Source organism: Gobius niger (assembly GCF_951799975.1).
Source record: "Gobius niger genome assembly, chromosome: 3".
Lineage (NCBI taxonomy): Eukaryota > Metazoa > Chordata > Actinopteri > Gobiiformes > Gobiidae > Gobius > Gobius niger.
In genome coordinates, this window is record NC_136854.1 from 44,041,992 (window position 1) to 44,171,077 (window position 129,086).

Below are 129,086 nucleotides of genomic sequence, written 5' to 3' on the forward strand. Positions count from 1 at the left end.
GGGTCTGTAGTATAAGTAGTAGTATAAGTAGTAGTAACAGTACTTCTGTCCTCAGAGATGCCAGTACAGTCCAGTCTGTCGGGGTCTGTAGTAGTAGTAGTAGTAGTAGTATAAGTAGTAGTAACAGTACTTCTCCCCTCACAGACCATGCCAGTACAGTCCAGTCTGTAGTAGTAGTAGTATAAGTAGTAGTATAAGTAGTAGTAACAGTACTTCTCCCCTCACAGACCATGCCAGTCCAGTCCAGTCTGTCGGGGTCTGTAGTAGTAGTAGTAGTATAAGTAGTAGTATAAGTAGTAGTAACAGTACTTCTGTCCTCAGAGATGCCAGTCCAGTCCAGTCTGTCGGGCTCCGGCTCCAGACCGTCCCAGGCCATCGTGACTCAGTCTGATGGGAGGTCCTTTGAGGAGCTGCGCTCCGAGTGCCTCCAGGAGGGGGCGCTGTTCGAGGACCCGGACTTCCCGGCCCAGGATTCCACCCTGTTCTACAGCCAGAGCGTCCCGGTCAACTTCGAGTGGAAGAGGCCCAAGGTACGACCACGCCAAACGCCAAACACAAAACACAAACACAAACACAAAACACAAACACAAACACAAACACAAAACGCCAAACACAAAACACAAACACAAACACAAAACACAAACACAAAACCCCAAACACAAAACACAAAACACAAAACACAAACACAAAACCCCAAACACAAAACACAAAACACAAAACACAAAACACAAAAATTAATGATTTATTATTATTATTTATTTATTTTAATGAATTATATATTAAAGCAGTACTAAGTAACTTATTTACCGTAGTCCCTGTGGGGGTGATACAAGTGTTTATGGGATGATTGGAGGGTCTTTCATCGCCCCCTGGTGTCTCTGGACAGAAAACCATGTTTGCAACTTGCCTGCCCCCGGTGCGGAGAAAGCAATACACACTAATGGAATCACGAAGAAGAAGCTAACAGGCTAACGGGCAAAGCTAACTGCGGCTAACGTCACTTTAAACAGTATTTACAGCCAAGTTTGAGTGAAAAAAAATATTTCTATTGTATAATTGGATGCACAGTAACTCTCTCTCCCTTTGCCTTTCCTGTCAGCGCAGGATTTACTCTCCAAGACATTTAATACATTAAAAAATCGTAACTTGCTACGACACCTGCAGTTGCGCTTATGGCCTTTAGGGGGAAGAGTTACTTAGTGCTGCTTTAACACATTTAGGTTTATTGCTGATGGAATCGTGACTTTTCACACGTCTCTGACTCGTCTCTGCAGTCGGGGAAACTCTGAGGGTAAATATTTCCAGGTGATAAAGAGAAAACACAAACCAGTTCAACCAGAAACTGTGTCAACAGAGCAGGAATGAAGTAGCATCAAGTTCTTAAAGGTAAAAGTACTTAAAGGCAGAGGCGGTCAGTAACAAAGTACTTTTACTGAAGTACTGTATTTAAAGGCAGAGGCAGTCAGTGACAAAGTACTTTTACTAAAGTACTGTACTTAAAGGCAGAGGCGGTCAGTAACAAAGTACTTTTACTAAAGTACTGTACTTAAAGGCAGAGGCGGTCAGTAACAAAGTACTTTTACTGAAGTACTGTACTTAAAGGCAGAGGCGGTCAGTGACAAAGTACTTTTACTGAAGTACTGTACTTAAAGGCAGAGACAGTCAGTAACAAAGTACTTTTACTGAAGTACTGTACTTAAAGGCAGAGGTGGTCAGTGACAAAGTACTTTTACTGAAGTACTGTACTTAAAGGCAGAGGCAGTCAGTAATGAAGTACTTTTACTGAAGTACTGTACTCAGGGGGAGTTGTTGAGGATTTGTACTTTACTTGAGAAGCAGTTTTGTTGCTTTGTTGTTGTTGTTTTTACTTTTACTCCACTTTCTCCTACAAGTAAATGATCCACATGTTTTGTTCATTTAAAAGCCTCAGAATGAGCTCCATGAGCGACACCAGGACAATGGAGTCACTTCTGAAATAATGACTGAGCTCAAGTAGCATAAAATGCTACTTGAGTATTGTGAGTACTGAGTGGGGCCAAGACAAAATATCAGTACTTTTATACACAGTACATACGTATCTGCACTCCTTTGTTTTCCAGTGACATCACTTTGTTACATTTTGTGCACGTTTCAATATTAAAGGGGCCAGATGCAAGTTATTCATTTTACACTCACTACTGCCACCTCAGGTCATGCGCGTAACTGCAGCTTCTATATTAAGCTCCTGCATGACGGCACTTCAGACACAAATGAACAACTTTTACATGAATTAAAATAAAAACATGATTGTTTGTTAAATAGTGACCTGGTTAACTTTGTTTTACTCAAGTTTATCAAAAATACCTGAAAATATTGCCTAAAACACTCACTCATTAACCTCTTACCACCCGTTCTGTCCTCCTCGGCTATAGGTCTGTGTAGCACCTCATTTGAAAGCTAAGACCCACAAAACTGATCTTTTTCCTCACGTTGTTGCTGTGTTGTGTCACCTTTTGTATGTTTTTTCTTTCTTTCTTTTTTCCATTTTTGTCACTTTTTTGTTGAAATTTAGTCATTTTTTGTTGAATTTTTGTCACATTTTTGTTGAGTTTTCGTCACTTTTTTGGTTGAATTTTTGTTGAATTTTTTTCACTTTTTTGTTGAATTTTTTTCACTTTTTTGTTGAATTTTTTTCACATTTTGGTTGAATTTTTGTCATTTTTTTGTTGAATTTTCGTCACTTTTTTGTTGAATTTTTGTCGCTTTTTTGTCTAATTTTTGTCAATTTTTGTTGAATTTTTCTTGAATTTTTGTCACTTTTTTCTTGATTTTTTGTCACTTTTTTCTTGAATTTTTGTCACTTTTTTCTTGAATTTTTGTCAATTTTTTGTTGAATTTTTGTCACTTTTTTGTTGCGTTTACATCCTTGTTTTCTTCTCATTTTTTTGTGGCTGTTTTGGTGTTTTTTCCCAAGAAAATGGGATCCGTTCAGGTGGGAGTGAAGAGGTTTAACATTATTTTAAACCTCTTCTCTCGCTGTAGTCGTGGTAGAGTGACCTCGTAGTGAAACCTTCTCCTCATAGAGTGACCTCGTAGTTAAACCTCCTCTTCCTCGTAGACCAGAGCTGAGTCACGGGTTTGGGCGTGAGCGTCGGGTAAATGCCGGAGCTGCCTGACTGTGGCGTGGAGCGAGTCTGAAATGACAAGAATGTGCCCACGCCTCTGATACTCTCAAACACTCGCAGTACTTCATGTGCAGTCATTCATTACAGGGACGATTGTGCAACGTTACAACGGAAGCCAGGTCGGATACTACAGTCAACGCTCTACGCCTCATACCTTCGTAATTACTGGACCTGTTTAGGTTACGCAGCACGTTCGTCTAAACTAATCTGAGACAAAAGGCTAAACAGTCAATACAAGTAATACAAGTGGACCGGAGGCACCAATACACACTAATGGAATCACGAAGAAGAAGCTAGCATGCTAACGGGCATTTTTTCCATTTCCCTCAGTTTTGTTTGATTATTTTTCTTATTTTTGCCCCCTTTTCCCCATCCTATAGTTTTTTCCCCCTTATTTTCCACATTTTTCACCCATTTCTCGACAGATGAGCCTGTTATTGTAAATATGCAGATCTTCCACACATTGTTGTCCTGTTTTCTGGTTCTAGATAACAAATATTTTAGTGTCAGTATCGAGAAGCAAGTATTGTTAAAGTACAGCCCTATCCCTCTGCAGATGGAGTTAAAGGTTTCCTAGAGTTTCCTAGTTATCCAGAGTGTTTTTTTGTTTTTTTAATTCATGCAGTTCTTATATTTGAAGGGTTTAGTGGTGCTAGGCTAGTGCTAGGCTAGTGCATGTCTATGGTAACTCGTAGCCTGCATTAAAAACCTCTTCTAAATCATGGGCTCGTCCTCCAAACGTTGCCAGATCTGATTTGTTGAAGCTCCTTTGTGAATTCCACGTGTAGTAACGAACAAACGACTGTAGATCCGGTAACAGCAGATCACTCCTCCGCTGCGTAGCTACAACCAGGAAGCTGCTCAAATATGAGTTCTTTTAAAGGCACATGGTTATATTTCAAACATCATTCAGTCGAGACAGACGTTTATATGGGTCGTCTGGTGTTATAAACAAAGCTCCATTTGACTGTGCTCTACGTCGCCCTCTGCTGCACAAGCACTTCAAAATATACAACGTGACTTCAGTTTGGTTCAACACAATTTTACTGACTTGAAAATGTTGATGAACTCCTCGAAAACTGAACGCACGTTGTTCTCTAGAAAACAGTGGGTTCAGTCGCAGAACGAGTCAGTCTCTGCTTCAGACGGTTCTGTTATTGAGAAAGAGCCATATTATAAATATCTCGGCGTCTGGATCGATGAGAGGCTTTCATTTAGTAAACATGTCCAGGAGCTAACGAATAAACTTAAGTGTAGAGAGCATTAGTGTAGCATGTAGAGCTTTAGTGTAGCATGTAGAGCATTAGTGTAGCATGTAGAGCTTTAGTGTAGCATGTAGAGCTTTAGTGTAGAGCTTTAGTGTAGCATGTAGAGCTTTAGTGTAGAGCTTTAATGTAGAGCTTTACTGTAGAGCTTTAATGTAGAGCTTTAATGTAGAGCTTTAGTGTAGCATGTAGAGCTTTAATGTAGAGCTAGAGTAAACATGTCCAGGAGTTAACGAACAAACTTAAAGCAAAGCTGTCTTTTTTCTACAGAAACAAAAACTGTTTCCCTCCAAACAAGAGACAACTGTTAATCGAGGCTACGTTACTTTCTGTTTTAGATTACGGTGATGTCATATATATATCATTCCACTGCATCTGTGCTGAAGCCTCTGAATGCAGTTTTCCATTCAGCCATTAGACTCATCACTGGAGACGGTTATAGGACCCACCACTGTGATCTTTATGCTGAAGTGGGACGGCATCACTGTCTGCTGTTTATTTATAAAGCTCTTCTTAGACTTTTGCTTCTTCGCACCGAATGTCTGGAATGAGGCTCAGAAAACCTTTTGTGTGGATCATCTCATGACCTTCCATCAGTTTAAATCCCTTGTAAAGGAGTTTCCTCCATGTGTCTGCTCTTGTTTCTAAGTTTACACATGTTCTTAGTGTTGTGTTAGAGTCTAATGGTTCCACTGTTGTCTTATTGTTGACTGTTATTCTTTCACATTTAACGAACATGTTGACTGTGTTTACGAGAAAGCTCAGCAAAGGCTTTTCCTGCTGCGTCAGCTGAGAGGTTTTGAAGTCAGTGACCACATCTTATCAAGGGTTTATCAGTGTTTAATTGAGAGCGTACTGATGTTTAACTCTTGGTTCGGTCATTTAACTGTCAAAAACAAAGCTAAACTTGGCAGAGTTGTTAAACAGGGCAGTAAAATAACAGGCCAAGAACAAACCAGTTTATCTCAGCGTTACAGTAAAGCAGTCGTGTCTGTATTAAGATCACAGATGACGATCCGCTGTCCCGTCACTTTGAGCTCCTTCCATCAGGGCAGAGATACAGACTTCCTTGTGCCAAGAAAAATGTGTACAGGAATTCCTTTGTTCCCTTTGCCATCAAGGAGCTAAATAAGTTGTAAGTAGGGCTGCTCGATTATTGAAAAAATAATAATCACGATTATTTTTGTCATAATTGAAATCACGATTATTCAAACGATTATTTGTGGCCTTTAAAAAAATCCATCAAAAAAGTGACAAAAATCCATCAAAAAAGTGACAAAAATCCAGCAAAAAAGTGACAAAAATCCATCAAAAAAGTGACAAAAATCCAGCAAAAAAGTGACAAAAATCCATCAAAAAAGTGACAAAAATCCATCAAAAAAGTGACAAAAATCCATCAAAAAAGTGACAAAAATCCATCAAAAAAAGACAAAAATCCAGCAAAAGTGACAAAAATCCAGCAAAAAAAGTGACAAAAATCCAGCAAAAAAGTGACAAAAATCCATCAAAAAAAGACAAAAATCCAGCAAAAGTGACAAAAATCCATCAAAAAAGTGACAAAAATCCATCAAAAGTGACAAAAATCCAGCAAAAAAAGTGACAAAAATCCAGCAAAAAAGTGACAAAAATCCATCAAAAAAGTGACAAAAATCCATCAAAAGTGACAAAAATCCAGCAAAAAAAGACAAAAATCCAGCAAAAAAGTGACAAAAATCCATCAAAAAAGTGACAAAAATCCATCAAAAAAGTGACAAAAATCCAGCAAAAAAGTGACAAAAATCCATCAAAAAAGTGACAAAAATCCATCAAAAAAGTGACAAAAATCCAGCAAAAAAAGACAAAAATCCATCAAAAAAGTGACAAAAATCCATCAAAAAAGTGACAAAAATCCATCAAAAGTGACAAAAATCCATCAAAAAAAGACAAAAATCCAGCAAAAAAGTGACAAAAATCCATCAAAAAAGTGACAAAAATCCATCAAAAAAGTGACAAAAATCCATCAAAAGTGACAAAAATCCATCAAAAAAGTGACAAAAATCCATCAAAAGTGACAAAAATCCATCAAAAAAGTGACAAAAATCCAGCAAAAAAGTGACAAAAATCCATCAAAAGTGACAAAAATCCATCAAAAAAAGACAAAAATCCAGCAAAAAAGTGACAAAAATCCAGCAAAAAAGTGACAAAAATCCAGCAAAAAAGTGACAAAAATCCAGCAAAAAAAGACAAAAATCCAGCAAAAAAGTGACAAAAATCCATCAAAAGTGAGAAAAATCCAGCAAAAAAAGACAAAAATCCATCAAAAAAGTGACAAAAATCCATCAAAAGTGACAAAAATCCATCAAAAAAAGACAAAAATCCAGCAAAAAAGTGACAAAAATCCAGCAAAAAAGTGACAAAAATCCATCAAAAGTGACAAAAATCCATCAAAAAAGTGACAAAAATCCATCAAAAGTGACAAAAATCCATCAAAAAAGTGACAAAAATCCATCAAAAAAGTGACAAAAATCCATCAAAAAAGTGACAAAAATCCATCAAAAAAAGACAAAAATCCATCAAAAAAGTGACAAAAATCCATCAAAAGTGACAAAAATCCATCAAAAAAAGACAAAAATCCAGCAAAAAAGTGACAAAAATCCAGCAAAAAAGTGACAAAAATCCATCAAAAAAGTGACAAAAATCCATCAAAAGTGACAAAAATCCAGCAAAAAAAGACAAAAATCCAGCAAAAAAGTGACAAAAATCCATCAAAAGTGAGAAAAATCCAGCAAAAAAAGACAAAAATCCAGCAAAAAAGTGACAAAAATCCATCAAAAGTGACATAAATCCAGCAAAAAAAGACAAAAATCCATCAAAAAAGTGACAAAAATCCATCAAAAGTGACAAAAATCCAGCAAAAAAGTGACAAAAATCCATCAAAAAAGTGACAAAAATCCATCAAAAAAAGACAAAAATCCAGCAAAAAAGTGACAAAAATCCATCAAAAAAGTGACAAAAATCCATCAAAAGTGACAAAAATCCATCAAAAAAAGACAAAAATCCAGCAAAAAAGTGACAAAAATCCAGCAAAAAAGTGACAAAAATCCATCAAAAGTGACAAAAATCCATCAAAAAAGTGACAAAAATCCATCAAAAAAGTGACAAAAATCCAGCAAAAAAAGACAAAAATCCCAAAATTAAAAATTATAATCGATTTTTTGCGATTATGCTAATTTTGTAATCGTTTACTGTTGTAATCGAAATCGTAATCGAATTTCGATTAATTGCACAGCCCTAGTTGTAAGTACTAATGTCGTTGAGTCAGTCTGTTCCTTTTCGTAATGTAGTGAACCTGCTGCTGCTGTGTCTGCAGTGAACCGATTTTATAATGAACTGATTTTAAATGTATTGGAATGTATGAGTGGAATGTATGAGCGAGCCAAAGACACATTTCTGCCATCATTGTGCATGGTGGACAATAAAGTTTTTCTATTCTATTCTATTCTATTTACCTTGTGTGTTTTAACAGGTCTCTCTTGCAAATGAGACAAATTGAGTCTCAAGAGACCACCTGTATAAATAAAGAATAATAATAAGTGTAATAACTTAAACTGCGCTCCACAAAATACTTCAATACAACTCCGTAAATGTTCCTGATCCTGTGTGTTTTGGCAGGAGCTGTGTTCCAACCCGGAGTTCATCGTAGGAGATGCAAACCGCACCGACATCTGCCAAGGACAGCTGGGTACGTGACCGAGTACATGACCGAGCAGCTCCTGGGTCTGGTCTGGTCTGGTTCTGTTCGTCAGTGGCTGAGCTGGGACTGACAGAGAGGATCATGTTTTCAGGCTGAGATGGTCTCGTCTGGTTCTGTTCGTCAGCAGTGGCTGAGCTGGGACTGACAGAGGATCATGTTTTCAGGCTGAGATGGTCTCGTCTGGTTCTGTTCGTCAGTGGCTGAGCTGGGACTGACAGAGGATCATGTTTTCAGGCTGAGATGGTCTCGTCTGGTTCTGTTCTTCAGTGGCTGAGCTGGGACTGACAGAGGATCATGTTTTCAGACTGAGATGGTCTCGTCTGGTTCTGTTCGTCAGCAGTGGCTGAGCTGGGACTGACAGAGGATCATGTTTTCAGGCTGAGATGGTCTCGTCTGGTTCTGTTCGTCAGTGGCTGAGCTGGGACTGACAGAGGATCATGTTTTCAGGCTGAGATGGTCTCGTCTGGTTCTGTTCTTCAGTGGACTGAGCTGGGACTGACAGAGGATCATGTTTTCAGGCTGAGATGGTCTCGTCTGGTTCTGTTCGTCAGTGGCTGAGCTGGGACTGACAGAGGATCATGTTTTCAGGCTGAGATGGTCTCGTCTGGTTCTGTTCTTCAGTGGACTGAGCTGGGACTGACAGAGGATCATGTTTTCAGGCTGAGATGGTCTCGTCTGGTTCTGTTCGTCAGTGGCTGAGCTGGGACTGACAGAGGATCATGTTTTCAGGCTGAGATGGTCTCGTCTGGTTCTGTTCTTCAGTGGACTGAGCTGGGACTGACAGAGGATCATGTTTTCAGGCTGAGATGGTCTCGTCTGGTTCTGTTCGTCAGTGGCTGAGCTGGGACTGACAGAGGATCATGTTTTCAGGCTGAGATGGTCTCGTCTGGTTCTGTTCGTCAGTGGCTGAGCTGGGACTGACAGAGGATCATGTTTTCAGGCTGAGATGGTCTCGTCTGGTTCTGTTCGTCAGTGGCTGAGCTGGGACTGACAGAGGATCATGTTTTCAGGCTGAGATGGTCTCGTCTGGTTCTGTTCGTCGTCAGTGGCTGAGCTGGGACTGACAGAGGATCATGTTTTCAGGCTGAGATGGTCTCGTCTGGTTCTGTTCGTCAGTGGCTGAGCTGGGACTGACAGAGGATCATGTTTTCAGGCTGAGATGGTCTCGTCTGGTTCTGTTTGTCAGTGGCTGAGCTGGGACTGACAGAGGATCATGTTTTCAGGCTGAGATGGTCTCGTCTGGTTCTGTTCGTCAGTGGCTGAGCTGGGACTGACAGAGGATCATGTTTTCAGGCTGAGATGGTCTCGTCTGGTTCTGTTCTTCAGTGACTGAGCTGGGACTGACAGAGAGGATCATGTTTTCAGGCTGAGATGGTCTCGTCTGGTTCTGTTCGTCAGTGGCTGAGCTGGGACTGACAGAGGATCATGTTTTCAGGCTGAGATGGTCTCGTCTGGTTCTGTTCTTCAGTGGCTGAGCTGGGACTGTCAGAGGATCATGTTTTCAGGCTGAGATGGTCTCGTCTGGTTCTGTTCGTCAGTGGCTGAGCTGGGACTGACAGAGGATCATGTTTTCAGGCTGAGATGGTCTCGTCTGGTTCTGTTCTTCAGTGGCTGAGCTGGGACTGACAGAGGATCATGTTTTCAGGCTGAGATGGTCTCGTCTGGTTCTGTTCGTCAGCAGTGACTGAGCTGGGACTGACAGAGGATCATGTTTTCAGGCTGAGATGGTCTCGTCTGGTTCTGTTCGTCAGTGGCTGAGCTGGGACTGTCAGAGGATCATGTTTTCAGGCTGAGATGGTCTCGTCTGGTTCTGTTCGTCAGTGGCTGAGCTGGGACTGACAGAGGATCATGTTTTCAGGCTGAGATGGTCTCGTCTGGTTCTGTTCGTCAGTGGCTGAGCTGGGACTGACAGAGGATCATGTTTTCAGGCTGAGATGGTCTCGTCTGGTTCTGTTCGTCAGTGGCTGAGCTGGGACTGACAGAGGATCATGTTTTCAGGCTGAGATGGTCTCGTCTGGTTCTGTTCGTCAGTGGCTGAGCTGGGACTGACAGAGGATCATGTTTTCAGGCTGAGATGGTCTCGTCTGGTTCTGTTCGTCAGTGACTGAGCTGGGACTGACAGAGGATCATGTTTTCAGACTGAGATGGTCTGGTCTGGTTCTGTTCTTCAGCAGTGACTGAGCTGGGACTGACAGAGGATCATGTTTTCAGGCTGAGATGGTCTCGTCTGGTTCTGTTCTTCAGTGACTGAGCTGGGACTGACAGAGGATCATGTTTTCAGGCTGAGATGGTGTTAGTTTTGCACAAAGGCGTTTCCTCCGGTTCTTTAAGCCCTGACTCTGCCCTGACACACTGACCCACAGAGCCCGGGCTGAACTCTGAGCCACCGTCATTACTTATTGTTAAGCTCAACAAGACGACACTGAAGACCAGATACAGAGCAGAAGTGTTGGACGGGTCTGTGTGGAGTTTACATGTTTCTCCTCTCACAGTGTTATGTTATGCATTTATAAGTTAAGTTTAGTTAAACGTTCTTCATCTCTGTAGAGAAATGAGTTCTCTGCATTTGACCTCACTGCTGTGGGCGACCTGTGGGAGCAGAGGACCCGGCTCCCCTGACTGGAGGATTCACCTATTGCACATGTTTTTAGCACTAACCTACACAGACACGGGGAGAACATGCAAACTCCTCACAGAAAGGCTTTTTTATGTAATTTAATTCATTATTTTTTCATGGTAATGCAACTTGAGATAAAACAACAATCCAACAACAACAACAACAACAAAACAAACAATAATACATTCCATGAGAAGAAGAACAGGAGGAGGATGAAGAAAAAAAAATTCTAAGACAAAGTCAGGAAAGATGCTTGACGTCAGGTGATAGATTAGTTTAGTTTAGTTTAGTTTAGTTTAGTTTAGTTTAGTTTAGTTTAGTTTAGTTTAGTTTAGTTTAGTTTAGTTTGTTTCTTCTTTGGTGTCTTGCTCCTAAAGGTGCCCCGCCCGCGTGGGTTTACAAGACAGAAAAATGCAGGCAGAAAAGCATTAAACAAAGAGTGTCCTCTTATACTTGAACAAGAACTTAAGCCTTTCCTCCTCGGACGTTTCAAACAAACGTAACATCAGACGTTTACAGAAGAACTGCTTCTCGGTTCATGATACAAAGGACAATAAAACACACAATGTGATTCATTTTCAATATCATTGAACTGACACAAACAACATGTCGGCTCCTCCTCTGGGACCGAGTGGAATCGTCCCGTCTCCAGAGCCAGAGTCCCGGACCTCAGCTGAGACCAGACTGACCTCTGACCTCTAACCTCAGCTGAGCACAGACTGACCTCTGACCTCTGACCTCAGCTGAGCACAGACTGACCTCTGACCTCAGGGAGCACAGACTGACCTCTGACCTCTGACCTCAGGGAGCACAGACTGACCTCTGACCTCTGACCTCTGACCTCAGCTGAGACCAGACTGACCTCTGACCTCTGACCTCAGCTGAGCACAGACTGACCTCTGACCTCAGGGAGCACAGACTGACCTCTGACCTCTGACCTCTGACCTCTGGACAGGCTCAGGGTCACATCGGGCTCAGGACCAACATTATCTTTAATCAAAATATAAGTTCTCAACTTTGGCTTAAACAAGACGTCATTTAACCATTTAAGTTTATACTTTTCAAAGTAAACTTTTTAAATTTCTCCAACATTACATCTCACGTTTCTAAAAATAAACTCAGCATCAACAAAAATGTTCTCCATCTGCTCACATATCTCACTTCACATGGTTCCCGGCCCATGTCCTCGCACAGATGCTAATTTACACCTGTCGTCCTTGGGCAGGTTCATTATATAATAATAATAATAATGCATCAGTTTATATCGCGCTTTTCTGGACACTCAAAGACACATGTTTCAAATTCACATTACTTTTGTGCAATAAAACACGATACAGAGTCAAATCCTACACAATCAATATGTTTGCTTTCTTTTCTTTTGGTTTGAAATAATAATATCATAACTGTGAGCTCTGTTTTGTCTGTCGTCATGTGAGAGTTTCCTGATTGTCTGATGATTCTCTAAAACACGGTCATGGGAAGGTTTATGCACAAAACATGACTTGACTTGCCTCTTTTTATTAACCCCTTAACTCCCGCCTGAACCGAGCACATTTTCTCCAGTTTGGCTTTACCCCAATCCAAAAGCTTCTGGGAAAAAGCAACAAAACTGAGACGAAAACAATGATGGAAATGTGACAAAAATTGATTAAAAAGTGGCAAAAATGTCACAAAAATGTCACAAGAAATTGACAAAAAATGGACGAAAAAATGACAAAATTGTGACAAAAAAATGACAAAGAATTGATTAAAAAAATGACAAAAATGTGACATAATGTGACAAAAATGTGATAAAAAATTGACGAAAAAATGACGAAAAAAAATGACAAAAATGTGACAAAAAAATAAAAATAAAATGAAAAAAAAATTGACAAAAAATGACAAAAAAAAGAAAAAAAAAGAAAAAAAAAGAAAAAAAAAATTACTAAAAAATTACAAAAATGTTATTAAAAAAATGAAAAAAAAAATAGAAAAAAATGAAAAAAAAATGAAAAAAAATTTGACAAAAAATGAAAAAAATAATGAAAAAAATGACAAAAAAGTGACAAAAAAGTGACAAAAAAATTGACAAAAAGTGACAAAAAATGACAAAAATGTGACAAAAAAAGACAAAAAAATGACAAAAATGTGACAAAAAAATGACAAAAAAATGACAAAAAAATTGAAAAAAAATGACAAAAATTGACAAAAAAGGACAAAAAAATGACAAAAATGTGACAAAAAAATGACAAAAAAATGACAAAAAAATTGAAAAAAAATGACAAAAATTGACAAAAAATGTCAAAAAAAAAGACAAAAAATGTGACAAAAAAGGACAAAAATGTGACAAAAAAAGAAAAAAAAAAGAAAAAAAAATTGACAAAAAAATGACAAAAAATGACAAAAAAATGACAAAAATGTGACAAAAAAATGACAAAAAAATGAACAAAAAATTGACAAAAAATGACAAAAAAATTGAAAAAAATGACAAAAAGTGACAAAAAAGTGACAAAAAAGGACAAAAAATTGATTAAATAAAGGACAAAAATGTGATTTAAAAAATTACAAAAATGTGACAAAAAATGACGAAAATTTGATTAAAAAATGACAAAAATTGACAAAAATGTGACAAAAAAAGGACAAAAAATTGCTTTAAAAAAGGACAAAAATGTGACAAAAAAAAGAAAAAAAAAAGAAAAAAAAAACTTTTATTAAAAAAATGACAAAAAAATGACAAAAAAATGACAAAAAAATGAAAAAATAAATTGACAAAAAATGACAAAAAAAATTGACAAAAATGACAAAAATGTGACAAAAAAGGACGAAAATTTGATTAAAAAATGACAAAAATGTGACAAAAAAAGAAAAAAAATTGACAAAAAAATGACAAAAAATGACAAAAAATGACAAAAAAAAGGACAAAAATTTGATTAAAAAAATGACAAAAAAGTGACAAAAAAAAAAAAATGGAAAAAAAAATTACAAAAAATGACAAAAAAATTGACTAAAAAAATAACAAAAAAGTTACACAAATGAGTTGAATACCCAACAAAAAAAATGATGGAAAAAAAATGTGATGACGTGAGTGAAAAGATCCTCTCGGTTCAGGCGGGAGTTAAGAGGTTAATGGTGGCGCACATTCAAAAGCTCGGCCATGTGTTCTCTGTGTAAAAGTGCGCTTGTTTCACAGGAGACTGTTGGCTGCTGGCGGCCATCGCGTCTCTGACCCTGAAGAAAGACACTCTGGCCCGAGTGGTTCCTCACGACCAGGACTTCGGCCGCAGATACGCAGGAATCTTCCACTTCCAGGTCCGTGTTCGTGCAAACAGCTGTTCATTAAGAGTCACCCTCGTTAAAAAGCCCGGTCTGTCCTCAGTTCTGGCAGCACAACAAGTGGCTGGACATCGTGATCGACGACCGGCTGCCCACCGTCCGAAACCAGCTGGTGATGCTCCACTCGGCCTCCAACAACGAGTTCTGGAGCGCCCTGCTGGAGAAAGCCTACGCCAAGTCAGTATGAGCCAGGCCACGGCGGATCTGTGGTCCTGACTCCGGGTCTAAGCAGGCGGCGGGGTGTGTTCGCAGGTTGCACGGCAGCTACGAGGCGCTGAAGGGCGGCAGCACCATGGAGGCCATGGAGGACTTCACCGGGGGCGTGGGGGAGCACTACGACCTGAAGACGGCGCCGGACAACCTGTTCACCGTCATGAAGAAGGCCCTGGACAGAGGCTCCATGATGGGCTGCTCCATCAACGTGAGCCCTTTCACTGTCTCCGCCCACATCACGTCTCACCATAGAAACATAGAGACTCGGGATGGGACGATAAACCGATTTGAATCGATACACCGTGCATCGGCAGAGAAGCCACAGATCGATGCAGTTCAGAGCAGAAACATAAGATGCATCGGATTTTACGAATGTACATCCTTTAGAAGAGTTTCTGCTTTTTGTGGGATTGTGAGAAATTAAGGACGACATTTTACTTGCCATACTTCAGTATTACGCCCGGCTTCAGTATTCATCACAAACAGGTCCGGGATTGGACGGCTGACAGAATGTGAGCCTTTGTAGGAACAGACTCAGAGCTAAAGGCGTCGCTATTAGGGATGGGAGTCTTAGGCCTCTGTCCGATCCGATCCGCATCTCGATACACCGGCCACGATCCCATTCATTTAAGACACACTTGGTCATGCCAGAGCTGCGATGCGATTCGAATCATCACCAAGAGCACGGTGCATCTGGATCCACACATCTGTAACCACCACCTGCCCGATACCATTCACACATCTGTAACCACCACCAGCCCGATACCATTCCATTTAGGCCGATTATCACGATGCATCTCCATGTTTCGTGATCCACACTTTGCTTGATACAATGATTCAACAGAACCAGCTCAAATAAATTAAGATTTGAAAAATATTCACAATTATTGAGGCCATTAATTGATATTAGACAACTTTAAAGTTAACTACATATTTTTTGCGCCTCATCTGCATGCGCGCACATGATGCGAGGAGCGCGTAAATTCCAGGCTGAGCGGCAGAAGTTCAGAAACACATCCGCGGTGTGGAGTCGGGTTTGGCCTCTGCGCTGTGAATGAATGAAGGACGTCCCGTGCGCTGAACGCGATGAAAAGTTGCAGGACAAGACAAACGCTGATAAATATTCCAAACATCGCCCTGATCAGCCATCTTAGTTTGCCCAAGTCCTTATGTCACAAGCGTAAAGAGTCCAGAAAGAGTCCAGAAATCCACTTTAGTGCATTAGAGCAGGTGGAAGAACACGTGAGACTGTGCTGAGGCAGAGGGAGCCCCGCCCACTCATTAGCATAACCACGTGAGCTTTTCTGTGTGCGATATTAATGTGGAAATAATTCACACAATCGCCTTTTTAATTTAACAATACTGATCAGAGATTAATAATAACTGTCCCCCCAAAATTGTTGAAAAAACTAAAGAACAAACAATCTTCGGGTGGATAAACCCATAGAATATATAGGAAACAAAACCAAAACAAGTTTAAATATGCCGTGTCCATAAAAAAAATATGTAGTTAACTTTAAAGTTGTCTAATATCACTTAATGGCCTCAATAATTGTGAATATTTGTCAAATCTTAATTTGTTTGAGCTGCTTCTGTTGAAACATTGCATCAAGCAAAGCCTGGATCACGAAACATCGAGATGCATCGTGATAATCGGCCTAAATGGAATTGTATCGGGCTGGTGGTAGTTACAGATGTGGAATGGTATCGGGCAGGTGGTGGTCACAGATGTGTGGATCCAGATGCATCGTGGTCTTGGTGATGATTGGAATCGCAGCTCTGGTATCACCAAGTGTGTCTTAAATGAATCGGATCGTGGCCGGTGGATCGAGATGCGGATCGGATCGGACAGTGGCCTAAGATTCCCATCCCTAATAGAGACATCTTTAGCTCTGAGTCTGTTCATACAAAGGCTCACACTCTGTCAGCCGTCGAATCCCGGACCTGTTTGTGATGAATACTGAAGCCGGGCGTAATACTGAAGTATGGCGAGTAAAATGTATGTAAAATGGATTCTCACAATCCCACAAAAAGCAGAAACTTATCTAAAGGATGTACATTCGTTAGTGATTTCTTTCTTTTTTTTTTTTTTACTTTTTGTTTATTGACAAGTCAGAACAAGAAGTTACAACAAAGGTCTTTGATTTTTTCCCTCCTCCCCAAAAAAATAAAATAAAAAAATTAACCCCCCCGGAAAAAAAAAAGAAAAATTAAAAGACATGAAAAATAATAATAATATAAATAGTAATAATAAAAATAATTTAAAAAAAATAAAAATAGCAAAATGCGGTCCTATAAACAACATTATGAGAACTTATCTCCACTATTTAACAATAGACCTCCATCTGAAATGGGACCCAAAATCAGTCTGGCACATAATGCCACTCGGGCTGCATCGTATGTCGCAAAAAAGGGAAAAAAAGAGAAAAATATTGTATCGCAATATGAAGTGATCATAGCACTACATCGCCACATCATTAAAGTCGTCATCAGACATAGATCGACAAACTCCACAAAAACAGAGAGAAATAAATAAGAATAATTTTAAAAAGTACTGGATTTATAAATGTCTGGAATTTCTTTTTTTTTTAACTTACTTTTAGTATTACAGGTTACACGAAACAGATGCTGATGTGTTGTTATTAGAGTCTTATTATGTCCGGTGAGCGAGAGAAAAAAACAGAACAACAAAAAACCTTCACCTACAATTTGTCCTTAATTAAAGTGGAAGGTAACACTTTAACCAGTAATTCCTTGGTACTTACAGTGGTACTTATGGTGGTAATTACAGTGGTAATTCTAGGTGCTTATTGTGGTATTTAAAGGATACTATAGTGACAATTACAAGGTGTGCTTCTAGATACAGTCGTAACTCTTAGTAATGAAGGTTGTACTTCTTGTTTTCCCTAATGCTGTTTTATGTTGTTTTATAGTCACACAATCCTAGAAATGACGTCTGTGTGTAGAAGTACCACATTTACTACTTATGAATTGCTGCTGTAGTATTCTGGAATTACCAATAAGTACCATAGATGTATCACTGAAACTACTAGAAACTATCATTTAAAGCAGTGGTTCTCAACCTTTTGGAGCCGCGACCCCCATTATAACAGATAAAGGGGTTCGTGACCCCCCACCCGGGCTATTGTTAAATAGTGGAGATAAGTTCTCAGAATGTTGTTTATAGGACCGCATTTTATTAGGCCCGAGCGGCCTGCCGTCGCAAGGGCCTATTGTAATCGCAATCACAGCGCAGTGCGCGCAGCGCACTGAACCTAAGTGCGCGGAGCGCACAAAAACAGCGCGAAGCGCTGTCCCCATGTCAACCGTAAACTCACCATGTAAAACAGTGACAGCCCACACCAGAGGTGTGGGCCCTTTATACTTATTATTGCATTCAAATGAATGGGGGTATATAGTGTGAATGGGGGTATATAGTGGATGACGAGCGCGAAGCGCTCGTCATCCACCCAGGACCCCCACGGTTGCGTGCGGATCGTTGAAAGCTTTCCAAAAATGTATAATATAACATTGTCGCGAAAGCGACTATATTGTTTTTCTCGGAAATATTATTATTCTTTCTTTCTTTCTTCTTCTTTCTTCTTTCTTCTTCTTCTTCTGCTCTTTGAGCAGGAATTTGACCCCCTGAACATTGTCGAAAACTCACCAAACTTTGCCCAAAATTCAGGTTCGGTGAAAAATTAATTAAAATGTGTGTTTCATATTGGGGAAAAAAAAAATGGCGCGACAGCGCCACCTACAAAAGTGAAAATACATTACGCCAATGGGGGAGGGGCCGACGTAAACTTTGTCGTAGAGCGACGAGATTCGGTACAGATATTCGTCATGTGACGACAAAAAAAAAATATTATTGTGGCCACGCCCCCTGACAAACCGGAAGTCCGCCATTTTGACAGGAAGTCCGGAGAATGCTGAGTCAGCGTTTTCGCTGACGTCGCATTTTAACGAACTCCTCTTAGGGCGTTTCACCAAATGGGCTCAAAATCGCTCCAGCTCATCTACAGATGTGGGGCATCAAAAGTTATCCAAATTTTTTGGCTAAGTTTTACGGTTTGTTTGCGGCGAAGCCGCAATCTTTCCGAAGTATTTTGCGATTCATCAAAAACTAAAAATCGCTCCCATTCGCACAAACAAACTCCGATTAAAAATCGGAAATATACATTTTATTGACCTTTCACCCCTGGACACAGCAAATGTGAAAAAGTGCCATTTGGCGCGATAGCGCCCCCTCCAGGTGCAGACGAAAAAATGCATTATGGGAAAAAAATTAGTGTGTCGGAAATGGATGAAATTCGGTACAAAAATAGTTTATGGCGTTCCGATCCAAAAAGCCAATGAGACCCATATCGTATTTTGTACGGTGTTACCATGGTGATGCCCGGGGGCCCCCATGTAATTCTAATGGGGCTGACACACTTAAATCTCACATCATGCAACAGTACAGCGCTTTAGCGCTCCCTGTCAGGAGCTTGTGGACAGTGGTCATGGAAGTACGGCCCGTTAGGGCCGTCTGATGCTAATTGTGAAATTAAAAAGATTACGGGCGCGCTAGCGCCCTCTGCAGGCTGGAGCCATTATTCACATGGAGAGGCTAAAAATGTAGTTTTGATGTTTACTGACAAAGATTAATGGCACATCGGGGCAATAAAATGCAGTGTGGCGCCCTTGGGTGGGTTATGGCGCGGCAATAGAGGCGCTAAAGAAGGCACGGCCCGCGAGGGCCGTTCGATGCCGCTTGCGGCTTTAATTAGGCCCGAGCGGCCTGCCGTCGCAAGGGCCTATTGTAATCGCAATCGCAGCGCAGTGCGCGCAGCGCACTGAACCTAAGTGCGCGGAGCGCACAAAAACAGCGCGAAGCGCTGTCCCCATGTCAACCGTAAACTCACCCTGTAAAAGAGTGAAGCCCACACCGGAGGTGTGGGCCCTTTATACTTATTATTGCATTAAAATGAATGGGGGTATATAGTGTGAATGGGGGTATATAGTGGATGACGAGCGCGAAGCGCTCGTCATCCACCCAGGAACCTCACGGGTGCGTGCGGATCGTTGAAAGCTTTCCAAAAATGTATAATATAACATTGTCGCGAAAGCGACTATATTGTTTTTCTCGGAAATATTATTAGGCCCGAGCGGCCTGCCGTCGCAAGGGCCTATTGTAATCGCAATCACAGCGCAGTGCGCGCAGCGCACTGAACCTGAGTGCGCGGAGCGCACAAAAACAGCGCGAAGCGCTGTCCCCATGTCAACCGTAAACTCACCGTGTAAAACAGTGAAGCCCACACCAAAGGTGTGGGCCCTTTATACTTATTATTGCATTAAAATGAATGGGGGTATATAGTGTGAATGGGGGTATATAGTGGATGACGAGCGCGAAGCGCTCGTCATCCACCCAGGACCCCCACGGATGCGTGCGGATCGTTGAAAGCTTTCCAAAAATGTATAATATGATATCGTCGCGAAAGCGACGATATTGTTTTTCTCGGAAATATTATTATTCTTTCTTCTTTCTTCTTCTTCTTCTTCTTCTTCTGCTCTTTGAGCAGGAATTTGACCCCCTGAACATTGTCGAAAACTCACCAAACTTTGCCCAAAATTCAGGTTCGGTGAAAAATTAATTAAAATGTGTGTTTCATATTGGGGAAAAAAAAAATGGCGCGACAGCGCCACCTACAAAAGTGAAAATACATTACGCCAATGGGGGAGGGGCCGAAGTAAACTTTGTCGTAGAGCGACGGGATTCGGTACAGATATTCGTCATGTGACGACGAAAAAAAAATATTATTGTGGCCACGCCCCCTGACAAACCGGAAGTCCGCCATTTTGACAGGAAGTCCGGGGAATGCTGAGTCAGCGTTTTCGCTGACGTCGCATTTTAACGAACTCCTCCAAGGGCGTTTGACCAAATGAGCTCAAAATCGCTCCAGCTCATCTCAAGATGTGGGGCATCAAAAGTTATCCAAATTTTTTGTCTATGTTTTACGGTTTGTTTGCGGCGAAGCCGCAATCTTTCCGAAGTATTTTGTGATTCATCAAAAACTAAAAATCGCTCCCATTCGCACAAACAAACTCCGATTAAAAATCGGAAATATACATTTTATTGACCTTTCACCCCTGGACACAACAAATGTAAAAAAGTAACATTGGGCGCGACAGCGCCCCCTCCAGGAGCAAAAGAAAAAATGCATTATGGGAAAAAAATTAGTTTGTCGGAAATGGATGAAATTCGGAACAAAAATAGTTGACGGCGTCCCGATCCAAAAAACCAATGAGACCCATATCGTATTTTGTACGGTGTTGCCATGGTGAATCAAAATACATTGCGTCTATGGAGGCGGGACCAACCGGGGCCAACGTCAACTTTGTCGTAGAGCGACGAGATTTGATACAGATATTCGTCATGTGATGACAAACAAAAAATATTATCGTGGCCACGCCCCCTGACAAACCGGAAGTCCGCCATTTTGAAAGGAAGACCGGACAATGCTGAGTCAGCGTTTTCGCTGACTTCGCATTTTAACGAACTCCTCCCAGGGCGTTTGACCAAATGAGCTCAAAATCGCTCCAGCTCATCTCCAGATGTGGGGCATCAAAAGTTATCCAAATTTTTTGTCTATGTGGGACGGTTTGTTTGCGGCGAAGCCGCAATCTTTCCGAAGTATTTTGCGATTCATCAAAAACTAAAAATCGCTCCCATTCGCACAAACAAACTCTGATTAGAAATCGGAAATATACATTTTATTGACCTTTCACCCCTTGACGCAGCAAATGTGAAAAAGTGACATTGGGCGCGATAGCGCCCCCTCCAGGTGCAGAAGAAAAAATGCATTATGGGAAAAAAATTAGTTTGTCGGAAATGGATGAAATTCGGTACAAAAATACTTGATGGCGTCCCGATCCAAAAAGCCAATGAGACCCATATCGTATTTTGTACGGTGTTGCCATGGTGACGCCCGGGGCCCCCCATGTTATCCAATGGGGCTGACACATAAATTTCACATTATACAACATTACAGCGCGTTAGCGCCCCCTGTCAGGAGCTTGTGGACAGTGGTCATGGAAGTACGGCCCGTCAGGGCCGTCTGGCGCTAATTGTGAAATTAAAAAGATTACGGGCGCGCTTACGCCCTCTGCAGGCTGGAGCCATTATTCACATGGAGAGGCTAAAAATGTTGTTTTGATGTTTACTGACAACGATTAATGGCACATCAGGGAAATCAAATGCAGTGTGGCGCCCTTGGGTGGGTTGTGGCACGGATAGATAGAGGCGCTAAAGGAGGCACGGCCCGCGAGGGCCGTTCGATGCCGCTTGCGGCTTTAATTATTCTTTCTTTCTTTCTTCTTCTTCTTCTTCTTTCTTCTTCTTCTGCTCTTTGAGCAGGAATTTGACCCCCTGAACATTGTCGAAAACTCACCAAACTTTGCCCAAAATTCAGGTTCGGTGAAAAATTGATAAAAATGTGTGTTTCATATTGGGGGAAAAAAAAATTGCGCGACAGCGCCACCTACAAAAGTCAAAATACATTACGCCAATGGGGGAGGGGCCGAAGTAAACTTTGTCGTAGAGCGTTGAGATTCGGTACAGATATTCGTCATGTGACGACAAAAAAAAAATATTATTGTGGCCACGCCCCCTGACAAACCGGAAGTCCGCCATTTTGACAGGAAGCCCGGAGAATGTTGAGTCAGCGTTTTCGCTGACATCGCATTTTAACGAACTCCTCCTTGGGCGTTTGACCAAATGAGCTCAAAATCGCTCCAGCTCATCTCGAGATGTGGGGCATCAAAAGTTATCCAAATTTTTTGTCTATGTTTTACGGTTTGTTTGCGGCGAAGCCGCAATCTTTCCGAAGTATTTTGCGATTCATCAAAAACGAAAAATCGCTCCCATTCGCACAAACAAACTCCGATTAAAAATCGGAAATATACATTTTGTTGACCTTTCACCCCTGGACGCAACAAATGTGAAAAAGTGACATTGGGCGCGATAGCGCCCCCTCCAGGTGCAGAAGAAAAATTGCATTATGGGAAAAAAATTAGTTTGTCGGAAATGGATGAAATTCGGCACAAAAATAGTTGATGGCGTCCCGATCCAAAAAGCCAATGAGACCCATATCGTATTTTGTACGATGTTGCCATGGTGAATCAAAATACATTGGGTCTATGGAGGCGGGACCAACCGGGGCCAACGTCAACTTTGTCGTAGAGCGACGAGATTTGGTACAGATATTCGTCATGTGACGACAAACAAAAAATATTATTGTGGCCACGCCCCCAACTAACCGAAAGTCCGCCATTTTGACAGGAAGTCTGGAAAATGCTGAGTCAGCGTTTCCGCTGACGTCACATTTTAACGAACTCCTCCTAGGGCGTTTGACCAAATGAGCTCAAAATCGCTCCAGCTCATCTACAGATGTGGGGCATCAAAAGTTATCCACATTTTTTGCCTATGTTTTACGGTTTGTTTGTGGCGAAGCCGCAATCTTTACGAAGTATTTTGCGATTCATCAAAAACTAAAAATCGCTCCCATTTGCGCAAACAAACTCCGATTAAAAATCGGAAATATACATTTTGTTGACCTTTCACCCCTGGACACAACAAATGTGAAAAAGTGACATTGGGTGCGATAGCGCCCCTTCCAGGTGCAGAAGCAAAAATGCATTATGGGGAAAAAATTAGTTTGTCGGAAATGGATGAAATTCGGTACAAAAATAGTTGATGGCGTCCCGATCCAAAAAGCCAATGAGACCCATATCGTATTTTGTACGGTGTTGCCATGGTGACGCCCAGGGCCTCCCATGTTAATCTAATGGGGCTGACACATGAATCTCACATTATACAACATTACAGCGCGTTAGCGCCCCCTGTCAGGAGCTTGTGGACAGTGGTCATGGAAGTACGGCCCGTTAGGGCCGTCTGATGCTAATTGTGAAATTAAAAAGATTATAGGCGCGTTAGCGCCCTCTGCAGGCTGGAGCCATTATTCACATGGAGAGGCTAAAAATGTTGTTTTGATGTTTACTGACAACGATTAATGGCACATCAGGGCAATAAAATGCAGTGTGGCAACACTGACGCCCTTGGTACGGTTACATAGACGAGGCAATAGAGGCGCTAAAGGAGGCACGGCCCGCGAGGGCCGTTCGATGCCGCTTGCGGCTTTAATTATTCTTTCTTTCTTTCTTCTTCTTCTTCTGCTCTTTGAGCAGGAATTTGACCCCCTGAACATTGTCGAAAACTCACCAAACTTTGCCCAAAATTCAGGTCCGGCGAAAAATTAATTAAAATGTGTGTTTCATATTGGGGGGGAAAAAAATGGCGCGACAGCGCCACCTACAAAAATCAAAATACATTACGCCAATGGGGGAGGGGCCGAAGTAAACTTTGTCGTAGAGCGACGAGATTCAGTACAGATATTCGTCATGTGACGACAAAAAAAAAATATTATTGTGGCCACGCCCCCTGACAACCCGGAAGTCCGCCATTTTGACAGGAAGTCTGGAAAATGCTGAGTCAGCGTTTACGCTGACGTCGCATTTTAACGAACTCCTCCTAGGGCGTTTCACCAAATGAGCTCAAAATCGCTCCAGCTCATCTCGAGATGTGGGGCATCAAAAGTTATCCAAATTTTTTGTCTATGTTTTACGGTTTGTTTGCGGCGAAGCCGCAATCTTTCCGAAGTATTTTGCGATTCATCAAAAACCCAAAATCGCTCCCATTCGCACAAACGAACTCCGATTAAAAATCGGAAATATACATTTTATTGACCTTTCACCCCTGGACACAGCAAATGTGAAAAAGTGACATTTGGCGCGATAGCGCCCCCTCCAGGTGCAGAAGAAAAAATGCATTATGGGAAAAAAATTAGTTTGTTGGAAATGGATGAAATTCGGTACAAAAATAGTTGATGGCATCCCGATCCAAAAAGCCAATGAGACACATATCGTATTTTGTACGGTGTTGCCATGGTGAATCAAAATACATTGCGTCTATGGAGGCGGGACCAATCTGGGCCAACGTCAACTTTGTCGTAGAGCCACGAGATTCGGTACAGACATTCGTCATGTGATGACAAACAAAAAATATTATTGTGGCCACGCCCCCTGACAAACCGGAAGTCCGCCATTTTGACAAGAAATCCGGAGAATGCTGAGTCATTGTTTTCGCTGACATCGCATTTTAACGAACTCCTCCTAGGGCGTTTCACCAAATGAGCTCAAAATCGCTCCAGCTCATCTCGAGATGTGGGGCATCAAAAGTCATCCAAATTTTTTGGCTATGTTTTACGGTTTGTTTGCGGCGAAGCCGCAATCTTTACGAAGAATTTTGCGATTCATCAGAAACTAAAAATTGCTCCCATTCGCACAGACAAACTCCGATTAAAAATCGGAAATATACATTTTTTTGACCTTTCACCCCTGGACACAACAAATGTGAAAAAGTGACATTGGGCGCAATAGCGCCCCCTCCAGGTGCAAAATAAAAATTGCATTATGGGAAAAAAATTAGTTTGTCGAAAATGAATGAAATTCGGGACAAAAATAGTTGATGGTGTCCCGATCCAAAAAGCTAATGAGACGCATATCGTACTTCGTACGGTGTTGCCATGGTGACGTCCGGGGCCCCCCATGTTATCTAATGGGGCTGACACATCACATTATGCAACATTACAGCGCGTTAGCGCCCCCCTGTCAGGAGCTTGTGGACAGTGGTCATGGAAGTACGGCCCATTAGGGCCGTCTGATGCTAATTGTGAAATTAAAAAGATTACGGGCGCGCCAGCGCCCTCTGCAGGCTGGAGCCATTATTCACATGGAGAGGCTAAAAATGTATTTTTGATGTTTACTGACCAAGATTAATGGCACATCAGGACAATAAAATGCAGTGTGGCGCCCTTGGTAGGGTTGTGGCACGGATAGATAGAGGCGCTAAAGGAGGCACGGCCCGCGAGGGCCGTTCGATGCCGCTTGCGGCTTTAATTTTATTTATTTACTTATTATTATTATTTTTTTTTTAAATTTTTCTTTTTTTTTTTCGGGGGATAAATTTTTTTATTTGGGAGATTTTAACGACAAAACTGAGACAAAACAAGGATGAAAATGTGAAAAAAGTGCCAAAAATTTGACAAAAAAAATCGAAAAAATTGACAAAAAAAGTGACAAAAAAAGTGACAAAAAATGTACCTGACTTGTCAATAAACAAAAAGTAAAAAAAAAACCAAATGGCTGAAATAAAATTCATGAAACTACGAACAAATAATGGCCCTCTGGTACAATAGCAAACACATGCTACAATAAAACATTAGATTGTTTGCTAACGAAAATATGTATATTTTATCTAAATGATCTGGTGACCCCCCAAATTTGTCTCGCGACCCCCAGGTTGAGAACCACTGATTTAAAGTATCAAAGAACATAGAAGTATGACCTTCATTACTAAGAGTTACCACTGTATCTCTGAGTAATGAGAGATACTGTGGTAACTCTGTGTCTCCCTAACCCCTTACCCTAACTACTAGTAATTATGACTTTTAGTACTACAATAATAACCTAGAATTACCACTAAATACTAGTACTTACCACTGTAAGTACCACAATAAGTACAAAGAAGTACCACTGTAAGTACCATTGTAAGCACCACTGTCATTACTAGTAATTACCACTATAAGTACCACGGACTTACCGGCCCGTTTTGTAAAGTGTTAATAACTTAGATAAAATAGTGATTTCTAACGAGGTTTTGACCTAAATGTGGCTGAAAACATCTGGATCGTTCATCATTTGCGATGTTTGGTGGCTAATGCTAATGCTAACAGGAAAATACATTAATCAGGCTAATGCTAATAGAGTTTCCCGAACTAGCCGACTAGCTAGCTGTCGATACGCTAGGCTCCAACTCCGCTTTTCCGTGGCTTGTGGAGAGGGGTGATGGAAAACACCAATTTTCACTCTTTTTAGCTGTTTTCTGCCAGACTATGGACATATTTATCACAAACAAAAGTCAAGTCAAAATCCTGTTCATGTGGATGTTTTTGTTCAGTAGAAGCGAAAAAATGGCAGTTGTAGCCAGCATTAGCATATATATTAGCATATATTGTACAACGCTAACGCTAATCTTATGTATTTATGGGCTGTTGGACTCTTTGCTCATCTCCTTGTCTTTATAATCCACCAATCCCCATGTGTTAAAGCAGTTTCAGAGGAATGGCTGCTTCAAACACAGATGTTTATATCCATCCACAGAAATCCCAGCACGTTCACTCTCGGAGATGTCGTGAGCTTTGCCTTCTTTTCCCCACAGATCACGAGCTCTGCAGAGTCTGAGGCCAAGACCAGCTCTGGTTTGGTGAAGGGACACGCCTACTCCATCACCGGGCTCGAGGAGGTACGAGAGACGAGGAGTCCATTAGAAAAACACTGTATAATAGATAATAAGACCTGCAGCTACACACAGGAGGAGACGAGCATGAGCTAATGCTAATGGAATGGAATAGACCTTCATTGTAAAATTAATCACAATGAAATAATCTTAGTAGGGCCGGGACTTTTTCCGATTAATTTCCATTAATTAATTACATAAGGTTTACATAAGTTGACTTTAACCCCTTAACTCCCACCTGAACCGAGCACATTTTCTCCAGTTTGGCTTTACCCCAATCCAAAAGCTTCTGGAAAAAAGATGTGGAAAAAGCAACAAAACTGAGACGAAAACAAGGATGGAAATGTGACAAAAAAGTGACGAAAAATTACCAAAAAATAACAAAAAAAATGACAAAAATCTGATTAAAAATTGATGAAAAATTTGACAAAATGTGACAAAAATGTGATAAAAATTTGCCAAAAAAGAATTACAAAAAATTACAAAAATGTGACAATGTGACAAAAAAAAAAAATTGATTAAAAAAATTGATGAAAAAATGACACAAATGTGACAAAACAATTACAGAAATGTGTTAAAAAAACGACAAAAAATTAATGAAAATTTGACAAAAAAATGACAAAAAAATGACAAAAAAATTACAAAAAAATTACAAAAAAATTACAAAAATGTGACAAAACAATTACAGAAATGTGTTAAAAAAATGACAAAAAATTAATGAAAATTTGACAAAAAAATTACAAAAAAATTACAAAAAAATTACAAAAAAATTACAAAAAAATTACAAAAAAATTACAAAAAAATTACAAAAAAAGGACGAAAAAATGACAAAAAATGACAAAAAAATGACAAAAATGTGACAAAAAAAAACAAAAAATTGATAAAAAATTGACGAAAAAACAAAAAAAAATGACAAAAAAATGACAAAAATGTGACAAAAAAATAACAAAAAATTGATGAATAATTGACGAAAAATGTGACAAAAAATGTGATAAAAATTTTACAAAAAAATTACAAAAAATTGACGAAAAAATGACAAAAAAGTTACAAAAATGAGTTGAATACCCAGCAAAAAAATGATGGAAAAAAAACATGATGACGTGAGGACAAAGATCCTCTCGGTTCAGGCGGGGGTTAAGAGGTTACTCACACTTCACTTTAGCGGCACAGTCATGTGACCTGGTGGTGTTTCCAGGTGGAGTACCAGGGCAGGAAGGTGCGCCTCGTCCGCGTCCGAAACCCCTGGGGGCAGGTGGAGTGGAACGGGCCCTGGAGCGACGAGTGAGTGTTGATCTATGAACACACTGTGTCCCCCCGCCTAAGGCCCACAGTCACCGCTCATGTGATGTGTTTCCCTGCAGCTCCAGAGAGTGGAACTCCGTGAGCCGAGCCGACAAGGCCAGGGTCCTGCAGAACTCCACCGACGACGGGGAATTCTGGTGAGAGACCGGAGAAATGAACCTTTCCCCTGGATGAGGCTTTAGCCACAGTTCAGCTCAGTTTATTATGAATATACAGTAAAAACATTTACATATTTGTTCAAGGAATAATGCATGTTCATAAATGGGACACCCTTGAAGCAACGGTTAGCTTATATATGGGGCCCAAGATAAGGCACAATATTAAAAACACAAACATGCATTAATACATTAGTAACCTAGGAAACATTAACTTTGTTACCTATTTCCTACCTACCCTAACTAACCTAACCTACTCGAACCTAAACCTTACTTTTACTACCTTAGGAATGTTTCAATTTAAAAAGGGTACACACTATGTGCTCACACACATTAGAACATACTACCATCAGACATAAGCTATTTTAGTCTTTTTTTAATTTAATTTAATTTTTTTTTTTTTTTTTAGAGGTCCAACTAGGGTTTATTGTATTTTCCTAGAAGCTAAATTTTTAATTTATTTTTTAAAAATGGCCAAAGATGTTGCAGTTTTAATGTCAGTGTTCAGATTGTTTACCTTTACACGCCACACTAAGGCTGCGTCCGAAACGAGCAGATCGGTCAGAGCTCTTACGCCAAACCGGATGTGCGTCAGCGTCCGCCATAGCAAGATGCTCCCGAATCGGTCTGTCAGTTAGGAAGGAGTTAGGAAAAGGAGCCGCGATGCTAACTATCATAGCCACTTTAGCATAGGGGCCTCTGATGCTAACTATCATAGCCACTTTAGCATAGGGACCTCTGATGCTAACTATCATAGCCACTTTAGCATACGGACCTCTGATGCTATCTATCATAGCCACTTTAGCATAGCGGCCTCTGATGCTAACTATCATAGCCACTTTAGCATAGGGACCTCTGATGCTAACTATCATAGCCACTTTAGCATAGGGACCTCTGATGCTAACTATCATAGCCACTTTAGCATAGGGACCTCTGATGCTAACTATCATAGCCACTTTAGCATAGGGACCTCTGATGCTAACTATCATAGCCACTTTAGCATACGGACCTCTGATGCTATCTATCATAGCCACTTTAGCATAGCGGCCTCTGATGCTAACTATCATAGCCACTTTAGCATAGGGACCTCTGATGCTAACTATCATAGCCACTTTAGCATAGGGACCTCTGATGCTAACTATGTTAAATTTATGTAAAATCTTTATTCAAGCGATTTTAAGTCATTTATCTAATTTACGACGGACATTTTTCCAGTGTGTATGATGTACAACACTGGCATATGTAGAACGTGATGTCGATTGGAGGGTCCGGCCCTTGGTCTTTTGACGATGAAGAAAACCGGCTCCACCGAGAGAACTTGCCGACCCCTGCTCGGTTAAAAAAAATGACGAAAATCCAACAAAAAATGACAAAAATCAGACAAAAAATGATAAAAATCCAGAAAAAAATGACAAAAATCCAGCAAAAAAAGTGACAAAAATGCATCAAAAAAGAAACAAAAAAAATGACAAAAACACATGAGGGAAATAAAAAGTGACGACAATGGCAAAGAGGGGAGAATGCATTTGGTTTTGGCGGGTGGTAAGAGGTTCACAGTATCTGTATATCTGTCTTTCAGGATGGAGTTCGAGGACTTCAAGCGTAACTACGACACCGCAGAGATCTGTAACATGACTCCGGACGCTCTGGACGACAACACCAAGAGACACTGGGAGGTCAGTCTGTTCGAGGGCAGCTGGATCAGGGGCGCCACCGCTGGAGGCTGCCGGAACTTCATCGGTGAGAGACTAAACATATTATCTTACTGTGTTGAGAAGGACGATCTGAACTCCTGCAGCTCCGAACCACTGACCTATAATGGCCGCCCTCACATTCCTCACGCCTGTTTTGTAAATAAACCCTGGCTTTAACCTCGACCTCGCAGCATTGTTAGGCCCTTTCTGTGGAGTTTGCATGTTCTCCCCGAGTCTGTGTAGGATGCTTCGGTTTCACCTGCCACTCAAAATATGTACAATAGGATCCCTTAACTCCCACCTGAAGCGAGCACTTTTTCTCCAGTTTGGCTTTGCCCCAGTCCAAAAGCTTCTGGAAAAAAGGTGAGAAAATACCGACAGAACTGAGACGAAAACAATGATGGAAATGTGACAACAAAGTGAGAAAACTTAGACAAAAAAATGATGAAAAAATGATGAAAAAATGACAAAAATGTGACAAAAATGTGACACAAAATAAAGAAAAAAAATGACCAAAAAATGACAAAAAATGACAGAAAGTGACAAAAACAACGACGCAAAATGTACAAAAATGGCACAAAAAAGGATAAAAAATGTACAAAAAATAAATAAAAAAATGATGAAAAAATGATGAAAAAATGATGAAAAAATGATGAAAAAATGATGAAAAAATGACGAAAAAATGATGAAAAAATGACAAAAAATGTGACAAAAATGTGACACAAAATAAATTAAAAAAATGACAAAAAAATGACAAAAAATGACAGAAAGTGACAAAAAAACGACGCAAAATGTCCAAAAATGGCACAAAAAAGGATAAAAAATTTACAAAAAATAAATAAAAAAATGATGAAAAAATGATGAAAAAATGATGAAAAATGTGACAAAAATTTGACACAAATTTTAAAAAAAAAATGACAGAAAGTGACAAAAAATTTACTATTTGACAAAAAAAATACAAAAGTTACAAAAATTAGTTGAAAAAAGTGTCACAAAAAATGACAAAAAAAGACAAAAAAAAGACAAAAAATTGACAAAAAATGTGACAAAAAAAATGACCAAAAAGTTACAAAATGAGTTGAAAACCCCCCAAAAATAATGGAAAAAATATCTGATGACGTGAGGAAAAAGATCCATTTAGATGAGTTTTGTAGATCTTAGCTTGAGGCGTTACACTGGTCTACAGGATTTGGGTAAAGCTGAACTGGAGAAAATGCTCTCGGTTCAAGCGGGAGTTAAGAGGTTAAAAAAATCCAGCAAAAATAGTGACAAAAATCCAGCAGAAAAAAGGCAAAAATCCCAAAATTAAAAATTAGAAAAAAAAATGTGAAAAAAACATTGAAAAAAAAAAAACATTTGAAGAAAAAAAAAATATATATATATAATCGATTTTTTGCGATTATGCTATTTTTGTAATCGTCTACTGTTGTAATCGAAATCGTAATCGAATTTCGATTAATTGCACAGCCCTAATGTTACATATGTTTGTTTTAAGTTAAATTAGTTGAAAGTAAATCATGTCATTATTATTTTTTATTTATTTTTCTTTATTCATCCTAAGCTTATATATTCTTGAATTTTAGTAGCTTTAAACAACTTTTTGAAAGCTTTGACTGTTTGGGACAGTTTTAACTGATCTTCCGCAGATTAACTCCTCTTACAGAAATACATCGACTCTTTTTATTCTTTTTCGCTTTTGCTTTTTTGAAAACAGCAGTTCCTCGGAGGTTATACTGACTTTTCCTGTGTTCAAAAAGCTCCTGGAGGAGGGAGAAGATTGTTAAATGCTTTGTACACAATTACTAATGTATTTAGATCAACAAGATCATGGATTTTCAGTCGGCTCAGCTCTACAAAGACAGGGTTCGTTGGTGCATAGAAATCTGCTTTAGTGATAATTCTTATTGCCTTTTTTTGGAGGAGGAAAATAGGACGAGTATTGGATTTATAAATGTTTCCCCAGATTTCCAGGCCATAATTTAGGTAAGGAAATATGAGGGAGTTATACAGTGACCTGCCCCTCCTTTGTTCGCAGACACGTTCTGGACGAACCCTCAGTTCCAGCTGCAGTTGGTGGACGCCGACGATGAGGACGACGTTTGCAGTGTGGTCATCGCTCTGATGCAGAAGAACCGGCGGCGGCTCCGGAAGGAGGGGCTGGACCTGGAGACCATCGGGTTCGCCGTCTACGAGGTCGGAACATTTTCAGTTTGACATGCACTGTGACACGACGTCGCATTTACTGCATAAACAAGAGCTGCGTCCTCTTTACTACAGGGTTTGTTCCATGGAGCGTCTTTCCTCAGGGTCGTCATTAACTAGATCAGTATAAACATCTCAATTTGAGCACAATAATCCACATTTGAGCTGTTTTGACTGGTTAAGAAGTTGTTGGGCATTTGTCCTGGATTATTTCACTTGTTCTGAGATGTTTCTGACTCGTTTCGATACATTTCGTCCTTATTTCAGGTCATTTTCTTTGCCAATGGGGAAAGAAAATTGGTCTTATCTCATTGGCGATTTTACTTTCTTATTTCAAGCAAGATTTACCCTAGAACTGGTCTGAAATGTCCTCAAACAAGCAAAGCAAACTCAGGAAAAGTGTCTAAATGAGTGAAAACCGCTCAAAACAAGATGCTTGATATTCACTTTTTGCAGTGCGTTAAAGGGATATTTCAGGATTTTTGACATGGTTAGTGCTAGATGTTCTGCTCCGGAGGGACAGTCTGCTGTGAAAACGTGAGATTTCATGACACAAATTAAGGTTAGGGCCAGGGAAATGGTTAACCTCTTCACTCCCGCCTGAACCCAGAGGATGTTTTTCCTCACGTCATCACATTTTTTTTCCAACATTTTTTTGTTGGGTATTCAACTCATTTTTGTTACTTTTTTGTATTTTTTTTAATCACATTTTTGTCATTTTTTCGTCCATTTTTCCGTCAATTTTTAATCAATTTTTTGTCACTTTTTGGTCACATTTTTGTAATTTTGTTGTCACAAATTGTCACATTTTTGACATTTTTTCGTAAATTTTTAATCAGTTTTTGTCACATTTTTTTTACATATTTTGGTCCATTTTTAATCAATTTTTTGTCAATTTTTTATCAATTTTTTGTCCATTTTTTGTGACATTTTTGTGACATTTTTGTGACATTTTTGTGACATTTTTGCCACTTTTTCATACATTTTTAGTCACTTTTTTGTCACATTTCCATTATTGTTTTGTTGCTATTTTCACAGCTTTTTTCCAGAAGCTTTTGGATTGGGGTAAAGCCAAACTGGAGAAAAAGTGCTCGGTTCAGGCGGGAGTTAAGGGGTCAACCTTACGGATTAGGATTATTTGTATTTTTAGACAAACCAACTCATAGATCTATACAAACTCCCAGCAGACCGTCCCTCCGGAGCAGACGATCTAGCACTAACCTTTTGACACAGGGCCTCATTTCCTAGTTATCCAGAGTGTTGCTAATTTTTTTTTGTAGTTCATGCAGTTCTTATATTTGAAGAGTTTCGTGGCGCTAGGCTAATGCAAGGCTAGCGCATGTCTATGGTATCAGCTAGCCTGCATTAAAAACAGTGTGACCCGCTCCACAGAGCACCTGAGGCACTGATAACACCAGACTAACCATATACATGTCTGTGTCCATAGAGTCATTTAAAGTAACTTATATTTGAGCAGCATCAGCTTCGTGGTTGTATATCCTACGCAGCGGCGGAGTGATCTGCTGGAAAATAGTCCCGCAAAATGCGATCATTCATGTGATGCAGGTCAGTTATATTCCAAACATGATCAGAGTTTTTACAGATGACTCAGAAATACGTGAATGTGCCAAGGCAACATTTCAGCCATGTATGTATGTATGATGATGTAAAGCTTGAAAAAGTCCATTTTGCAGAATACCCCCCCTTTAAGCTCGTGCATGAGGAACTTTGGACCCGAATTAACACCTTTCTGAGCGACAGTGCAGGATTTTAGAGGCTCATCCTACACATTAGGACATGGAGGAACATGTAGGGGGAGGGAAATACTTTATATTATTATTATATAATTTTGACACTTTTAAACTCTGTATAGTCCCTTTAACTGGGCTTAACCTGAAAACTAATCATCCCAGGTCTCTGAGATTAATGTCAGTGATTCAAAGAGCCCTGAGGCACAAAACCATCCATGAGTTTCATTAAAAACTTTTTTTTTTTTTACCTTTTTGACACAAAAATACAATTTGCATAATGATTTGGAACGCGGTGTAAAGAGCACATGACAGTTATTCCTTTGGGGATTTTGCATGTGCTGCGTTTTAGTCTTTACTTAGTCTTTATGAAGATTGTTTCAAAAGCAAAATGAAGTTTCATATTGACGTCTCTGTCCTGGTTTGTGGTGGTGTGAAGAAAAGAAAACCCAAAATGCAGGAAAGCAACAAAACTGGTGATGTTTAATGACGGACGGAAACTAAAATAACTAAATCCAGAAGTAAGACTGAAACAAAACAATGACATGACAAAGGACGAGGGAAACACAGGGGTATAAATACAAGAGGAAACGGGGCACAGGTGAAACACATCAGGGCGGGGCTGAGATGAAACACATCAGGGCGGGGCCGGCAGGTGAAACACATCAGGGCGGGGCACAGGTGAAACACATCAGGGCGGGGCCGGCAGGTGAAACACATCAGGGCGGGGCACAGGTGAAACACATCAGGGCGGGGCTCAGGTGAAGCACATCAGGGCGGGGCACAGGTGAAACACATCAGGGCGGGGCACAGGTGAAACACATCAGGGCGGGGCACAGGTGAAACACATCAGGGCGGGGCTCAGGTGAAACACATCAGGGCGGGGCACAGGTGAAACACATCAGGGCGGGGCACAGGTGAAACACATCAGGGCGGGGCTCAGGTGAAGCACATCAGGGCGGGGCACAGGTGAAACACATCAGGGCGGGGCACAGGTGAAACACATCAGGGCGGGGCACAGGTGAAACACATCAGGGCGGGGCACAGGTGAAACACATCAGGGCGGGGCTCAGGTGAAGCACATCAGGGCGGGGCTCAGGTGAAGCACATCAGGGCGGGGCTCAGGTGAAACACATCAGGGCGGGGCTCAGGTGAAACACATCAGGGCGGGGCTCAGGTGAAGCACATCAGGGCGGGGCTCAGGTGAAACACATCAGGGCGGGGCCGGCAGGTGAAACACATCAGGGCGGGGCACAGGTGAAACACATCAGGGCGGGGCTCAGGTGAAACACATCAGGGCGGGGCTCAGGTGAAACACATCAGGGCGGGGCCGGCAGGCGACGAGGGAAGTCAAGCAAAATCACAAGGACAGAACATATGTCAAAATAAAACACAGGACGAGACCAAACACAAGAAAACAAACAAAAACAGGTGAACAAAAGACGACAGTTTCTAAATTATCTTTTTTCCCCTGTTCACCTGCAGCGTCTCTCCTTAAACCCCACAGAACAGCGCTGCATGTTTTCTGTTTCCCACTACATAAGGACTGTTAAAGCGTGTTTATTAACCTCCATCTCCGTCTTCCTTCAGGCCCCGGACGACCTGGACCAGGCGGGGAAAGATTACTTCCGGTACCACGCGTCGAAGGCTCGCAGCCGCACCTACATCAACACCCGGGAGATCTCGGAGCGCTTCACTCTGCCGCCCGGCAAGTACCTGCTGGTGCCCACCACCTTCCAGCCGCACCACGAGGCCGACTTCCTGGTGCGCATCTTCTCCGAGAAGAAGGCCGACGCGCTGTCAGTAACCTAACCCAACACGTTTTCACCTCAGTCTGAGAGAGAAACCAATCTCTGTTTTGTTCACTCCGCAGAGAGATGGGCTCCACCATCGATGCAGATCTGCCAGATGTGAGTCGCCACGATACAGCCACGATTAGAGCGAGCGATAACATTCACTACAGGGGTCGGCAACGTCAGGCCCGGGGGCCAAATCCAGCCCTTCAGCACAGAACCTCTGGCCCGCAAGATGATTTTGAGAAACATTATCACATAAATCAGAGAGTGCTTTTAACATTGTTAGAGTTAAACGGGAGAAAAAAAGGTAGAAATACTGTCAATGCACCGATGAGCTCATATATTATGTACAACACTGGCGTTTGAAGGAAGTGCACTGGAAAAAGAATCATCGTGTTAAAGGAATAGGCCACCGTTTTTACATACTGAGATATGTTCTTACCTAACCTTAGAAAAGGAGGATGAAAACGCAACAAAAAAGCGCTAAAAAGTGACCCAAAAAAGCGACAAAAATGACAAAAACTCAACAAAAAAGTGACAAAAGAGCAACAAAAAGTGACAAAAATCCAGCAATAAAAAGTACATCGTAGCACATCTAGTCTTTATTATATCTATTGTAAATACTGTTTAAGTGGTGCTAGCCCGCAGTTAGCTTCGCCTGTTAGCCTGTTAGCTTCTTAAACATGATTCCATTAGTGTGTGTTGGGGTCTCCAACACTTGTATCACCCCCAGAGGGACTTCAAAAGGAATTTATTAAGGTAAACAAGTTACTGAGTAGTTTGCAAACATTCTTTAACCCCTTAACTCCCGCCTGAACCGAGCACATTTTCTCCAGTTTGGCTTTAGCCCAATCCAAAAGCTTCTGGGAAAAAGCTGAGACGAAAAAAATTATGGCAAAATTATGGAAATGTGACAAAAAAGTGACGAAAAATGGATGAAAAAGTGGCAAAAATGTCACAAGAAATTGACAAGAATTTGACAAAAAATGGACAAAAAAAGGACAAAAATGTGACAAAATGTGACAAAAATTTAATTAAAAAAATGACAAAAATGTGACAAAAAAATGGCGTAATGATACGAGGAGCACAGCGTCCGCGCAGTAACTCCTAAAGGTTATTGACGGAAGTGAGCGGGGGAAGTCTTTAGGAGTTACTGTTGTTTCTGTGTAAATATACTTAAATAAATAGCGTATGTGCTCCGTTTGCCTGACAGAGCGCACGGACAAAGACCAGACGGGGATATATTAACTCGGCTAAGGTTAGGTAAGAACATATCTCAGTTTTTGTTCCTTTAAACGGCACTAGAGAAGGTTACTTGGTGGCTCTCACTAAAAACATGATTAAAACATGAATGAAGCACTCTTTAGGAATGACATCTTATTGTGTTATGGTTCTAGACTCTGAATGTCGGGTCGGTACTAGTGAACCCCTAACCTGGCTAACGCCAGGCTGCTGTGTGCGCTCGAATTATTTCGAACTGCACAACAGCCTGGGGACCATGGCCCAAATCTCCGGTGGATTTGGGAACCAATCACAGAGCGAGGAGGGACGGCAAGACGATGACGCACTATTCGTTATATGGAAGCTTGTAGTTTATTTACGGATAATAATAAAAAAGTTTATTTACGGATCCAACGTGACAGCAGCAGACACGATGGTATTTTTTGATCAAGCTTTAGACCTTGTTCTAAATAATTTAGCTCAAAACTTTACAGCGGCTGCGTCATACGTCATCTCATACGATGATACGATTGGCTGTGGCCTCGTGCAGACGCATGAGACTTTTTTTTTTTTTTTTTCGTATCGCCCAATTAACGAGTATGGACGATCGTAAACCACACCTCTCCTACGAGAAAATGAATTGGTGTCACCAGACTAAATATCACTTGTGATTTTAGTCTGGTGTTAGCCAGGCTAAGTGAACCCCCGCACATTGTGTTCATCATCTTTACAGCAGGTTTTTGACGTAAATATACAGTGGATTTTTATAAAACAAGTATTAAAGTATTTTTTTCATCATGTTTTAGTCATTTTTTGTCACATTTTTGTCATTTTTTCATCACATTTTTGTCATTTTTTTTATCACATTTTTGTAATTTTTTTGGTAATTTTTTTGGTAATTTTTTAGTAATTTTTTTTGTCAATTTTTTGTATTTTTTTCATCATATTTGTGTCATTTTTTGTCACATTTTTGTCATTTTTTATCACATTTTTGTCATTTTTTTGGTCATTTTTTTGTTATTGACAGAAGTGAGCGGGGGAAGTCTTTAGGAGTAGATTTGCTCTGGTTTTAGATGAAATAAAACCTCTAGTTGTCGTTATTCTCTTAATTCAGATAATTTTGTGTCATTTCAAGTGGGTTTTATTCTTGTTCCGTTGGCGCTATAGCATTTGTATCTTGGATCAGTTCAAACTCACTCAAATTCAACATAGAAGAACTTTTATTCAAGCCATTTTAAGTCATTTATCTCCTTTAAGATGGTCATGTTTCCAGTGTCGGTCTGTTTACAATAAAGAAAACTTGCACTAAGAGCTCCTGAAAGCACCTGAGCAAATGTGAATGATTTATTGAATGTAACAATGGCGTCTCTGGCCCGTTCAGCCGCCGATGCCCAGCGCGCCGGAGGAGGAAACCGAAGAGGAGAAGTATCTGAGGAAACTGTTCGAGCAGCTGGCTGGTTCTGTACGACACATGACGACAAAATACTCCCCTTTAAGTTACTGCGTTTTTGTTAAGATTCTGAATGTGTTTCCCCAGGACCAGGCCATCAGCGCCAACGAGCTGATGCCGCTGCTCAACGGAGTCCTCAGCAGAAGTGAGAACACGCTTTGTTTTGTTACGCCATATCAGAAGCATGTTTTTTTTATTCTTTAACCTCTTAACTCCCGCCTGAACCGAGCACATTTTCTCCAGTTTGGCTTTACCCCAATCCAAAAGCTTCTGGAAAAAAGGGGAGGAAATAGCGACAAAACTGAGACGAAAACAATGATGGAAATGTGACAAGAAAGTGACGAAAAATTGATGAAAAAGTGGCAAAAATGTGACAAAAATGTGACAAAAAAATTACACATTCGATAAAAAATTGACGAAAAAAAATGACAAAAAAAGTGACAAAAACTCAACAAAAAAATGACAAAAATTCAACTAAAAAGTGACGAAAACTTGATGAAAAAATTGATGAAAAAAATGACAAAAATGTAAAAAATGACAAAAAATTCGCAAAAAATGTGATTAAAAAAAAAGACAAAAAAGTGACTAAAACTCAACAAAAAAGTCACAAAAATTCCACAAAAAAGTGACGAAAACTTGATGAAAAATTGGCAAAAATGTGACAAAAATAATTACAAAATTTGATTAAAAAATGGATGAAAAAAATGACAAAAATGTGATAAAAAATGACAAAAAATTCACCTAAAAAATGTGATAAAAAAAAAAAGACAAAAAAAGTTACAAAAGTGAGTTGAATACCTCTCGGTTCAGGCGGGAGTTAAGAGGTTAAGAGACTAGATGCAGGTTGGTCATTTTGTCCTCACTACTGCCACCTCAGGTCATACGAGTAACTGCAGCTTCTATATTAAGCTGCATGACGGCACTTCAGACCCAAAGTAACACCTTTGTGAGAGCAGGATTTTAGAGGCAGTTGTGGTGAACGGGTCTGAGCTCATTCTGCTCATTAGGACATGGCTGGAACATGTAGGGGAACATGAAAAATACGTATTTTTAAACCCCGCATAGTCCCTTTAAGGCGACACGCTCCAGGTAAAAACGAAGACTTTTCAAGCAGTGTTTTTTTTAGTTTGTTTTCTCCCTTAAAGAAACAGGCCACCGTTCTTTCACACTGAGATATGTTCTTACCTGAGCTTAGACGAGTTGATGCGTACCTGTCTGGTCTTTGTGTGGTCTTCTGCTCACTCCTCCCCGTTTACCATAATGACCACGATTTACAGACTCCTCCTCCCCAGCTCTGACAAAGCATGTTCCTAAAAAGGGCATAAGGGCGGGATCTTCACTGCAAAAATGTGACAAAAATTCCACAAAAAGTGACAAAAACTCAACCAAAAAGTGACAAAAATTCAACCAAAAAGTGACAAATATTCAACAAAAATTCAACAAAAAAGTGACAAAAACTCAACCAAAAAGTGACAAAAACTCAAACAAAAATGTGACAAAAACTCAACAAAAAAGTGACAAAAACTCAACAAAAATGTGACAAAAACTCAACCAAAAAGTGACAAAAACTCAAAGAAAAAGTGACAAAAACTCAACAAAAAAGTTACAAAAATTCAACAAAAAAGTGACAAAAACTCAACTAAAAAGTGACAAAAACTCAACAAAAAAGTTACAAAAATTCAACAAAAAAGTGACAAAAACTCAACAAAAAAGTTACAAAAATTCAACAAAAAAGTTACAAAAATTCAACAAAAAAGTGACAAAAACTCAACAAAAAAGTGACAAAAACTCAACCAAAAAGTTACAAAAATTCAACAAAAAAGTGACAAAAACTCAACAAAAAAGTGACAAAAACTCAACAAAAAAGTGACAAAAACTCAACAAAAAAGTGACAAAAACTCAACCAAAAAGTGACAAAAATTCAACCAAAAAGTGACAAAAACTCAACCAAAAAGTGACAAAAATTCAACAAAAAAGTGACAAAAACTCAACAAAAAAGTGACAAAAATTCAACCAAAAAGTGACAAAAAACTCAACAAAAAAGTGACAAAAATTCAACTAAAAAGTGACAAAAATTCAACAAAAAAATGACAAAAATTCAACAAAAAAGTGACAAAAACTCAACAAAAAAGTGACAAAAACTCAACCAAAAAGTGACAAAAATTCAAACAAAAAAGTGACAAAAACTCAACAAAAAGTGACAAAAACTCAACCAAAAAGTGACAAAAACTCAACCAAAAAGTGACAAAAAAGTGACAAAAAAACTCAACAAAAAAGTGACAAAAACTCAACCAAAAAGTGACAAAAAAAACATACAAAAGGTGACACAACACAGCAACAGCGCGAGGAAAAAGATCAGTTTTGTGGGTCTTAGCTTTCAAATGAGGTGTTACACAGGCCTTTAGCGACAGAGGACAGCTTGCATTCAGTTTAGGCGGGTGGTCAGAGGTTAATAGAACAAGATGTTATTTTTCTGTTTTATTCTTCTGTCGACACATTCATTTCGTCACATCCTTCACGTTTAAATAAAAGCCTAAATCGTGTGTTTTTCAGGAAAGGAGATCAAGTTTGATGAAGTGAGTCTGCACACCTGCCACAGCATCATCAACTTAATGGACGTATCCTTCACGGCGACCTCAGGAAACGTTCTTCCATCGACCTGAGCCGGTTTAATGTTTTGTTCAGTTTTCTTTGACCGCTTGACCTCAGGTGGACAACACCGGGATGATCGAGTTCCAGGAGTTTAAGGTTTTCTGGGAGAAGATGAAGAAGTGGATCGTGAGTAAAGTGCTGTAAACCCGCAGAGAAAGAAGCCACAGGGAGTTGACGGTGAGACGCTGTGTTTCAGATGCTGTTCCTGTCGTTCGACACCGACCGCTCGGGGAAGATGTCGTCCTACGAGCTGCGCAGCGCTCTCAACGCCGCAGGTACCGCCCACAGCGCACCTACACCGCCTGTTGAGAATCACTGGTATACATTATATATGACCCAGTGGGATGTTCTGCAAGGACTTTGAAAAAATACACCAGAAAAAGACTCTGTTTCTCGTATTTTCGAGCACTTTAACAGGTATTTGATCCCTTATTTGTGCAATAATATTTTGCAAAATCATATTCTCCCTTTGAGGTTACACTGTCCCTGCTGAAATAAATACATAAAATAAAATAAACTAGAGGTTCTGTGCTGGAGGGCCGGGTTTGGCCCCCGGGCCTGATGTTGCCTCCCCCTGCTCTACAGAGATGAATATAGTTTAACTTAATTTAACCTCTTAACTCCCACCTGAACATGTTTTCTTCTGTTCTCCAAATCTATGACAAAATGATCAAATGACAAAAACTCAACAAAAAAGTGATAAAAATCCAGCAGAAAAATGACAAAAATCCAGCAAAAAAAAGACAAAAATCCATCAGAAAAATGACAAAAATCCATCAGAAAAATGACAAAAATCCATCAAAAAAAAGACAAAAATCCATCAGAAAAATGACAAAAATCCATCAAAAAAAAGACAAAAATCCATCAGAAAAATGACAAAAATCCATCAAAAAAATGACAAAAATCCAGCAAAAAAGTGACAAAAATCCAGCAAAAAAGTGACAAAAATCCAGCAGAAAAATGACAAAAATCCAGCAAAAAAAAGACAAAAATCCATCAGAAAAATGACAAAAATCCATCAGAAAAATGACAAAAATCCATCAAAAAAAAGACAAAAATCCATCAGAAAAATGACAAAAATCCATCAAAAAAATGACAAAAATCCAGCAAAAAAATGATAAAAATCCATCAGAAAAATGACAAAAATCCATCAGAAAAAAGACAAAAATCCATCAAAAAAGTGACAAAAATCCAGCAAAAAAAATGACAAAAATCCAGCAAAAAAGTGACAAAAATCCAGCAGAAAAAAGTGACAAAAATCCAGCAGAAAAAAGTGACAAAAATCCAGCAGAAAAAAGTGACAAACATAAGGGAAATAAAAAGTGACGACAATGGCATAGAGGAGAGAACGCATTTGGTTTTGGCGTCTAAACTCCAATGCTTTTCAATGGGGGCCTAGTGGCGATATGGAGGTACTACAGCAATGGCGGCCCCCGGTGTTGTGGGCATAAAGCAGAGCAGCCAGCGCCCATTGAACAAAACACAATGTTATGAGTGAGCGAGCTCCCTGTGGCAAGATGGCGCGTATGACACATCTAGTCTTTATATATGATATCTATTGTAAATACTGTTTAAGTGGTGCTAGCCCGCAGTTAGCTTTGCCTGTTAGCCTGTTAGCTTCTTATTCATGATTCCTTTAGTGTGTATTGGGGCCTCCAACACTTGTATCACCCCCAGAGGGACTTCAAAAGGAATTTATTAAGGTAAACAAGTTACTGAGTAGTTTTTTGTCAGTTTTTGTTGCTTTTTCATCACTTTTTGTTTTGAGTGTTGATGTGCAAATATTCTTTAACCACATTTTCTCCAGTTTGGCTTTACCCCAATCCAACAGCGTCTGGGAAAAAGCTGAGAGGAAAATAATTAGCAACAAAACTGAGACGAAAAAAATTATGGAAAAATTATGGAAATGTGACAAAAAAGTGACAAAAAATTGATGAAAAAGTGGCAAAAATGTCACAAGAAATTGACAAGAATTTGACAAAAAAATTACGAAAAATTGATAAAAATGTGATAAAAAAAATGACCAAAAAAATGACAAAAATGTGACAAAATGTGACAAAAATGACAAAAATGTAATTAAAAAAAGACAAAAAGTGATAAAAAATTTACGAAAAAATGATAAAAAATGTGACAAAAAAAAGATAAAAATGTGACAAAAAAATGACAAAAAAAATGACAAGAAATGACAAAAAGTGACAAAAAATGACAAAAAATGACAAAAAATGACAAAAAAATGACAAAAAAATGACAAAAATGTGACAAAAAAATTACAAAAATGTGACAAAAAAATGACAAAAAAATGACAAAAAATGACAAAAAATGACAAAAAATGACAAAAAAAATGACAAAAAAATGACAAAAATGTGACAAAAAAATTACAAAAATGTGACAAAAAATGACAAAAAAATGACAAGAAATGACAAAAAGTGACAAAAAATGACAAAAAATGACAAAAATGTGACAAAAAATGTCAAAAAATGACAAAAAAATTACAAAAAAATTACAAAAATGTGACAAAAAAATGACAAAAATGTGACAAAAAAATGACAAAAAATGACAAAAAATGACAAAAAATGACAAAAATGTGACAAAAAATGACAAAAAAATGACAAAAATTCAACAAAAAAATGACAAAAATGTGACAAAAAAATGATAAAAATGTGATTAAAAAAATGACAAAAATGACAAAAAATTAATTAAAAAAATGACAAAAATGTGACAAAAAATGACAAAAAATGTGAAAAAAAATTGACGAAAAAATGACAAAAAAATGACAAAAATGTGACAAAAAATGACAAAAAAATGACAAAAAAATGCCAAAATGTGACAAAAAAACTACAAAAATGTGACAAAAAAATGACAAAAAAATGACAAAAATGTGACAAAAAATGACAAAAAAATGACAAAAAAATGACAAAAATGTGACAAAAAAACTACAAAAATGTGACAAAAAAATGACAAAAAAATGACAAAAAAATGACAAAAATGTGACAAAAAATGACAAAAAATGACAAAAAAATGACAAAAAATGACAAAAATGTGACAAAAAATGACAAAAAAATTACAAAAAAATTACAAAAATGTGACAAAAAAATGATAAAAATGTGATTAAAAAAATGACAAAAATGACAAAAAATTAATTAAAAAAATGACAAAAATGTGACAAAAAATGACAAAAAATGAGAAAAAAAATGACAAAAAAATGACAAAAAAATGCCAAAATGTGACAAAAAAACTACAAAAATGTGACAAAAAAATGACAAAAAAATGACAAAAATGTGACAAAAAATGACAAAAAAATGACAAAAAAATGACAAAAATGTGACAAAAAAACTACAAAAATGTGACAAAAAAATGACAAAAAAATGACAAAAAAATGACAAAAATGTGACAAAAAATGACAAAAAATGACAAAAAAATGACAAAAAATGACAAAAATGTGACAAAAAATGACAAAAAAATTACAAAAAAATTACAAAAATGAGTTGAATACCCGACAAAAAAATGATGAAAACTAGTATCTGATGACGTGAGGAAAAAGGTCCTCTCGGTTCAGGCGGGAGTTCAGGGGTTTAACTCTCAGACGTTGTGTGTTTCGTGTGCAGGGATGAAGCTGAATAACCGCCTTCTGGCTCTGATCGGCCTGAGATTCGCCGACGACAAATACGACATCGACTTCGACGACTACCTGACCTGCATCGTGCGCCTCGAGAACATGTTCCGTACGTCCCGAAAACAAAGCCACGACCCAAACCTTTCCCTCACACGTCTCCCGTTAACGGCTCCCTTTTGTCTCTGAACAGGGTGTTTCCAGGCGCTGGACAAAACGAAGAGAGGCCGCGTGCGCATGAACATGATGCAGGTACGATTCATAAATAACACCGTGATTACTGCGACTACTGCGAGTACTGAAGTATCTCCTGCTGGTTTTGCAGTTCCTGATGCTGTCCATGAACGTCTGAGCAAACGCCCGAAGAAGAACCGACTCAACAAGCCATTTTTTTTTTACTCACGGTGCAAAAAACACAAGCAGTGATCACAATATTTCCATTAATTTTTTACATATTTTTGGAGCACATGACGTTTAAATGCGGGAGGGAATAAAGGATTTGTGAAACAGTTTTCTTGTGCTAAAGCTTTGTTGTGTTTGTTCTGAACATTTAAATACGTTTTAATTGAACTGTGGCTTTGGGATCTACGTGTTTTTATGTCGTGTAAGTTAACCTCTTAACTCCCGCCTGAACCGAGAGCGCTTTCTGCAGCTTTACCCAAATCCTGTAGGCCAGTGTAACGCCTCATTTGAAAGCTAAGATCTACAAAACTCATCTAAATGGATCTTTTTCCTCACGTCATCAGATTTTTTTTCATCACTTTTTTTGTTGGGTTTTCAACTCATTTTTGTCATTTTTTCGTCAATTTTTTTTCACAGTTTTGTAATTTTTTTGTCACATTTTTGTCATTTTTAATCAAATTTTAATCAAATTTTTGTCACATTTTTTCGTCCATTTTCTCTACATTTTTCGTCAAATTTTTGTGACTTTTTCGTCAGATTTTTCGATTTTTTTTGTCCCTTTTTGTCACTTTTTTGTCAAATTATTCACAATTTTTTGTCAAATTCTAATCAGTCTTTCGTCCATTTTTTCTCAATTTTTCGTCAAATTTTTCTCACTTTTTTGTCACATTTTTGTCATTTTTTTGTCACATTTTTGTCATTTTTTTTGTCATTTTTAATCAAATTTTAATCAAATTTTTGTCAATTTTTTTCGTCCATTTTTTCTACATATTTCGTAAAATTCTTATCACTTTTTGTTATTTTTTTGTTATTTTTTTGTTATTTTTTGTCATTTTTTGTCATTTTTTTGTCATTTTTTTGTCATTTTTTGTCACATTTTTTTGTCATTTTTTAGTCATTTTTTTGTCACATTTTTGTCAAATTTTTTCGTCCATTTTTTCTAAATTTTTCGTCAAATTCTTATCACTTTTTTGTCATTTTTTTCTTCAATTTTTGTCAATTTTTTGTGACTTTTTCGTCAGATTTTTCGTTTTTTTTGTCCCTTTTTTGTCAAATTATTCAAATTTTTTGTCAAATTCTAATCAGTTTTTCGTCCATTTTCCTCAATTTTTTGTCACTTTTTTGTCACTTTTTTGTCACTTTTTCGTCCATTTTTTCTCACTTTTTTCACATTTCCATCATTGTTTTCGTCTCAGTTTTGTTGCTATTTTCACACCTTTTTTCCAGAAGCTTTTGGATTGGGGTAAAGCTGGAGAGAATGTGCTCGGTTCAGGTGGGGGTTAAGGGGTTAAAATAATGTCCCGGGTTTGAAGATGTATTAAATGCAGTTACACGTCGTTCCAGCAGAGGGCGCAGTTGCTCCGGCAAAACAAAACTTCCATGTAAAAGGTTTAAAAAGGCAAACATGCTAATAAAAGGGAAGACGGTGACGTGTGTCGGAGTGTGGGCTGGCGTGACGTGACGTGTGTCGGAGTGTGGGCTGGCGTGACGTGTGTCGCAGTGTGGGCTGGCGTGACGTGTGTCGGAGTGTGGGCTGGCGTGACGTGACGTGTGTCGGAGTGTGGGCTGGCGTGACGTGACGTGTGTCGGAGTGTGGGCTGGCGTGACGTGTGTCGGAGCGTGGGCTGGCGTGACGTGACGTGTGTCGGAGTGTGGGCTGGCGTGGCGTGACGTGTGTCGGAGTGTGGGCTGGCGTGACGTGTGTCGGAGTGTGGGCTGGCGTGACGTGACGTGTGTCGGAGTGTGGGCTGGCGTGACGTGACGTGTGTCGGAGTGTGGGCTGGCGTGACGTGACGTGTGTCGGAGTGTGGGCTGGCGTGACGTGACGTGTGTCGGAGTGTGGGCTGGCGTGACGTGTGTCGGAGTGTGGGCTCGCGTGACGTGTGTCGGAGTGTGGGCTCGCGTGACGTGTGTCGGAGTGTGGGCTGGCGTGACGTGACGTGTGTCGGAGTGTGGGCTGGCGTGACGTGACGTGTGTCGGAGTGTGGGCTGGCGTGACGTGTGTCGGAGTGTGGGCTCGCGTGACGTGTGTCGGAGTGTGGGCTGGCGTGACGTGTGTCGGAGTGTGGGCTCGCGTGACGTGTGTCGGAGTGTGGGCTGGCGTGACGTGTGTCGGAGTGTGGGCTGGCGTGACGTGTGTCGGAGTGTGGGCTGGCGTGACGTGACGCGTGTCGCAGTGTGAGCTGGCGTGACGTGACGTGTGTCGGAGTGTGGGCTGGCGTGACGTGTGTCGGAGTGTGGGCTGGCGTGACGTGTGTCGGAGTGTGGGCTGGCGTGACGTGTGTCGGAGTGTGGGCTGGCGTGACGTGTGTCGGAGTGTGAGCTGGCGTGACGTGACGCGTGTCGCAGTGTGAGCTGGCGTGACGTGACGTGTGTCGGAGTGTGGGCTGGCGTGACGTGACGTGTGTCGGAGTGTGGGCTGACGTGACGTGACGTGTGTCGGAGTGTGGGCTGGCGTGACGTGACGTGTGTCGGAGTGTGGGCTGGCGTGACGCGTGTCGCAGTGTGAGCTGGCGTGACGTGACGTGTGTCGGAGTGTGGGCTGGCGTGACGTGTGTCGGAGTGTGGGCTGGCGTGACGTGTGTCGGAGTGTGGGCTGGCGTGACGTGACGTGTGTCGGAGTGTGGGCTGGCGTGACGTGACGTGTGTCGGAGTGTGGGCTGGCGTGACGCGTGTCGCAGTGTGAGCTGGCGTGACGTGACGTGTGTCGGAGTGTGGGCTGGCGTGACGTGACGTGTGTCGGAGTGTGAGCTGGCGTGACGTGACGTGTGTCGCAGTGTGAGCTGGCGTGACGTGACGTGTGTCGGAGTGTGGGCTGGCGTGACGTGACGTGTGTCGCAGTGTGAGCTGGCGTGACGTGACGCGTGTCGCAGTGTGAGCTGGCGTGACGTGACGTGTGTCGGAGTGTGGGCTGGCGTGACGTGACGTGTGTCGGAGTGTGGGCTGGCGTGACGTGTGTCGGAGTGTGGGCTGGCGTGACGTGACGTGTGTCGGAGTGTGGGCTGGCGTGACGTGACGTGTGTCGGAGTGTGGGCTGGCGTGGCGTGACGTGTGTCGGAGTGTGGGCTGGCGTGACGTGTGTCGGAGTGTGGGCTGACGTGACGTGTGTCGGAGTGTGGGCTGGCGTGACGTGACGTGTGTCGGAGTGTGGGCTGGCGTGACGTGTGTCGGAGTGTGGGCTGGCGTGACGTGTGTCGGAGTGTGGGCTGGCGTGACGTGTGTCGGAGTGTGGGCTGGCGTGACGTGTGTCGGAGTGTGGGCTGGCGTGACGTGACGTGTGTCGGAGTGTGGGCTGGCGTGATGTGACGTGTGTCGGAGTGTGAGCTGGCGTGACGTGACGTGTGTCGGAGTGTGGGCTGGCGTGACGTGTGTCGGAGTGTGGGCTGGCGTGACGTGACATATGTCGGAGTGTGGGCTGGCGTGACGTGTGTCGGAGTGTGGGCTGGCGTGACGTGTGTCGGAGTGTGAGCTGGCGTGACGTGTGTCGGAGTGTGGGCTGGCGTGACGTGTGTCGGAGTGTGGGCTGGCGTGACGTGACGTGTGTCGGAGTGTGGGCTGGCGTGACGTGACGTGTGTCGGAGTGTGGGCTGACGTGACGTGACGTGTGTCGGAGTGTGGGCTGGCGTGACGTGACGTGTGTCGGAGTGTGGGCTGGCGTGACGTGACGTGTGTCGGAGTGTGGGCTGGCGTGACGTGTGTCGGAGTGTGAGCTGGCGTGACGTGACGTGTGTCGGAGTGTGGGCTGGCGTGACGTGACGTGTGTCGGAGTGTGGGCTGACGTGACGTGACGTGTGTCGGAGTGTGGGCTGGCGTGACGTGACGTGTGTCGGAGTGTGGGCTGGCGTGACGCGTGTCGCAGTGTGGGCTGGCGTGACGTGTGTCGGAGTGTGGGCTGGCGTGACGTGTGTCGGAGTGTGGGCTGGCGTGACGTGACGTGTGTCGGAGTGTGGGCTGGCGTGACGTGACGTGTGTCGGAGTGTGGGCTGGCGTGACGCGTGTCGCAGTGTGAGCTGGCGTGACGTGACGTGTGTCGGAGTGTGGGCTGGCGTGACGTGACGTGTGTCGCAGTGTGAGCTGGCGTGACGTGACGTGTGTCGGAGTGTGAGCTGGCGTGACGTGACGTGTGTCGGAGTGTGAGCTGGCGTGACGTGACGTGTGTCGCAGTGTGAGCTGGCGTGACGTGACGTGTGTCGGAGTGTGGGCTGGCGTGACGTGACGTGTGTCGCAGTGTGAGCTGGCGTGACGTGACGCGTGTCGCAGTGTGAGCTGGCGTGACGTGACGTGTGTCGGAGTGTGGGCTGGCGTGACGTGACGTGTGTCGGAGTGTGGGCTGGCGTGACGTGTGTCGGAGTGTGGGCTGGCGTGACGTGACGTGTGTCGGAGTGTGGGCTGGCGTGACGTGACGTGTGTCGGAGTGTGGGCTGGCGTGACGTGTGTCGGAGTGTGGGCTGACGTGACGTGTGTCGGAGTGTGGGCTGGCGTGACGTGACGTGTGTCGGAGTGTGGGCTGGCGTGACGTGTGTCGGAGTGTGGGCTGGCGTGACGTGTGTCGGAGTGTGGGCTGGCGTGACGTGTGTCGGAGTGTGGGCTGGCGTGACGTGTGTCGGAGTGTGGGCTGGCGTGACGTGACGTGTGTCGGAGTGTGGGCTGGCGTGATGTGACGTGTGTCGGAGTGTGAGCTGGCGTGACGTGACGTGTGTCGGAGTGTGGGCTGGCGTGACGTGTGTCGGAGTGTGGGCTGGCGTGACGTGTGTCGGAGTGTGGGCTGGCGTGACGTGTGTCGGAGTGTGGGCTGGCGTGACGTGTGTCGGAGTGTGAGCTGGCGTGACGTGTGTCGGAGTGTGGGCTGGCGTGACGTGTGTCGGAGTGTGGGCTGGCGTGACGTGACGTGTGTCGGAGTGTGGGCTGGCGTGACGTGTGTCGGAGTGTGGGCTGGCGTGATGTGACGTGTGTCGGAGTGTGAGCTGGCGTGACGTGACGTGTGTCGGAGTGTGGGCTGGCGTGACGTGACGTGTGTCGGAGTGTGGGCTGGCGTGACGTGACGTGTGTCGGAGTGTGGGCTGGCGTGACGTGACGTGTGTCGGAGTGTGGGCTGGCGTGACGTGACGTGTGTCGGAGTGTGGGCTGGCGTGACGTGACGTGTGTCGGAGTGTGGGCTGACGTGACGTGACGTGTGTCGGAGTGTGGGCTGGCGTGACGTGACGTGTGTCGGAGTGTGGGCTGGCGTGACGTGACGTGTGTCGGAGTGTGGGCTGGCGTGACGTGTGTCGGAGTGTGGGCTGGCGTGACGTGTGTCGGAGTGTGGGCTGGCGTGACGTGACGCGTGTCGCAGTGTGAGCTGGCGTGACGTGACGTGTGTCGGAGTGTGGGCTGGCGTGACGTGTGTCGGAGTGTGGGCTCGCGTGACGTGTGTCGGAGTGTGGGCTGGCGTGACGTGTGTCGGAGTGTGGGCTGGCGTGACGTGTGTCGGAGTGTGGGCTGGCGTGACGTGACGTGTGTCGCAGTGTGGGCTGGCGTGACGTGTGTCGGAGTGTGGGCTGGCGTGACGTGTGTCGGAGTGTGGGCTGGCGTGACGTGACGTGTGTCGGAGTGTGGGCTGGCGTGACGTGACGTGTGTCGCAGTGTGAGCTGGCGTGACGTGACGTGTGTCGGAGTGTGGGCTGGCGTGACGTGACGCGTGTCGCAGTGTGAGCTGGCGTGACGTGACGTGTGTCGGAGTGTGGGCTGGCGTGACGTGACGTGTGTCGGAGTGTGGGCTGGCGTGACGTGTGTCGGAGTGTGGGCTGGCGTGACGTGACGTGTGTCGGAGTGTGGGCTGGCGTGACGTGACGTGTGTCGGAGTGTGGGCTGGCGTGACGTGTGTCGGAGTGTGGGCTGACGTGACGTGTGTCGGAGTGTGGGCTGGCGTGACGTGACGTGTGTCGGAGTGTGGGCTGGCGTGACGTGACGTGTGTCGGAGTGTGGGCTGGCGTGACGTGACGTGTGTCGCAGTGTGGGCTCGCGTGACGTGTGTCGGAGTGTGGGCTGGCGTGACGTGACGTGTGTCGGAGTGTGGGCTGGCGTGACGTGACGTGTGTCGGAGTGTGGGCTGGCGTGACGTGTGTCGGAGTGTGGGCTGGCGTGACGTGTGTCGGAGTGTGGGCTGGCGTGACGTGTGTCGGAGTGTGGGCTGGCGTGACGTGTGTCGGAGTGTGGGCTGGCGTGACGTGACATATGTCGGAGTGTGGGCTGGCGTGACGTGTGTCGGAGTGTGGGCTGGCGTGACGTGACGTGTGTCGGAGTGTGGGCTGGCGTGACGTGTGTCGGAGTGTGGGCTGGCGTGACGTGACGTGTGTCGGAGTGTGGGCTGGCGTGACGTGTGTCGGAGTGTGGGCTGGCGTGACGTGTGTCGGAGTGTGGGCTGGCGTGACGTGTGTCGGAGTGTGGGCTCGCGTGACGTGTGTCGGAGTGTGGGCTGGCGTGACGTGTGTCGGAGTGTGGGCTGACGTGACGTGACGTGTGTCGGAGTGTGGGCTGGCGTGACGTGACGTGTGTCGGAGTGTGGGCTGGCGTGACGTGACGTGTGTCGGAGTGTGAGCTGGCGTGACGTGACGTGTGTCGGAGTGTGGGCTGGCGTGACGTGACGTGTGTCGGAGTGTGGGCTGGCGTGACGTGTGTCGGAGTGTGGGCTGGCGTGATGTGACGTGTGTCGGAGTGTGGGCTGGCGTGACGTGACGTGTGTCGGAGTGTGGGCTGGCGTGACGTGTGTCGGAGTGTGGGCTGGCGTGACGTGTGTCGGAGTGTGGGCTGGCGTGATGTGACGTGTGTCGGAGTGTGAGCTGGCGTGACGTGACGTGTGTCGGAGTGTGGGCTGGCGTGACGTGACGTGTGTCGGAGTGTGGGCTGGCGTGACGTGACGTGTGTCGGAGTGTGGGCTGACGTGACGTGACGTGTGTCGGAGTGTGGGCTGGCGTGACGTGACGTGTGTCGGAGTGTGGGCTGGCGTGACGTGACGTGTGTCGGAGTGTGGGCTGGCGTGACGTGACGTGTGTCGGAGTGTGGGCTGGCGTGACGTGTGTCGGAGTGTGCGCTGGCGTGACGTGACGTGTGTCGGAGTGTGGGCTGGCGTGACGTGTGTCGGAGTGTGGGCTGGCGTGACGTGTGTCGGAGTTTGGGCTGGCGTGACGTGTGTCGGAGTGTGCGCTGGCGTGACGTGACGTGTGTCGGAGTGTGGGCTGGCGTGACGTGTGTCGGAGTGTGGGCTGGCGTGACGTGACGTGTGTCGGAGTGTGCGCTGGCGTGACGTGACGTGTGTCGGAGTGTGGGCTGGCGTGACGTGACGTGTGTCGGAGTGTGGGCTGGCGTGACGTGACGTGTGTCGGAGTGTGGGCTGACGTGACGTGACGTGTGTCGGAGTGTGGGCTGGCGTGACGTGACGTGTGTCGGAGTGTGGGCTGGCGTGACGTGTGTCGGAGTGTGGGCTGGCGTGACGTGTGTCGGAGTGTGGGCTGGCGTGACGTGACGTGTGTCGGAGTGTGGGCTGGCGTGACGTGTGTCGGAGTGTGGGCTGGCGTGACGTGTGTCGGAGTGTGGGCTGGCGTGACGTGTGTCGGAGTGTGGGCTGGCGTTTGGACGGCAGTCGAGGAAGATGAACCTGAATGAGCAGAATTACTGAGAAGTACTTGGAGAAAAATGATATATTATGAGGAAGAAAACATGAAAATAGGCGGCGCTCACGTGACATCACAACATTTTAAAGAGCCTTGAGGCGGAGCAACTGACGGTAACTACGGTAACTGTGGTAACTGACAAAATGCATAAATTTATGTCCACATGAAACACAAACTGTCACATCGTCTCCTCTGTCGGCTCAGATGAACTAATGTCCAATTATTCTCTCCGAAAAACGTCAAAAAGTGGTGACAATATGTGAAAACATGACCATGATGTTGTCCAATAGAAATGACTTTCAGAAATAAAAATAATCTCACAGGTTTGTGAATCCGATCACGATCAAACACTGATGAGGAAAAACATCCGTCAATTTTCGTTTTGGAGATTTCTTACAAAAACTGCATTTCTCCCATAGAGTTTTATTGGCCCCGCCCTCCACCTGACATTATGACATCGTCACATTCTAAATCGTGAACGAAACCAATTGTAATATTTTCAAAGGAAATACCATAAAGAGAAATTATTATGAAGAATTTAGTGAACACCCCTCCTGGGGCCGCCGCCTTTAAGGTGGTGGAGGGTTTGAGCACCTGGATGATCCTGGAGCTCTGTTGTCGGGGGCTTCATGTCCCTGTAGGGTCTCCCAGGACAAACTGGTCCTCGGTGACGGGTCAGACAGAGCGGGTCAGAAGCTCCTTATGAGAGACCAACAGGCCCGGGTAGAACCATGAGGTCGTCCTTCTGTGCACCCACCACCTGCAGGGGGCGCCACAAGGGGCTGGTGTCCAACATCTGCCCCCACGACCCGGCATCGGACAAGTGGAAGAAAATGGATGGAATTTAGTGAACAAAAAACATACATTTTACGTGTCAAATGAAGAATTGTCACTCACAGATTTACACACAGTGGCACAAGTTCCCTTTTTACTTTTTACTCAAGTAACACAGAAAGGCACCGTCCAGGTGGGAATCGAACCCGGGACCTTCTTGTTGTGAGGCACAAACGCTAACCTCTTTGCTACCGTGCAAGTAAAAGGTGCTGTATGACAAAGCTAATGGGAAAAGTACAGTTACTTTAAAAAGTACATGAGTAAATGTAACTGAGTAAATATAATAGACCATTTTCAGCACTTCTGGTGAAAATGGCGTCACAGTCATTTTCGTAACGTACAAGTCAGAGGCGGGAAGTACTCTTTATCATACAGTACTTTTTACTTCTACTTGAGTCAAATTATAATGAAGTATCTAGTATATTTCAAATGCTTCTTTTTGATTAACCCCTTAACTCCCTCCTGAACCGAGCACATTTTCTCCAGTTTGGCTTTACCCCAATCCAAAAGCTTCTGGAAAAAAGGTGAGGAAATAGCAACAAAACTGAGACGAAAACAATGATGGAAATGTGAGAAAAAAGTGAGAAAACATTGATGAAAAAGTGGCAAAAATGTCACAAGAAATTGACAAAAAATTGACGAAAAAATAACAAAAATGTGACAAAAAATGACAAAAAAATGACTAAAATGTGACAAAAATGTGATAAAAATGTGATAAAAATTTGATAAAAATGTGATAAAAAATGACAAAAAATGACAAAAATGTGACAAAAAAAATAACAAAAATATGACAAAAAAATGACAAAAATGTGACAAAAATGTGATAAAAATGTGACAAAAATGTGATAAAAATTTGATAAAAATTTGATTAAAAAAATGACAAAAATGTGACAAAAAAATAACAAAAATATGACAAAAAAATGACAAAAATGTGACAAAATGCTACAAAAAAATAACAAAAATGTGACAAAAAATGACAAAAAAATAACAAAAAAATTACTAAAATGTGACAAAAATGTGATAAAAATTGGATAAAAATTTGATTAAAAAAATGACAAAAATATGACAAAAAAAATGACAAAAATGTGACAAAAAATAACAAAAATGTGACAAAAAATGGCAAAAAAATGACAAAAATGTGACAAAAAATGACAAAAATGTGACAAAAATGTGACAAAAATGTGACAAAAATGTGACAAAAATATGACAAAAATGTGACAAAAATGTGACAAAAAATGGCAAAAATGTGACAAAAATATGACAAAAATATGACAAAAATGTGACAAAAATGTGACAAAAAACAAAACAAAAATATGACAAAAAAATGACAAAAATGTGACAAAAAATGACAAAAATATGACAAAAATATGACAAAAATGTGACAAAAATGTGACAAAAAATGACAAAAAAGTTACAAAAAAGTTACAAAAATGAGTTAAATACCCAACAAAAAAATGATGGAAAAAAATCTGATGCCGTGAGGAAAAAGATCCTCTCGGTTCAGGCGGGAGTTCAGAGGTTAATAAAGTAGATGCACCGTGTTCTTTAGAATTATTTTGTTTCTCAGTATTTTGTTGGGATTTTCTTCTTAATATCACGATTTCACAATAATTTTTTTGTTTTGTTTCACACAATTTATGACGTCATTGAAAATAAATCAGACTTTTCCGATACTCACGGTGCTCACGTGACATTTTCTCCAAGTATTATTTTACGCTTACTTGAGTAATTGTTTGTGTCATTACTTTTTATATATATTTATAATTATAATAAGTGGAGACCCCCGTTACACTGAACATGAGGAGAAATTCCCTAAAATGTCCAGCAGAGGGGGCAAAAAGGCCACAATAGTCCTAGGAGTCCTTCAAACCCGTAAAGAAGTGAGTGGGATCTACCACTGATGTAAACAAAGCGGGGGTGAAACTATTATTTTTCTTTATTTGGTGAGAATATAATGTGTAGCAACATGAAATCCAACAAAGATATGCCTGTGTTTTATACAAGAAGACTTAAAAAATAACAAATGTCCGTTTCAAGCGTGTGTTTTATCAGATTTTACCCCCGTCTCTCTCGGAAGTGGTTCCTTCCGTAAATGGCCGCCGCCTGAGCCGTAACACGCTTTACGCTGCGTGCATAAACAAACCCACGAATATCATTAAATACATGGAATTAACGAGTATAAACTCTAACATTTGCTCGTGATCTATCGTTTGGAGCCGTGTGATTCCCCATAACTAAACACTACTGTCAACAACACCGTTAAACAATGGTAAGTGTGGTTTATTATTGTAGATGCTAACTTTGGCTAACGGCTAACATGGGCTTTAAAAGGTTGTCAGAGAAAGAAGACGTTATTAACACTATTTCTAGATATGTTATAGGTCTAAATATCAATGTTGTCAAGAGATGTTTAGCTGATTGCGTTGTGTCAGTGTCCTGTTCTCGCATTTGACATAAAGTAGAGGCAGCTTTGGCGTTTGAAGTTAAGATGCTAGCTTGACCACAGTTTATTAACCATCTTTCTCGTTGTTTTTATGCCGTATCTTGACATACTTGGCAGCCATTATGTTTTTGCCTTTTGTTGTGTTCTGACATGTAATAATGATAAATAAAATGATAACATTAACCCCTTAACTCCCACCTGAAGCGAGCACATTCTCTCCAGTTTGGCTTTACCCCAATCCAAAAGCTTCTGGAAAAAAGGTGTGAAAATAGCAACAAAACTGAGACGAAAACAATGATGGAAATGTGACAAAAAAGTGACGAAAAATTGATGAAAAAGTGGCAAAAATGTCACAAGAAATTGACAAAAATGTGACAAAAAATGACCAAAAAATTACAAAAAATTGATAAAAAATCGTCAAAAAGTTGAAAAAAAAACAGATGAAAAAATGACAAAAAAAGGACAAAAAATGACCAAAAACTGACAAAAATGTGATAAAAATTGACAAAAAAATTACAAAAATGTGACAAAAATGTGACAAAAAAATGACAAAAAAATGACAAAAAATGACAAAAAATTGACGAAAAATGAAAAAAATGACAAAAAAGTTACAAAAATGAGTTGAATACCCAAGAAAAAAAATGATGGAAAAAAATCTGATGACGTGAGGAAAAAGATCCTCTCGGTTCAGGCGGGAGTTAAGAGGTTAATAAAGTAGATGCACCATGTTCTTTAGAATTATTTTGTTCCTCAGTATTTTCTTGGGATTTTCTTTGGAAATCTCACGATTTGTGTGAAAATAGAGACAAAACTGAGACGAAAACAATGATGGAAATGTGACAAAAAAGTGACGAAAAATTGATGAAAAAGTGGCAAAAATGTCACAAGAAATTGACAAAAATGTGACAAAAAATGACAAAAAAATGTGACAAAAAATGACAAAAAAACGACAAACAAATGACAAAAAATGACAAAAATGTGACAAAAATGAGACATAAAATGACAAAAAATTTGATAAAAAACGGACGAAAAAATGACCAAAAAACGACAATGTGACAAAAATGAGACAAAAAATTTCATAAAAAACTGACGAAAAAATGACAAATGTGACAAAAAAGGACCAAAAAAAGACAAAAATTTGATAAAAAATTGACAAAAAATAACAAAAAATTGACAAAAAATGACAAAAATGTGACAAAAATGAGACAAAAACTGACGAAAAATGTCCTAAAAAACTGACGAAAAAATGACAAATGTGACAAAAAAGGACCAAAAAAGACAAAAATTTGACAAAAAATAACAAAAAATTGACAAAAAATGACAAAAAGTTGATTAAAAAATGACGAAAAAAGGCAAAAAAAAAGGACAAAAATGTGATAAAAAAGGACAAAAATGAAACAAAAAATGACAAAAAATTTGATAAAAAACGGACGAAAAAATGACGAAAAAACGAAAAAAAGTGACAAAAATGAGACAAAAAATTTCATATAAAACTGACGAAAAAATGACAAATGTGACAAAAAAGGACTAAAAAATGACAAAAATGTGACAAAAATGAGACATAAAATGACAAAAAATTTGATAAAAAAAACCGACAAAAAAATGACCAAAAAACGACAAAAATGTGACAAAAAATTGACAAAAAATAACAAAAAATTGACAAAAAATGACAAAAATGTGACAAAAATGAGACAAAAACTGACGAAAAATGTCCTAAAAAACTGACGAAAAAATGACAAATGTGACAAAAAAGGACCAAAAAAAGACAAAAATTTGATAAAAAATGACAAAAAGTTTATTAAAAAATGACGAAAAAAGGACAAAAAAAAGGACAAAAAAGGACAAAAATGTGATAAAAAATGGACAAAAAATGACAAAAAATTTGATAAAAAACTGACGAAAAAATAACAAAAAATTGACAAAAAATTACAAAAATACGACCCAAAATGTGACAAATAAATGACAAAAAGTTGATGAAAAAAGACAAAAAAAAGGACAAAAAATGACAAAAATGTGATAAAAATTGACAAAAAAGTTACAAAAATGAGTTGAATCCCCCCCCAAAAAATGAAAAAAATCTGACGTGAGGAAAAAGATCCTCTCGGTTCAGGCGGGAGTTCAGAGGTTAAATTGAATTGCCTGTAATCCAATAGCAACACAATGTAGTTGGCGTTTTGGCCCCTGCTGCAAATAGGATTTAAGTTTACACCAAAGTGATGAATATGATCTGAAGATTTGCCAGTTAAGAAAAGATATTATTAAGAGTTTTGTTTGTTTTTCAGCCTCATCGAAAGAAGAAAGCTTTCATCGAGAAGAAGAAGGCGGTGACGTTCCACCTGGTTCATCGCAGTCAGAGGGACCCGCTCGCTGCGGACGAGAAAGCTCCACAACATGTGCTGCTGCCGGCCAACAAGGTATTCACTTCACCGGGGCATTTTCTCCAGCTCGGCTTTACCCAAACCTATAAAAGCTTCTCGACTGGAGGGTAGCAGTGTAATGCGTTTTTGACACATTTCTTAAGCGTTTTCATTGCTTTTTTCATTGCTGTTTTTGTGGTGTTTTTGTGTCACTTTGCTGTCTCTTTTTTGTTGTTTTTTGTATCTTTTTCATTGCTTTTTTTCATTTACTTTTTGTTGTGTTTTTGTCACTTTTTGTCATTCTTTTGCCTCATTTTTGTCATGTTTTTTATTATTTTTTGTAGTGTTTTTACCATGTTATTGTCAGGTTTTGTATCTTTTTCTCTATCGCTTTTGCGTTTTCGTCGCTATTTTGACGCTTTTCGAGAAGCTTTTAGATTTGAGTGAATCCTGTTCACCTGACAAAACCTGTTCATCACAACTGCCTCTAAAATCCTGCACTGTCACTCAAAAAGCGAGCTTAATATAGAAGCTGTTACGTGTATGACCTGAGGTGGCAGTAGTGAGTATAAAATGGCCAACTTTGCACCGAGCCCCTTTAAAATCCTTTATCTCTAAAGTTATCCCACACGCGTGACTTCCAGCTCTTGCTTTGCCCTTTTCTTGGAAATGCAGGACGCCTGATGAATGAAGTGGCCAAAACAAACCTAAAACTACCATCAGAGTTTTTATGTTTGAGGGCTCGACGTAGGGCTGCTCGATTATTGAAAAAATAATAATCACGATTATTTTTGTCATAATTGAAATCACGATTATTCAAACGATTATTTGTTGCCAGGGCTCAAGACTAACTTTTATTTTACTAGCGCTGGTGCTACCAACTTTTTCATTTGGTCGCACAGACAATATTTTGGTCGCAAAAATTTAGTTTTTCATATTAATAATAGTGATTTTATATAGTTTTATTATTATTATTTTTGCATTGTTCTGCTTTAATTTTGTGTTTTCAATCCATTATTATTCATCTTCCTTGACAATTGTTTGTCTCTTTCTTTCCAAATCTGCAATATCACTGTCACTCGCAGGATATTCACTTAGAAAATGATGTATTACTGCCAATTAAGACCGTGTTAATCACAGGCAAAAAGTACCTGTTTTAGCCTAAAGCCTAAATAAAATACAGGAGCTGAATCTGCTGTGGCTGAGGGGGAGGGCGGGTCATAACAGGAGCTGTTAGCTCTCTGTTAGCTTTACGTTAGCTCTCTGTTAGCTTTACGTTAGCTCTCCGTTAGCTTTACATTTGCGCTCTAAAACAAGCTTTTCCTGGCCGCGAGGAGATCAGAGCGCGCTCAGGTAGGAACATAAACCGCTGAGCTCTTTCTGCTCCTGTCTCCTCCTCTCCAGTCGCTCCTGTCTCCTCTCGAGCTCGTGCTTCTGTCTGACCGGCGCTCGTGAGCTCGCTGCTCGGCTGCGGCGCTACCGCCCCAAAAGGCGAACATAAAAGTGAAAATAGATACATCTTTGGGGAATAAACTGTCGGAAAGTGCGTATTAGCAGAAAGTAATAGAAGGTTAATTCATGTCGGGACACGTGGCTTCTGTTGCTGTCTGTATTTCATCTGTCCCACGGACAAACAGGGAGAGCGGGGCACTTGCCCGGACAAAAACGTTTAGCGTAAACTACCAGCTGACGTCTTCAATAATAGTGGAAGCTTGGGTGGTGCGTGCGTGCGTGCGTGTTTGTGCAGTGTGTGTGTGTTCTCAGAGGAGTGCTCTGGAGACGCTGTTTATAACGTTATTTGCAGCACTCCTCATAAAGCCTATTAGACTTTCTTTATTTTTTTTGCTCGCACAGGTGCTACCACTTATTTTTTTTACTCGCACATTCTCTAAAAATAGTCGCATATGCGAGCATTTTGGTCGCAGTCTAGAACCCTGGTTGCCTTTAAATCCAGCAAAAACGTGACAAAAATCCATAAAAAAAGACAAAAATCCAGCAAAAAAATGACAAAAATCCATTAAAAAAGTGACAAAAATCCATTAAAAAAGTGACAAAAATCCAGCAAAAAAAAGACAAAAATCCAGCAGAAAAAAGACAAAAATCCAACAAAAAAAAAATTTAAAATTTAAAAAAAAAATTTAAAAAAAAATTGAAAAAAATAAATAAATAAAAATTATAATCGTTTTTTTGCGATTATGCTAATTTTGTAATCGTTTACTGTTGTAATCGAAATCGTGATCGAATTTCGATTAATTGCACAGCCCTAGCTCGACGTGTGATGTAGAGTTTTTAGAGAAACTTCAGAGACACTGAAGGATGCGTCAGGTTTCCCACGTTATTTGCTGTTGGATTAGAAATGCTTGCTTTGCTCACCATTAACTCGAGGGATTGTCCATGAATTTCCTGTTTTCATTCCCAGGTGGAGGCGGAGAAGCGTCGTGAGGAGCAGCGGAACTTTGGCGTTTTCTTCGACGATGATTACAATTACCTGCAGCACCTGAAGGAGCCGGCGCGGACGACGGAGCTCGTGGCCGCGGTGGATCTGAGCAAAGACGAAGAGTTTCAGCTCGGAGAAGACGAGGAGAAGGGAGAGGAGGGAGAGGAGGCGACTGCGGCGCCTGTGAGTCCGACACGGGGGGGGTTTCTGTGTGAAAATGTGCAGATTCAAGATTTAAAATTGAAGGTCTCATATTTGGGCTTTTAAAGGGGGGGTATTCTGCAAAATCTACTTTTTACAAGCTTTCCATCCTGTTATTCTGTCACTCCCTCATTAAAAACATGGCTGAAGTGTTGCCTTGGCACATTCACGTATTTTTGAGTAATCTGTAAAAACTCTGATGGCGGCCATTTTAGGGATAGGTTTGCCTGAGTCCTCCTAGGAACGCCCCCACCTCCTGGAGACGCCTCCGAGCTTTGGTCACCAGCCGAGTAACCAACCACTGCTCCTCAGCAGAACCCCCTCCCCACTGATGCCACAGACAGCGTGTGGAGGGGGCGTGTCTAAAGGCTCAGAGGTTCTTAAAGAGACAGAGGCCTATTTCAAGACATTCACTACAGCCATTTTATACAAGGCAGTTATTCTAATTTACGGCATTTACAGACCAACAGAAGGTTTGTCATCATTGTAGTGTGATATAGACTGGTGCTATGGGACTGACAAAAAGCAGAACACCCCCTCTTTAACCTCTTAACTCCCGCCTAAACCGAGAGGATCATTTTCCTCATGTTATTAGATCTTTTTTTTCCATCATTTTTTGTTGGGTATTCAACTCATTTTTGTAACTTTTTTGTCAATTTTCATCACATTTTTGTCACATTTTGTCACATTTTGTCATATTTTTGCCATTTTTTTGTCACTTTTTTGTCTTTTTTTGTCACATTTTTATCATTTTTTTGTTACATTTTTATCATTTTTTTGTCACATTTTTGTCAATTTTTTAATTTTTTTCATCAATATTTTCTCACTTTTTTGTCACATTTCCATAATTTTCCATATTTTTTTTCCATTTTCAAGACATTCACTACAGCCATTTTATACAAGGCAGTTATTCTAATTTACTGCATTTACAGACCAACAGAAGGTTTGTCATCATTGTAGTGTGATATAGACTGGTGCTATGGGGCTGACAAAAGCACAATACCCCCTCTTTAATAGAATATTTTTGTACTAAAATAATGCTTGCTCTTGTTTTGTATTTATTTATATTTGATTGTATTTGTTTGTATTTGTTTGTAAGGTTCACAGAGGTTTAATGAAAGGATTTATTTTGATTTTCCAGACCAGCATCAACCTGCCGTCTTCCGTGTTCGCCTCAGAGTTTGAGGAGGAGGTGGGTTTACTCAACAAGGCCGCTCCCATATCAGGTACAATGAAAATGGAAACGCTCTGTTGTGCCTCTGAAACGACGCTATAACATTCTTCTTCTTCTCTTCCCCAGGCCCGCGGCTCGACATGGACCCGGACATCGTGGCGGCTCTCGATGAAGATTTTGACTTTGACGATCCAGAAAACGTTTTAGACGACGACTTCATTGTGAAGGCGAACAGCTCCGTCACACGGACGGTCACGGGGTATTTTAATCACTCACTGTGGGGATTTTTAGTCTAGAGTTTTACCGAGACTTGGCACGTTTGACGCCATCACGGCTGAATCTTTGTGGCGGCTTCTATGATGTGTCAGTAAAATGATTTAACAACAAATCGGTATAAAAAAAAGTTAAATTAAAAACTATTAAAAACACTCCAATTAAAGACCATCCGACATCCTTGGTCCCTCATCAGCTTTTTGAGCGTTTCCAAGAGGAAAAACAGTTGTGCTGTTTTCATAGTAAAATATGATATTTATAGTATATGAATGCGCAGCGCCACAGGTAAGGCCTGGGTAAACACCCGTGTTAATTTCATCGACTAAAATATTTAGTCTTAATTTTAGTCAAAGTGATATTTTTGTGACTAAAATTGGACTAAAACTACATTAAAAGTTTCTCATGAGACTAAAACTGTGACTAAAATGTCCAGATATTTGAGTCGACTAAAATCAGACTAAATAAAACTGAAAAGGAGAGACTAAAATCATCCAAACTTGTATAGAGCGTCTGAAAGAGCCTCAGATCATGTTTAAAGGATCAGCTCTGAGCTTTGTTCATGTGGAGCAGAAACATGAAGCAGAGGAACAACATTAAATATGATTATAATCAATATTATCAATGCAAAGTCCACTAAATTAGTCTTAGCTTTAGTCGACTAAAACTAGACTAAAATTGAAGCGATTTTTTTGACTAAATCTCGACTAAAATTAACTTACATTTTAGTCAAAAGACTAAAACTAAATTAAAATATGTTGTCAAAATTAACACTGGTAAACACTCACTTTTATCCGTGGCGAGGCCTGGGCACCGTTCAACGATACCAGTGTGGTATTGAAAACTAGTACGGAAATGATGTTTCTCTTTAGATCCGAAGTTTTAAAGCCTGGTTGGTCCTTAAAGGAATAGGCCACCGTTTTTACATACTGAGATATGTTCTTACCTCACTTTAGTCGAGTTAATATATCCCCGTCTGGTCTTTGTCCGTGCGCTCTGTCAGGCAAACGGAGCACATACGCAGCCTCTCCCACATGTCATATAGCTCCAAAAAAGCTATATGACGGAAGTGAGCGGGGGAAGTCTTTAGGAGTTACTGCGCGGACGTTTTACTCCTCGTATCATTACGTCTCACAATATAGTCCCCCTTTTTATCTGCTTATAAAATCGACACGTTACATTTCTGTGTAAATATACTTCGCATGAAAACACTTCACGTAACTTTATTTAAATAGGGAACACGTGGAAGAGCTTGGTAGCTTCTATCGGGAGCTTTTTTGGAGCCGTTTGCGTGACAGAGCGCACGGACAAAGACCAGACGGGGATATATGAACTCGACTAAGCTCAGGTAAGAACATATCTCAGTGTGTAAAAACGGTGGCCTGTTCCTTTAAACGGCACTAGAGTAGGTTACTTGGTGGCTCTCACTAAAATACATGATTAAAACATGAATGAAGCACTCTTTAGGAATTACATCTTATTGTGTTATGGTTCTAGACTCTGAATGTCGGGTAGGTACTAGTGAACCCCCGCTGGCTGCCCGCACATTGTATTCATCATCTTTACAGCACGTTTTTGACGTAAATATACAGTGGATTTTTATAAAACAAGCATTAAAGGGGCAGGCCACCGTTTTTCCATACTGAGATATGTTCTTACCTGAGCTTAGACGAGTTCATGTGTACCTGTACCAGACGGCGTTAGCATTTAGCCTCTCCCTCTCTCCTCTATAGCTCCAAACCAGGTGAAGATAGAAGCGACTGAGCTCTTCCACGTTTTCCCTATTTAAATATGGTTACGTGAAGTGTTACACTACAAAGTATAATTACACAATTAAACAATGTGGATTTTTCCTCACGTCATCAGATTTTTCTCCATCATTTTTTTGTTGGGTATTCAACTCATTTTTGTAAGTTTTTTTGTCATTTTTTGTCACATTTTTGTCATTTTTTTGGTCAATTTTTTCATCAATTTTTTGTCATTTTTTTGTCAAATTTTCATCCATTTTTTGTCGTTTTTTGTCACATTTTTGTCATTTTTTCGTCACATTTTTGTCATTTTTCCGTCACATTTTTGTCATTTTTTCGTCAATTTTTTTATCAATTTAATTGTCGTTTTTTGTCAATTTTTTGTCATTTTTCGTCACATTTTTGTCATTTTTTTGTCAATTTTTGAATCAATTTTTTGTCGTTTTTTGTCACATTTTTGTCATTTTTTTGTCACATTTTTGTCATTTTTTTGTCAATTTTTGAATCAATTTTTTGTCGTTTTTTGTCACATTTTTGTCATTTTTTTGTCATTTTTTTGTCCATTTTTTAATCATTTTTTTGTCGTTTTTTGTCACATTTTAGTAATTTTTTATCACATTTTTTTGACCTATTTTTGTCATTTTTTCGTCACATTTTTGTCATTTTTTCGTCACATTTTTGTAATTTTTTCGTCACATTTTGTAATTTTTTCGTCACATTTTTGTCATTTTTTGTCACATTTTTTGTAATTTTTTATCAAATTTTTTGTAACTTTTTGGAACTATATTGTAGTTGAGTAGTTCAAAATCCGCGCTGTAATATCTTCACTTTACTGTGCGGACGCCGAACTACTCCTGGTATTATTACGCCTTAAAATATAGTTCCCCTTTTATCCGCTTAGAAAATGTTCTTTTCAACTGTAAAGCACTTTGAATTGCCTTGTGTATGAATTGTGCCTTTTTGCTGCTTGTGATCCAGAAAACACTTCTCAATGTTAAAAAAAGCGATGGAAAAGTGACAAAAAAGCCACAAAAACGCAATAATAAAGTGACAAAAAACCTAATAAGATAATAAAAGCTTTTAGATTTGGGTAAAGCCGAACTCTTTGGTTCTTTTGCTCATGTTGTGTTTGTGAATCAGGACCGAGGCTGATGACGATGACGATGAGTGGGAGGACACGGACGACGAAGAGGAGTTCGACTCGGACGGAGAGTTTTCCGGCGAGGGAAGCCAAAATGGCGGCGCGCGCGAGTTCCTGTTCGAGGACGAGGAGACGAAGACGCGCTTCACGGATTACTCCATGACGTCGTCGGTGATGAGGAGGAACGACCAGCTCACTCTGCTGGACGACCGCTTCGAGAAGGTCAGGGGTTCGACTCCTGTTACCGCTGACAGTCCGGCGTGTTTTATCATGAGTGATGTTCAGGATGATGAATTAGCCGAGGATTTGTGAGGCTGCGGAGACGCGAGCTCGGATAAGAGACGTTCTTGCTTTTTACTTTTGTACTGTATTCATGCGACTTCATATTAGGTATTTGGTAAAGTATTGTTAACCTCTGAACTCCCGCCTGAACCGAGAGGATCTTTTTCCTCACGTCATCGGATTTTTTTGTTGGGTATTCAACTCATTTTGTGGCTTTCTTGTAATTTTTTGTCACATTTTTGTCACATTTTTGTCATTTTTTTGGTCAATTTTTTGTAATTTTTTCATCACATTTTTGTCATTTTTTGTCACATTTTTTATCAATTTTTTGCAGTTTTTTGTCAATTTTTTGTCATTTTTTCATCACATTTTTGTCATTTTTTCGTCACATTTTTGTCATTTTTTGTCACATTTTTTGTCACATTTTTTGTCATTTTTTCGTAAATTTTTTAATCAAATTTTTGTCGTTTTTTGTCACATTTTTGTCATTTTTTATCACATTTTTTGACATATTTTTGTCATTTTTTGTAATTTTTTCTTCATTTTTTGTCATTTTTTTGTCATTTTTTCGTCACATTTTTTTCACATTTTTGTCATTTTTTTGTCACATTTTTGTCGTTTTTCGTCACATTTTTGTCATTTTTTCGTCAATTTTTTATCGATTTTTTGTCATTTTTTGTCACATTTTTTGTCATTTTTTGTCACATGTTTGTCATTTTTTCGTAAATTTTTTAATCAAATTTTTGTCGTTTTTTTTCACATTTTTTGACATTTTTGTCATTTTTTGTTATTTTTTCTTCATTTTTTGTCATTTTTTCGTCACATTTTTGTCATTTTTTTGTCACATTTTTGTAATTTTTTGTCACATTTTTTTCACATTTTTGTCTTTTTTTTTGTCACATTTTTGTCGTTTTTCGTCAATTTTTTATCGATTTTTTGTCATTTTTTGTCACATTTTTTGTCACATTTTTGTCATTTTTTCGTAAATGTTTTAATCAATTTTTTGTCGTTTTTTGTCACATTTTTGTCATTTTTTCGTCACATTTTTGTCATTTTTTCGTCAATTTTTTAATCAAATTTTTGTCGTTTTTTGTCACATTTTTGTCATTTTTTCGTCAATTTTTTAATCAAATTTTTGTCACATTTTTGTCATTTTTTCGTCACATTTTTGTCATTTTTTCGTCAATTTTTTGTAATTTTTTTGTCACATTTTCATCAATTTTTTGTAATTTATCAAATTTTTTTATCAAATTTTTGTCATTTTTTGTCACATTTTTGTCATTTTTTGTCACATTTTTGTCATTTTTTCATCACATTTTTGTCATTTTTTCATCACATTTTTGTCATTTTTTCATCAAATTTTTGTCATTTTTTGTCACATTTTTGTCATTTTTTGTCATTTTTTGTCACATTTTTTGTCACATTTTTTGTAATTTTTTCGTCACATTTTTGTCATTTTTTCGTGAATTTTTTAATCAAATTTTTGTCGTTTTTTGTGACATTTTTGCCACTTTTTCATCAACTTTTCGTCACTTTTTTTGTCACATTTCCATCATTGTTTTGTTGCTATTTTCACAGTTTTTTCCCATGTGGATTGGGGTAAAGCCAAACTGGAGAAACTGTGCTCGGTGCAGGCGGGAGTTAAGGGGTTGATAATGTTGGTGTAGCATGTTTGATCTCAGGTTTGCACTGACTGCGTTTGTCTGTCTCTGCAGTTCTATGAGCAGTTTGACGATGACGAGATCGGACCGCTGGACAACGCTGAGCTGGAGGGGTTCATCGCCCCGGACAGCGGTCGGCTGGAGCAGGTCATTCAGGATTACTACAGGCAGAAGGCGAAGGAGTGAGTGACCACGACCTGAGCGATGTTAGCCCTTTTCCACCAAGATATTATTTTTGTCATAATTGAAATCACGATTATTCAAACGATTATTTGTTGCCTTTAAAAAAAAACATCAAAAAAGTGACAAAAATCCAGCAAAAAAATGACAAAAATCCAGCAAAAAAAGACAAAAATCCATCAAAAAAAGACAAAAATCCAGCAAAAAAGTGACAAAAATCCAGCAAAAAAAGACAAAAATCCATTAAAAAAAGACAAAAATCCAGCAAAAAAGTGACAAAAATCCAGCAAAAAAATGACAAAAATCCAGCAAAAAAAGACAAAAATCCAGCAGAAAAAGTGACAAAAATCCATTAAAAAAAGACAAAAATCCATTAAAAAAGTGACAAAAATCCATTAAAAAAGTGACAAAATCCATCAAAAAAAATGACAAAATCCATCAAAAAAGTGACAAAAATCCATTAAAAAAAAGACAAAAATCCATCAAAAAAGTGACAAAAATCCAGCAAAAAAAGACAAAAATCCATTAAAAAAAGACAAAAATCCAGCAAAAAAGTGACAAAAATCCAGCAAAAAAAATGACAAAAATCCAGCAAAAAAAGACAAAAATCCAGCAGAAAAAGTGACAAAAATCCATTAAAAAAGTGACAAAATCCATCAAAAAAAATGACAAAATCCATCAAAAAAGTGACAAAAATCCATTAAAAAAAAGACAAAAATCCATCAAAAAAGTGACAAAAATCCAGCAAAAAAAGACAAAAATCCATTAAAAAAAGTGACAAAATCCAGCAAAAAAGTGACAAAAATCCAGCAAAAAAGTGACAAAAATCCAGCAAAAAAAGACAAAAATCCAGCAGAAAAAGTGACAAAAATCCATTAAAAAAGTGACAAAATCCATCAAAAAAAAAGACAAAAATCCATTAAAAAAAAGACAAAAATCCATCAAAAAAAATGACAAAATCCATCAAAAAAGTGACAAAAATCCATTAAAAAAAGACAAAAATCCATCAAAAAAGTGACAAAAATCCAGCAGAAAAAAGACAAAAATCCAGCAAAAAAGTGACAAAATCCAGCAAAAAAAGTGACAAAATCCATCAAAAAAAGACAAAAATCCATCAAAAAAAGACAAAAATCCAGCAGAAAAAGTGACAAAAATCCATTAAAAAAAGACAAAAATCCACCAAAAAAAAAAGACAAAAATCCAGCAGAAAAAGACAAAAATCCATCAAAAAAGTGACAAAAATCCCAAAATTAAAAATTGAAATTTTTTTTTTTGATAAATGTTCTTTTTTGAAAAATTGAAAAAAAAAATTATAATCGTTTTTTTGCGATTATGCTAATTTTTTTAATCGTTTACTGTTGTAATCGAAATCGTAATCGAATTTCGATTAATTGCACAGCCCTACTGTCACGATAATTATTATATCGACCCATCGTTCAGTAAATGACAGATAAGTAACAGGGATCGCAGAAAGTCAGGATTCAACATGGAGGCTTTTTTTGTTTCCCTATTGTCTGACTTACTGGAATAATTCAGATGTATCTCCTTGTCCAAATGTAACTATGATTCCTTCCTCTGGCGTCTTTAAACAAAGCCCCCCCTCTGTGTTCTCTGTGCAGGGCTGTTCGTCCCGACGACCTGGGGCCTAAAGAGCTTCCCGTCTTGGAGGACATGGAGAGTTCGTCGGAGGAGGAGCTGGAGACGGTGGTGATGGAGGCGCCGGAGGAGAAGTGGGACTGTGAGACCATTATCAGTGAGTCACGTCAGATTACACGAGTACTGAAGGGATCCTCACGGACGCTTGAAGAACATTAACCTGTGACGGAGATGCTGAGAGACTTGAATACGGACATTAATGAACATTTGCATTGAAACAACAAACACAGACATAAACACGCCGGATTAAAACCACAGGGCTGAGTTACATCCATAGTCCTTAAGCAGATACAGAAATACAGAATGTGACAGAAATGAATCAGTACAAGAAAAGTCAAAGAAGAGTCACTTAATGGTCATAAGACTGGTTTGCTTTAAGCCACACTTTGAGTTTGGTTTTAAATATACTATATTTAAAACCAAACAGTCTAACCGTCACTATCATTTCCTATATTATAGGAAATGATAGTGACGGTTAGACTGTTCCATGACTTACAGGCTCCACAGTCACCCCTAGAGGAGGCCCATGTTCTGGCACCACTGTGAGTCTAAACCAAGAGTCTTTGAACCAGGCGTCTCAGACATGCGGCCCGGGGGCCAAATGCGGCCCGCGAGCTATTTTTTTGCGGCCCGCGAGATAATGACTTATTTATATTATATGCGGCCCGCCGGTAAATTGCATTAAACACGTTAGAACTACATGTCCCATGAGGCACCGCGCGGCAGCGCCAACGCTGCTGCGGACGCGAGAATGTCAACATCAGACGGGAGACGCGGCGCTTCTGCAGACGACTTATCAACTTTATTCAACAGAGAAACAGACTAAAAGTAGCGACTGAGAGAGAGTAGCTTCTGAAACAGGTGGAGACGTCAGAACGTGAGGGAGAAACTTCAGTTGTTCAGCTAAACATGTGCTGGAAAAGTTACAGCAGCAGCAGCAGGACAAAAAGCACCTTCACCATATTTACCTTTAGGACTTTGCAAAGTGAACACATTGTATTAGTGTTTAAAACAGTCACAACAGTAAAATGAGGAGCGTTTTCTCTCAGAGCGACATTATCAGGTCAATGAATTTAGTCTTTATTAAGGACACATGTGCGAACACACGATCCATATTTAAATTAAAATAAGAGAATACGGAAATATATTAAATACTGCAAATAATTACAGCAACATTGACTGTAAAAAATCTAAGCCTCATCAGTTCTAACTGTGGGTCACAAACAGGCCTGAGGTCAGAGGTCAGTGACTCCACATTATTCACATGAGCTGAATCTGAGCTGATCTCAGACACTCCAGAGTCTGGAAAAGTGTCCGAGTCGCCACATTCACTGATGTGTTTATTATATGACCAGGTCATTGAAATGAACACAGAACAAAACACGTTTGAAGCTGATGTTTTTGCTGGTGCTCATGATCAGCTCCAGTCCCTGGTTGGGCTTTAGTTTCTACACTAAATTAAAATGACATTTGTTGTACATTTTGCATTTCTTTAACAGGCTCACAGACAGAAACTGGACCTGACTGATGCCCTGAACAAAAATGGGATTCATTACAAAAAAACTAATTGTCTAAGTCTGTAATTTCAAATTTAGAAGCTCAGCAAATGTTTGGTTGATTGGAAACCTCTAGAAGCTTAAACATGTGCAGATAGGTAATGTACAGTCTATTTTAAGTTATATTATAGCAAACAATATAACGTTGCTAAATCATAATTGACTTAATACAAAAGGCTTCGTCTGTTACCCCCGACCAACACTGGGTTTGCATTTTTGGCCCCCGGTCCAAATGAGTTTGAGACCCTGCTTTAAACCAAAGACTCGAGCCCCAAAAATCCAGACCAACTAACGTGAACAAACCCGATGTAAAATAATCATTTTATTTTAGTTTGTTTGGGGCCCGGTCAGAGAACAGTCTGTGCAGTGCAGTCTGCAGACAGTGTCACCGCTTCTGTATGGTCCTCATGGCGGGAGCTGACATTGCTGTAATACCACCCCCTTGTGGCCAGGGGCGGCTCCAACAGACACTTGGGAGACTTGATTCTACTGGGACTTCAGACCTCCCTAGGACGGCTTTAAAGTCTGGCTCCAAAGAGTTTTTTTTCTTTTTCTAAAAACTGCTATGACCCATGTGAAAACACAGGGGAAATATTTCTAACCACGCTGGCTTTTATTTATCGGTTTATCGGTTTGGTTTTGTGTCGAGTGCAATTTGACGACATCTGCACCGATCGTTTCTGAAAGGAGTTGCTGTAACTCACTCATTACTTTCCGCTTGTGCTTCTCTTGACACGGCGGCCGGTGTTGCTGAGAACAACGTGTCGCTTCAGCCTCGCTCCGACTGTGAGGAAACAGTTCTGTGTCTTCACCTGAGGGGACAGACTGCGGCCACAGGGGGGCAGTGTAACATCTGTGAATGACCTGGTCCTTTTCTGTTTCAGGCACTTACTCCAACATTTACAACAGGCCCAAAGTCATCGAGGAGCCACAGAAGGTGAGACAAATCACTGAGAAGCTTTACAGTCATTTAATTTGAATTCAGATTCAAATTAAACAAAGAGAAGATGATGCAGAAAAATATCTGTTTCATGCTCGAAATGGTGTCGGGAGATGTGGGAATGACTGAGCTTCACCAAAATGTAAAAGTTTTGCCAAAATGAAGGATTTAAAACAGGGGTGCCCAAACTTTTTGTCTCCGAGGGCCAAAATGAAAAAGTTCCTGTGGGTCAAAGGCCAAACACGGCGATATCAAGCGTGAAGCACATATAACTGCAAATAATAATAGTTATTTTATTTTCTGATATACATTTGCAGTTGATTCTATCTACGCAAACATCCTACAACAAATGTTAACTATGGCAAGCCTAGTTTTAGTAGAACAAAATCAACTATTATAGCAATATAATGCAAAATGTGCAACACCTGTATAGTTCCTACAGTGACTTTACCTCAAAATGCCACATTAGATAATTTTGAAAGTGCACATGCTTCTATCGGTCAATTTCTAACATTTACCTTTTTAAAGTTGGAAAAATTGGAACGTTGACGCCACAACGCTCTGTGATTGATAAAGACCGAGGCTGCGTCCGAAACGAGCAGATCGCTAAGAGCTCTTACGCCAAACCGGATGTGCATCAGCGTCCGCCATGATAAGATGCCTCCGAATTGTGCTGTCAGTTAGGAAGTAGTTAGGAAAAGGAGCCTTGATGCTAACTATCATAGCCACTTTAGCATAGGGACCTCTGATGCTAACTAACGGTGATTAGGAGCTATGTGCCGTCCCATAAGCCACTGCTTAAATGTCTTTGTTTGGACACTATGTTGTTGTTGGACACTAGGGGGCGACATGCTCTTTTGTTTGGCCTGCACTCCACCAATAACTTTAAAGAAGAAGAAAAACAGCTGTTGGTGATGTCACTTCCCTTTCCCCTGTTTAAGGACGGACGGATTGTTCAAAATGCAGCTGAAGCTCTAGTTCCCGAACTGCACAGATCTAACAGTCGACCCATGAAAGGTTAAGGAGTTAGTTGCGAGTGTTAGTGCTTAGAGGCTATGATTTGATGGTTTCAGACGCAGCCCAAGACATTTCAAGTGTTTCCTTAACTTTGCAAAATGAGTGAAAATGAGTGAAACAGCGCCCCCAATCTGACGCCGTTGGCCAAAAAGTGTACTGCAACCACATTTCCCATTGAGAATCAATGGGAGAGGGCGTTAGTATTACCCATAGGTGACACAAAAGCAGGTTAATCTCTGCCAGTGTAACAGGCCAGAGTATACCCCCATCTGGAATACACCCGGGGGTATGAAATGGCCTAGGCCCCTTTAACCCCGGGTGTAGTCCAGATGGGGGTATACTCTGGCCTGTTACACCGGGCCAACAGAATTGTTCCGGCCCGCGGGCCCCACTTTGGGCTCCCCTGATTTAAAAGTAATTTAAAAGCATAAAATTGGATTCAAACTTGCATTAACTTTAGATCATATTTTTATTTGGAGACAGAACCCGCTGAAATGCGTCCAATCTTTAGCTCAGAAGTTTCCCATTGTGTCCAGTTTAGTTTCAAATCTCAAAACTTCCTCTGGTTCCTCTGTTTGAATGTTTACGAATCACATGAAATCAAATATACCCAGATGTTTTGCATTTGTGGCATTAAATATACAGTATCCAGCATTAAAAAGCATTAAAGAGGGGGTGTTCTGCTTTTGTCAGCCCCATAGCACCAGTCTATATCTCACTACAATGATGACAAACCTTCTGCTGGTCTGTAAATGCAGTAAATTAGAATAACTGCCTTGTATAAAATGTCTCTCTCAAAATGGCTGTAGTGAATGTCTTGAAATAGGCCTCTGTCTCTTTAAGAACCTCTGAGCCTTTAGACACGCCCCCTCCACACGCTGTCTGTGGCATCAGTGGGGAGGGGGTTCTGCTGAGGAGCAGTGGTTGGTTACTCGGCTGGTGACCAAAGCTCGGAGGCGTCTCCAGGAGGTGGGGGCGTTCCTAGGAGGACTCAGGCAAACCTATCCCTAAAATGGCCGCCATCAGCCAAAAATTCAACAAAAATGTGACAAAAATTAAACTAAAAAGTGACAAAAATTCAACAAAAAAATGACAAAAATTCAACAAAAAAATGACAAAAATTCAACAAAAATGTGACAAAAATTCAACCAAAAATGACAAAAACTCAACAAAAAATGACAAAAATTCAACAAAAATGTGACAAAAATTCACCAAAAAAATGACAAAAATTCAACAAAAAAATGACAAAAACTCAACAAAAAAAATGACAAAAATTCAACAAAAATGTGACAAAAATTCAACAAAAATGTGACAAATTTTCAACAAAAAATGACAAAAATTCAACCAAAAAATGACAAAAATTCAACAAAAATGTGAAAAAAAACCTATCCCTAAAATGGCCGCCATCAGAGTTTTTACAGATTACTCAGAAATACGTGAATGTGCCAAGGCAACACTTCAGCCATGTTTTTAATGAGGGAATGACAGAATAACAGCTTGAAAAAGTCCATTTTGCATAACACCCCCCCTTTAAATCTGGAGAAAATCATTTTTTCCGCACATTTAAACATATCTCAGGTTTCTACAGGTGGAAACAAGTCAGAGTCGCATTAACCGTTTCCTCTCGCCGCAGCAGAAACACATCCGCGTGTCGGTGAAGTCGGGGATTCCTCTGGACGTTCTGCCGCCGCGAGGCCCGACGGCGAAACAGGCCGAGCGCATGACCCGCATCAACGACGCCGACCTGCCGAGGGCCGCCACACAGCCGCGGGGCCACGAGGAGAGCGCGGAGGAGCGGCGGCAACGGAAACACGCCATCAAAGAGGAGCGCAAGGTCAGACTGTCCACCAGAGACATTATAAACTAAATACTGATGATTATAAAACTACAGACTGTCCACCAGAGACATTATAAACTAAATACTGATGATTATAAAACTACAGACTGTCCACCAGAGTCATTATAAACTAAATACTGATGATTATAAAACTACAGACTGTCCACCAGAGTCATTATAAACTAAATACTGATGATTATAAAACTACACTGTCCACCAGAATCATTATAAACTAAATAATCATGAGACAAAAATCCATCCAAAAAAAAGTGACAAAAATCCATCAAAAAAATGATAAAAATCCATCAAAAAAAGACAAAAATCCAGCAGAAAAAGTGACAAAAATCCAGCAAAAAAGACAAAGATCCATAAAAAAAAAAGACAAAAATCCATTTAAAAAAAAGACAAAAATCCATCAAAAAAAAGACAAAAAAAACATTTAAAAAAATGACAAAAATCCATTTAAAAAAAAGACAAAAATCCATAAAAAAAAAGACAAGAACCCATCAAAAAAAGACAAAAAAAACATTTAAAAAAATGACAAAAATCCAGCAAAAAAGTGACAAAAATCCATTAAAAAAAATGACAAAAATCCAGCAAAAAAGTGACAAAAATCCATTAAAAAAAAGACAAAAATCAATCAAAAAAAAAAAAAAAAAATCCATTAAAAAAAAATGATAAAAATGCATAAAAAAAATTGATAAAAATGCATCAAAAAAATGACAAAAATCCATCAAAAAAAATGATAAAAATGCATCAAAAAAATGACAAAAATCCATCAAAAAAAATGATAAAAATCCAGCAAAAAAAAAGACAAAGATCCATAAAAAAGTGACAAAAATCCCAAAATTAAAAATTAGAAAAAAAATGTGGAAAAAAAAAGAAAAAAAAAATTATAATCGATTTTTTGCGATTATGCTAATTTTGTAATCGTTTATTGTTGTTATCGAAATCGTAATCGTATTTCGATTAATTGCACAGCCCTAACCAGAGACATTATAAACTAAATACTCATGATTATAAAACTACACTGTCCACCAGAGACATTATAAACTAAATACTGATGATTATAAAACTACACTGTCCACCAGAGTCATTATAAACTAAATACTGATGATTATAAAACTACAGACTGTCCACCAGAGTCATTATAAACTAAATACTGATGATTATAAAACTACAGACTGTCCACCAGAATCATTATAAACTAAATACTCATGATTATAAAACTACACTGTCCACCAGAGACATTATAAACTAAATACTGATGATTATAAAACTACACTGTCCACCAGAGACATTATAAACTAAATACTGATGATTATAAAACTACACTGTCCACCAGAGTCATTATAAACTAAATACTCATGATTATAAAACTACACTGTCCACCAGAGACATTATAAACTAAATACTGATGATTATAAAACTACACTGTCCACCAGAATCATTATAAACTAAATACTGATGATTATAAAACTACAGACTGTCCACCAGAGTCATTATAAACTAAATACTGATGATTATAAAACTACACTGTCCACCAGAGTCATTATAAACTAAATACTGATGATTATAAAACTACACTGTCCACCAGAATCATTATAAACTAAATACTGATGATTATAAAACTACACTGTCCACCAGAGTCATTATAAACTAAATACTGATGATTATAAAACTACACTGTCCACCAGAGTCATTATAAACTAAATACTGATGATTATAAAACTACAGACTGTCCACCAGAATCATTATAAACTAAATACTGATGATTATAAAACTACACTGTCCACCAGAATCATTATAAACTAAATACTGATGATTATAAAACTACACTGTCCACCAGAATCATTATAAACTAAATACTGATGATTATAAAACTACAGACTGTCCACCAGAGACATTATAAACTAAATACTGATGATTATAAAACTACACTGTCCACCAGAGTCATTATAAACTAAATACTGATGATTATAAAACTACACTGTCCACCAGAGACATTATAAACTAAATACTCATGATTATAAAACTACAGACTGTCCACCAGAGTCATTATAAACTAAATACTGATGATTATAAAACTACAGACTGTCCACCAGAGTCATTATAAACTAAATACTGATGATTATAAAACTACAGACTGTCCACCAGAGACATTATAAACTAAATACTGATGATTATAAAACTACACTGTCCACCAGAGTCATTATAAACTAAATACTGATGATTATAAAACTACAGACTGTCCACCAGAGTCATTATAAACTAAATACTGATGATTATAAAACTACACTGTCCACCAGAGTCATTATAAACTAAATACTGATGATTATAAAACTACAGACTGTCCACCAGAGTCATTATAAACTAAATACTGATGATTATAAAACTACACTGTCCACCAGAGACATTATAAACTAAATACTGATGATTATAAAACTACAGACTGTCCACCAGAGTCATTATAAACTAAATACTCATGATTATAAAACTACACTGTCCACCAGAGTCATTAAAAACTAAATACTCATGATTATAAAACTACACTGTCCACCAGCGACATTATAAACTAAATACTGATGATTATAAAACTACAGACTGTCCACCAGCGACATTATAAACTAAATACTGATGATTATAAAACTACAGACTGTCCACCAGAGTCATTAAAAACTAAATACTCATGATTATAAAACTACACTGTCCACCAGAGTCATTATAAACTAAATACTGATGATTATAAAACTACAGACTGTCCACCAGAGACATTATAAACTAAATACTGATGATTATAAAACTACAGACTGTCCACCAGAGACATTATAAACTAAATACTGATGATTATAAAACTACACTGTCCACCAGAGTCATTATAAACTAAATACTGATGATTATAAAACTACAGACTGTCCACCAGAGACATTATAAACTAAATACTGATGATTATAAAACTACAGACTGTCCACCAGAGACATTATAAACTAAATACTGATGATTATAAAACTACAGACTGTCCACCAGAGACATTATAAACTAAATACTGATGATTATAAAACTACAGACTGTCCACCAGAGACATTATAAACTAAATACTGATGATTATAAAACTACACTGTCCACCAGAGTCATTATAAACTAAATACTGATGATTATAAAACTACAGACTGTCCACCAGAGACATTATAAACTAAATACTGATGATTATAAAACTACACTGTCCACCAGAGTCATTATAAACTAAATACTGATGATTATAAAACTACACTGTCCACCAGAGACATTATAAACTAAATACTCATGATTATAAAACTACACTGTCCACCAGAGTCATTATAAACTAAATACTGATGATTATAAAACTACACTGTCCACCAGAGACATTATAAACTAAATACTGATGATTATAAAACTACACTGTCCACCAGAGACATTATAAACTAAATACTCATGATTATAAAACTACACTGTCCACCAGAGTCATTATAAACTAAATACTGATGATTATAAAACTACAGACTGTCCACCAGAGTCATTATAAACTAAATACTGATGATTATAAAACTACAGACTGTCCACCAGAGTCATTATAAACTAAATACTGATGATTATAAAACTACAGACTGTCCACCAGAGTCATTATAAACTAAATACTGATGATTATAAAACTACAGACTGTCCACCAGAGTCATTATAAACTAAATACTGATGATTATAAAACTACACTGTCCACCAGAGTTAGGGCTGCTCGATTATTGAAAAAATAATAATCACGATTATTTTTGTCATAATTGAAATCACGATTATTCAAACGATTATTTGTTGCCTTTAAAAAAATCCATCAAAAAAAGACAAAAAAACATTTTAAAAAAAGTGACAAAAATCCAGCAAAAAAAAAAGATAAAAATGCATCAAAAAAATGATAAAAATGCATCAAAAAAGTGACAAAAATCCAGCAAAAAAATGACAAAAATCCATCAAAAAAAGACAAAAATCCAACAAAAAAATGACAAAAATCCATCAATTTTTTTTATAAAAATCCAGCAAAAAAATGACAAAAATCCATTAAAAAAAATGACAAAAATCCATCAAAAAAAAAGACAAAAATCCATTAAAAAAATGACAAAAATCCATCAAAAAAAAAGACAAAAATCCATTAAAAAAAAGACAAAAATCCATTTAAAAAAAGACAAAAATCCATAAAAAAAGTGACAAAAATCCCAAAATGAAAAATTAGAAAAAAAATGTGGGGAAAAAAATAAAAAATAAAAAAAAAATTATAATAATAATAAAAAAATAAAAAATTATACTCGTTTTTTTGCGATTATGCTAATTTTGTAATCGTTTACTGTTGTAATCGAAATCGTAATCGAATTTCGATTAATTGCACAGCCCTAACCAGAGACATTATAAACTAAATACTGATGATTATAAAACTACACTGTCCACCAGAGACATTATAAACTAAATACTCATGATTATAAAACTACAGACTGTCCACCAGAGACATTATAAACTAAATACTGATGATTATAAAACTACAGACTGTCCACCAGAGACACTATAAACTAAATACTCATGATTATAAAACTACACTGTCCACCAGAGACATTATAAACTAAATACTCATGATTATAAAACTACAGACTGTCCACCAGAGTTAGGGCTGCTCGATTATTGAAAAAATAATAATCACGATTATTTTTGTCATAATTGAAATCACGATTATTCAAACGATTTGTTGCCTTTAAAAAAATCCATCAAAAAAAAAAGACAAAAATCCATCAAAAAAAGACAAAAAACCATTAAAAAAAAATGATAAAAATGCATCAAAAAAGTGACAAAAATCCATTAAAAAAAAGACAAAAAACCATTAAAAAAAAAGACAAAAATCCATTAAAAAAAAGACAAAAATCCATAAAAAAAAAGACAAAAAAACATTTAAAAAAAAAAGACAAAAATCCAGAAGAAAAAGTGACAAAAATCCAGCAGAAAAAGACAAAGATCCATAAAAAAAGTGACAAAAATCCCAAAATTAAAAATTAGAAAAAAAATGTGGGGGAAAATAAAATAAAAAAAATATTTATAATCGATTTTTTGCGATTATGCTAATTTTGTAATCGTTTACTGTTGTAATCGAAATCGTAATTGAATTTCGATTAATTGCACAGCCCTAACCAGAGTCATTATAAACTAAATACTGATGATTATAAAACTACACTGTCCACCAGAGACTTTCTTCGCCCTTAACTATGTGAATATAGTTTTGCAGGGAAATAGTTTTTTTTTTGGCTTTACGCCGTGTTTGTCTGAAAAAGTGTCGTCTCATCTTTTGTTTTTTGTTGTTTTTAGGAGCGGCGGGTGGAGAAGAAGGCAAATAAAACGGCGTTCAAACAAGAGAAGGTCCGACAGGAGAAACAGCTGCTGAGCCTCAGAACCAACATCCAGGGCCTCAAGCTCTAGACGACCGGACACTTTTATTTACGAAGGAACTTTGTCAAAACGACGCGGGAGACGGCGCTTCCTGGAGGGTTTCGAAGGCGGGACTTTGGAGTTTCATTTGTCCCACAGACTTCAAAACAAATATGAGTCTATGGAGGAAATGAGTGTGGAAAAGTACTTCAGAGGAGAGAGGGGGGGCGCTGTTGAGCCTCACAAACCGGAACATTGTGAACTTTGTTATTTTTGAAGCAGTGAGTAAAGATGTTTATCAAAGAACTGGCTTTTCTGGTTATTTTTCCGCCGCTGTCCCACAGAAAAAACTGCTCTGATAAACGCAAGCACCAAAACACAGATCCAAGTCTCAACTGTCACGACATCCTCAAAACGAATCGCGACTTCCCACTTTAAGTTAGGGCTGTGCAATTAATCGAAATTCGATTACGATTTCGATTACAACAGTAAACGATTACAAAATTAGCATAATCGCGAAAAATCGATTATAATTTTTTTTTTCAAATATATATATATATATATATTTTTCCCACATTTTTTTTCTAATTTTTAATTTGGGGATTTTTGTCACTTTTTTTATCGATCTTTGTCTTTTTCTGCTGGATTTTTGTCTTTTTTTGATGGATTTTTGTCTTTTTTTTGATGGATTTTTGTCTTTTTTTGATGGATTTTTGTCTTTTTTTGATGGATTTTTGTCTTTTTTTTGATGGATTTTTGTCTTTTTTTTGATGGATTTTTGTCTTTTTTTGATGGATTTTTGTCTTTTTTTTGATGGATTTTTGTCATTTTTTTTGATGGATTTTTGTCATTTTTTTGATGGATTTTTGTCTTTTTTTTGATGGATTTTTGTCTTTTTTTTGATGGATTTTTGTCTTTTTTTGATCGATTTTTGTCTTTTTTTTGATGGATTTTTGTCTTTTTTGATGGATTTTTGTCACTTTTTTTTATGGATTTTTGTCATTTTTTTTGATGGATTTTTGTCATTTTTTTTATGGATTTTTGTCATTTTTTTGATGGATTTTTGTCTTTTTTTTTGATGGATTTTTGTCTTTTTTTTTGATGGATTTTTGTCTTTTTTTATGGATTTTTGTCATTTTTTTGATGGATTTTTGTCTTTTTTTGATGGATTTTTTTAAAGGCAACAAATAATCGTTTGAATAATCGTGATTTCAATCATGACAAAAATAATCGTGATTATTATTTTTTCAATAATCGAGCAGCTCTACTTTAAGTTATTCGGAATTTTGTCACAGTAATATCTTTGCTGATTTAAACTGAAATAAAAAAATAGCCCATGAAGAATTAATTAAACACGTTTTGATATTTTCATTGACTAATAAACAAAACAAAATAACAACAGAGGGAAAGTGTGAAAAAAAGATCGAATTGTTTTCAAAGATCCCCAAACTATAACAACAACTCTGCATCTCAGGGACAAGCTTAGTCCTTTGTCTATTTGCTAAAAGGTCCTTGATGCCTCATAATAAATAATGCCCGACTTGTTTATTGTCTTGTACTTGAGAAATTGTCTCTGGTCTCACTCGCGTATGTGTTTTTTTGGGTTTTGTGCACGTTATTTCATAATAAATTGGTACAATGAAATAACATAATCTCATATCATGAATCCATGATCCATATATTGTACGAAGGTGAAAAAGTAACACTAAAAGGGACTGTACGGAGTTTAAAAATGTTAAAATGATGTATTTTCCTCCCCCTACATGTTCCAGACATGTCCTAATGTGTAGAATGAGCCCAGACCTGTTCACCACAACTGCCTCTAAAATCCTGCCCTGTCACTCAGAAAGTTGTTACTTCGGGTCTGAATATAGAAGCTGCAGTTATATGTATGACCTGAGGTGGCAGTAGTGAGTATAAAATGGCTAACTTGCATCCAGTCCCTTTAAAGAGGGGGTGTTCTGCTTTTTTCAGTCCCACAGCACCAGTCTATATCACACTACAATGATGACAAACCTTCTGTTGGTCTGTAAATACAGTAAATTAGAATAACTGCCTTGTATAAAATGAGACGAAAACAATGATGGAAATGTGACAAAAAAGTGACAAAAAATTGAGGAAAAATGGAGGAAAAAATGACAAAATTTGACAAAAAATGACCAAAAAAATGGCAAAAAATTGACTAAAAATGACAAAAAAATTTGCAAAAATATGACAAAAAATGACCAAAAATGGCAAAAAAAAAGACAAAAAATTGATTTAAAAAAATGACAAAAAATGACAAAAAATTTAGAAAAAATGGAGGAAAAAAAGACAAAATTTGACAAAAAATGGCAAAAAAAGAGACAAAAATGTGATGATAAATTGACTAAAAATGACAAAAAATTGACTAAAAATGACAAAAATGTGACAAAAATGAGTTGAATACCCAACAAAAAAATGATGGGGAAAAAATCTGATGACGTGAGGAAAAAGATCCTCTCGGTTTAGGTGGGAGTTAAGAGGTTAAAGTGGGGGTATTGTGCTTTTGTCAGTCCCATAGCACCAGTCTATATCACACTACAGTGATGACAAACCTTCTGTTGGTCTGTAAATGCAGTAAATTAGAATAACTGCCTTGTATAAAATGTCTCTCTCAAAATGGCTGTAGTGAATGTCTTGAAATAGGCCTCTGTCTCTTTAAGAACCTCTGAGCCTTTAGACACGCCCCCTCCACACGCTGTCTGTGGCATCAGTGGGGAGGGGGTTCTGCTGAGGAGCAGTGGTTGGTTACTCGGCTGGTGACCAAAGCTCGGAGGCGTCTCCAGGAGGTGGGGGCGTTCCTAGGAGGACTCAGGCAAACCTATCCCTAAAATGGCCGCCATCAGAGTTTTTACAGATTACTCAGAAATACGTGAATGTGCCAAGGCAACACTTCAGCCATGTTTTTAATGAGGGAGTGACAGAATAACAGGATGGTAAGCTTGAAAAAGTCCATTTTGCAGAATTTTAGCAGTGGGTGCGGCGTTTTTGGCTAATGAGTCTGAGAAATAAGACGGTTCAGTAACTTTCTGTTCAGTTTCACAAATATTGATGGTTGTTTTTAATGTTTATTACTCGCATATTAGCCGGTCTGCGCTAGGACCTGGAAGCGGAAGTCATGACGTCACACTTAACAAACGCATGTCACTTCCTGTCAGTGTCCAATAAGGAAGTGAAACTATAAACGTCATAAAAACTGTCGTTTGTCTAATGTGTCATGTGCCAGTGTAACACCTCATTTGAAAGCTAAGACCAACAAAACAACCAAGATTTTCCCGTGCATTATGGCCATGGATTCACTTTTTTGGCGGATTTTTGTTGCTTTTTCACTATTTTTGTATTTTTTATTTTAGATTTAGGTAAAGCCAAACTGGAGAAAATGTGCTCAGTTAACCTCTTAACTCCCACCTGAACAGATCCTATTTTCTCCAGTTTGGCTTTACCCGAATCAAAAAGCTTCTCGGGAAAAAAGCACCAAAATAGCCACAAAAAAATGAGAAGAAAACAAGGATGTGAATGTGACAAAGATGTAACAAAAATGTGACAAAAATTCTACAAAAATGTGACAAAAATTCAACAAAAAAATAACAAAAATGTGACAAAAATTCCACAAAAACGTGACAAAAATTCAACAAAAAATTAACAAAAATGTGACAAAAATTCAACAAAAAATTAACAAAAATGTGACAAAAATGTGACAAAAATTCAACAAAAATGTGACAAAAAAAATAAATAAAATGTGACAAAAATTCTACAAAAATGTGACAAAAATGTGACAAAAATTCAACAAAAATGTGAAAAAAATTCAACAAAAATTTGACAAAAATGTGACAAAAATTAAACTAAAATGTGACAAAATAAATAAATAAAATGTGACAAAAATTCAACCAAAAAGTGACAAAAATTCAACAAAAAATCAACAAAAATGTGACAAAAATGTGACAAAAATTCAACAAAAAATTAACAAAAATGTGACAAAAATGTGACAAAAATTCAACAAAAAATTAACAAAAATGTGACAAAAATGTGACAAAAATTCAATAAAAATGTGACAAAAATTCAACAAAAATTTGACAAAAATTCTACAAAATGACAAAAATTCAAAAAAAATGTGACCAAAAAAAAAACATAAAAAGGTGACACAACACAGCAACAATGCGAGGAAAAAGATCAGTTTTGTGGGCCTTAGCTTTCAAATGAGGTGTTACACAGTCAAAAGAGGACAGAATGCATTTGGTTTAGGCGGGCGGTAAGAGGTTAAGAAAGTTTCGACATTTTATATCTTTGTGCTCCTTCAAGTTTAAATAAGGACAAAATACAGCATATATATATATAAAACTTTTATTTAAAAATATATTTTGTCAAAGTTAAAGTTGAGGTTGACAGATGTTTTTGGCAGCAAACTTTCCTTCACACATTTGGCCATAAAAACCAACACAAAAACACAACCAGCCACTTGATTAAACAACACATTCACATCAGAATGAGACGATCCCTGAAGCCGTGTTACTGCATTATTACTGTGGATTAAAAGTTCCCGGAGCAGGTCAGACCAGTTTCTCCAACTCAGCGGGAAGTGTCTTTTAAAAGCAGCATTCCTGTAGGCGGCTGGAAAGTCCGGCGTCACAAAAACAATAAACCGAGACTTGATTACGCAAATACCTTATGTCGAGGTAGAGAAAGGATGATTCACACGGAGCAAAGACTGGCCTCCATAAAAACAGTCCAAAGTCCAACGTTAGCTTTACACGTTTACTCCTGATCCGGTTTCTCGGTTCTGAGACGCTGCAGGTGAAACGCCAGAAGAGATTTTCATTTGAAAGCTGAGATCAATATGAGGAAGAATCATGTGTTTTATTACAAGGCATGAGTGTTTTGTTATATATCAGTTACAGAGATTTGTTCAGAGATGTTGGATCTTGTTTTTTAGAGTAAACTAGTTATTGGTAAAAAAAAAATCTGTACAAATTCCAATTTAGTTTTGAAGATCCAATTCTGTCCAGTTTTATATTGTGCTTTCAACCAAAAACACAAAAGTCCTTCACAGAAAACCTTCCAAATCTCAAGTCCAAGCAGAGGCTACTTTAACTGAAAATGCATCATTCAGGGAATATTTTTTTAAATTGTGAAGATTGACTGTTATTTTGTGAAAATAACAAAGTCCAAACACAGCACAGCGTCATTATTTCTTAAACGTTAAGTTAAAATCTGGGAAATGCAAATAATAATTGAATTGAATCACGAGCCTTAATATTGATATGATATATATGATATATTACTCTGAATAAATCGTCCTTTGAGACTTTCACACACGAGTGTTTGTTAGTTAAAAATATGCACAATAGGTTCCCCCTGGAAATGGGATTCTTCGTCTCAGTGGGACTTTCCCGGTTAAATAAAAAACAAATCAAGTTTCAAATTCCACGATTCCACGATTCTGTTCAGCTCCATTTATGCTCTAATCCGGGATTATTAGATTATTTCCTAACATAAATAATAGATACATATCAAATGGAGGAGGAAAGCGCTTCTCTTTGGTCCTCATGGAGCTGACATTGCTGTAATACCACCCCTGGTGGCCAGGGGGCGACTCCAGAAGACGCTTTGTAAACAGTTAAGACCGTGATCCAGCCTCATTAAAAGCTGCACATGTGGTTCAGCCGGTGTAGCCCGTCACCAGGTCTCCGCTCACGTCCATCTGGAGCAGCCCCGGGCGCCGCTCGTAGGTGGAGACCTCGGGCTCGGAGTCTGTGGAGTTTGAGGAGTGCAGCGACAGCGTCTCTGTCCGGGTGGAGTCCCCGGACTCGTCCCGGTACTCGCTGTAGCCTGGAGGCAGGATCAGGGCCTGGTCTTCAGCCGGGACGTGGACGGAGTCTGGACTGGGACTCTCGGGGTCCTCCACGGTCCGGGGTCTGGTCCCGGTGATCTGGATGGAGCTGTATTCAGGCTCTGGCCGGGGCCCGGAGGGTCTGAGGATCCGGCCACTGGGAACCTGTTCAAGAGGAAGATGTTCTTAAAGTTCACAACATTTAACACGTTTTCAGCTCAGGAGATAAAGATACAATAAAGTTACTTTATCCAGGTACTAATTACCAGTCTGTGTAACTGTAACTGCGTTATTTGTAAAGTAATCAGATTACAGTAGAGCAGGGGTCACCAACCTTATTTCAGCTGAGGGCGACTTTAAGAGCATTAAGTTGTTCGAGGGCGACCAGTTAAAAACAAATCCTAAAGACTTAAACGTGCACTGTTCACTTATAGGATATTGACCCCATATTATATTAAAATTGCTTTATTTTAAACTCATGCTGAGTCACAAGAACCGAAATAACTGTAATTTTAAGAATTAGATTCAAGAAAATGAAGTGTTTTACACTTTAGAAAAAGTCCCAAGGGCTACTGGACACGCCCCAAAGGGCCCCTGGGTGCCCGCGGGCACCACGTTGGTGACCCCTGCAGTAGAGGATTACTCAGTAACTCATGTCTGACCAACACTGGAGAAAAGCCTCAGTTCTAAAACCTTATTCAGTCTGGAGTTAAACATCGTCTGTCTCTTTGTTTTTACTTTAGTTCATGATATGTTGATGTTTAATGGATTTCTTGTATTCGCCGTGTGTGATTCTGAATTGCTCTACAAAGGAGTTTTCCTCGGTCGAGCCTCAGACTCGGCTCCTAATGTCCAGTGTGGTCCTTCAGGGGTCAAAGTTCACAGGTCGGCTCGTCCAGGAGACTTTTCAGTTAGCATTAGCCAATTTTTTGTCATTTTTTTGTCATTTTTTTCCCATTTTTGGTCACATTTTTGTCACTAATTTTTGTAACTTTTTTGTCACTTTTTTTTAATTTTTGGTCATTTTTCTATCCATTTTTTGTCGTTTTTTGTCATTTTTCTGTACATTTTTTGTCTTTTTTTGTTGTCTTTTTTTCCGTCTTTTTTTCCGCAAACATCGTAAATTAGGAACAATCCAGATGTTTTCAGCCGTCGTCAACCATCCACCACATTTAGGTGTTCATTAATAAATATTTAATAAACTCAAACTAGTGTCAAAGTGTCTTCAGTCAAATCTGCTTTTCGTGGGTCAAACACACGCCTCTAAACATCATCTTCAGGGTCAGGGATCACTTCTGGGGTTTGTAACGGGGGCGTGCACGTTTATAGACCACGCCCATAGATTCAGGAAACTCACCAGAGCCTCTGGAGTCGGGACCTTTGGAAAAACCCAGGCGCGTGTTTTACAAATGCCAAACGTCAAGAGCGAAATCACGATGACGACGACGACAACGGCCAAGATGGCGACCGCCCACAGCCCCTCTGCAGACGGGACAGAGGAGGGTCAGCACACAGTCACACTCAAACCAGTCAGGAAACTTTAAAGGGATAGGTGAGATAGATATTTGAAGAGTTTCGTGGCGCTAGGCTAATGCAAGGCTAGTGCATGTCTATGGTATCAGCTAGCCTGCATTAAAAACAGTGTGACCCGCTCCACAGAGCACCTGAGGCAAATCACTGATAACACCAGACTAACCATATACATGTCTGTGTCGACTGAATAATGTTAACTCCCGCCTGAACCGAGCACATTTTCTCCAGTTTGGCTTTACCCCAATCCAGAAGCTTCTGGGAAAAAGGTGAGAAAATAGCGACAGAACTGAGACGAAAACAATGATGAAGATGTGACAAAAAAGTGACGAAAAAAGACAGAAAATGAAAAAAAAAAAGACAAAAAATGACAGAAAATTTACAAAAAAAATGTGACAAAAAAGTTATAAAATTAGTGACAAAAATGGGGAAAAAATGACCAAAAAAAACGACAAAAAATGGATAGAAAAATGACAGAAAATGTGACAAAAAAATTACAAAAAATAGTGACAAAAATGAAAAAAAAAAAAGACAAAAAATTGACAAAAAATGACAGAAAATAATTTAAAAAAAAAGACAAAAAATGACAGAAAATTTACCAAAAAAATGAGAAAAAACGACAAAAAAATTATAGAAAAATGACAAAAATTAGACCAAAAACGGAAAAAAAGACAAAAAATGTACAGAAAAATGACAAAAAACGACAAAAAAAAAAAAATGTGACAAAAAAGTGACAAAAATTTGTGACAAAAATGGGCAAAAAATGACAGAAAATAAAAAAAAAAAATGACAAAAAATGACAGAAAATTTACAAAAAAATGAGAAAAAACGACAAAAAATAAAAAAAAATGTGACAAAAAAGTGACAAAAAATTGATAGAAAAATAACAAAAAAAGTTACAAAAATTAGTGACAAAAAAATGAAAAAAAAAGACAAAAAATGGACAAAAAAATTATAGAAAAAAGACAAAAATGTGACCAAAAACAGAAAAAAAGACAAAAAAAAAAAGACAAAAAATGTACAGAAAAATGACCAAAAAAAGACAAAAAATAAAAAAAATGTGACAAAAAAGGGACAAAAATGGGGGAAAAAAACGACAAAAAATTGACAGAAAAATGACAAAAATGTGACAATAAAAAAAAGACCAAAAAAGTTACAAAAATGAGTTGAAACCCCCCCAAAAAAGATGGACAAAAAATCTGACGACGTGAGGAAAAAGATCCATTTACATGAGTTTTGTAGGTCTTTCAAATGAGGCGTTACACTGGCCTACAGGATTTGGGTAAAGCTGAACTGGAGAAAATGCTCTCAGTTCAGGCGGGAGTTAAGCGGTTAAAAGAACTTATATTCGAGCAGCATCAGCTTCCTGGTTGTAGCTACACGGCGACGGCGGCGGAGTGATCTGCTCGGTGACAGTCGTTTGTTTATTACTACACGTGGAATTCACAAAGGAGGACGAGCCCATGATTCTGAAGAGGTTTTTAATGCAGGCTACTAGTTACCATAGACATGCACTAGCCTAGCACTAGCCTAGCACTAGCCTAGCATCACTAAACACAATTTTTAATTTTTTTTTTGGTTGCGTTACTGCGGCTTTTTTATCCTCGTTTATGTCTAATTTTGTCGCCATTTTGACACTTTTTCCAAGAGGCTTTTAGATTTGGGTAAAGCCAAACCAAATGTGCTCAGTTCAGGTGGGGGTTAAGAGGTTAATAACACAGTCAATCCCCACTCGCTCTGCGGTCAGAAACACTTCTAAAGGAGCTGCAGTAGCACGGACTGACCAGTGGTTGCGGGGGGGGCAGTAAGAAGGTGAGAAAATAGCGACAGAACTGAGACGAAAACAATGATGAAGATGTGACGAAAAAGTGAGAAAACTTTGACAAAAAAGTAACGAAAAAACGACAAAAAAAAGACAAAAAATTGAAAAAAATGAAAGAAAAAAAAGACAAAAAAATGACAAAAAACGACCAAAAAAAAGACAAAAAACGACAAAAAAAGACAAAAAACGACAAAAAAAAGACAAAAAACGACAAAAAAAGACAAAAAAAAGACAAGACAAAAAACGACAAAAAAAAGACAAAAAACGACAAAAAAACAACAAAAAATTGACAAAAATGAAAGAAAAAAATGACAAAAAAATGACAAAAAACGACAAAAAAAGACAAAAAAAGACAAAAAATGTGACAAAAAAACGACAAAAAAATGACAAAAAAGAAAAAAAATAACAGAAAATTGACAAAAAAGTGACGAAAAAAAAGACAAAAAACGACAAAAAATTGACAAAAATGAAAGAAAAAAAATGACAGAAAATTGACAAAAAAGGGACCAAAAAACGACAAAAACGACCAAAAAAAAAAAAAATTTGACAAAAAATGGACAAAAATGTGATTAAAAAAAAGACCAAAAAAGGTACAATAATGAGTTGAAAACCCCCCCAAAAAGATGGAAAAAAATCTGATGATCCATTTAGATCAGTTTTGTAGGTCTTTCAAATGAGGCGTCACACTGGCCCACAGGATTTGGGTAAAGCTGAACTGGAGAAAATGCTCTCGGTTCAGGCGGGAGTTAAGAGGTTAATAACACAGTCAATCCCCACTCGCTCTGCGCTCAGAAACACTTCTAAAAGGAGCACGGACTGACCAGTGGTTGCAGGGGGGGCAGTAAGAAGGTGAGAAAATAGCGACAGAACTGAGACGAAAACAATGATGAAGATGTGACAAAAAAGTGAGAAAACTTTGACAAAAAAGTAACAAAAAAAAGACAAAAAAAAGACAAAAAATTGAAAAAAATGAAAGAAAAAAAGACAAAAAAATGACAAAAAAACGACAAAAAAAAGACAAATGACAAAAAACGACAAAAAAAAGACAAGACAAAAAACGACAAAAAAACGCCAAAAAACGACAAAAAAACGACAAAAAAGACAAAAAATTGACAAAAATGACAAAAAAATGACAAAAAAATGACAAAAAAATGACAAAAAAATGACAAAAAACGACAAAAAAAGACAAAAAATGTGACAAAAAATGTGACAAAAAAACGACAAAAAAAAGACAAAAAAATGACAAAAAAGAAAAAAATTACAGAAAATTGACAAAAAAGTGACGAAAAAAAAGACAAAAAACGACAAAAAAGACAAAAAACGAAAAAAAAAACAAAAAAAAATTGACAAAAAAATGACAAAAATGTGATTAAAAAAAAGACCAAAAAAGGTACAATAATGAGTTGAAAACCCCCCCAAAAAGATGGAAAAAAATCTGATGATCCATTTAGATCAGTTTTGTCGGTCTTTCAAATGAGGCGTTACACTGGCCTACAGGATTTGGGTGAAGCTGAACTGGAGAAAATGCTCTCGGTTCAGGCGGGAGTTAAGAGGTTAATAACACAGTCAATCCCCACTCGCTCTTCGCTCAGAAACACTTCTAAAGGAGCTGCAGTGGCACGGACTGACCAGTGGTTGCGGGGGGGGCAGTAGCGCACACGGGGTCAGTGAGTTCTACCACGATTTGTTCTCTTCCTTTCACGATGCGCCCGGTGAGGTTCACGCAGGGCTCAGCGTCTCGGGGAAGATCCACAGAGGATTTACAGACGCGCTCCCGTCCACAGCGTCTCTGCTGCGGCTCCTGCAGAAACAAAACACACTTTCAGAAAACACACGCGAGCAAGAGGTCGATGTAATGATCCCGAGAGCTCTGGGGAACAAACATGGCCGCTCCGTCTTCTCCTACGAGCCTCCACAGAGCTCCAGAGCCGGTCAATCATGGACCACTTTTATTTCTAATATACAAAACCACCTGCCCCAGCGATGTCACATAAGAGCTCTCTCTCTGAGGCAGGTTTTAAGGTTTTTTTTTACATTAGAATCCTGTTTCACCCCCGGCCACCAGGGGGAGGTACTACAGCAATGTCCGCTGAGAAATCCTTTCCTCGGCAAAGGTCGGAATCACCGATCGTGAAAGTGGAAGTGAGAATCTAAATCAACACCGGGGCAGCAGCACTTCCTCTGACCTTCATGGTTGGTGGAATTATGTCACCTCCACTTTTTCCCCCACAATAATTATTTAAATTACTGTTGTAAACGGCATTATTCTTAAAGAGGGGGTGTTCTGCTTTTTTCAGTCCCACAGCACCAGTCTATATCCCACTACAATGATGACAAACCTTCTGTTGGTCTGTAAATGCAGTAAATTAGAATAACTGCCTTGTATAAAATGAGACGAAAACAATGATGGAAATGTGACAAAAAAGTGACAAAAAATGGAGGAAAAATGGAGGAAAAAATGACAAAATTTGACAAAAAATGACCAAAAAAATGGCAAAAATATGACAAAAATGTGATAAAAAATGGAAGAAAAAAAGGCAAAAATTTGATAAAAAATTGACTAAAAATGACAAAAAAAATTGCAAAAAAAAAGACAAAACATTGATTAAAAAAATTGACTAAAAATGACAAAAAATTGAGGAAAAAAAGACAAAATTTGACAAAAAATGGCAAAAAAAAGAGACAAAAATTTGATGAGAAATTGACTAAAAATGACAAAAATGTGACAAAAATGAGTTGAATACCCAACAAAAAAATGATGGGAAAAAAATCTGATGACGTGAGGAAAAAGATCCTCTCGGTTCAGGCGGGAGTTAAGAGGTTAAAGAGGGGGTATTCTGCTGTTGTCAGTCCCACAGCACCAGTCTATATCTCACTACAATGATGACAAACCTTCTGTTGGTCTGTAAATGCAGTAAATTAGAATAACTGCCTTGTATAAAATGAGACGAAAACAATGATGGAAATGTGACAAAAAAGTGACAAAAAATGGAGGAAAAATGGAGGAAAAAATGACAAAATGTGACAAAAAATGACCAAAAAAATGGCAAAAATATGACAAAAATGTGATAAAAAATTGACTAAAAATGACAAAATTTTTGCAAAAATATGACAAAAAATGACAAAAAAAAGACAAAAAAGTGATTAAAAAAATTGACTAAAAATGACAAAAAAAAATTGCAAAAATATGACTAAAAATGACAAAAAATTGAGGAAAAATGGAGGAAAAAAAGACAAAAATTGACTAAAAATGACAAAAAATTGACTAAAAATGACAAAAATGTGACAAAAATGAGTTGAATACCCAACAAAAAAATGATGGGAAAAAAATCTGATGACGTGAGGAAAAAGATCCTCTCGGTTTAGGCGGGAGTTAAGAGGTTAAAGAGGGGGTGTTCTGCTTTTGTCAGTCCCATAGCACCAGTCTATATCACACTACAATGATGACAAACCTTCTGCTGGTCTGTAAATGCAGTAAATTAGAATAACTGCCTTGTATAAAATGAGACGAAAACAATGATGGAAATGTGACAAAAAAGTGACAAAAAATGGAGGAAAAAATGACAAAATTTGACAAAAAATGACCAAAAAAATGGCAAAAATATGACAAAAATGTGACAAAAAATGGACGAAAAAATGACAAAAAATTGATAAAAAATTGACTAAAAATGACAAAAAAAAATTGCAAAAATATGACAAAAAATGACAAAAAATGGCAAAAAAAAAGACAAAAAATTGATTAAAAAAAATGACTAAAAATGACAAAAAATTTAGGAAAAATGGAGGAAAAAAAGACAAAATTTGACAAAAAATGGCAAAAAAAAAGAGACAAAAATTTGATGATAAATTGACTAAAAATGACAAAAATGTGACAAAAATGAGTTGAATACTCAACAAAAAAATGATGGGGAAAAAATCTGATGACGTGAGGAAAAAGATCCTCTCGGTTCAGGCGGGAGTTAAGAGGTTAAAGAGGGGGTGTTCTGCTTTAAAGAGGGGGTGTTCTGCTTTAAAGAGGGGGTGTTCTGCTTTTGTCAGTCCCATAGCACCAGTCTATATCTCACTACAATGATGACAAACCTTCTGTTGGTCTGTAAATGCAGTAAATTAGAATAACTGCCTTGTATAAAATGTCTCTCTCAAAATGGCTGTAGTGAATATCTTGAAATAGGCCTCTGTCTCTTTAAGAACCTCTGAGCCTTTAGACACGCCCCCTCCACACGCTGTCTGTGGCATCAGTGGGGAGGGGGTTCTGCTGAGGAGCAGTGGTCGGTTACTCGGCTGGTGACCAAAGCTCGGAGGCGTCTCCAGGAGGTGGGGGCGTTCCTAGGAGGACTCAGGCAAACCTATCCCTAAAATGGCCGCCATCAGAGTTTTTACAGATTACTCAGAAATACGTGAATGTGCCAAGGCAACACTTCAGCCATGTTTTTAATGAGGGAGTGACAGAATAACAGGATGGAAAAGTCCATTTTGCAGAATAAACTTCCTGGTTTACAGAATGCGACGTACGCGTCATGTAAAGTGAAAGATAAAGTGTGATTCGCTCACGGTCTCTGTGTCGATCTGGAACTGGAACTCTGCAGACGCTCTGAGGGTTTTCAGCTCTTCATAAAAGAACAGAGGGTTCACAAAGGACAGCGTGACCTCTGACCCTTCCCCGGTCAGGTTCACCGGAGGAAACTTCAGACGACCTGCGACGAGAGGCAAAGTTATTCATCCTCTGCTCTTCCCAACACGAGCCTTAAAGTCCTGCTGCACTAGATCCTGGAGACGCATCGATGTCCGATACCGGGAACAATACGATATCGTGTATTGGCTACAAATATCCGATACCGGGAACAATACGATATCGTGTATTGGCTACAAATATCCGATACCGGTTTTGTCTCAACGCCTTAAAAACACGACTTTCACCGCCTACATCTGAGTGAATGTGGGCTGAGTGTCGCTGTAAAGCTAACAACCTGGAGAAGTTAGTTTTAACCTCTGGGCTAGTAATAGCATGCTAAAGCTAGCAGGAGCATGCTAATGCTAACGAAAACTAATCAAGGCTGGCTCAGAAACTATGATAGAAATAAGAAATACCTAAAGAAGCAAAATACAATAAAATTATTGTTTAAATAAGAGCTCTGACTCACAGTGGGCGTCGACCGTCTTGTATTGTTTGTAGCTGAATGAAGGAGAGCGGCGCCACTCGGATTGGCTCCGCCCCTGTTCCGCGCTGATGTTGACGTACAGATATTCAAACATCTGCGTCGGACTGATCCACACATAATCACTCAGGTCCAGCTCGTGATCCGCCGTCCGAACTGAGAACCTCCTGTAAGAAACAACTCGAGTTCAGTTTTTCTATACCTGTTATTTTAATTCAATAAAAATAACGTGTATCAAAAGTATCATTCAGGAAAAAAAACGAAAACAGCACAACAGAGGCTCCACAGGAGCAGCAGCGTCGCCTGTAACTGGTTTTGAGCAGAATTTCCAGAATTTCCGAAATTCGCGCAGTAATCTTCACTTTACTGTGCGGATGCCAAATTACTCCTGGTATTATTACGCCTTACAATATAGTTCCCCCTTTTATCCGCTTGGTAGCTTCTATCTTGACCTGTTTTGGAGCTATAGTGGAGAGAGGGAGAGGCTAAATGCTAACGCCGTCTGCGCTGTGTTTATGTGACTGAAGGCACGGGGGAAGATCAGGCAGCCCGGGGGCTGGAGCTCAGGGGCATATAGTTCTGTTTAAGCCCCGGGGTCTATGGGTACATTAAGGTGGGCCTGGACTTGGCCCAGGTCCACATTTGCCTTTCCCTCTGAGTCAGAGGGACTGTGTATCCGACTCTCTCTCAGCTGTATTTAGGAGACGGTCCCGGGTCCTGCGCTGGTTCCTGAACACGGTAAAGGACACGAGTGGCGTCTTACGTGCCGCTCCCGCTCAGATGGACACTGAAGTTGGTCGGCTGCTGTGAGCTGTAGTCCCAGGACACCACGGGCCTCTGGTCTGAGCACCGCACCCTGACGTTCTCCGGAGCCGGGACCGAAGCTGCGGAGAAACAAAAGCAACTCATCACCGGTTTATGGAGAGGATTTCTGTAATGTTTAGGCCTGTCCACATGAAACAAAAACGGACTCGAAGTTCAAGAGTCTGACGGAGGTGATGATTGTGGCTTCATTATCAAAACAATAACAAATAAAGGCTTGATCTCACTTTGCCTTTTGGCTCACAGCTTGTAAAAAACACAGATGCAAAATGGGATCAGATCAGATCATGAATCCAAAGACGCCTGAGACTTTACATGGTCTCAGTGGTTCAGTAGAATTCTCCATCCTGGGTTCAGACTGACCTGACAGAAAACCATCACTTTTTGTCACTTTTTTGTTGAATTTTTGTTGAATTTTTGTCACATTTTTGTCACTTTTTTGTTGAATTTTTGTCACATTTTTGTCACATTTTTGTTGAATTTTTGTCACTTTTTTGTTGCATTTTTGTCACATTTTTGTCACTTTTTTGTTGAATTTTTGTCACATTTTTGTTGAATTTTTGTCACTTTTTTGTTGAATTTTTGTCACATTTTTGTCACTTTTTTGTTGAATTTTTGTCACATTTTTGTTGAATTTTTGTCACTTTTTTGTTGAATTTTTGTTGAATTTTTGTTGCATTTTTGTTGAATTTTTGTCACATTTTTGTCACTTTTTTGTTGAATTTTTGTCACATTTTTGTCACTTTTTTGTTGAATTTTTGTCACATTTTTGTCATTTTTTTGTCACTTTTTCTGTTGAATTTTTGTCACTTTTTTGTCACTTTTTTGTTGAATTTTTGTCACATTTTTGTCACTTTTTTGTTGAATTTTTGTCACATTTTTGTCACTTTTTTGTTGAATTTTTGTCACATTTTTGTCACATTTTTGTCACTTTTTTGTTGAATTTTTGTCACTTTTTTGTTGCATTTTTGTTGAATTTTTGTCACATTTTTGTCACTTTTTTGTTGAATTTTTGTCACTTTTTTGTTGAATTTTTGTCACATTTTTGTCGCATTTTTGTCACATTTTTGTCACATTTTTGTCATTTTTTTGTTGAATTTTTGTCACATTTTTGTTGAATTTTTGTCACTTTTTTGTTGCATTTTTGTCACATTTTTGTTGAATTTTTGTCACATTTGTCACATTTTTGTCATTTTTTTGTTGAATTTTTGTCACATTTTTGTCACATTTTTGTCACTTTTTTGTTGAATTTTTGTCACATTTTTGTCATTTTTTTGTTGAATTTTTGTCACATTTTTGTTGAATTTTTGTCACTTTTTTGTTGAATTTTTGTCACTTTTTTCTTGAATTTTTGTCACTTTTTTCTTGAATTTTTGTCACATTTTTGTCATTTTTTTGTTGAATTTTTGTTGAATTTTTGTCACATTTTTGTCACATTTTTGTCACTTTTTTGTTGAATTTTTGTCACTTTTTTGTTGAATTTTTGTCACTTTTTTCTTGAATTTGTCACTTTTTTCTTGAATTTTTGTCACATTTTTGTCATTTTTTTGTTGAATTTTTGTCACATTTTTGTCACTTTTTTGTTGAATTTTTGTCACATTTTTGTCACTTTTTTGTTGAATTTTTGTCACTTTTTTGTCACTTTTTTGTTGAATTTTTGTCACTTTTTTGTTGATTTTTTGTCACATTTTTGTTGAATTTTTGTCACTTTTTTGTTGCATTTTTGTCACTTTTTTGTTGAATTTTTGTAGCATTGTTGTTGCGTTTACATCCTTGTTTTCTTCTATTTTTTGTGGCTGTTTTGGTGCTTTTTTCCCAAGAAGCTTTTTGATTCGGGTAAAGCCAAACTGGAGAAAATGGGATCAGTTCAGGTGGGAGGTAAGAGGTTAAAGTATCCATTAAAGGGATGTTTCAGTGCTGGATGAGCTCGGTCTGGAGAGGACTGTCAGATTCAAAAGTGTGAGGGACTTTCACGAGGAGGGGCTGAGGCTGGAGTCAGAGCATCCAGAGCCTCCACACAGACGGATCCTGGACCTGGGCTTCAGACGTCAGATTCCTCCTGGTCTCCATAACACCTCAGGCTGAGCGTCCGAGTCACGCCACTGCATTAAGGCCGTCATTCAGGTCAAAGGGCCCAAACCAGGTGAGTACATGAAGAGTGGAGTTTCCAGAGGGCCCACATTTGTCTGTTTAACATATATTCAAACATTGTGTGTCTGGGGCCTCGTCTATATCATGTATTAGTTTAACATTTCAAGTAGGGCTGTGCAATTAATCGAAATTCGATTACGATTTCGATTACAACAGTAAACGATTACAAAATTAGCATAATCGCAAAAAAACGATTATAATTATTTATTTATTTTTTCAATATTTATTTTTTCATTTTTTTCATTTTTTTTTTTTTCTAATTTGGGGATTTTTGTCACTTTTTTGCTGGATTTTTGTCTTTTTTCTGATGGATTTTAGTCACTTTTTTGCTGGATTTTTGTCTTTTTTTTGCTGGATTTTTGTCTTTTTTCTGCTGGATTTTTGTCTTTTTTCTGATGGATTTTTGTCATTTTTTTTGCTGGATTTTTGTCACTTTTTTGCTGGATTTTTGTCTTTTTTCTGCTGGATTTTTGTCTTTTTTTTGCTGGATTTTTGTCATTTTTTTTCTGGATTTTTGTCACTTTTTTGCTGGATTTTTGTCACTTTTTTGCTGGATTTTTGTCTTTTTTCTGCTGGATTTTTGTCATTTTTTTGCTGGATTTTTGTCACTTTTTTGCTGGATTTTTGTCATTTTTTTGCTGGATTTTTGTCACTTTTTTGCTGGATTTTTGTCACTTTTTTGCTGGATTTTTGTCTTTTTTCGCTGGATTTTTGTCTTTTTTTTGCTGGATTTTTGTCTTTTTTCGCTGGATTTTTGTCTTTTTTTTGCTGGATTTTTGTCACTTTTTTGCTGGATTTTTGTCACTTTTTCTGCTGGATTTTTGTCTTTTTTCTGATGGATTTTTGTCACTTTTTTGCTGGATTTTTGTCACTTTTTTGCTGGATTTTTGTCACTTTTTTGCTGGATTTTTGTCATTTTTCTGATGGATTTTTGTCATTTTTTTGTTGGATTTTTGTCACTTTTTTGCTGGATTTTTGTCTTTCTTTTGCTGGATTTTTGTCTTTTTTTGCTGGATTTTTGTCTTTTTTTTGCTGGATTTTTGTCACTTTTTTGCTGGATTTTTGTCACTTTTTTGCTGGATTTTTGTCATTTTTCTGATGGATTTTTGTCATTTTTTTGTTGGATTTTTGTCACTTTTTTGCTGGATTTTTGTCTTTCTTTTGCTGGATTTTTGTCTTTTTTTGCTGGATTTTTGTCTTTTTTTTGCTGGATTTTTGTCACTTTTTTGCTGGATTTTTGTCTTTCTTTTGCTGGATTTTTGTCACTTTTTTGCTGGATTTTTGTCTTTTTTTGCTGGATTTTTGTCACTTTTTTGCTGGATTTTTGTCACTTTTTTGCTGGATTTTTGTCTTTCTTTTGCTGGATTTTTGTCACTTTTTTGCTGGATTTTTGTCTTTTTTTGCTGGATTTTTGTCTTTTTTTGCTGGATTTTTGTCACTTTTTTGCTGGATTTTTGTCACTTTTTTGCTGGATTTTTGTCACTTTTTCGCTGGATTTTTGTCACTTTTTTGCTGGATTTTTGTCATTTTTTTGATGGATTTTTGTCTTTTTTTGATGGATTTTTTTAAAGGCAACAAATAATCGTTTGAATAATCGTGATTTCAATTATGACAAAAATAATCGTGATTACTATTTTTTCAATAATCGAGCAGCCCTAATTTCAAGTTGAATTTCAGAAATAAATGATCTTTTTCACGATGTTATTCTTTTCAGAGTTTCACCTGCATGTCGTATTTCCACTACTTCAACGCACAGTAAACGCAGCACACACAAACTAAAGCAATACACTTAGACACCTCACATGTAACGTTCACTCGACTGAAAATGCTCTTCTCATCATGGATTTAAGCTCACAAATATGAGGTTGGTCCAGATTCAAAACTTTGGCTTCACACAGTTGTTGGATAAAAAGATCGAGTTGAATCATAAATGGAGTTTCTGGGGAATCGGCTCTGTTTTAAAGATGGAGTTTCTTACGTACTTAAATCTTTTGAAGAATTAATCTCTGAATATAACTTGAAGAATACTCATTTTTGGCAATATCTGCAACTTCGAAATGTACTATTTAGCACTATAGGGAAACATTCCCCACCACAGCATTCAATCCTTCTATCACAAATGGGATAAAAAAAAATGGGATCGGGACATGAGGCATCCTTCTACTATAGTTTAATTTTTCATCAGAAACCCCCTAGGTCATACGCTCTGAAATCGATCTGGGTTTCAGACCTAAAAATTCACTTATCAAATGAAGACTGGGAAAGAATATGTAAAAATACCAACAAATTGTCTAGAGATATTAAGATCAAGCTAATTCACTTCAAAATATTAAATCGCTACTACTGGACTCCCTCAAGACTGTTCAGACTAAACCTTGTGGACTCGGACACTTGCTGGAGATGCAATAACAAAGGAACCCTGGTACATCTCCTCTGGGAATGTCCCAAAACTCAAAACTTCTGGATGAAGATTTATGGATGTCTAAAAAACATGACTCACGCTAATTTCGAATTCACTCCACGGCTTTTTATTCTGAACGATCCACAAATGACCACACGGTGCACATCATCGGACCTCATCCAGACCAGTATCATGATTGGGAAACAAGTAATAATGCGTCACTGGAAAGATGCGGATGAACCCCCTTTTGCAGAATGGTTTACAGAACTTGCCATGGTGGCCTCATATGAACACATGTCATTTAATATTATGGACCAGAATATGAGCTACACTGAAAAATGGAAGGATTACCTGGAATACATTAAAACAACCAGTAATGGAGTAACTGTATCATAATGTGCACGTCAACGCTTCTCAAAAAGGCACAATAGACCAACTCTATATCTAGCCCTGTGAGGCCCCCAGGCCACACTATATCAGAACCCAATGGAATTAAAACAAGGCACTAAGGACAATTAATATGCTAACAGCCTAGCATTTAGGAAAAAGATAAAAAGATAAGTAATAATGATAACAACTACAACAACGATATTACTGTTATTATTATTGTTAACTAATACTCTCAGGTGATGACCTGTCCAGTGAGAAGCCTTGACTAAATACTATGTATTTGAATTAGCCCCACTGCCTACCACCTTTTTATTTTATTTTTTTATTTTTATTTTTTTATATACTTATTTATTTTATTTTATTTATTTATTTATTTATTTTTCTTCTTTCATCTTTCTCTCATCTACATTTTTTCAATATTTTTATTATTATTATTATTTTCCCTCTTCTTTCTTTTTCTTTTTTTTGTATTATACTGCAGTGATTTATGTGCCATGTATAAATTCAATAAAAAAATACAAATTAAAAAAAAAAGATGGAGTTTCTTTTATTCTTTTATTAAGAATGATGGTTGAAAAGGTCGAGTGTTTCTTGTATGTTTCGCCTCAGACTGAGAAAGTTTCCCGTCACGTTTCTCGGAGTCAGAGTTGAATGTTTTGTGCGTCAGCGGCAAAACAAGACGAGCTCGTTCTTTCTCCTGATCACGGGCGTCGTCGCTCGACTTTTAAAAACTCTCTGAACGACTCACAACTGTTACACAAACATTTACACTAAATAATATAGTAAACACGGCAAATATGTTTTAACCTCTTAACTCCCGCCTGGACCGAGAGCATTTTCTCCAGTTCAGCTTTACCCAAATCCTGTAGGCCAGTGCAACACCTCATTTGAAAGCTAAGATCTACAAAACTCATGTAAATGGATCTTTTTCCTCACGTCATCAACTCAACTCATTTTTTAACTTTGTCTTTTATTTAATCAATTGTTTTTGTCATTTTTTTGTCAATTTTTTTTGTCACATTTTTGTCACTTTTTTGTCATTTTTTGTCACTTTATTGTTGAATTTTTGTCACATTTTTGTTGAACTTTTGTCACTTTTTGTCACTTTTTTGTTGATCTTTTGTGACATTTTTGTTGCATTTTTGTTGAATTTTTGTCACTTTTTTGTTGAATTTTTGTCATTTTTTGTCATTTTTTGTCATTTTTTGTCATTTTTTGGTCACTTTTTTGTCTTTTTTTGTCACATTTTCATCATTGTTTTCGTCTCAGTTCTGTCTCTATTTTCACACCTTTTTTCCAGAAGCTTTTGGATTGGGGTAAAGCCAAACTGGAGAAAATGTGCTCGGTTCAGGCGGGAGTTAAGGGGTTAAATACATGTATCCGAGTAGTGGTCAGTTCTTAGCTTTCAAATGAGAACTGGCACGACCGCATATAAAGAAACATGTCCTCGAGTCTCCTCTGCAATTTAACCCCCACCTTTAACCCCCACCTTTCCTCCAGTTTGGCTTTACCCAAATCAGATTAGAAGGATGATCACTGTGGTAAATCCTTTTTAATGTTTGAGTTTCAGTGATTCATCAGCAAACGCCTCATCTCAACCTTTGATTTACGAGCACTTATTACGAGAGGACTTTGAACGCACCTCAGATAAAACACGGTCACGCCTACGAAAGGAACAAGCCTCACAGAGACGGGACTAAATATCCTCTGTTTACATGTTTGTATTCAGTAACGCCCCAGTCTGATGTTGTTTACAATAAGAAGGGGTCAGATGGAGAGTGTATCAAACATAACGTCTAATTTCTCAGATTCATCGATCCAAACTTGTCATAATGAAAATGATTCAAACCTCAGCTCAAACGACAACAAAGGTTTTCCTCCTGTTTCTGCCAAAGAACTGGCTGTAAACCTGACCATCGTAAAACTCCATGACTGAGGTTAAGATAAGATAAGATGATACTTTATTGATCCATAACCATTAAGTCCATTAACCTCTTAACACCCGCCTAAACCATGCGGTCCACATTTGACACACAAAACTGATCTTTTTCCTCACGTTTTTGTCACTTTACTGTTGAATTTTTGTCACTTTTTTGTTGAATTTTTGTTGCATTTTTGTCACTTTTTTGTTGAATTTTTGTTGCATTTTTGTCACATTTTTGTTGCATTTTTGTTGCATTTTTGTTGCATTTTTGTTGAACTTTTGTCACATTTTTATCACTTTTTTGTTGAATTTTTGTCACATTTTTGTTGAATTTTTGTCACATTTTTGTTGAATTTTTGTCACATTTTTGTTGCTTTTTTGTTGAATTTTTGTCACATTTTTGTTGAATTTTTGTCACATTTTTGTTGAATTTTTGTCACATTTTTGTTGAATTTTTGTCACATTTTTGTTGCATTTTTGTCACATTTTTGTCGCATTTTTGTTGAACTTTTGTCACATTTTTGTTGAACTTTTGTCACATTTTTGTTGAACTTTTGTCACATTTTTGTCACATTTTTGTTGCATTTTTGTTGAACTTTTGTCACATTTTTGTCACATTTTTGTTGCATTTTTGTTGAACTTTTGTCACATTTTTGTCACATTTTTGTTGCATTTTTGTTGAACTTTTGTCACATTTTTGTCACTTTTTTGTTGAATTTTTGTCACATTTTTGTTGAATTTTTGTTGAATATTTGTTGAATTTTTGTCACATTTTTGTTGATTTTTTGTCACATTTTTGTCGCATTTTTGTTGCATTTTTGTTTAACTTTTGTCACATTTTTGTCACTTTTTTGTTGAATTTTTGTCGCATTTTTGTCGCATTTTTGTTGCATTTTTGTCACATTTTTGTTGAATTTTTGTCACATTTTTGTTGAATTTTTGTCACATTTTTGTTGAATTTTTGTCACATTTTTGTTGAACTTTCGTCACATTTTTGTTGAACTTTTGTCACATTTTTGTTGCATTTTTGTTGAACTTTTGTCACATTTTTGTTGAATTTTTGTCACATTTTTGTTGAATTTTTGTCACATTTTTGTTGAACTTTTGTAGCATTTTTGTTGCATTTACATCCTTGTTTTCTTCTATTTTTTGTGGCTGTTTTGGTGCTTTTTTCCCCAAGAAGCTTTTTGATTGGGGTAAAGCCAAACTGGAGAAAATGGGATCAGTTCAGGCGGGAGTTAAGAGGTTAAAGTATCCATTAAAGGGATATTTCAGGATGTTTGACACAGGGCCTCATTTCCTCGTTATCCAGAGTGTTGCTGATTTATGGAGACATTTTTTTTGTAATTCATGCAGTTCTTCTGTTTGAAGAGTTTCGTGGCGCTAGGCTAGTGCATGTCTATGGTATCAGCTAGCCTGCATTAAAAACAGCGTGACCCGCTCCACAGAGCACCTGAGTCACTTCTAACACCAGACTAACCATATAAATGTCTGTGTCCATAGAGTCATGTTTGGAATATAACTGACCTGCATCACATGAACGATCGCATTTTGAGGGACTATTTTCTCGCAGATCACTCCGCCGCCGTGTAGCTTATACCAGTGGTTCTCAACCTGGGGGTCGGGACCCTCAAGGGGGTCGCGAGACAAATTTTGGGGGTCGCCAGATCATGTAGATAAAATATACATATTTTTATTAGCATATGATATCATATTTTATTGTAGCAGTGCCATTATTTGTTCGCAATTTGATGAATTTCATTTTATTCATTTGTTTTTTTTCTGTGTTTTTTAAGAATGATGTAGGTCAGGGGTCGGCAACATCAGGCCCGAGGGCTAAATCCGGCCCTCCAGCGTAGAAGCTCTGGCCCTCATTTTTTTAATGATTTTGAAGATGATGTTACTACACAAATCAGAGGTTACATTCCTGTTTGAATACTCTAAGAATGAGCAAAATACAGTCAAATCTTTCAAAATCCCTACATAAAACACCCACTTAGGTCGTGTATAGGGCTGGTACGAGGCTTTATTAAATATCTATATTAAAACATTGTGGCGTCGAGAACCAGAAAACAGAATCATAATGTGTGGAAGGAAAATGTGGCTAAAAATAAGGAAAAATTGTGTTACAATTGTTTTGGGGCAAAAACAGGGAATCAATTTGGGAAAATTTGTGAGACGGAAAAAACAATTGCGAAAACTTGGGAAAAATAATGCTCCGTCCACACCAAACTCGATTTGGGCGTCAAAAACGCGCGTCACGCCCGTTGTTGGACGCCTGTGCTCATTGAAGTCAGACGCTCGTCACCAAGCGTCAAGATGCTCTCGACGCGCGTCAAGAGAAGAGCGTGGTCGTGGAGCGCGTTGGGAGGAGCATCTCTGTTGCCGTTGTCAGTTTTCAGTTATCAACATGGATGACATAGAGAGAGTGGCTTGGCTTTTATTGCTTCATAAAGCCAGACAACGTCGTCTACGGGCTCGTCGGCGCCGTGTCTGGATTCATGAGATCGTCCGAAGGCGTTCTCAGTTTGGGGAGTTTCACCATTTGCTCCAGGAGCTGCGCTCGGATGAGAGTCGCTTTCACCGGTACTTCCGCCGCTTTTAATCCTGGTGTTTAGATAAAGAAGCACTGATGTGTCTTTCTAAAAGTCCCAGAGCGGCTGTAGCTCCGGTTCACAAAGAAGCTAAACCTCCGTGACTTGACTTGTTTACATCTGTGGGGCCGGTGTAGAATCTGCCCCGGTGGCTCAGCTACAACGTACGTCACTGTGGGGGGAAAGCTCCTGATTGGTCGCGCTCAACGCCCTGGAGGCGTCAAACGCTCACCAAGCGCGAAAAACCTCAAAACGCGCCGCGGAGGAGGCGCGTGAGGCGCTGCGGGACATCTTGACGCCCCCCGGAGGCGCGTCCTCCATGTATTTTAAATGTAAACCTGACGCTTTGGAGGCGCCAAAACGAGTTTGGTGTGGACGGAGCATAAGAAAGAAAAAAAGATTGGGTGAAAATGGGGAAAAACAAATCATTTGATTTGAGTCTTGTCTTCCTTTAATGTTGTCCCTGGACTAACAGTTTCAAAGTCTGTTTTTTTTCTCTGTACCTGCTTTAGATCAGAAGAACCTAAACTGTTTTTTTCCGATACCCGACTGGTGGTGTTTAAGTACGGCCATAATCATGCACAGAGAAGCGTTTGTAGAAAATGGTGCTTTACTTCGGGGTCCGGCCCTTGGTCTTTTTACAATGAAGAAAATCGACCTCCGCCAAGAAAACCTGCCTCCCCCTGATGTCGGGTAACGTTCCTGTTTCTCAGGGTGTGACCGGACGGGGGTCACGAACCCCTTTAACTGTTACAATGGGGGTCGCGGCTCCAAAAGGTTGAGAACCACTGGCTTATACAACCACGAAGCTGATGCTGCTCAAATATAAGTTCTTTTAAATGCAAAGTGGTTAAAATGACTATTATTATTATTATGGACACACCAGAGGCTTTGAAGAAAGTTACTGCCCAGAGCTGGATCGTACTCAGTTACATTTACTCTAGTTAAGAAACAATTGTACTTTTGCAAGTCGTTTTTATACAGTACTTTTTAATTCTACTTGCCTAAAATCTTTATTTTGAAATGTAAAAACTGTGTTTAATCTTCATCATTTCTTTATTTATTATGGGATGTTCTGACACAATGTAAACGGGCCTCGCTCTGTTATAACTGTCCTGATATAACAGGTGCTGGACTAACATGTTTAACCCGACGGTACCTTTACTGACCCTGAGCTTGTACTTTTGTCAAAGCTGTCGAGAAACTGATCCAAACGAAACCTCCGAGCTGATGATGTAATGAAACTCGTTCAACTGGGGAAAAAATCTCATTTGTGCTAAAAGAGAAGGTAGACTCGAGCAGAGTTTCATTTGATCCGGGATCCGTTTCTGGAGAATTTTGTGTGAATGTGTGAATATGGGCCGTGCGGATGTGAATACGACTGATCCTTTTTTGGTTTATTTCTGCTCCTCCAGCATTCTTTTCCTATTCCCTTCATCCTAGGCTTCAGTTTCACATGCAGATTCATTTATGTCAAAAAGAACATTTCGGATGGAAGTGTTATTAGAAAAAGTTTAACTGATATAGACTGTTTTTTTTCCTTGTAACAATGTTTTGAGCTCACCTTCATATAGGGCTGTGCAATTAATCGAAATTCGATTACGATTTCGATTACAACAGTAAACGATTACAAAATTAGCATAATCGCAAAAAAAATCGATTATATATATATATATATATATTTTTTTTTTTTAATATTTTTTTTTTTACATTTTTTTTTTTTCATTTTTGGATTTTTGTCACTTTTTTGATGGATTTTTTGTCTTTTTTCTGCTGGATTTTTGTCATTTTTTTGACTGATTTTTGTCACTTTTTTGATGGATTTTTGTCACTTTTTTGATGGATTTTTGTCTTTTTTTTGATGGATTTTTGTCACTTTTTTGGTGGATTTTTGTCTTTTTTTTTATGGATTTTTGTCACTTTTTTGAAGTGATTGATGGATTTTTTTAAAGGCAACAAATAATCGTTTGAATAATCGTGATTTCAATTATGACAAAAATAATCGTGATTATTATTTTTTCAATAATCGAGCAGCCCTACCTCCATGTTTATATTTTCTCACAGGGTCGAGTGTGCCTGGATCTGCATGTCCTCCTGGAGTCATAATACAATACGCTTTACGAGCCTGTATTACCAAGTTTCTCAAAGTGCTGCACTGTCGACATTATTCACTTCATACTCAGTGGTGGTAAGCTACTGTTGTAGCCACAGCTGCCCTAGGGCTGGGCGATGTATCGATGTATTTTAAAAAGAGTTATGGAATTAGACCATATCGTGTATATCAGGATATTTCAAATTCAGATAAGCTATGAAGTTAACAAAAAGAAACAGGTAATCTCTTTATTTTGTTTTCTCTTCATATATAAAGGCTGCCCTACTTTATTTTCTTTAATTAAGATTTTTTATTTATTTAAATGTGCCCCTTAAGGAGCTTTGTTATTCATGTTTATGTTTACATTTTATAGGAAGTTTTCAATAAAACTGCTCGTATTTGACTTTGACTTAACATTTCTTTTCACAGCTCTCACTTTGCGGAAACAATATCGGGATATTATCGTATATCGATATTCAACCAAAATATCGGGAGATGACTTTTGGTCCATATCGCCCTAAGCTGCCCTGGGGCAGACTGACGAAAGCGAGGCAACCAGTCTGCGCCATCGGCCCCTCCGAGCACCACCTCCCCCCCCTCACCACATTCACCCAAGGCCTCAGACCTCAGACCTCAGACCTCAGACCTCAGACCTCAGACCTCAGACCTCAGACCTCAGACCTCAGACCTCAGACCTTCTCCTGACCCACAAACCACATGGAAAATGTGTCAGATCCACCTGAGGCTCCTTGAACTGCACTCATCTCTCACATGTGAGCTTTGTGTTTGCACAGGTTTGTACAAAGACCTGACTCAAACCTTCTGCTTTGTTCAAATTACAACAGAATCTCTAAGAGTTTTTTCTCAGGAAACAGGAACAAATCTCTGCTTGTCCAAAGTGATGAAATTTCCGAGCAGTGACTGAGTCAGTGAAGTTCCTTTTCTCACACTCGTCTGTACAGCTTTAAAACACACATTTCTAAATAGACTTTTGGAATTAAAGTAAACTAAATCAGACAGTTTAAATATCAATACAAAGAATGGATATTCTCTAAGTATCGGAAGAAAATCTCTGACTTTTCATGTTCAGCTGTTGTAAACCTGATGTTGATGGTAGGGAGTATCCACACTGTATATGACAACTTGATTTAGATCACAGAGCTCAGATTATTGTTTTAAGGAAACCTAAAAAGTCAATAGGAAAAGAGACTGACAGTTCTTAAAAGGGACTAAATAAGTGTTTACTTCCCCCACTCCTTTCCGGAACAGCCTCATCTCAAAGGTGCAAAAGGTAAAACAAAGTGTTTGTACTAAACTGTAAATGTGTTGAGCTGCACGTCTGAAACTGAGCTCACGACGGCCTCAATCACGGCAGGTTTTGAGTTCGTCTGAGTTTGTGTTTTTATGTTTTGTTCATGGTCCGAATAAAGATTATTCATTCATTATTCATTCATAAATTAAACTAGTTTATTAACCTCTTACCCTCCGCCTGTTCGGCTTTACCCAAATCTAAAAGCTTCCCGAGTGGAGAGCAACAGTGTGACGTCTCATTTGAAAGCTAAGGCCGACAAAAGTATCATAACGATTTGTTTGTCATGTTCGATTCGTCAGTTTTTGTTTTTTTGGAGGGAGTTTTCATCATGATGTCACCACATTTTCACCACATTTTCACCACATTTTCACCACACTTTCACCACATTTTCACCACATTTCCCACATTTTCGTCACATTTTCGTCACATTTTCGTCACATTTTCGTCACATTTTCCCCACATTTTCCCCACATTTTCCCCACATTTTCGCCACATTTTCCCCACATTTTCCCCACATTTTCCCCACATTTCCCCCACATTTTCAGCACATTTCCCCCACATTTTCGCCACATTTTCCCCACATTTTCCCCACATTTTCCCCACATTTCCCCCACATTTTCCCCACATTTCCCCCACATTTTCACCACATTTTCCCCACATTTCCCCCACATTTCCCCCACATTTTCACCACATTTTCGCCACATTTCCCCCACATTTTCACCACATTTTCCCCACATTTTCACCACATTTTCGCCACATTTCCCCCACATTTTCACCACATTTTCCCCACATTTCCCCCACATTTCCCCCACATTTTCTCCACATTTTCACCAAATTTTCGTCACATTTTCGCCACATTTTCACCAAATTTTCGCCACATTTTCACCAAATTTTCGTCACATTTTCGCCACATTTCCCCCACATTTGCCACATTTTCACCAAATTTCCCCCACATTTTCGTCACATTTTCGCCACATTTCCGCCACATTTTCGCCACATTTCCCCCACATTTGCCACATTTTCACCAAATTTCCCCCACATTTTCGCCACATTTTCCCCACATTTTCGCCCCATTTTCGCCCCATTTTCGTCACATTTCCCCCACATTTCCCCAACATTTTCGCCACATTTTCGCCACATTTTCCCCACATTTCCCCCACATTTTCTCCACATTTTCACCACATTTCCCCCACATTTTCGCCACATTTTCACCAAATTTTCGCCACATTTTCACCAAATTTTCGTCACATTTTCGCCACATTTCCCCCACATTTGCCACATTTTCACCAAATTTCCCCCACATTTTCGTCACATTTTCGCCACATTTCCGCCACATTTTCGCCACATTTCCGCCACATTTTCGCCACATTTTCACCAAATTTCCCCCACATTTTCCCCACATTTTCGCCCCATTTTCGCCCCATTTTCGTCACATTTCCCCAACATTTTCGCCACATTTTCCCCACATTTCCCCCACATTTTCGCCACATTTTCGCCACATTTCCCCCACATTTTCCCCACATTTCCCCCACATTTTCCCCACATTTCCCCCACATTTTCTCCACATTTTCACCACATTTCCTCCACATTTTCACCACATTTCCCCCACATTTTCTCCACATTTTCACCACATTTCCCCCACATTTTCTCCACATTTTCACCACATTTCCCCCACATTTTCTCCACATTTTCACCAAATTTCCCCCACATTTTCGCCACATTTTCACCAAATTTTCGCCACATTTTCACCAAATTTTCGTCACATTTTCGCCACATTTCCCCCACATTTGCCACATTTTCACCAAATTTCCCCCACATTTTCGTCACATTTTCTCCACATTTTCACCACATTTCCCCCACATTTTCTCCACATTTTCACCACATTTCCCCCACATTTTCTCCACATTTTCACCAAATTTCCCCCACATTTTCGCCACATTTTCACCAAATTTTCGCCACATTTTCACCAAATTTTCGTCACATTTTCGCCACATTTCCCCCACATTTGCCACATTTTCACCAAATTTCCCCCACATTTCCGCCACATTTTCGCCACATTTCCCCCACATTTGCCACATTTTCACCAAATTTCCCCCACATTTTCGCCACATTTTCACCAAATTTCCCCCACATTTTCGCCACATTTTCCCCACATTTTCGCCCCATTTTCGCCCCATTTTCGTCACATTTCCCCCACATTTCCCCAACATTTTCGCCACATTTTCGCCACATTTTCCCCACATTTCCCCCACATTTTCTCCACATTTTCACCACATTTCCCCCACATTTTCGCCACATTTTCACCAAATTTTCGCCACATTTTCACCAAATTTTCGTCACATTTTCGCCACATTTCCCCCACATTTGCCACATTTTCACCAAATTTCCCCCACATTTTCGCCACATTTTCACCAAATTTCCCCCACATTTTCGCCACATTTTCCCCACATTTTCGCCCCATTTTCGCCCCATTTTCGTCACATTTCCCCCACATTTCCCCAACATTTTCGCCACATTTTCGCCACATTTTCCCCACATTTCCCCCACATTTTCTCCACATTTTCACCACATTTCCCCCACATTTTCGCCACATTTTCACCAAATTTTCGCCACATTTTCACCAAATTTTCGTCACATTTTCGCCACATTTCCCCCACATTTGCCACATTTTCACCAAATTTCCCCCACATTTTCGTCACATTTTCGCCACATTTCCGCCACATTTCCCCCACATTTCCCCCACATTTCCGCCACATTTTCGCCACATTTTCACCAAATTTCCCCCACATTTTCGCCACATTTCCCCCACATTTTCCCCACATTTTCGCCCCATTTTCGCCCCATTTTCGTCACATTTCCCCCACATTTCCCCAACATTTTCGCCACATTTTCGCCACATTTCCCCCACATTTTCCCCACATTTCCCCCACATTTTCCCCACATTTCCCCCACATTTTCCCCACATTTCCCCCACATTTTCACCACATTTTCTCCACATTTTCACCACATTTCCTCCACATTTTCACCACATTTCCCCCACATTTTCTCCACATTTTCACCACATTTCCCCCACATTTTCTCCACATTTTCACCACATTTCCCCCACATTTTCGCCACATTTTCACCAAATTTTCGCCACATTTTCACCAAATTTTCGTCACATTTTCGCCACATTTCCCCCACATTTGCCACATTTTCACCAAATTTCCCCCACATTTTCGTCACATTTTCGCCACATTTCCGCCACATTTTCGCCACATTTCCCCCACATTTGCCACATTTTCACCAAATTTCCCCCACATTTTCGCCACATTTTCACCAAATTTCCCCCACATTTTCGCCACATTTTCCCCACATTTTCGCCCCATTTTCGCCCCATTTTCGTCACATTTCCCCCACATTTCCCCCACATTTTCCCCACATTTTCGCCACATTTTCGCCACATTTTCGCCACATTTTCCCCACATTTCCCCCACATTTTCTCCACATTTTCACCACATTTCCCCCACATTTTCGCCACATTTTCACCAAATTTTCGCCACATTTTCACCAAATTTTCGTCACATTTTCGCCACATTTCCCCCACATTTGCCACATTTTCACCAAATTTCCCCCACATTTGCCACATTTTCACCAAATTTCCCCCACATTTTCGTCACATTTTCGCCACATTTCCGCCACATTTCCCCCACATTTCCCCCACATTTCCCCCACATTTTCGCCACATTTTCACCAAATTTCCCCCACATTTTCGCCACATTTCCCCCACATTTTCCCCACATTTTCGCCCCATTTTCGCCCCATTTTCGTCACATTTCCCCCACATTTCCCCAACATTTTCGCCACATTTTCGCCACATTTTCCCCACATTTCCCCCACATTTTCGCCACATTTTCGCCACATTTCCCCCACATTTTCCCCACATTTCCCCCACATTTTCCCCACATTTCCCCCACATTTTCCCCACATTTCCCCCACATTTTCGCCCCATTTTCGTCACATTTCCCCCACATTTTCCCCACATTTCCCCCACATTTTCGCCACATTTTTATCACATTTTTGTAATTTTTTTGTAGTTTTTTCGTCAATTTTTGTCTAATTTTTGTGACATTTCTGCCACTTTTTCATAAATTTTTCATCACTTTTTTGTCACATTTCCATCATTGTTTTATTTCCACCACATTTTTGTCTATTTTCTCTAACTTTGTGTTTCTTTTTCATCGCTTTGATTCATTATGTTTTGTTTTTTACCATTTTATCTTATTTTTTTTAAGCTTTTCCATGTGGGTGAAGCCAAACTGGAGAAACTGCGCTCGGTTCAGGCGGGGGGTAAGAGGTTAAAACAGTAAAGCTCTTTCACTATGATACAAAAACACTTTAGAGAAACAGAGTCAGACAGAGCGAGCGACGTCAGGTCCGTGTTCTGTCACTCAAAGCTCATTTTAAAGCAGACGGACCGGGACGAACCGGGAGGAACCGGGACTCACCGTGACCCGGAGCCCCGCGGAGGCAGAGCAGCAGCGCGGACAGCACCGCCCGCAGCCGCCGCATGTTTCCGGGTCCCGCGGGCTCAAAACGACGATTTCTCCTCCAGAAAAACCAGGGGAAAATCAAACTTCTCAGGTGACGAAAGAAACTCTGCCTCTCAGTGAAAACATGACATTTCCGAGGGATGAAGAGCGTCTGGAAGACCCGCGTTTGCTTCTGAGTAAATCCGTTTCTCCGCGTTACGAGTGAAGCGCGCGCGGGCACCTGTGCGCGACCGAACACCTGTGACCGGAAGTGACGACACGGCTGCTTTCGGAGGTTTTGTGGCGGATGACAACTTATAAAAGAGTGTAATGCCGCCACCTGCTGGATCAGAGGCTTCTCAGTGAAATCAATAATAAAAACAAAACCCCGCCCCCTCAGCGCTTTGTCCAAATCCTCCACAAACGAGCGAAGTTTCACAATAAAATACTTGAGTTACCAAAATAAGAACGGTTTAACTATGACTGGAAGAATAAATACATAAATGATAATAATAATAAAATAAAAAAAATAAAAAAATATGAATAAAAATAAATAAATAAAAATAAAATAATAATAATAAAAATAATAATAATAAAATAAAAAAAATAAAAAAAATATGAATAAAAATAAATAAATAAAAATAAAATAATAATAATAAAAATAATAATAATAAAATAAAAATAATAAAAAAAATATGAATAAAAATAAATAAATAAAAATAAAATAATAATAATAAAATCATAAAAATATTAATAAAAAATAAAATAATAAAATAATAATACAAAAAAATCATAAAAATAATAATGATAAAAGATAATAATAAATAATAAATAGAAAAAACATAGTAATAATAAAAATACATAAAAAATAATAATAAAATAATAATGATAAACATAAATACACAAATAAATAAATAAAATAATAAAAAGAATAAATAGAGAAAATAGTAATAATAATAAAAATACATAAATAAATAATAATAATAATAATAATAATTTTAAAAAAAAATGAATAAAAAAATAAAAATAAATAATAATAATAATGATAAAATAATAAAAATATTAATAAAAAATAAAATAAAAAATAATAAAATAATAATGATAAAATATAATAATAAATAATGAATAGAAAAAACATAGTAATAATAAAAAATACATAAATAAATAATAATAATAATAAAATAATAAATATATTAATAAAAAATAATAAAATAATAATACAAAAAATCATAAAAATAATAATGATAAAAATAAATGCACAAATAAATAAATAAAAGAATAAAAAGAAAAAAATAGTAATAATAATAAAAAATACATAAATAAATAATAATAGTAATAAAAAATAATAAAATAATGATGAAAATAAATAAATAAAAATAAATAATAACAATAATTGAAATCAGCAAAATGTCTTGAATGAGGTCACATTATTCCAGTTGTCATGGAAGCGCTCGGACTTGTGTTCACAGACCAAATCCCTGGAAACATCATAGACCTAAAGCAGGTTCAGAAGATCAGTTGAAAGGGAGCAGCGATTACACAAAACAACAACGCTCAAGTGTGCTGTCCCACAGGGAGCACGGTTTACACCCGGGACCGTAAAAACACAAGCATTTCCAATACAAACCTTTCAATAATATAATCCTATTAAAATACTACAACAACTGCTACGAATAATGATAATTAGCAAGGTAAGTGAGGTGCAAGTAAGTAAGTAAGGTCCCTGTTTCAGAGCATGGTGTCCTGCACTGGTCACCACTAATAATAATCATACAACAATGATGCAACAATAACGCAACAAAAGGCGACAAAAACACACAAATAAGGAGTGATGAAAACGCAACAACAAAGTGACAAAAATGAGATGAAAAAGTGACGTAAAAAGTGTGAAAAAAACAACAAAAAGGCGACAAAGTTAAAAAAGACACAGCACAAAACAAAATGTGACAAAAACGGGTGATGAAAAAGCAAGACAAAAAAATCAACAAGAAAATCACGAAAGAGCGACAAAAACGTGACAAAACGTGATGAAAATGCATCAAAACTGTTCGTCTCAGTGTGGTCTCTCCCGCCACCTACCGCCCACATCACGTCACTGCATCACAACAGCCATTTGTTTTGTGTATTGCGTCTGTGGAGCACGAGCGCCGTTGAGCAGTGACGTCTTGATCGTGTGAGTGCCACGTGCGTGATTATGGTGGTCCACAGTAATCCTCCCCCCCTCTCCCTCTCCCCCCCCCCCTCAGTGAGACGAACATCTGGACCGTCCCGCGCTAAAGGTCTTTAGGAAAACCTCTGTGTCACAGGCGCAAAACGCAAAGTCACGGAAACATGTGATGATGATGATGGTGATGATGATGATGATGATGATGATGATGATGATGATGATGGTGATGATGATGATGATGATGATGATGGTGATGATGATGTGTGACTTAGTGGTTGAGCTGTAGCGCACATGCAGGGAGGCTCACAGTGAGGTTCACAAACAGCAACAACACGTTTAACCTCTGAACTCCCGCCTGAACCGAGAGGATCTTTTTCCTCACGTCGTCACATTGTTTTTCCATCATTTTTTTGTCGGGTATTCAACTCATTTCTGTAACTTTTTTTTTATCACATTTTTGTCACATTTTTTGTATTTTTTTTGGTCGTTTTTTTAAAAAATTTTTGTCACATTTTTTTTTAATTTTTGTTATTTTTTTGTCAAATTCGTATCACATTTTTCTCACATTTTTTGTATTTTTTTTGTCACATTTTTGTCATTTTTTTGTATTTTTTGTATTAATTTTTTTGTGATTTTTTATCAATTTTATATCATTTTTTGTTACATTTTGGTCATTTTTTTGTCATGTTTTTGTAATTTTTTGTGTCAAATTCGTATCACATTTTTGTCATTTTTTCGTCCATTTTTATCACATTTTTGTCAATTTTTTTGTATTTTTTTTGGTCGTTTTTTTGTAATTTTTTGTCCCTTTTTTTAAAAATTTTTTGCATTTTTTTGTCAAATTCGTATCACATTTTTATCACATTTTTGTCACATTTTTTGTATTTTTTTGTTACATTTTTGTCATTTTTTCATCAATTTTGATCATATTTTATGTATTTTTTTTTGTGATTTTTTGGTGATTTTTAATAATTTTTTTGTCATTTTTTGTTACATTTTGGTCATTTTTTTGTATTTTTTGTGTCAAATTCATATCACATTTTTATCACATTTTTGTCACATTTTTGTCACATTTTTTGTATTTTTTTTTATCACATTTTTGTCATTTTTTCGTCAATTTTTATCATATTTTTTGTATTTTTTTTTGTAATTTTTTTGTGATTTTTTATCAATTTTTTGTCATTTTTTGTTACATTTTGGTCATTTTTTTGTCATGTTTTTGTAATTTTTTGTATTTTTTGTGTCAAATTCGTATCACATTTTTGTCATATTTTTGTCATTTTTTCGTCCATTTTTATCACATTTTTGTCACATTTTTTGTATTTTTTATTTTATTTTTTTGTCAATTTTTTGTCAGTTTCTTGTGACATTTTTGCCACTTTTTCATCAACGTTTTCTCACTTTTTTCTCACATTTTCATCATTGTTTTTGTCTCAGTTCTGTCTCTATTTCCACACCTTTTTTCCAGAAGCTTTTGGATTGGGGTAAAGCCAAACTGGAGAAAATGTGCTCGGTTCAGGCGGGAGTTAAGGGGTTAAACAAACAAAAACAAGAATGCGGACTCGGAGACAATGCAATTAAAAAGTTACGATCAATTTCGTAGGTCTGAGCTTTCAAATGAGGCGCTACACTGTTGCTGAAGCTTTTAGATTTGGGTAAAGCAGAACTGGAGACAATGCACTAACAGGTTAAGTGCATCAGTTCAGCTGTATAGCACATTATCGGTCCTGACTGTGATGGGGGGCCGGGCCGGGTCAGCTATAACATAGAGTTGTGTGACCCACAGAGCAGTTCCTCCGTCCCAGATTATAATTATGATGATAAAATGGATATTGACGTGATGAGGTTTAATCTGTACATTTAATCAGCGCTTCTTCTGACCCAGACGCAGGTGAGACTCTGCGGTCCACTTTACCTACACGTGTTTCCCTCTGGACGACTTTAACGTAACTTACTCGAGTACTGTAGGTTTGGAAGATTTGTATCTGGAAAAAGAATAAATCTACTTGGATTAACCTCTTAACTCCCGGCTGAACCGAGAGGATCTTTTTCCTCACGTCAGCAGATTTTTTTTTTCATCATTTTTTTGTCGGGTATTCAACTCATTTTTGTAAGTTTTTTGTCATTTTTTTGTCACATTTTGTCATTTTTTTGTCACATTTTGTCATTTTTTTGTCACATTTTTCTCATTTTTTTGTCACATTTTTGTCATTTTTTTGTCACGTTTTGTCATTTTTTTGTCACATTTTTCTCATTTTTTTGTCACATTTTTCTCATTTTTTTGTCATTTTTTTGTCACATTTTTGTCATGTTTTTGTCACATTTTTGTCACATTTTTGTCATTTTTTTGTCACATTTTTGTCATTTTTTTGTCATTTTTTTGTCACATTTTGTCACATTTTTGTCATTTTTTTGTCACATTTTTGTCACATTTTTGTCATTTTTTTGTCACATTTTTGTCATTTTTTGGTCATTTTTTTGTCACATTTTTGTCATTTTTTTGTCACATTTTTCTCATTTTTTTGTCACATTTTTCTCATTTTTTGTCACATTTTTCTCATTTTTTTGTCACATTTTTCTCATTTTTTTGTCACATTTTTCTCATTTTTTTGTCACATTTTTCTCATTTTTTGTCACATTTTTTCCACTTTTTCATCAATTTTCCGTCACTTTTTTGTCAAAGTTTCCTCACTTTTTTGTCACATTTCCATATTTTTTTTTTCATCTCAGTTTTGTTGCTATTTCCACACCTTTTTTCCAGAAGCTTTTGGATTGGGGTAAAGCCAAACTGAAGAAAATGTGCTCAGTTCAAGTGGGAGTTAAGGTTGTTAAGAGATAAATCTAAACTTAGAGTAATTTTTCTCTATGGCTCCAAACGGGCTGAAGCCAGAAGTGACCGCGCTCTTCCACGGGCACGAAGACCAGACGGGTACGGATCAACTCGTCTAAGCTCAGGTCAGAACATATCTCAGTCTGGATAAACGGGGGCCTGTTCCTTTAAGAGGTGAACGCTCATCAATGATCGCTCCCTCTGTGTGTTTCCTGTTGTAACGACGACTTTTATTCAGTGAGGTAAGGGGTGAATGGCAGACGATCGCACCAGGACCAGGCGGCTTTTGGGAGCCGCCCCCTCGACCTTCTCTGCTCCGCCTCTGTCGCCCTCTCTGCTCCTGTACACTGCAAACAAACACAACACGGTCGGCCATTGTCCAATAACACCTCATAGAAAGTCTTTCCCCTTTCAGAGCCAAATAAAAAGCTTTTTTCTCCACGTTTTATATTGTTTTTAGTCTATGTTAGTGTATGGAAACGTTTGCTAGCACCCACAAACCCAAAAACTGCAACATGCTACGACGCCTGCAGTGCTGCACACGGCCTCAAGGGGCACGAGTTACTTAGTGCTGCTTTAAATGTATCAGCCCTATTCCTTATAATGGGGTTGTTCTGATTTTAACCCACTGTCAGAGGCTCTTTTTAACCTCTTAACTCTCGCCTGAACCGAGCACATTTTCTCCAGTTTGGCTTTACCCCAATCCAAAAGCTTCTGGAAAAAAGGTGTGGGAATAGCGACAAAACTGAGCCGAAAACGAGGGTGAAAATGTGAAGAAAGTGAGAAAGATTTGACGAAAATTGAGAAAAATTTGACGAAAATTGAGAAAAAAGTGACAAAAAATGACAAAAAACATAAAAAATGCAAATAATTTGACGAAAAAGGGACAAAAAAAAATAAAAAAAAATTGAGGAAAAAATGGACGAAAAAGTGATAAGAATTTGACAAAAAAAACGAAAAATTTGACCAAAAAAAATAAAAATAAATTAAAAAAAATTGACGAAAAAGTGACGAAAAATTTACGAAAAATTTACAAAAAAATGACAAAATTTCACCAAAAAAGTGAGAAAAATTTGACGAAAATTGAGAAAAAATGGACGAAAAAGTGACAAAAAGTGACAAAAAATGACAAAAAATGACAAAAAACATAAAAAATGCGAATAATTTGACGAAAAAGGGACAAAAAAAATGACAAAAATTGAGGAAAAAATGGACGAAAAAGTGACAAAAAATGACAAAATTTCACAAAAAAAGTGAGAAAAATTTGACGAAAATTGAGAAAAAATGGACGAAAAAGTGACAAAAACATGACAAAAAAGTGACAAAAAATGACAAAAAATGACAAAAAAAAATGCGAATAATTTGACGAAAAAGGGACAAAAAGGGACAAAAAAATAAAAAAAATGGATTAAAAAATTGAGGAAAAAATGGACGAAAAAGTGAGAATAATTTGACAAAAAAGTCCAAAAAATTTGACAAAAATGAGTCGACTGCCCGACAAAAAAGTGATGAAAAAAACCTGATGATGTGAGGAAAAAGATCCATTTACTTTTGTAAGTCTTAGCTTTCAAATGAGGCGTTACACTGGCCTACAGGATTTGGGTAAAGCTGAACTGGAGAAAACGCTCTCGGTTCAGGCGGGAGTTAAGAGGTTACACAATTTTAGGCGTCTTATAAATAAAAAAAAATCTTTTTCCTGGAGAAATAGTGAGATACATGAGTCTAATTCAGTGTAAAACAGTTTCTGGCCTTTTATTGTTGTTTCAGCAGGAGATCCAGACAAAGTTTTTTACTGTGTTTGTCTCAAAAACAAAACAAAACCTTCAGTAAAGCAAAACAACAATCTTCTGTTCAGCTCTGAGGCAAAGTCCAGGGAGCTGAACATCCAGGACAGAAACTCACTTTGCCTCTACAGTTCACGCACGACAGTTTGAGAACCACAGTAACGCACCCGTCGTCTCTGCGTTCCCGTCCAGAGTCCAGTCCTCGGCCGCGGCTGGAGCTTCTGTCACCTGCAAGACAGCGCCTTTCCTCCGCCACGGCCAGGGGGCGCTCCTGAGCACAGAGCCGTGGGGAGATGTGTTAGTTAGGGGGCGCTGAGGGACAAAATGTACACCCCAAATACTGTTTCTGTGCATAAATCCTGTTTATTAACCTCTTAACTCCCGCCTGAACCGAGAGCATTTTCTCCAGTTCAGCTTTACCCAAATCCTGTAGGCCAGTGTAACGCCTCATGTGAAAGACCTACAAAACTAAATGGATCTTTTTCCTCACGGCAGATTTTTTTCCAGCACTTTTTTTGTCGGGCAGTCGTCTCATTTTTGTCAAATTTTCGTGACTTTTTTGTCACTTTTTTGTCAAATGTTGAAATTTTTTTGGTCAAATTTTTTCGATTTTTTTGGTCAAATTTTTCGTCAATTTTGTCAATTTTTTGTGACTTTTTCGTCATTTTTTTTCAATTTTTTTGGTCATTTTTTTCTTTTTTTTGTCAAATTCTTATCACTTTTTCGTCCAATTTTCTAAATTTTTCGTTAAATTTTTATCACTTTTTCGTCAAAATTTTCCTCCATTTTTGTCCATTTTTTGTGACTTTTTCGTCCAATTTTCAGATTTTTTTGTGTCAAATTCTTATCACTTTTCGTCCATTTTTTCTCACTTTTTTGTCAAATTTTTCAATTTTTTTCGTCCATTTTTTCTAAATTTTTTGTCAAATTTTTTGATTTTTTTGGTCAATTTTTTCTTTTTTTGGTCAAATTCTTATCACTTTTTCGTCCATTTTTTCTAAATTTTTTGTCCATTTTTTGTCCCTTTTTCGTCAAATTATTCACATTTTTGTGTCAAATTCTTATCACATTTTCGTCCATTTTTCTAAATTTTTCGTCAAATTTTTCTCACTTTTTCGTCAAATTTTTCCTCCATTTTTGTCCATTTTTTGTGACTTTTTCGTCCAATTTTCCGATTTTTTTGTGTCAAATTCTTATCACTTTTCGTCCATTTTTTCTCACTTTTTTGTCAATTTTTTCAATTTTTTTCGTCCATTTTTTCTAAATTTTTTGTCAATTTTTTTGATTTTTTTGGTCAATTTTTTCTTTTTTTGGTCAAATTCTTATCACTTTTTCGTCCATTTTTTCTAAATTTTTTGTCCATTTTTTCTCACTTTTTCGTCAATTTTTTTCTAAATTTTTGTCAATTTTTTGTGACTTTTTTGTCAAATTATTAGCATCTTTTGTGTCAAATTCTTATCACTTTTTCGTCCATTTTTTCTAAATTTTTCGTCAAATTTTTCTCACTTTTTCGTCAATTTTTTCCTAAATTTTTGTCCCTTTTTGTCCCTTTTTCGTCAAATTATTCGATTTTTTTGTGTCAAATTCTTATCACTTTTTCGTCCATTTTTTCTCACTTTTTTGTCAAATTTTTGGCCATTTTTGTCATTTTTTGTAAATTTTTTGTCACTTTTTCGTCCATGTTTTCTCACTTTTTCGTCACATTTCCTTCTTGTTTTCATCTCAGTTTTGTCGCTATTTTCACACTTTTTTTCCAGAAGCTTTTGGATTGGGGTAAAGCTGGAGAAAATGTGCTTGGTTCAGGTGGGAGTTAAGGGGTTGATATTGCCTGCAGTTCACAAACTATCCACCAGGGGGAGGTGCTGCAGCGCCCTCAGCACCCTGGGTTCCCCACGGCCTTGCCTGTGCCCCTCCGACCCCGAGCTCTCCACACTGCACAGTCTGGGCTGGGCGTCCCGGGGAGGATGGGTGTCCCGGGGAGGATGGGTGTCCCGGGGAGGATGGGCGTCCCGGGGAGGATGGGTGTCCCGGGGAGGATGGGTGTCCCGGGGAGGATGGGTGTCCCGGGGAGGATGGGTGTCCCGGGCTGGGGGGTCAGTGGAGGTGGGAGGAGACCGTGATCTCTGGAAGTGTCTGCTCCAGCGAACGACCTCTTTGAAAGCCGTGGGCCGCGGCGGATACAAGTCACCGACGTTCATGTTGTTCCTGAAACAAAACAGCAGAGTTGGGGAATGTGACGTCATCTCGCTAAGCATTATGGGATTAGCAGCCATTGTAAACTAATGGAGATTTTAAAAGTTTAAATACTGGAGTTATTGTTCCCATTAAAACTCGTGAGCTAACAGAGTCGTCCCATGTCTTTTTTCTCCACTTTTTATACGTTTTTTAGCTAATGTTAGTCTATGGAAATGTATGCTAACAGCTGCAAAGATGGCCGATCTCCATGGTAACTGTGGAATATCCCAAACTCTATAAACATCACAAAATTGGCCAAACTAAAGAAAGCATTAGCAAAATCTTAAACATAGTCGAGCTAACTTAGCAAAACATGCGCCTAATTTGTCATTTTCACTTTAAAACATTGTTTAGACCTCAAGACAGTGCAGACAGCTAGCAAACTTTGAGTGTTTGTTAGCCTGCTCAATATATTTATCCTATAGCCGTTAGCATTAGCCTTCAAACAACCCGATTTATGTACGATCCAGATGTTTTCAGCTGTCATCAACGTTTAGGTCAAAGCCTGGTTCAAAATCATTCATGGATGTTCACAGCCCTGTGGAGATTTTACTTTACGTACGAATAAGCGTATGAGCTAAACGCCAAAACATATTTAGCTTCTGCTTTTTGTGGGTCGGATACACAGCCAGTGGCCACACTTTTTATCCTCTTTTCTCCAGTTTGGCTTTACCCAAATCTAAAAGCGTCTCGAACAAAGCGTCAAAACAGCGACAAAAATCAGGAAGAAAATACAACCAAAAAAAGGCAAAAAAACTCAACTAAAAAGTGACTGAAATGTGACAACGGCGACAATAAAAAAGTCAAATGACGCGTTGCTCTGGCCTAGAGGCTGTAACCTTTTAGATTTGGGTAAAGCTGAAGTAGAGAAAACATGCTCTGGCTTTACTCTTTATTCACATGTGGAGAAGCTCAGTTCAAACAGGTTCGTTCAGCTCACGCCATTGGCAACGTCAGGCCCGGGGGCCAAATCCGGCCCTGCAGCACAGAACCTTTGGCCCTCAAGATGATTTTGAGAAATATTATGATACAAATCAGAAGAACTTTAATCGTTTTAGAGTTTAATCTTAACCTCTGACCACCCGCCTGAACCAAATGCATTCTGTCCTCTGTGGCTGTTATATAGGCCTGTGTAGCAGCTCATTTGAAAGCTAAGACCCACAAAACTGATCTTTTTCCTCACGTTGTTGCTGTGTTGTGTCAGCTTTGTATGTTTTTCTTTCTTTTCTTTTTTTTCATTTTGGTCACATTTTTGTTGATTTTTTGTTGAATTTTTTGTCACATTTTTGTCACATTTTTGTCACATTTTTGTTGAATTTTTGTCACGTTTTTGTCACATTTTTGTCACTTTTTTGTTGAATTTTTTGTCACATTTTTGTCACATTTTTGTCACTTTTTTGTTGAATTTTTGTCACGTTTTTGTCACATTTTTGTCACATTTTTGTCACATTTTTGTAGAATTTTTGTAGAATTTTTGTTGAATTTTTGTTGAATTTTTGTTGAATTTTTGTCACATTTTTGTCACATTTTTGTTGATTTTTTGTCACTTTTTTGTTGAATTTTTGTCACTTTTTTGTCACTTTTTTGTCACATTTTTGTTGAATTTTTGTTGATTTTTTGTTGAATTTTTGTCACGTTTTTGTCACATTTTTGTCACATTTTTGTCACATTTTTGTCACATTTTTGTCACATTTTTGTCACATTTTTGTCACTTTTTTGTCACATTTTTGTTGAATTTTTGTCACATTTTTGTCACATTTTTGTCACATTTTTGTTGAATTTTTGTCACATTTTTGTCACATTTTTGTCACATTTTTGTAGAATTTTTGTAGAATTTTTGTTGAATTTTTGTTGAATTTTTGTTGAATTTTTGTCACATTTTTGTCACATTTTTGTTGATTTTTTGTCACTTTTTTGTTGAATTTTTGTCACTTTTTTGTCACTTTTTTGTCACATTTTTGTTGAATTTTTGTTGATTTTTTGTTGAATTTTTGTCACGTTTTTGTCACATTTTTGTCACATTTTTGTCACATTTTTGTCACATTTTTGTCACATTTTTGTCACATTTTTGTCACATTTTTGTCACTTTTTTGTCACATTTTTGTTGAATTTTTGTCACATTTTTGTCACATTTTTGTCACATTTTTGTTGAATTTTTGTCACATTTTTGTCACATTTTTGTCACATTTTTGTTGAATTTTTGTCACAGTTAAGAGGAGTTTAGAGGTTAAATGAGGCGTCACACCTATAGGCTGTAAGCTCCAGTTGAGAAGCTTTTAGATTCAGGTAAAGCTGAACTGGAGAAGATGTGCTGGGGGTGAAGTACTGTAAAAATGTGAGTAAAGACTAAAGTTTTCTGGCTCACAGATCGATGAGAACAAACTGAATGTGGATATAAATAAATATATAAAGTAAAACACACTGACCTGCTGCAGGAGGAGGAGTCTCTGAAGTCCAACCAAACGCTGCCGTCGTCAAAACAAACTCACCATTCCAGAGTCGTCGTTTGAATCGTCGAGAGTTTGACCTCTGAACCCCAGAATGAACCGAGCACCTGTTTTCTAAGAAACTTTCATTACAGCCAGTTTGGATCCAACCCGGGAAAACATGCTGTTCCATCCCAGACTTTACTTCAGATATGAATCGGTTTATACATTTTGTCTCTGAGCTAAAGGCTTTATGTGGGTCACCATCCAGGGACCATTATGTGTGAACCTCTTAACCTCTTAACTCCCGCCTGAACCGAGAGGATCTTTTTACTCACGATTTTTTTTTTCCCCATCATTTTTTTGTTGGTATTCAACTCATTTTTGTAACTTTTTTGTCAATTTTTATCACATTTTTGTAATTTTTGTGTCACATTTTGTCATATTTTTGTCTTTTTTTTAATCATTTTTTGTCACATTTTTTCCATTTTTTTGTCAATTTCTTTTGTCAAATTTTGTCCATTTTTTTAAAAAATTTTTCAATTTTTTATCAAATTTTGTCATTTTTTTGTCCTTTTTTGTCACATTTTTTTCATTTTTTTGTCAATTTTTTATCAAATTTTGTCATTTTTGTCATATTTTTGTAATTTCTTTGTCAATTTTTTTTACTTATTTGGTCACATTTTTATCACATTTTTGTCATTTTTTTGGTCACATTTTTTATCAAATTTTGTCATTTTTTGTCAATTTTTTTGGTCAAATTTTGTCACATTTTAAAAAAAAAAATTGTCAATTTTTTATCAAATTTTGTCATTTTTGTCATATTTTTGTAATTTCTTTGTCAATTTTTTTTTAATTTTTTTGTCACATTTTTGTCATTTTTTTGTCACATTTTTTGTCAATGTTTTCTCACTTTTTTGTCACATTTCCATCATTGTTTTCGTCTCAGTTCTGTCTCTATTTTCACACCTTTTTTTCCAGAAGCTTTTGGATTGGGGTAAAGCCAAACTGTGGAACTCGTGCTCGGTTCAGGCGGGAGTTAAGGGGTTAAAGAAACCGCAGACATGATCAGGAAACTGACATGTCGTACTTTCACACCGGGACCGGCTCCGTTCGTTTGCGTTGGGGCAGAGCTGACCTCCGAGTGCTGAGTAAACTGCCCCGCCCGCTGGGGTCTGTAATCCTCAGCGTTTACTCTAAGCCCGAGTCGTGGCGTGTGTGGCTTTTTTATTGTGAGCAGATGTTTTGACTTTGACACGTGTTTGTTCTCTCGGAAATAATCCTCACGAGCCACGAAAACCACGAGAGCCACGAGAGCCACGAGACCGGCTCCACGTCCAACGACAACCAGATGTTAAAAAAGGACATTTACAAGTGGTTATTTATGCATAAAAATGGCCAAAATTACTGATATTTTCAACAACAAAAGCAATTTAACCTCCGACCCCCCGCCTGAGAGCATTTCCTCCAGGCTTTGCCCAAATCTAAACAGCTTCTTGACTGCAGAGCAACAGTGTAACGCCTCATTTGAAAGCTAAGGCCCACAAAACTGATCCTGACCTTTTTGTCACGTCATGGTCGCAGTTTGATCACATTTTGAAAATGTTTTTGTCGTTTTTCCCGTCACTTTTTTGTCGTTTTATCATCACTTTTTTGTCACTTTTTTGTCGTTTTATCATCACTTTTTTTGTCACTTTTTTGTCGTTTTATAATCATTTTTTTTGTTACTTTTTTGTCGTTTTATCATCATTTTTGTGTCACATTTTTGTCGTTTTATCATCTTTTTTTGTCATTTTTTTTGTCACTTTTTTGTTGTTTTATCATCACTTTTTTTGTCGTATTTCATGATTGCGACTAAAGTGCATTGTGTGTGTGTGTGTGTGTGTGTGTGTGTGTGTGTGTGTGTGTGTGTGTGTGTGTGTGTGTGTGTGTGTGTAAAGTAAAGTGCAGGGGCCGGACTGGGACTGAAAACCAGCCCTGGACTCTGGTCAGTCTGGCCCAAATCAGCGTAAATGTGACACTTCCACAAATACACATGTTAAGCTCTGACCCCCCGCCTTAACCCAGAGCATTTTCTCCAGTTCGGCTTTGCCCAAATCTAAAAGCTTCTTGACTGGAGAGCAACACTGTAACGCCTCATTTGAAAGCTCGAATCTAGAAAAGTGACGGTAACTTTTTGTCACGTTGTCGCTGCATTTTTGTCATGTTTTGTTGCTTTTTCGTTACTTTTTGTGGCTTTTTTGCGTGTTTTCGTCACTTTTTCGTTGTGTTTTCGTCTCTTGTTTTTCGGGGTTTTTTTCATGTTTTGTTGTTTTTTCATCGCTTTTTTCATCGCTTTGTCGTCACGTTTTCGTCACATTTTGTTGTGTTTTTGCCACTTTTTTGTTGCTTTTCCAGCACATTTTTGTTTTGGACGCTTTTCTTTTAAGCTTTTAGATTTGGGTAAAGCTCGGTTTCGCCCGGGGTAAAGGGTATAAGGTAAAGTGCTCTTCCAGAATGGACACATGGCCAGTCCGCCCCTGGTAAAGTATGATTAATTTCTATTCATATTTTTAATCGCAACCTTAAAGCAGCACTAAGTAGCTCTTGCCCCTAGAGGCCATAAGCGCCACTGCAGGTGTCGTACATGTTGTGTTTTTTACTCATTAATCGTCCGTGAGGAATAAATCTACACTGACAGAAAAGACAAAGGACAGAGGGATATTGTTCATCCAATTATACAATGGAGATCACTTTTTCACTCAAACTTGGCTGTAAATACTGTTTAAGTGACGCTAGCCCACAGTTAGCTTTGCCTGTTAGCTTGTTCTTGGTGATTCCATTAGTGTGTATTGGTGACTCCGACCTGTAAGCAGCGAAGTTGAAATTGTTGTTTTCTGGCCAGAGACACCAGGGGAGATGAAAGACACTCCAATCATCCAAAAACACTTGTATTTCCCCCACAGGGACGACAGAAAGGATTCATTAAGGTAAACGAGTTACTTAGTACTGCTTAACCTCAACCTTGTGTCATTAAAGAGGGGGGTGTTTCTGCTTTAAAGAGGGGGTGTTCTGCTTTTTTCAGTCCATAGCACCAGTCTATATCACACTACAATGATGACAAACCTTCTGTTGGTCTGTAAAATGCAGTAAATTAGAATAACTGCCTTGTATAAAATGTCTCTCTCAAAATGGCTGTAGTGAATGTCTTGAAATAGGCCTCTGTCTCTTTAAGAACCTCTGAGCCTTTAGACACGCCCCCTCCACAACGCTGTCTGTGGCATCAGTGGGGAGGGGGTTCTGCTGAGGAGCAGTGGTTGGTTACTCGGCTGGTGACCAAAGCTCGGAGGCGTCTCCAGGAGGTGGGGGCGTTCCTAGGAGGACTCAGGCAAACCTATCCCTAAAATGGCCGCCATCAGCCAAAAATTCAACAAAAAATGTGACAAAAATTCAACAAAAATGTGACAAAAATTCAACAAAATGTGACAAAAATTCAACAAAATGTGACAAAAATTCAACCAAAAATTCAACAAAAATGTGACAAAAATTCAACAAAAATTCTAGCCTGGCCTAACACCAGACTAAAATCACAAGTGATATTTAGTCTGGTGTCACAATTCATTTTCTCGTAGGAGAGGTGTGGTTTACGATCGTCCATAGTCGTTTATTGGGCGATACAAAAAAAAAAAAAAAAAAAGTCTCTTGCGTCTGCAGTAGCCACAGCCAATCGTATCATCGTATGAGACGACGTATGACGTACCCGCTGTAAACTTTTGAGCTAAATTATTTAGAACAAGGTCTAAGCTTGATCAAAAAAGACCATCGCGTCTGCTGCTGTCATGTTGGATCCGTAAATAAACTTTTTTTTTTTATTATCCGTAATAAACTACAAGCTTCCATATATCGAATAGCGCGCGTCATCGTCTTGCCGTCCCTCCTCGCTCTGTGATTGGTTCCCAAATCCACCGGAGATTTGGCCATGGTCCCCAGGCTGTTGTGACAGTTCGAAATAATTCGAGCGCTCACAGCAGCATGGCGTTAGCCAGGTAAAATTCAACAAAAATGTGACAAAAATTCAACAAAAATGTGACAAAAATTCAACAAAAATTCAACAAAAATGTGACAAAAATTCAACAAAAATGTGACAAAAATTCAACAAAAATTCAACAAAAATGTGACAAAAATTCAACAGAAAAATGACAAAAATGTGACAAAAATTCAACAAAAATGTGACAAAAATTCAACAAAAATGTGACAAAAATTCAACAAAAATTTAACAAAAATGACAAAAATTCAACAAAAATGTGACAAAAATTCAACAGAAAAATGACAAAAATGTGACAAAAATTCAACAAAAATGTGACAAAAATTCAACAAAAATGTGACAAAAATTCAACAAAAATTTAACAAAAATGACAAAAATTCAACAAAAATGTGACAAAAATTCAACAGAAAAATGACAAAAATGTGACAAAAATGTGACAAAAATGTGACAAAAAATCAACAGAAATGTGACAAAAATGTGACAAAAATTCATTAAAAATGTGACAAAAATTCAACAGAAAAATGACAAAAATTTGACAAAAATTCAACAAAAAAATGACAAAAATGTGACAAAAACCTATCCCTAAAATGGCCGCCATCAGAGTTTTTACAGATTACTCAGAAATACGTGAATGTGCCAAGGCAACACTTCAGCCATGTTTTTAATGAGGGAGTGACAGAATAACAGGATGGAAAGATGGAAAAAGTACATTTTGCAGAACACCCCCCCTTTAATTAATCCCGCAGGTCGACAAAACGTCATAAAACAGTGATATTAAAGGGAGACTTTGGTCTGTTTTTCACGGTGACATCAGGACGTGAAGAGACAAAACCAGAGGGAATTCACATCAGTGTCACCTTGAAGTGTCTTGCCCGAGGACAGGATTACAGGCTGGAGCTGAACCCCTCAGATCGATGTTGGTGTAGTCGGTGCTTGTCCCGCTCTGTTACATTAATCCCCACGTGCCGCCCCCCCCCCCTGTATATACCAGCGCAGTATATGGGACAGATGTGCGGGTGCAAATCCCTCCTCTGGCCTCGTTTCCCCCGCGTGCTCCGCCGTGTGACCACAGGCCCCTCCCCCTCGCCACAGGCCCCTCCCCCCGCCCGCCGTGCTCAGACCCCTCTCCCCCGTCCTGCCCGGAGCGTTGGGATCTGCAGTTCGCCGGCTCAGGGGCAGGACAGCTTCATCCCGGACAAAGATGCGAGGTCTTCTGGACAGCAGCTGGATGAGGTTCGCCCCGGCCGGGAGGGAGTACGAGTGGCCCACGGCGGCGGCGCTGGTCCGGCACAAACAGGTGACGGCACGACACACGCGGGTCATTACCAGGCTTTAA

General features: G+C 38.6%; 3 protein-coding genes across 3 annotated transcripts; 2 read left to right on the forward strand and 1 right to left on the reverse strand.

Moving 5' to 3' along the window:
* Positions 1-323: 323 nt before the first annotated feature.
* On the forward strand, positions 324-44,990 carry capn9 (calpain 9; the record flags this gene model as incomplete). Its single annotated transcript, XM_079553759.1, has 20 exons — positions 324-530; positions 8,081-8,150; positions 13,949-14,067; positions 14,135-14,268; positions 14,344-14,512; positions 26,624-26,707; positions 27,897-27,982; positions 28,063-28,140; positions 29,738-29,898; positions 31,888-32,045; positions 35,393-35,601; positions 35,676-35,712; positions 38,201-38,281; positions 38,357-38,414; positions 40,823-40,887; positions 40,979-41,047; positions 41,118-41,196; positions 44,527-44,643; positions 44,725-44,783; positions 44,857-44,990. The coding sequence occupies 20 exons, from the start codon at positions 324-326 to the stop codon at positions 44,881-44,883; spliced, it is 2,067 nt and encodes a 688-aa protein (XP_079409885.1). The 3' UTR covers positions 44,884-44,990.
* A 10,243-nt stretch (positions 44,991-55,233) lies between these two features.
* ltv1 (LTV1 ribosome biogenesis factor) lies at positions 55,234-79,892 on the forward strand (the record flags this gene model as incomplete). Its single annotated transcript, XM_079552951.1, has 11 exons — positions 55,234-55,296; positions 58,142-58,273; positions 60,636-60,836; positions 61,996-62,080; positions 62,155-62,287; positions 65,187-65,409; positions 67,185-67,312; positions 68,930-69,063; positions 71,407-71,459; positions 74,113-74,313; positions 79,672-79,892. 11 exons carry the CDS (start codon positions 55,234-55,236, stop codon positions 79,780-79,782), a joined length of 1,464 nt encoding a protein of 487 aa, XP_079409077.1. The 3' UTR covers positions 79,783-79,892.
* A 5,516-nt stretch (positions 79,893-85,408) lies between these two features.
* On the reverse strand, positions 85,409-112,324 carry LOC306960524 (uncharacterized protein; the record flags this gene model as incomplete). The annotated part of the gene is made up of 7 exons (XM_079552953.1): positions 85,409-85,744; positions 86,937-87,061; positions 90,561-90,732; positions 93,483-93,625; positions 94,073-94,254; positions 94,851-94,971; positions 112,261-112,324. 7 exons carry the CDS (start codon positions 112,322-112,324, stop codon positions 85,409-85,411), a joined length of 1,143 nt encoding a protein of 380 aa, XP_079409079.1.
* Between the last annotated feature and the right edge of the window lie 16,762 nt (positions 112,325-129,086).